This window comes from Diabrotica virgifera, chromosome 2, assembly GCF_917563875.1.
Source record: "Diabrotica virgifera virgifera chromosome 2, PGI_DIABVI_V3a".
Taxonomy (NCBI): Eukaryota; Metazoa; Arthropoda; class Insecta; order Coleoptera; family Chrysomelidae; genus Diabrotica; species Diabrotica virgifera.
The window spans coordinates 147,529,762-147,673,940 of NC_065444.1; the positions used below are offsets into that span (position 1 = coordinate 147,529,762).

Here is a 144,179-nt window from a genome sequence, read left to right on the forward strand (position 1 = left end):
AATAACCGAATAGCCGTCCGAGTCTCAACAGGTTGGGTCAAGTGCAGCATTTATGTGAATCTCTTTCTTAGTTTAGCGGCTTCGTTAGTGTGTTCTAGTTTGCCAGTTGATTATTTGAATTATAGTAAAGTAGTGAGTACCTTCTGAATAAAATGGAAAGTAGTGGTGGCGATTGTATTGATGTAGATATGGGGACTGCTGCTAAAAAAAGAAGAAAAACAGACCGTGTTCGTGACGTGACGTTATAAAACTTCTGAGAGCCACCACATGGTAGGGCCAGATTGCAAGTGCCACCGTTTTCGTTGTTTTGGGAACGTCAATCAAGCCGAAAGGCGACACATTTTGACTCAATTCAATAAACTTGCTAACTACGACGAATAGAATCGGTATTTAGGTGATCTGATAACCGTTCTCCCAGTTAAGTTATGTGTCGACGAATTCGAGTCACTTAATCTTGCTTCTAATTCTTATCGTCTTAGCGAGTGGCCCTGATAAAGACTTTCGTGATGTGCAGATATGTTTCAAAGCATTCTTATCCATTCATGGAATTTCTGCTTTCCGAGTGCCAAGAATTCGAGAATCACTGGTCTCAACTGGCACTGTACCATTAGACGCTAGCTAGAAGAAAACGCGGAATTAGGCCCACAAAATTTATGAAGATACTATCGTCAAAGTGACAGAATTAATTGGTTCCTTGAAAAGAAGAATTTGGCATCTAGCATTATGTACTGAAAGGAAGCATTAGGTACTCCCGGAAAAAAATTAAGAAAAGTTATCTCTCTTAAGAACTTAAAAAAACCTGATAATATAATAGTATGACAAGTTTCGCTAAATTTTTAAAACAAAGTTTAAAATTGCATTCGGTTTTTCTAGGAAAGACACCTGTAGCTACTGTGACACTATAAAAGCGGAAATATCTTCCCTTTTGCAGAAATTAGATGCCAGCAGTGATGAATATAAAACCCAAATCTTGAAGAAATTACAAGAAAAGGACAACGAGAAACAACTTGATCTTACGAAAAGTGAAAAGTTTTATTCTGTGAAAAAAAATATCGAAAATTGTCATCAAAAGCAATCGAAACGCCTAATGTGACCTCAAACGCTGTCTACTGTAAACGGCAACTTAATTTTATAAGCTTTAATATACATGTATTGGCCGATTCTACCTCTGTTTTCTATACTTATGACGAATCGGTGGCAAGAAAGGGGGCTGACGATATGTATTCGATGATTCGTCACTTTGTGTATAAGGTACTGTCATCTCAGGTTCAAAATTTGATAATATTTTGCAACTCTTGTGGAGGGCAAAATAAAAATTACACAGTTTTTCGGTTCCTTCATTATCTAGTTCACACAGAAGGACGGTTTGAGTTTGTAAAAATAATTTTTCCCATCAGAGGACATTCCTATCTAGAGTGCGACCGGGACATGAGTTTAATGACAAAGATCATACGGAATCTCCGGACGATTGGAGAGAAGTCTTCCGAAACAGCAGAGTGAAACCAAAACCATTCCAAGTGGTAGACTGTGGGAAAGATATCAAATTCCTGAATTGGACTAAGCATTTCTCCAGCAAGTATCCCAAGAAATGCCCAATGTCTACGAGAATAATTCAAGTGTTGGAAATCAGGAAAAATAGCCCTCGATTTATCTTTCACAAGAATACCTATTCTGGGTTATAATATAAGCTTATAATATAAGCTGGGTTATAATATAAGCTTTCCTTAGAAATATATTATATTTCTAAGAAAAGTTCATAATAGCACAACTTCGGAAGTTACTAGCTACAATCATCCCGAAGATTTGTACAATGGCCCACATTCGGTCAAAACTGCTAAGCTACAAGATCTTCTCCACTTGACCAAATATTTGGAAAACGTAAACTCCAGAAAGTTCTACATTAATTTATAAGATACTGAATAGTAGGGAAGTTCGGAGGAAGAAACATTTTGTGACGCAGACACTTGAAGGTACTGGGGAAGAAAGTTCATGGTCCATGCCGGCACATTCAATTTTTTGTATGATGTTTCGCAAATAAAATATTTTTTTGTCTTCTCTTGATTTTCCCTCTGTAAAACATGTCAACGTACGACTGAAAAAATTTACCGATTTATACCGTTGAGTTAAAACAATTTGTTTCAATTTGAAACATTAAATTTAGATTTCCATGAAAACTGTTTTTGTGGACTCAGATTGTTTTCCCCCTGACTCCTCAATTAACAATCAAAAGAAATACTATTTACATGTAATAATATGCATAAATAATTCATTTCATACTCTAGATTCTAGATAGATTTATTGTTATTCATTCACCAAGATTATATCTCGTTATCTCGCCGTTTACCTAGCACAGGTACAAGAAAACAAAGAATAAAGAAAATTGAAAACGGATTTTGTGGTACTTACAAAAAAGATCCAGAGCAAAACTAACAGACCAAAAAGAACAGCAAAAACCACTAATTTCCAACCACAAATTTTTAGGTTATGATGTGATACCATGCCCCACACCACGCGACGTGCACAGATACACGCGCGGCAAATTTGAAAATGAACGCAATTAAGAATTTTAAATGCCTCTTTTCGTTTTTAAAAAAGTTTCTGTTTGCTTTTTAATTTTTAGGTTAAAGGTTGCAATAATAAATTATTTTTGTTTTTATTTTTAAAAGAAAACTGAGGAAAATATCACAGGAATCTTTAAATTGTCAACAAATGAAATACCATCAATACAGTAAATTTTAAAAATACTTTTTTTTAATAGGTCTATAATATCATAGAGCATCCATTAATATAGCATTTAGTATTTATTATTTGGCAGCTTAAAATATAGGATATGGAAGTAAGTTCATAGAATGTCTTATGGTATCATTGCAGGAATAATTTAATCTGATGTTCACCGAATGTTCCTTGAATGCCCAGGACATTCAAATATTAATAGAACTTTGGTAGTACATTCCTGGAATGTTTTGTGATAGGAAAGTCGATTAAGGAGGATTTTTTGTGACACTGGACGTCCTGCTGAACGTCATCTAGGACGAGAGCGCGCTACAACTGCAGCTCGAGACCAATTTTTAGTGTGAACCACAAGAAGACAACCAACAATTTGCAGCACCTAAATTGGTTAGCGATATGATGACGGCACACCAGGTAACCATAGCCCGTGATACTGCAAAAAAAGTTATAACACATTAAAGTGATGGTACTCGCAAAATACAGTCACGGGAAAGTAGAGGGAAAAACTGTCCGCTGCCACATTTCGGCTTGTTTCTTTCAATTGATCATAAAAGGTTCTGTTTTTTTGAAAAGTTTGTTTTTCACCAGCTTTTCATTGGAGCTACATACAAGCGTGTGCCACAAAAAATATCAAATATATTGTAAATGATTCTGAGCTAAAAATCGGCCCTTTTTTAAACTAGTCAAAGTTATAAAGTCTTCAATCCAATAAAATATAGAATAATATTAAATTGAAAATCTTATTGGGACCATATTTCTGGTTACACCTCCGTGGCTTCTAAAAATGCAAGCCAAACGGATGCTGGAACATGAAGATGAGGGAATTCTACAATTTAAAATTTACAACTCATCTGTCCAGCGCGGAAAAGTTCCAACGTAAATAGATCCTTGTACTCGATAGGAGTAAACTAATGAAAATAAAAATGAATAAACATTTTCATTTAATTGCAAAACAAAACCAAATAGTCCAGAAAGCCGCTGCGCATCCGCTAGGAAAAATATTCTAATTCGGATTTTTTGCACAATCTTACTCAAAAAGGACTCCTTTTAACAAATTTGCATGTTGCCAGGACCAAAAGGTGGTCAAAAATTTTTTAAACGTTTTTTTTTTGTTTTTTCCTAAAATTATTTTTTTTTGCATGGAAAAAAGTTTTTTTAGGGTTTTTGGATAATTCCAAACAGAAAAGGTCTTTAGTGACTTTTCTCTAAAAATGATAGTTTTTGACATATAAGCGATTAAAAATTGAAAAATTGCGAAATCGGCCATATTTGACCCTCAAAAACTATGTGAAAAACTGAAAATTTCAATGTTGCCAAGGTAGATAGATATTCTTTAAACATCGATTGATGAAATACCGAAGAGTTTTTTGCAATACAATATTCAAAACTCCTTTGTTTTTTAATTGCTAATCAAGCGTGTGCGACACTATTTTCCACCGACAGTATGGTGCAAATGAAAGGAATATATTCGTTATTTCGTAAATCGGCGACTTTAAGGGAAAATACCGAAAAAGGTCGATTTTTATTTTTAAGTTATGATATTGTGGAATATATGGTATACTAGTGACGTCATCCATCTGGACGTGATGACGTAATCGATGATTTTTTTAAATGAGAATAGGGGTCATGTGCTAGCTCATTTGAAAGGTTCCTCAATTCTCTATTCAGTAATATAAACATTTACATAATTATTTATACAGGGTGTCCAAAAAATGTTTATTAAATTAAATTATTTGACAAAAAAAGAAGTAGAAGGACATCCTGTATAAATAATTATGTAAATGTTTACATTACTGAATAGAGAATTGAAGAACCTTTCAAATGAGCTAGCACACGACCCCTATTCTTATTTAAAAAAATCATCGATTACGTCATCACGTCCAGATGGATGACGTCACTAGTATACCATATATGCCACAATATCACAACTTAAAAATAAAAATCGACCTGTTTCGGGATTTTTCCTTAAAGTCGCCGGTTTATGAAATAACGAATTTATTCCTTTCATTTGCATCATACTGTAGGTGGAAAATAGTGTCGCGCACGCTTGATTAGCAATTAAAAAACAAATGAGTTTTGAATATTGTATTGCAAAAACCTCTTCGGGATTTCATCAATCGATGTTTAAAGAATATCTACCTACCTTGGCAACATTGAAATTTTCAGTTTTTCACATAGTTTTTGAGGGTTAAAAATGGCCGATTTCGCAATTTTTCAATTTTTAATCGCTTATATGTCAAAAACTATCATTTTTAGAGAAAAGTTACTAAAGACCTTTTCTGTTTGTAACGATCCAAAAAACCTAAAAAAACTTTTTTCCATGCAGAAAAAATATTTTTAGGATAAAAACAAAAAAAAAAACGTTTAAAAAATTTTTGACCACTTTTTGGTCCTGGCAACATGCAAATTTATTAAAAGGAGTCCTTTTTGAGTAAGATTGTGCAAAAAATCCGAATTAGAATATTTTTTCTAGCGGATGCGCAGTGGCTTTCTGGACTAAAATCCGCCTTATATTTCAGTTAACGAAACCGGTTAGGGTGCTTGTTGCGCTCTGTGAACGATCTCAAATATAGGACGGCTTTGGTTTCGTCTTGCAACTAAATGAAAACGTTTATTCATTTTTATTTCATTAGTTTACTCCTATAGTGTACAAGGGTCCATGTTTTGTGGGAAATTTTCCCTGTTGGACAGATGAGCTGTGAATTGTAAATTGTTGAATTTCCTCATCCTCATGCTCCAGCATCGGTTTGGCTTTCGTTTTTGGAAGTCACGGAGGTGTAACCAGAGAAATGGTCCCAATAACGTTTTCAATTTAATATATTACTTTATATTTTATTGGCTTGAACTTTGACTTGTTTCTAGTAAATGTCGCTTAGACACCCCTGCCATTTCGTTAGTTGTAATCCGAGGCTAGTGAGCCTGAATTATTTTAGTTGGTTCCTTCTTATATACCCTTCTTCTCTTCTCTTCCCCCTAATAATCTTCCTTTCCTATCTTCTTACTGTCTCCTTTGTTGTTGGGTTGAGTATCCACGGACGTCTCACATCCATATATCGCTGTTGGTCTTATTATAGTCTTATAAATCCTAAATTTCGTATTCCATAACAGCTGCTTTGATTCTTAGTAAATAATTCATGGCTCCCGCAGATCGATTGGCTTTACTTAATTTGGCATCAATTTCTTTAATTTCTTAACACTTGTTTGTTATCCTTGATCATAGATATAAAAATTCGTCTATTTCCTCAAACTTATACTCTCCTAATTGTGTGTTTAGCTTGAACTTTGTCCCATCTTCCCTTTCTCTTCCTACTTTCATAACCTTGCTTGTCTTTTGATTTATTTGTAGACCCAGCTTATACGCTTCATTTACTAATCTGTCGGGATTTTGTATTCATAGCAACTAGTCAGTACCTTTTTCATTATGAATATCTAATCGGTTGTTCCTCTGCCTTTCCTAAACCCTGCTTGATGTTCTCCTATCTGTGGTTCAACTACTACCTCCAGCCTGATTTTAATGATTGTCGCTATTATTTTATAGGCCACATCTAGCAGTGTTATTCTCCGATAGATTTTACAATCTGCTTCATCTGCTCCTCTCTCCATATGTCCACAATTAGTTCATACAGTTTACGTTTGATGTCTCTGCCGGCATATTTAATATTTTCAATTGCTATTCCATTGTGTCTAGCGCTCTTATTGTTTTTCATGTTGCTTTAGATTGTTTCTACTTCTTCTTCTGTCGTTTCCTGTACTTCAATATCGTCTTCTTCTATTGTCTGCCATTCTTCTTCCCCTGGGTTTTCGTTTAGCAATAGAACTTATTAACATTAACTTTTATAAACTACTGCAAAAATGAGTGTTTATCGCAATTATTTTGTTCAATATAGTTCAATTTGAAAACTCTCAAATATAAAGAACGTTTTATGGTCTAAAATCTTTATTTTTGAATTATTTTTCTCTAAAATGTATAACAAATTTTTTTTAGGCAAAAGGTATTTCGTTCTGGTGTACCTATATGTAGTACCAGAGAGGTGTGTATTTAATCCATAACATACCATTTTATGTTTGAAATTTACAGGAACGTACGGTATTTGCAAATACAGTTGTTATATGCAAATTTTTGATAATGTTTTACCCACATAAATAAAAAGTTAAACTACATTTTACATCTTCATGATATATTTATTATATAAAATGTTTTAAATATCGATTAGGCAGTATTTTTCCAACTAAATAATAAAAACTACGTATATAGTATTCAAGAATAAAAACCGCTAAACGCCGTAAAAATGAGTGGCGCATACAATATTCCAGCTACAAAAGAACTGAAATGAGTATTACGTGGCGCGAAATAGTTATTTTCCTAACAAGTGCAGAAAGTCATTCTTTTCCGCACGCCTGCAGTTTGCCGAACGACGCGAAGCGGGAGTTCGGCAAGCAATCGAGTGCGGAAAAGAGACTTTCTGCAAGAGTTAGGAACAATATTTTTTCTTTCCAGTCTTTAAAAAGAGTCTTTAAAAATTACCAAATCTTAATCAATTAATTTAATTAATATGAAAATACATACACAAATTAATTCTTTGACAAGGTTGTCAAAACCAAACTTTCAGTAGTAATTGCACAAGAGCTCTAAAATTCTATATTAGTTTTAGAGATCGAGTGCAATTTGTTGCGATTATTTCATGAATAAAACTGTTCAAAACCAAAATTTTATTGTAATTTATTTATGTAAGTACAAATTAGTACTGTTAAACACACAGTTGATATAAAATATTTTACGGTTGAAAGTCATCACTTTTATAACTTTTAAAACATTGTCATTAATGTCACTGACTGTATTTTTTCGTAGCAACGAAGGGCATCTGACGTAATATACTTGACGACGGGATATTATCAAAAATTATCACCTTAATTTGCATTTCTGTAGCTTTCTATTGGTCAAAATCTCCTATGAATGAAATAATCAATATAATTAGTTATCCTGACGATGATCTTGGTTTCCATGACGATTATTTAAAACGACTGTTATTGTCTACCGATTTGACTTTCGAATAGTATGTCAAAATAATTTTATTTCATCGAATTGTCGCGTTAATTTCATTAAAACAGGAACACAATAAGATATATTTGAAATAAATTAGTAAATAATATCTAAATATTAGTTTATTGCATGTATCATAATTACCACAAACCATACATACTTATAGACGTTTCACGTAAATTGTCAAGGTCAAGACAGCAAATTAGTTACCATTCCAATCCAGAGATGTCGCTGTCAGTCAATTCTCTTGTCATATTTAACAACTGACAGTTGACAATTAAATTAATTTGTTATTTACTTTTTATTTTACAGTTTGTGGCTTAAATATTTTATTATAGTGGTGTTGTTTTGAATTAGATTTAATCACAATTTTAATCAATTGTATAACCTCCTCTCCGTTTTTGTGAGTAGAATTTTTAGTTTACATTGATCATCCCGTGTTGTGTTTCTCCACATTTAAAAAAACAATATAATAGATCCTGAAACAGTTTATTCCAATATACAAGTGTGTCATCAACATTTCGGGCCTATATATTTTTGGAAGTTTGTGAAAGATTATATCTAAGGTATTTATCTAAACAATCATCCTACAAGATTATTTCAAAAATTTTAATTCAACTCAATATTACACATCAGTGCTTTCACGTGACACATGGCAGTAGTGTTTATAGCATTTTGAAAACAAATTGGAATATTTGAAATTTTCAGTAAAACATTGAATAAAACATTGAATTGTCTTTCTGTTGTTTTAATTTCCTGCGAAATTTCATCAAAAATCCCGCAAAATTTTTAATTTGAAATTCCCACGTAACTAAAATTTGTCAATTTAGTTCCCATTCCAATCAAGAGATGGCGTTAATTCGATCCGAAAGATTAACATGGCCATGAAACGTCTATGAGTATGTATGGTTTGTGATAATTACTTTAAGGCCATATTAACATATCTAAATTAACACGCGTGCGGAAAAGTAAAAACCGCGTGCGGAAAAGTAACATGCGTGCGGAAAAGTAACAAGCTTGCGGAAAAATGAAACTTTCTAAACTAAAATGCGTGCGCGAAAGTAGACATTTTTGCACGCTCGTAGAAAAATGTATTTTTATTTTGATGGAAAATAAAATTCTAGTTTTATTTTGAAAGATTTTTCCATAATATTTGCTAAATTTGAAATAAAACGCGCCACAAAAGGGTAACTTTGACACAATTTACATTTGAGGCTCTTTTGTGGTGCGTTTTACTTAAAATTTAGCAAATATTATGGAAAAAATCTTTCAAATGAAACTGGAATTGTATTTTCCATCAAAATTGTATTTTCAGTTAATGAAAATATATTTTTGCGCCACGTAATACTCATATCAGCTCTTTTCTGGCTGGCATATTTTATGCGCCACTCATTTTTACGGCGTTTAGCGGTTTTTTATTCTTGTATCAGGAGTTTTTCAAAGTTTTTTTTATAAATTTAATGTATGAAGTTGAATGTAAGGTTTCTCGATTATACGTTAAGCGTTATAAATGGCCGCCTTTTTCGTATTCTCTCCCAAATGATATAGTAGTTACGACACCAGACTTGTGATAAGATATTCCGAGTTCATATCCCAGCCATCCTAATAACTGTGGTCGGCAAATGAACTCGGATTGCACGATCAATCTTAGCGTAGTACTTAACCACTACAACTACATAAACCATTTCGGCGATAATGGTTAAATGTATTATACTTTTCTAGCTCGATTACTTCTGAAGGGCTTAACCGATTTTGATCATTAGACATGAGTTTGAAACGTATTCATAAGTAGTATCTGATGCATCCAAGGTCAAGTATGATAACTGAAGGTATTACATAAATTATTGGACTTGAAAAACCGTTTTCCCCATAAGAAATAGATTTGATCATAATTATGAATTCATCACTTAAAAATTCGGATTTTTTGGATGTGAGGTATACACCGTTAGACGGGTCTAGAGACCTCCTACAAACGCTTAGTTATTGGCGTAATTCGTACTTTGAAATTTTGAGTAATTGTCAAAAATCCAAAAATTTCAAAGTTTAGTTTTTCAGTTTTTCGGCTATACTGAGCCGTGTGTATGTTTGATCCTAACCACTTAGGCACCATTTTAAAGCTGAACTTAACGCTATTGATTTGATGTATTTATGTTTTTCCTGTTTCTTCTTGAACCTCAGATATTACGTCCAAAAAATATGCCATTTTGTATCTACCAAGCCCCTACAGCTAGGTGGTCAAAAGTCACAAACTACACCGGTTCCTAATCGGCCCTAACCCCCTTGAAACACAGAAAAAAATTCAGATCTGTGTAACTTTTCCACATACATAGTATTATGCTCTACTTTATCTCTTTTATTAGATTGATTAGCAAATTCCTAATTTAATTAATTACTTAATTAATTTAATTACTGCCTATGTAAAAACAAAACCAAATTCAAATTAAATTTTCTAATAAACTTTATTCTCAGGGCTAATTTTGTATTCGATACCTTTGATTTGTGGCTTCTAGTATCTCTAGTTGCTTACTCCTTCCAGGATAAAACAGGGAAATTAAACACATTCAATATCATATAAATGTAATCTATTATTTATTTATCCAATATGCCGTATAAATAAGATTTGAAAAAAATACTAAAATCTAAATTTGTTGCAACAATTTCTTACTTAATAAATGAAGCTTTAATTCTGATGTCTCCTGTTTTTAACAAAAAATTATTTAAAAAAATTATTGTTTATTCATACTAAATTTAATAAAATTTACTTTTCTTCTTTTTTATTGATTACTTAAATTTGGAATGACTAACTGAGTTATAGAACTGTTCAATACAAAAATAATAATTAGCATATATGGTGTGGATACAAACAAGCTCTCTCCGTTTCGACAAATTGTTTGACTAACCTTTTTGTTTCTTCACTCCTTTTTTCCCAGGTTGCGTTGTCCTTAATTCACCCACACGTACTCTTTTGATGTTGCGAAAAGATCCCTCTCGTCCAAACTGCTTCAAAAACAAAAAAAAAACCAGGACTCGCTCGACTTTTCCACACAGTTTTCTCCTTGCTCGATACCTTGTGCAAATAGATACCAATCAGCTACTCGTTCTAGACAGAACACAAGAATCTTCCTCGGACACAGAAACATTTTACTTCTCAACCGGTCAACAATTTCGTTTCAACTTGATTCTGCTCGCAAAGGCCGATTTCACCACTTTACACTGACTTCTCACTTTTCAAAAACTGGACTGCCTCTCCCGATATTCATCACACAGTGTCTATCTTTTCTCTCTCAAATTCCGACCCCATATTCTCATCGCTACCATCGATCTTTCTCTACCTATCAAAAACAACTTCTCTACCCACACATCCGTACTTTGCTTTCCTAAGAAAACCAACTTAATTTGTATCCAACTTTCCATTTTGTTAAAATTCTAAGAGACATCAAATTACTATCGTTTTTTCAAAAAACTAAACAAAAGGCCTTACATTCTAAACTCAATAAAATTTGTTTACCGTTTCAACCTTCCACGAATTATTTACAAAAATCCTATTGATGTTCACAAACGAAATAACGTGAACTTTCCAATATTTTCGAACCATTGTCTGTATCGTTTCAAAAAAACCCATTAACGAAAACCACATTACCGATTTTACCTTCCCCGAAAAAGCACTGTTTATTAACTAAATTAGACTCTATACAAATTTTGGACATATACAGCGTAAAGAAAATCTATGACCTTGTGGTCCAAGATAAAAATTTATTTTCTGAATTTTTCCACAAAAAAAAAACAATTCTACAACAATACATACACACATATCCACAAACAGTTGTCCTTTATGAAATAAAAATTGAATCATAATTCTGAGCTCGGTAACTTTTGAATGGTATAACGATTTTCAAAATTAAACAATTAAACATGCCTTGAAAAGGTAATGATCAGTACTATCAGAAGCCTCAGAGGTCGGTCTTAAATTATTTAACTTTTTGGGAGTTTTGGGGACGAGAACGAAAAACAGACCCCAAATCGGAAGTGCCGTAAAATACACACCCTTGGACCAAAATAGAAATTTGACATATGGATGAGCAAGCCTTTTCCTAAATTTTAAGGTGGGATGTGGTACGATTTTTAATTCAGTCAGATTTATAAAATCGAAAATATCGTGTATATATAGTGTCGCAAGTAGGGGTATTGTGCGCCACTGACGAGAGCTACTGTTCTCTGGTAATTTAATTAGAATAAAAAAAAGTAACGTAAATTTTTATAAACTTCTGATTAATTACTACAAAAACCTTGTTGTCTGCAGCGGCGGCTCTAAACTAGGGATGGCAGTTTTTTACACAACACCGGTTTTCGGTTATACCGGTTTTTTCTACTTACGGTTTAACCTGGCGGTTATAACCGATAAAAAAAAACCGGTTATTCCAAAAACCGGTGTTCGGAATTTTAAGCAATATTCAATAACCATTAGGTTACAAAGTTACGTTTACATTGCACTTTAGTTTAAGATACTTCATTCGAATCGGTATCAATATTATCTATATCAATACTATTAAAAGAATATATAAATATCATATATAAAACGTTTAGTATGACTTTTAGCAGAGCATATCTGGATTTATTTCTCATAGTGTATCTGAACTATTGTAGCTTTCGAGATTTGATTGTGGTCTCGGTTATTTTTCATTTTTCTTAGAACCTCCTCCTTTACGACTCGTCAGTCCACGAGATCTTAAGTATTTTGCGATCAAGCATCATCTCAAATGCTTTCAATGTTTTGAACATATCTTCGTTCAAGATTAACGATTCAACACCGTAAAAAGGACAGAAAAGACGTAACATCGTCTCATTCTTTGATATCGAGAGCGACGTTGTGGCTCTTGGACAAGGCCCTCATCCGCTTTAAGATAGATCTATCTTTTCTGATGAGAGCTCTTATATCCTGGTTGTTTGTCTATTCTTCATTCGTTATGGTACCGTCATAGTTGTAGTTTATCACCCTTATTTCTTGGGTTTGGTTGATGTAGATTTGACCTTCTGTTATCTTTTTCTTTCTAATTATCATGAGCTTTGTGCTCTATATTTACAATATTCCACAATTTTGGCACACTGATACAAAGACAGTCGATCTATACTATCGATCTAATCCTGTTTTTCTTCCAGCCAATACTAGGTTTGAAGAATAATATATGTACTAGCTGTCTAGCTTATAGAGATGCTTTTATATCAGCTTATAGAGGTTTGTGTGTAAATATATTAGAGTGGATTAATATAAAATATATGGACCCCATAATTTAAAAAAAAAACTTCCTCATTTTTTCTCTGAACTGATTATTTTTTCCATAGGTAACTTATCCGGTTTTCACCGGTTATAACGTTAAAAATTAAAAACCGGTATAACCGTGACAATAAAACAACCGAAAAAACCGATTATTCCGGAGTAAAAAACCGGTTTTAGGTTATAACCGGTAGGTTTTTTCCATCCCTATTCTAAACTTTTTGTTTCGGAACACTAAACAAAACCAGTTATATACCTCGGTAATAATGTAATCTTTCATTCTGTGTTTAAATTTTTCAAAACTAATAATTATTAGTTTTGTCAGGATTAGAAACAAATAAATGAATTTAAATAGCACTGTACCAAGCTTTTGCGCCTACCCCCTTAAAGCAAACATATTTTCTTTTATTTCTAAAATAATTAATTAACACATATACATACAATGAGATTGTTGTTATAATTTTGTGTTTGTCTTGTTATGATTACTTGTCAGATTTTCTGTTTTATTTCATGACTTTAATAACACAGTGTTTTGTTACAAACAATATACTACCATAAAAAACAAATCAATCATTCATTAATTACCCACCCCTTCCATTCCGTAAAACTGTCACGTGTACTTAGAATCGCTGACCATTCCACTTTTACACATAATCAATTACCATTGTCTCTCCGAACAGAGACGTATAGTACATAATTGTCCTAAACAGTAAAAAAGTAAACGAATAAAGGAAATGAATAAAAAATAATTGGTTGATATTGGATCTCACTGTTCGTTGTAGTAGGGGAGCAAAATATGCTAATGTGCAGTCACTCGAGCGTTATAGGGACTTTCGACCTTTTGGGTTGTGAAGGGTAGGTTCTAAAACCAAAAAAAGTTAAGTAAAGTTTTCCATTTTAGTGGGCGCTTGACATTTTTTAATTTAATTTTCTATTTCCAACAATCGTTTTTTCCGATTATAACGCCATCTATCCATAATTCGAAAAAATGTTTCAAATAAAAGTTACTTATTTTTACGTAAGGAATCCAAATCTGCAATAAAAATGGGGGCTCCTATTTAAGATTTTAAAGTAACCCCCACCCCACCTCCCTGGGGGGTCGTGTTTGTTGCCATTTGATAGATTTTGCAAAATATTGAATAAATGTATTTTACAGTTTTTCCATCTGATGTTCATTTCGCGAAATATCGCGGGGTTCGTATTTAAAATATTAAATTTACCCCCCACCCCTCTCCGTAGGAAGTCGTGTTTGGTATCATTCGATATATTTTTTGAAAAATATTGAACACGTACCTATTTTTTAGTTTTTCGATCTGTCATTAATTTCAAGAAATATTCACTTTTTTCCTGTGAAATTTTGGGACTCACCCATTTCCTTACGCCCGGCTTAGATCGCCAGATTTTTGAAATACAGTAAAACCTCCGTTAACCGAAACCTTTTTAACCAAAACATCGTTTAACCGAAATGGTTGACAGTTTGAATAATTACGTCAACGAAAAGTGAATTTAAAAAAAAACACTAGAAAATTAAGGAAAATGAACATGTTTAGATTGTTTTTATTAAGAAATCTTCTATTTTCTTTTGTATTTTCCTTTCAGAACAATGTTTTGCAGCTATATCCCTCCAATACTATGTAATTTGATACAAGAAGAATATAAAAAACAATGTTATTTATAACCGAATATCTTGTTATCCGAAACGGCCTGCCCCCCAATTATTTCGGTTAACGGAGGTTTTACTGTATACACTCTTTTGCTTGTAGTTAACTTACCTTATCTTAATCTGACAATTTAGAGTTTTTTTAAGGATATATTTTATTTTTCGGGCCCCCCTTAACGAGCTCGCCTGTGTTAAGAGCCAATATATGGTAGAGCTACATCTGCAGCGTACCAGGTTTCTCCCCATATGATAATCTGACTCGCTCGAGTAACTGCAAAAATCCCCGCTTGAGCTCCCCTACGATTGTAATGTTCTATCAGTAAGCATAATATGCTTAATGACTGAATGATACTTTCAGATAGGATAATATTGTCTATCAGTCGGGCTATAAACTTGCATGGGGTTGTACGAAGAAACTTGTATATCATACCCTCTCCCAAAGTCTATCAAGGGTTTGATGATAACTTAATATATGCAGCTGAGGTTTTGACTTGCCTTGCCAAATCTGAGTTGATGTGGGTGATGACTGAGTATAGAGTTTGGTCTGCACACCTTTACTTGTTTTTCTAAACCCAGCAGGAATTATGTATAAAATTAATTTTGATTGCTTGAACTCCCGTGGAATGTTACCGATTTGTGTAAATAAGTTATAGACTGTGTTTTTTGCCTTTTGTCTTTTTCTTATTAAAGTTGATATGTGAGCCACTTGATTTTAAAACAATTATCATTGCTAATATTGTTCTTTTCTAAATTATTCAGTATCTTAGTTAATCCCGGAGTTATTTTAATACAAGGTGTTGAGAAATATCTATTTTAGGTTGGAGTATTACAAAATCTGTCATTACTTGAGCATCTTGAGGACCAACAGTGCTATTTCCGGTGGAACTGACAATTCCTTCTTAGGAGTTATGTTAAATAAACTAATATTTATAAATGTGGTTGGGTAAAAACTGGCGATAAATAATTTATGTAGTATTTAAATGTTTTGGTTATGGAACAATGGATCTGACAGTTTGATGATTCTGATTTTGATTTGTTTGGCTAAGACGACTTTTTTAAAACACGCTACTAAATTCAACTTAGTTTTATCACCAATTCTTACCTGACTACATTAATCAATACGATTTTCTTTAACTTCTTCTTAAGGTGCCTATTATTATTTATCCCTATCAGGTCCCCTTGACGTTGGCGATTAACATGGCGAAACTGTCTCTGTCTCGAGCTATTTTTAATAGTTGTTCTGCTTTCTTTATCCATATCCAAAAAAAATATTTTCGCAATAACTGTTGTAAAAATTAGTGTACAGCTTTGAAATTTCTGTCAAATAAGGGTTCTTTGGTGCTTAATATGTGATAAAAATTTCAAACCGATTCATTCAATTGTTTAAATTTTATTCAAATTGTTTATCCCAGAGAGCATTTTTTTGCAATAACATAAGTCAGAAGAAAATGACGTTGGAACCATTCCACAGGTGTCAAATGAAAGAGCATTAGCTATGTTTTCAACTTGGTTTAAAAAAAGTAAATAAAAAATGCATTTATTAGTAATAAATAATTATGCAAAAGTATCGTAAATCTCTCCTTATAAACTTTTTATTTTGTTATATAAGAATTTATACATATTTATTACAATTTTTTATCAATTATGATATAGATAATATAACTTGGTAGTTGTGCACTTAAAACAGGGTAAAAAAGTTAATTCTTTAAAAAAAGTTATTCAAAAAATTTATAATGAAAAATTGACGATATTTTGCTTAATTATTTATTATTAACAAATGCATTTTTTTATTCAACAAGGAAGGTACTGACGATGCAGAAATTAAGAGCAGAATAAATAAAGCAAGAACGATAATTAAATCATTGAACGGAGTTTTATGGAGTACCGAGATAGGGAAACAAAGAAAAATGCGAATATACAACACCATGATTAAGAGCACATTGGTATACGGATCCGAAACATGGAGAATAAAGGAACACCTAAAACGAAAATTAGAAGCTACTGAGATGGACGCCCTAAGAAGAGCAAGTAGAACATAGAGATTGGACCGGGTTAGAAATGAGGAAGTAAAGCGAAGAATGAATTTACAAGAAACGGTTGTAGAATGCATTGAGAAGAAACAATTAACGTGGTACGGACATGTTCAGAGAATGGGGGAGGAAAGACTGCCAAAGAAAATTATGAAATGAATACCCACAGAAAACAGAAAAGGAGGAAGGCCAAGAACGACATGGATAGAAGGAGTAAGACGATCCATGAGTGTACGAGGATTAGAAGATGAAAACTGCAATGATAGAAGATATTGGCAACAAGGCATCGGACAACGTCGGAGGACGTTTTGAACCCGAATTTATGTATATTTTTTTTTATTCACTTTTTTAAACCATGTTGAAATTGTAGCTCATGCTCTTTCATTTGACACCTGTGGAATGGTCTTAGGGTCATTTTTTCTGACTTATGTTATGCCAAAAAAAAATGCTCTCTGGGATAAACAATTTGAATAAAATTTAAACAATTGAATGAATCGCTTTAAAATTTGTATCACATATTAAGCACCAAAGAACGCTCATTTGACAAAAATTTCAAAGCTTTACACTAATTTTTACAACAGTTATTGAGAAAATATATTTTTTTTGCAATTCCGACTTTTTTCGCAATTATATTAACAACAAATTAGTATATCAAACTTTGTAATACGGTATTTGAAAGCTATTTCTATAATCTCGAAGATATTTGTACTAAAAAAATAATAAGTTTCACTGCTTTCTGTTGATTTGAAAAAAATGGGGAAAATGCCATTTCTTGACAGTTAATTGTTTATAAATAAAAATGGCCGCCAGATCCCACGCAGGAAATAGTTGTACTTTGTTTCTATAGGTATTATCTGTCGAAAAAACGCTTCAGTTCCCTGGCTGCTGAAGTGTCACGAACAGGGTATATATTTATCTTATTACCCTGGCCAGTCTCAGTTGAAGATCAAACTCTGAACAGATCAGTACCTTCCTGAATTTTACGAGAGCTTGTCGAGCTTGCTCAATGCGACATTTTACTTTCCTGTCCGATGCCTTCTTCAAATAGCCACGTTTTCAGGTATTTAAATTGGTTTATTCTTTCAATGGACTTGGTATTCAGTGTTTTGGTAGGGGTTTCAAGTGCATCCAAGTTTCTGAACATAATCATGAATTTGGTCTTTTTGGTATTAATCTCTAATCCAATTCGTTTACTGTATTCTTCGATTTTAGTGATAAGTTGTTGAAAATCGACTATATTGTCACGAATAAAGACATTATCATCAGCATATCGTATGTCGTCCATTTATACTCCATTCACTTTGATTCCCATCTCTGCATCTTCCAAAGACTCTTGAAATATGGCTTCTGCATGAATGTTAAATAAAAGAGGGAAAAACACACATCCCTGTCGAACACCCCTTCTTATATTATGGGTTTGTATATTTTTTTTTTTAATTGTGCTGTTTGATACCAATACAAGTTTTCTATGCATCTTATGTCTTTTTGGTATATATCAAGTTTCTTGAGGATCTGCATTAACTTGTGGTGTTGGACACGATCAAACGCTTTATCGTAATCTAAAAAGCATAGAAACATTTCCTTCCTCTGATCGTAACAATTTTGGACCAGCACCTGTGTTGGTACTATTCCTTGACTTGTTCTTAAACCTTGCCTAAACCCGAACTGAGAATCACTGATGTCCCATTCACATTTTTTTGTATAATCTTTGATGTAGTATTTTTAAGAATATCTTTAAAGTGTGACTCATCATTATCAGGATAATGAGTCTGTGATCCTCACATCTTTTTGCATTTGCTTTCTTGGATAAGTGAATAAAGGTAGAGCTGCCGAGGATAGTAACCACTCTCATAAATAAAATTGAATATTTTATGTAGCGCTGAAATCCCCCTTTCATCCAATAGTTTGAGTATTTCTAAATGGATTTCATCTGGTCCAGGTGCCTTATTGTTTTTTTAATTTATTAAGGTTTTGTAATCTGAAAACGATTTTTGAAGAATAAATCGAAACATGCAAATAATATTTTTTCCTGGTTGATTTAGTAATTAAAACAGAAGAAATATGTAATGTTGAGCATGACTAATTATTACTGTTCATCAATATAACATTTTAATCAAACTTGTTGTTGATACCTTCCACCCATACTCAACTGTAGACTATAGTATGGCTAATTGACATTTCCTCAATATTTAAAGCTTCATTATTATATTCTGTACAGTGCTGTTTAGATCGTTTTATTTTAAATATAATTAAACTTTCAATCCAAGAGTTAAATAAACAAAATCTTAACCATTGATTACACAGGCCAACAAAACATTTTGTTTATAAAACTTTTCTTACAAACTTATGTGAATCATATGTATTTTTTGGCGCTAAAAAAAATCTGTAATTAGATTTTACGTATCACCCACAGTTTTCCCACAATATGACACTGGTTTATTATACATTATAATAATTTGAAAAAGACAAAATACCGAAATACATTTAAATTATACATTATTAGAATAAAATCTTTTATCTAATTCTTATTTTGTAATAGTATAGGTCTGTGCAATCATTTCAGGAGTCAATGCTTTTGTATTTTCTTTCTCTATTTTATTTAAAACTTCTGAAGTAGCATTTTCTCCTATGCGAGGCACTCTGTTGTTTCCGATGAAGTGACCAACAGTAATTACTCATCACAGTATTGTTCCAACGTCCCTGGTATCGTTTCTACATCACCTTGATATCCTAGGGGAATCGTTCGCCTTGTTCTTCACTAACATCACCTAGATTTTCAGGAAAAAAATCAAGATGGTAGTGCAAAAGGTGAATTTTGAGGCTCATTTGACATCCCAAATCTTCTTAACAAAAATTTTAAAAAACTTATCCAATAAATTGGCTAATATAAGGTCGTAGTTAGGGTCTTTCACATTACCTAAAAACTTGGTTACAACTTGTTTGAATGCAATACAAGATTCTTTTTGATTAGTAGTCATCTTGGTTTCAAAGGTAATTATGCAATTTTAAATGTTAAATTGTGAAAGAATGGTGGGTGATACAGCATTTTTAATGCGTTTTTCGTACTAAGCACACTAAAATACATAAGATAGAGGTAATCTTATCAAAAAAGTTTTTTCATCGTTGGCCTGTGTTATTATTTAGTGCGAAAGAATTGAATTTGACGATTCTTTTCTCGCGTATACTATAATTTTTTCAAATTTTCTATAATTTTACGGTCCTAGCACAATAATCGCACTCTCCAGGGTTGTTAATATTGCCTGTACAAGTTGATACAGGGCAATGTCAATACACGAAGATAAACAATAAGCTATTTACCTGAAATACGATGGCTTTATAATTAAGGCGACTTTGTAAATTTTTTGACATATTGTTTATTTGTGAATTTTCACTATGGCTGCTTTATTGTTTTTTAAATTAAAATAGACAGTGTAGTTTTGATTCAACTCGAGTTTCTTACCATCTTCTGACAAGTGTTTCTAGGTTTATTTGTTATCAAAGTGGCCTTGTAAGATGACTGCATTGAATCAAAACGCACTGACTGGTTAGTAAATATATTTAAATATTCTACCAACATATGCCTTTAACGACCTCTAACGAGGACAGATGAAGTGAGTGTCAATAACTATTAATGTAAACTGCGAACCTGAGACATATCCTTGCTATCGGGTGATGCTAGGATTCTATTCTACTAAAGCATCAGCAGTTTACCCATATAAACGGTGATCATTTTGTACCCTTCACCGAGTATAACGTAAAACCAAATAAAAATGGACGGTTTCGTCTTGATTCAATTCGAGTGTCTTACCATCCTCTGACAAGTGTTTCTACATTTATCCCTTATCAAAGAGGCTTTATAAGAGCACTGAATTAAATCAAAACGCACCGAGTGGTTGGTAAATATATTTAAATATTCTACCAACGTATGCTTTTAGCGGCCTCTAATGAGGAAAGATGAAGTAAATGTCGATAGGGTTTAAAGGAACCTGTTCACCTGTACATTCCCGACGGTATAGATATTATTTATTAATCTTTTCTCTCATTCCCATTCGTCCAAATTTCCTAGTCCAAAATTATTTTCTATGCGCAGCCATACTTTTTTCATTTTACGAATTTATTTCCCGTTTTTCTGTACAAATATTTCTCTACATATTGAATATTACTGTATTGTGTTCCAAGAACTAATTAAAAAGGAAAATAAAACCTATAGCAAAAATTAATTTTTGTTTACTTTTCTGTTTTTTTATCAAAGCCAGCGTGCTCTGGTTGTAACAACACATTTATACGACTTCCGTGTTTCATAAATGTTATCAATCTTATCTGGTAATTATATACATATTTATGCATTTTCTACATTCGAACGTTTCTATTGATTGTGTATTTCCCCTAAATCCATTACTGGTATTTTCTGTTGTCCGACAATTTTCGCGGGAATCGAGAATGTAAACATGAAAAGAGCGCATGTACTCCACACTGGTGGAAACTATCACTTACTATTCCTCAATACCTACACAAGTTATCATGCATGGTTTATTTCCCATAAAAACGCCTTCCAATATATTTAAATATATCAGTTAATAATTACCGTGAAAAGTTGTCTAACATCCGACTATTGGTAAGTATTTTTGTTAAAACTATTTGACTTTTATTTTTTTAATGGGATTTTAAAAGCTTTATAAAGATATGATTTATTGCACGATAATGAAGTGTGTTATTCGATTTATGCACATGCTTTATTTTTACAGAGTGAGACCCAACAGTCTATGAAATGCGTTTCTATAAATGATAAAATCAAGTCAGCACATTTCTGAAATGACCGGTCTTTATAACTTTTACGCATTTATCTATGATTTTAGTCTACTGTAGGGATGGCGGTTGTTGACAAAACACTGGTATTCGGTTATACCGTTTTTTTACCTACGATTTAACCTACCGGTTATAACCGGTAAAAAAAACCGGTTGTTCCAAAAACCGGTGTTCGGTTTTTTAATCACAGCCAATACTCAATAGCTTACATTCACATTGCGCTTCAGTTTACGATACTCCATTCGAATGGATATCAGTCCATGTCAGTATAGCAATCAGTCATCAGTGTTGTGAAATCGGTTTCAGTCAGCTTAAAATTTCTCATTTTCGCGCGGTGGGCGAAAAATTTTCACATTTTTTCTCTGAATTCAGTATTTTTTCCACTTACCTGTTTTTTCACTGATCATTAATTTAAAAAAAAACCGGTTATAACCGTGACAAAACAACAACTGGAAAAACCGATTATTTCAGAAGAAAAAACCGGTTTTAGGTTATAACCGGTAGGTTTTTCCCATCACTAGTCTACTGGGACTTGGTTTCACCACCTCTCAAAGTGCGGATCTTCGATCTATAATTTATTTTGGCTTTTCTTATATTGTGTTAAAAATATTCTACATTTTTTTCTTAGGTTACCATTTCTGTTATGCCTAGGTAACCGTTTGTTACATCTTTTATGACGTTACCGCATGGTTATAAGTTTGTTTTTTGAAATCAAGTCCTGAATTTTGATATTCTTGTAATATCGTTAGTTCACTTCATTAAATTAGGTTTTCAGGTACCCAACAGTCTATGAAATGCGTTTCTATTAATCAAGTCAGCGCATTGCTGAAATGACCAGATATTTTGCGTATTTGCATTATTAATTAAGGACCGGTCTTTAAAACTTTTACATATTTTTTTATTGTTTGTTTACTGTACAATCAGCCAAAAAGAAACCATAAACACATTTGTTGAAATTTACAATATTGGCGCGAAGAGAGGTATTTCAATAAATATTTACTCGACACAACTTAAGAACGGTAAATCTTAAGGCTCGTTTTCACGCTACGTCTTATTGTACGTTTTGTGTGTCATGCAAAACGTACGACAAAACGTACATTTTGTGAATAAGCGGAGGACAAATCCTATCACACAATACGTACAATAAGACGTAGCGTGAAAACAGCAAAAGTACGTCTTGTCAATCGAAAAAATTAAATCCGCTTATTCACAAAAAGTACGTTTTGTCGTACGTTTTGCATGACACACAAAAAGTACAATAAGACGTAGCGTGAAAGCGAGCCTTAACGGTAATTTTTGCTTAAGGCGTCAATTGGTTGACTATTGTCCAATAAATTTAACGCTAACACAATTGGGTGATTTTCTAGTCGTTGTAAATATTTATCAGTGTGTGACACTATAGCTTCACTCACAGTTGGCACTTGAATTTCTTGTAGAATGTCTTTGTTGCTTAGAAGCCATGGCGCATCAGCTGTTGCTCGTAACACCTTGTTTTGAGATCGGTCCATGATTGCTAGGATGGATTTTGAAGCAACTGTATTCCGTACGTCCAAATTGGCTTGACTATGGCATTGTACGCTAGTAGTTTATTTCTCAACGACAACTGAGACTTTCTTCCGAGTAACTAATAGTATTTTCTGTACGTGGTATCAAGATGATTTCTTTTTTCCATATATGAGTTTTTCAAGTGAATCTTGTCCATATGTAAGCCTAAGTACTTTACAGTACCTACCGTTGGAAGGAGAGCATTGTTGAGTGATATTTGAGAAGAATCGTCATGACATTTAGTGAATACTATGTGGCTTGATTTAGATTCATTAAATTTTATCTTCCATTTCTTAGTCCATTTCTGGACTTTATTTAAGTTTATTTGGAGTTGTTCTGCTGTAAAAACGGGATCTGAATGTACCGCCATTATTGCGGTATTGTCTGCAAATGTGGATGTATGTACTTAATTGCCAGTAGGCAAATCGCAGTTAAATAGTAGATAAAGGATCGGTCCAAGAACGCTACCTTGAGGAACGCCTGCATTTATGAGATGTAGACCGGTTATTTCGTCTGCATATTTTACTTGCAAATATTTTTCTTTTAGGTATAAGTATAGTATGTCATACACGTTCTGGTCTAGGTCCTTTTTTAGTTTATATAGTAGTTCCTGATGCCGCACCTTGTTGAAAGCTTGACGCACATCGATAATTGCAATTGAGCAATATTACTTACTTTCAAAATGGTCTTGGATTAATTCTACCAGTCGATGGATCTGTTCAATTGTTGAATGTTTCGCTCTAAATCCAAATTGGTGAATCGGTAGAAGTTCTTTTGCTGCAATAATTTTCATTAGTCTCTTAGCTAGTACATTTTCCATAATTTTCGATATGATAGGCAGTAGAATTATTGGTCGGTAAGAAGTTGTTTCGTGTTGAAGGTTACCAGGTTTAGGGATTAGCATTATTTGCGCTACCTTCCATTCCGCAGGAACATATTTGAGTCTTATGACGGCGTTAGTAAGGTAGGTTAACATAAGTATCCCTTTTCGCGGTAATTCTTTCATAACTTTTCCAGTGATTAGGTCGGGTCCTGGAGCATTTTTAGGATCTAGCTCTGTTTTTATAATGCACCATACCTCATTTGGTGTAATATGTTGTATCTGCTCATCTGATGGTATTTGCGCATCAAGAAACGCTTTGATCTCGTCATCTGTATCTTCTCTTATTGAGAGAGGTTTAAAAACAGTTTCTAGATGTGCAGCAAAAATTTGTGCTTTTTCTTTATTTGTTTTTGCCCAACTTCCATCAGGTTCCCTTATAGGTGAAATATGTTCTTTGGTTTGCTTTAATTTTTTAGTTGCTTTCCATAAACTGTAATTTGTATCCTCTGTGTCATAGTTTTGGAAGCTCTCATTTTAAATGTTTATAGGTAGTCTTTTAAACGTTTGGCTGCCCTGTTATAGTTGGCGCAGGGTGTCATGTGTTTTGCCAGATCTTTCTTAAGTGGCGTTTTTCTTTAATCCTCTCTCCTATACTCGGAGACAGTGACTTCTGTTTTGGGTTTTGACCAATGGTGGAGTTGATTCCCACGAGGCACGCTGTATTAATTTTGTAAATTGTTGTACTTGGTTTTCCAACTCTCGGCGTGTTTTTAAGGATACATTGAGCTTTACTTCATTTTCTAATATTCCTCTAAAGAGATTCCAGTTGGTAGCTTGATTATGGAGAATCAGTGGTTGTGCTTTTTCTTGGATATTTGTAAGAATCGTAGTTATTACTAGTGTATGATCTGAGGCAATATCATAATTATTCAATATTTATCAATATTTGTAAGAATCGTAGTTATTACTAGTGTATGATCTGAGGCAATATTATAATTAGGATCGATGGTTAGATAGTTGTTGGAGAATCCTTTGGTCACAAAGAAGTCAAGGCAATCTGGGTATTTCTGAGGGTCTGTAGGCCAGAAAGTTGGTGTCTAGGTGGACAGATGATTTAGGTGTAGTTCTTGAATGAATTGATGCAGTATTATTCCTTTTCCTGGAGCTGTCAGACGAGATCCCCAGCTAGTGTGTTTAGTGTTATAGTCGCCTCCTGTTAGGAATCTGCTGCCGTTATTTCTAAATAATTCGGCAAACATTTCATTATTAAAAAAAAAACGACTAAAATCATTGATAAAAGGTATATTTTTAAAAATCCCTAAAAAGGGCTATATCACAGAACTAGTTTTCGATTGTATGACCGATCATCATCAGTGCTTACGTGATTTAACACGCTAACCACCAAAATACAATATTATAAAAATATATGGGTAAAACCCTTTTACTTTTGATAATATCCCTTGATAACCCTACGATAACCCTTTACCCATATATTTTTATAATATTGTATTTTGGTAGTTAGCATGTAGCTCATGTAAGTACTGATGATGATCGGTCATCCGATCGAAGACTAGTTCTGTGATGTAGTTCTTTAAGGGATTTTTAAAAATATACCTTTTATAAAGGATTTTAGTCGTTTTTTGTAATATATGGTATACAGCCAAGTACAGGAAAACTTTTCCTTGTGGATTTCTTATTTGCTCGATAATTTGGTGGGAAATACACCGTTGTTATTGTGATTGGTATATTCCAATCCTCTATTACTACGCTGGGTGTCTGCATGTCATTATTTTCTACTTTATTAATTCCATTTCGAATTAACACTGCCTCTCAGCTCGGCTAATCGGTTTACATTTGGATGGGCTGCATTGTACACTTCAAAATTTGTGATTTTGAAACTACTTTTTGAGGTAAGGTGTGTTTCAGAGACCAACAGTATGTCTTTTTTTTTAATTTAATTTGACGGCTTTGGTAAAGACCAATTAGCCAGACAATTTTTACATCTAAGTATAATATTACATAACTAGAATAGATATATGATAAAAGTATGTCTTAAGTATTAGTTATTAGTAAGAAACTTGAAACCTCTATACTCTGGGTATAGAGATTTTTGAAGAGAAGAACTGAATAAAGATGGGTAAAATAAATGATAAGAGATTTAAGACGACAAGAAGAGGGGCTTAGCTCAGGAGAAAAAAAAATTAAAAGGGCAGAGAGACACTAAATCTCAAGTGAGTATTCGGGCTAGCTTCAATATACCGAATATTGGCTTTGGAGATATGAGAAGAAAATTTGGTAATGAAATGATAGTAACTAGGAAGAAAATGAGACTGTTAATACAAAAATGGAAGGAAAATAGATCAGAATGCTAGAGATAAAATAATATCGAGTTACAACAAAGAAAGAAGAAGAAAAAAGGGCGCCAACTCGAACGAACAACTCGGCTCTCAGAACCAAGAAGTTGGACAGGTTCGAGATTTTGAAGTAACGAACAACGGGAACTCTATGACACTGGTTACAACCACCTGAAATACAAAATACTAAATACTGATCTTGTCTTGCTATGTTATATACTGGTAATACAGACTGAAATAAAACACCAACCTTAATACATACAAATATATTAATAATAAATATTAAATGTTAACACTTTACATATAACGCAACGTAATAACAGTGATAGTGGATGGGGAAAAGATAAAATAGGACCGCAAAGGCCACTCAACAAGCAATTATCCACTATCACTGGCCAAGCAAAAGTATTAAAATCAAAATCCAAATCAAAAGTCCGTTGGAATAGCACTAAGTCCTTACAACTAAAAAGTTAGTAATTATTTCCTAAATTGAACTACGCTAGAGTGAGATCCACAACAAGAACGCTACGGTTACCAAAAATAATAAAGATCTCACCTAGCAAAAACACTAATAAATAAATATATAATGAGTTATATAAATGAGTTATATAAATGAGTTATATAAATGAGTTCTATAAATGAGTTGTATAAATGAGTTGGTCAGTTACTCTTTATATACAATGTATATCCGCGACAAACCTTTAACGACCCCTTCCCTATCAAATTTTTAAGCTACAATTATTATTTATAATGATTATTGAACAAGACCTAATTTTATTTATTGGAAACTACTACTTATATTAAATTAAAAAAAAACCAACGACCTAAAACCCTATCTATCAAGAAATATGTACCTAGTTTACCTCAATTGTATGCATACAAGAAGTTTACAGTGCAAGCAACTATAGAGTACCCAAAATATGTAAATAATAAGATTAAACAACTTATCTTAACCACAAGTCCTATTTAAAAAGGTCCAGATAGGAATGAATTTCCTCTTGGCACGGCAAAAACTAGTGGGCTGCTGTGGTGATAAATCCAATCCTGGATGTTGTGAAATAGGTACTATCCAATCCAATCAAAAGTAACTCTAGGGGTAACCCATACCCTAGCTGCTTACAGTAACTGGCACATATTTATATGATGGCACATTAAATGATGATACAATCTATATAAATTGACTAGGCTAAGTGTCTATGTGACAAGTAGCTACGGGACGGAATCTAAAATAAATTTTATCAATTTAATTACATTATTTATAACACTATGTGTAGACAGCACAGGGTCACTGCACTGGAAACCAAAACAAAAAAAACACAGGTTAGGTATACATATGTCATGTCAAACTGAAACTAACTCAAATCATCAAATCAGACATGGCAGGGACATGCGCATGACATGTCTGATATTCGTTAAAACTTTTTTTTATTATTACCTCAAAAAAACCTAGAGCAAAAAGTCTAATGAGAAATTGGAATTTAACTTTAGCACTAAAACATATGGCCTTGACTGTTCCTTTGCAAATGGAAACGAATATCCTTACCGTAATATAACTTATAATGTGACATTTAAATTATTTCTTAACTGAAATTAATATCTACAGATAACGAACGAGATATCTAGGATGGTGAATTTGATTTTATAATGAAGAAATAAAGAGAACTATATCAATATACTCACTTGAGCAAAGCAACACATCGGCGGTATTATAACCTTTTTCCTTTCTTGTAAATAAGTCTCCAGATATAACTACTGCTTGATTATTATTAGTATGGGTTATTGGCTGATGTTCGAGGTCTTTTAGTTATATATTTTCCCAATTTTGCCCAAACTCCGTCACCTAAGTAATGACGATGTGTTGCCTCTTTGTGAGTTCGTGACCAACTAAACTAGAAATCGACAATCATCGATTTTCTTTCTATTGGCGCGCCTGTCCACCGAAAAATCGGTGTTGGATCTTCGCGGGCGTCACCCAAGGTTTTTGTAGAGGGGTATATTTTAATCCAATTTTAATTAAAGTAATTTAATTAGTAGCGTGGTCGCTACATTCTCCCTCTTCTCCAGCAAAAAAAGGAAAACTCTACAAGTTTCCTTTTTTTTTATTTTCCAAAACTAACTGACGCTAGGCGAACCTGAGGATGGACACGGTAAAGGAGAAACGTTGTGGTATAAAACCATAATTATGGTAGGCTCAACAGCCATACTATTTGCTGAGGAGACAGAACAAAAATCAGGACGAAGTCATACAGACAGTATAGAGGCCACGCGAGATATCTTTAATGGTATTTGCAGAAAGTATAGAACATAGAAGGGATGTGTAGCTAACCGACATACGTAACTGACTGACATAAGTTATTCAACAAGATAATTTACTTTAATTTAGTAAAACCAAAGATAGAGAAAAACAAATAATTACGCGTTAATCACTAACATTCTAAATATAATTATACAACCTTATAGAGTAAGTTAACTCTTAACACTACTTACTATCTACATTCTCAAGTGTTAGTAAACCCATGATGAAAACTAAATTACAGGTGTGTATTAACAACCCTTAACACAATATAACTAAGAACCATAAACAACAATTAACCTAAACGCATCCTATTAACTTTACCCAACATTGACACTAGAGCGAACAAATTCTATTAATCACCCCAGAATTCAATGAGGGACTAATTCATTAGGACCAGTTAAAACTACATTACTACAAACCTAAACATATATGATATGGTTCCGGATATCAACATCTAAAACTCAAGGTAAAAGATAATTCATAACGTCTACTTGCTTTCGTAGCGATAGGAAGACACAATCTAGGTAAAGATACTAGCAAGCGCACTATACGCATAGTATAGGGTATGCTAAAAGGTAAAAGAGATAATTGCAAGCCCACATCTACTCGTGGTATGCACAAAGGTAAAAGGTAATAAAAATCCTAACTGTAATACCTAAACTGTACTATTGACGTGGTCCAATTCTTTACTCACGACAAGCACAGAGAAGGACAAATTCTTAGGACTTTATAATAATCAAGATAAAGATAAGATATACATTCAATCAAGATATAGATAAGAGATAAACTCATCAAGGTAAAGGTACGAGATAAACTCAAACTAAAGGTAAAGATAAACTCACTTCAGGTAAAGGTAAAGATAAACTCACATCTACCTTTTCATATTTAAGGCAGAAGAACATCTACTAACATAATGCTCAGTAGGGAGACAAATAAGGTAACTCACATACTCACAGCCACTAATCCAAGCAAGTGGTAGAGACAGGTAACCAAACTTACGGTAATAAGATATGTTAAAACTCAAATCATTTAAAAGATAACAGCATAGGAGATGACAACCAAGTTAAACAGACTGACTTACTGCTGAATATCAGAACGATCCAATTCTACATGACACATTCTAATTTCAACCTAAGAGATACTCTAGGAACAACTTATAGATATTAATATATTTTTGAGCCAAGTGAAGTGCCCAAGTCCAGGGTGATCAGTCCTGAACCCACGCTAAACCCTGACACAGTAAGTAAGTGAATGCATAAGCTTTATGGCCATGGTCCACGAGCTCATGCAACCGTCAATCAAAGAAAATATTATAGAAACGGTTTCCTAACTATCCCTATAAATATCTATTTAACCCAGAATTCAAGATGGGGAAAATTTCCATTATCCATCCTGCACTCCTATGATATATAGTTTGGACTTTCAAGAGACAACCAACAGCAAAATGAACAAGTCCATAAACTAAGATATTAACCAACATTAAGATAAGATAATATAAGATAAAATAAGGTAAAAGGCATAACAACAGATGTTAACCAGGTAAACAAAATAGATAAACAGATCATAAATAACAAACTGGCCCTTACAATTTAATCTTCATCTGAAGATGAACCATCTGAATTGTCAGACAAGTTATGTGGACCTACAGTCTTATCCTCAAGTAAATCTTTGACATGAAACCTTCCTAGTTTCCTGCCGGTGGAAGTTTCCTTCAACTCATAAATCAAAGGGGAGATAACCTTAATAACAGTGCAAGGTATGTATTTTTGACACAACTTGGCAGATTGGAAATTCACTTTATCTGACTTGACAAAATTTTTCTTCAAAACGGAATCTCCGACTCTGAACGATAAGGCTCGCTTTCTCAGGTCATAACGGCACTTATTTCTGTCATAAGATGCTTTCAAACGTTTGCGAACATCCACATATATGTTAGGAAGATGCTGAATATCTTCTAAGCGGTGTAACTTATCTGATATTGCAGGAAAATTAGTGGCATTTTCTGAGATTTTACCAAAATAATCACCAGAAAGAGGAACATGACGACCAAACATTAAGAATGATGGAGGACATTTGGTTATTTCGTGAGAAGAAGTCCTGATAGCTTGTACTATAGAGTGGATATGAGTATCCCAAGCTCTCTGATCAGGAAATGAATATGATCTTAAAGCAGTAACGATAGATTTGTTTACTCTTTCAGTATGATTAATTTGAGGATGATAGTTCGCATTGTACCAGATCTTTTGTACATTATATTTAGACATAAGATCACGAAAAGCCTTGGCTGTGAACTGGGGTCCATTATCGCAAGACACGATCTGTGGAACACCATAAATTAGGAAAACTTCATTCTCAAGATACTTGATAATGGCTGAAGTAGTTGCTTTAGACATAGTATGCACCAAAGGAAATTTTGTAAAGTAATCAACAACTACTAAGGCATATTGAGCACCTTTATACGACCTAGGATAAGGACCAATAAGATCTAAAGATATAAGTTGGAATGGAAAATCAATCCGTCGATAACTACCCATTAAACCTGGTTGGGGAAGATTTGTCGACTTACACGTAGCACAAATTTTGCATCGAGCGAGATAACTACGAATAGTCTGACGCATCTTCGGCCAGTAATACAGTTCAGATATACGACAGAAAGTTTTGTAGAAGCCAAAATGAGCTGCAGTAGGATGGTCATGAAAAGTGGCCAAAACCTCTGCTCTATTTGCTGTTGGAACGACTATCTTCCATTCCGACATTCCAGTAAGGGCATCCATAGAACTTAACACATGTTTATACAACACACCATGCTCAACTTTAAAATCAGGAAATTTACCTGGAACATTCTGGACATCATACAACATTTTTTGATACCAGTCATCTGGTTGTAAAGTAGATAAATCTAACAAGTTAATATCAAAAGTTCTCGATAGTGCATCAGCGACTACTACACCTGCAGCTTTACGATGAACAATTTTATAATCATATTGTGCCAATTTTAAAATCCACCTAGCCAAACGAGGAGATGGGTTCTTCATACTCTGTAACCACACCAAACTACTATGGTCAGTTATGACTGTAAACGAACGACCTTCCAGAAAATATCTGAAATGTTCAATACCCGTAATTATAGCTAACAACTCTTTTTCAGTTGTAGTATAATTTTTCTGGGCTTTGTTTAATTTCCTGCTTGTATAGGCTATAGGGTGTTCCTCTCCATCGACAATTTGATAGAGTACACCACCAGATGCTGTGTCTGAACAATCAGTCATCAAATAGAAAGGCTTAGTGAAATCTGGGGCTACCATAACTGGGGAGTTGGTGAGAGCCTCCTTGATTTTAATGAAAGCTTCATTAGCTTCAGGAGTCCACACAATGTTTTGTCCCTTTTTCCTATTTTGAAGCAAATCAGTGATAGGGGACAACAAGGTAGAATAAGACTTAACAAACTTTTTATAATAGCCCACCATTCCTAACAATCGACGGACCTGGGTGGTATTTTTAGGCACAGGAAAATCACGAATAGCTGACACCTTATCAGGGTCAGTATGTAAGCCATGAGAATCTACAACATATCCTAAAAACTTAATAGAATCACGACAAAAGCTGCTTTTATCTAAGTTAATAGTCAAATTTGCATCTTTGAGACGCTGAAACAACTGTTGCAATACAGAGATATGAGTGTCGAAATCAGGAGTAATGACTAGAATATCATCAAGATAATATTGACAATAGGGATCTAAAGCAGGACCTATTACCAAATCCATTAATCTACACATAGTCTGGGGAGCAGACACCAGACCAAAAGGCATTGTAGTAAACTGGTACAATCCTTTGCCACTTACTGCAAAAGCCGTAAGTTTCTTACTCTCTTCGCTTAATGGGATCTGTAAAAATGCCTTCTTTAAGTCGATGGATGAAATGTATTTAGCATTTTGTAGCTTGGTGAGGATGATATCTATACGAGGTATAGGATAGGCATCCCTATTCATCGTAATGCTGTTAAGTTTACGTCCGTCAAAACAGACACGAAAAGTCCCATCCTTCTTCTTTGTCATCCATAAGGGACTACAAAAGCTAGACGAGCTCTGCTCGATAATACCAAGCTTAAGCATTTCATCCACCTCCTTAACTAAGCTCTCATGCCAGGCTTGAGGCAATGGATACTGGTATTGTCTGAAGGGCTTAGACGAACCCACATCAATGTGATGTTCGATGAGATGAGTTCTGCCTAACTGATTCTTCGAAGAGATAGAAGAGAAGGATTTGATGACATTATTCAACTGCTCTAACTCCTGAGCATTAAGTCTACTCATATCTTCAACTGCATCAACACAAGAGATATTAAAAGAAGAGACAGATAAAGAAAATTCAGGAAAATTCAATTCACTATTAAAAGTTTTCAGAAAATCCATCCCTAGGATAACTGAATTCTTAACAGAAGGTATAACAAAAGATGTAATCATCCTTTTACATGAACTAACAGAAATCTCAGTTGTGAACTGACCTAAAATTGGTTGGACCTGACCATCAGCTGTAGTCACTTGCAAACTCTCATCCATTCCTATCTTAACATTAGAATTCTGGAGAAATTCCAGACCTAAAGAACCTAAAATAGAGATATTGGACCCTGTGTCCAGTAAAGCTAAACAAGAATGTCCTAAGATAGATATTTCAAGGTATGGACGATTATCCTTGTTTTTTCTAACTAATAATGAATTAATGTCAATATCAATGAGGGAAGATAAGGGATTACTTGGAGAAACTACAGAAGAATCACAAAGGACATGGTCAACTAACGTCCTCTTTTCGGTTGGTATCTGCCGTTCCGTGGTCTTTTGTCTTTCGGTGGAGGTTGGGATGTTTGGGTGGTTGAGGCATGGACCTCCTGACTCGAGAAACTGATTTCTAGGTCTTGAGGATTTTCTAGAGTGTTCCCTGTATTTTGATGAGGAGTGGGAGTCACCCCTTCTGTCATTTCTTGAACAGAATTCACATTCACTCTTACGTACACCTTGACATCCACACCCATAACAAAACAGACCTCTAGGTTCAGAACATTCAGAATACCGATGTTTGGACCGAAGACAATTCCAACAGGTAATCTTCGAATTAAAAGTAGAGATATTACCAGACCGAGAATAATTTTGCCTATCAGTAAAGGTTGATTCCTGATTTCTGAAATTTGACTGACTTGGGACACTAGATATAGGTTCAGAAGACCATGACAAAACTTCTTCTAACCTCTTACATTTTTCTGTAAGATCAGCAATCGAGAGAATGTCAGTGAGTGCCAGACTTGGATCATAAGACGGCAACAAATTTTTCCTAATAATTCTTACTATATGGGACTCAGAAAGAGGAACTTCCAGACGGTTACACAAACTAACAACTTCATTGATAAAGATGGTGACTTTCTCCTGGGGAGCCTGTTTACGAGATTTAATTTCGTCCAGTAAGTTGTCGTCATAATTATAAGGAAGAAAATCTGATTTCAGTTTGACAACTAACTGTTGCCATGAAGTAAAACTACCTCGGTTATTGAGGTACCAAGTAAGAGCTGAATCCTTAAACAGATCACCAGCTGATGAAAAGCACTCATCTTCACTGTTCCCACGAGCTAGTCGCAGACATTCTACTTTCTCCAAGAACCCAACAACATTTTCATTAGAACCACCAGAAAAATGTACGCCCCATTTATAAATAGGAGCCGACTTAAAGAAAGGGAAGGAATTTACTGAAACACTAGGGTTATGAGTGGAGTGAGCCTGTGGAACTACTTTAAACTCAAGTTCGCCTTCCAGATTAAGTATCTTGAAGTTGAAAGACTTCTTAATGGCATCCTCTTCCTCATTTACCGACTCTAACAAATGAACCCTACCTGAAACATGACCTAAATGGGAAGTCAAGCGACCATATAAAACATCACTATGGGAGCCAACAAAAGAGCTAATTTGGGTCTTCAAATCTGCAAGGGTAGCTTCTATTTCACGGACCTCATCACTAAAATTTAGTTGGAAAGCTGACAGAACAGCATGACTCCGATTTGCTGAAGCTTGCTTTAACGCACCTGTCAAAACGATCACTTTAGCCCTATCAGTAGTTAGCGATGGATCAGCTAACTGACGAATTTTCAACTCGTAATCCAATTCAGGGGTTGACAGATGTTCTGCCTTAAAAGATGCCATTACACACCACTGGGAAGTAAACACGAGAATGAGATAAAATGTAAGTAGGTAAAGTTTAACTTACTCTCTGTCCTCAAGTTAATGTTCTGAGTCGATACCTATACCAGCAATGTTTATTTGTTTGGTCCAGTCGTGAAATCCGATGAAATGTACTGCTACACTCCCGATAAACCTAAAATTGAATAATACTTTTAATTCAAGGTAGTGATTCACTATTAATGCTACTCCGGACTTGTAAACATCGATGAGATTGTTAAATTCAAGATATTTAAATTTTTAATTTTAATTTAATTTATTATTAATACCAAAATAGTTCTTTAACCAATCAAAACAAAGCGATTTATTCAGTCAACACAGTATACTATAGCAAAACAAGTTTATACAAGATATAGATATAAGATAATCTCCAAAAAAAACCAAATTGAAGTACAAAACTCAACGTCAAAGTGAAAATCTACCAAACCCAATCACTGAAATCACCAAGATAAAAACCAAAAATTAAAGAAAATATTTTTAAAGCCAGAAATGTAAAAGAAGCCCCACGTTGGGTCTAGCCAATTGAAACCTCTATACTCTGGGTATAGAGATTTTTGAAGAGAAGAACTGAATAAAGATGGGTAAAATAAATGATAAGAGATTTAAGACGACAAGAAGAGGGGCTTAGCTCAGGAGAAAAAAAAAATTAAAAGGGCAGAGAGACACTAAATCTCAAGTGAGTATTCGGGCTAGCTTCAATATACCGAATATTGGCTTTGGAGATATGAGAAGAAAATTTGGTAATGAAATGATAGTAACTAGGAAGAAAATGAGACTGTTAATACAAAAATGGAAGGAAAATAGATCAGAATGCTAGAGATAAAATAATATCGAGTTACAACAAAGAAAGAAGAAGAAAAAAGGGCGCCAACTCGAACGAACAACTCGGCTCTCAGAACCAAGAAGTTGGACAGGTTCGAGATTTTGAAGTAACGAACAACGGGAACTCTATGACACTGGTTACAACCACCTGAAATACAAAATACTAAATACTGATCTTGTCTTGCTATGTTATATACTGGTAATACAGACTGAAATAAAACACCAACCTTAATACATACAAATATATTAATAATAAATATTAAATGTTAACACTTTACATATAACGCAACGTAATAACAGTGATAGTGGATGGGGAAAAGATAAAATAGGACCGCAAAGGCCACTCAACAAGCAATTATCCACTATCACTGGCCAAGCAAAAGTATTAAAATCAAAATCCAAATCAAAAGTCCGTTGGAATAGCACTAAGTCCTTACAACTAAAAAGTTAGTAATTATTTCCTAAATTGAACTACGCTAGAGTGAGATCCACAACAAGAACGCTACGGTTACCAAAAATAATAAAGATCTCACCTAGCAAAAACACTAATAAATAAATATATAATGAGTTATATAAATGAGTTATATAAATGAGTTATATAAATGAGTTCTATAAATGAGTTGTATAAATGAGTTGGTCAGTTACTCTTTATATACAATGTATATCCGCGACAAACCTTTAACGACCCCTTCCCTATCAAATTTTTAAGCTACAATTATTATTTATAATGATTATTGAACAAGACCTAATTTTATTTATTGGAAACTACTACTTATATTAAATTAAAAAAAAACCAACGACCTAAAACCCTATCTATCAAGAAATATGTACCTAGTTTACCTCAATTGTATGCATACAAGAAGTTTACAGTGCAAGCAACTATAGAGTACCCAAAATATGTAAATAATAAGATTAAACAACTTATCTTAACCACAAGTCCTATTTAAAAAGGTCCAGATAGGAATGAATTTCCTCTTGGCACGGCAAAAACTAGTGGGCTGCTGTGGTGATAAATCCAATCCTGGATGTTGTGAAATAGGTACTATCCAATCCAATCAAAAGTAACTCTAGGGGTAACCCATACCCTAGCTGCTTACAGTAACTGGCACATATTTATATGATGGCACATTAAATGATGATACAATCTATATAAATTGACTAGGCTAAGTGTCTATGTGACAAGTAGCTACGGGACGGAATCTAAAATAAATTTTATCAATTTAATTACATTATTTATAACACTATGTGTAGACAGCACAGGGTCACTGCACTGGAAACCAAAACAAAAAAAACACAGGTTAGGTATACATATGTCATGTCAAACTGAAACTAACTCAAATCATCAAATCAGACATGGCAGGGACATGCGCATGACATGTCTGATATTCGTTAAAACTTTTTTTTATTATTACCTCAAAAAAACCTAGAGCAAAAAGTCTAATGAGAAATTGGAATTTAACTTTAGCACTAAAACATATGGCCTTGACTGTTCCTTTGCAAATGGAAACGAATATCCTTACCGTAATATAACTTATAATGTGACATTTAAATTATTTCTTAACTGAAATTAATATCTACAGATAACGAACGAGATATCTAGGATGGTGAATTTGATTTTATAATGAAGAAATAAAGAGAACTATATCAATATACTCACTTGAGCAAAGCAACACATCGGCGGTATTATAACCTTTTTCCTTTCTTGTAAATAAGTCTCCAGATATAACTACTGCTTGATTATTATTAGTATGGGTTATTGGCTGATGTTCGAGGTCTTTTAGTTATATATTTTCCCAATTTTGCCCAAACTCCGTCACCTAAGTAATGACGATGTGTTGCCTCTTTGTGAGTTCGTGACCAACTAAACTAGAAATCGACAATCATCGATTTTCTTTCTATTGGCGCGCCTGTCCACCGAAAAATCGGTTTTGGATCTTCGCGGGCGTCACCCAAGGTTTTTGTAGAGGGGTATATTTTAATCCAATTTTAATTAAAGTAATTTAATTAGTAGCGTGGTCGCTACAAACTGTCTTTCGGTCCTTTTCCTAGACGAAGAGAAGGTAAATGCGTGGCCTAAGTGTCCTCTATTTGCTTTCTCCTATTTTCGTCGTCTCTACGTGATTATATATTGTAAAATCCGGAGATATGGGATGCAGCCAGAAAGCAGTTTATTAAGAAAAGTCTTAGATTTAAAATATTGTTTATTATATTTTTATTTCAATTATTCTAATTGTTTAAAAAGTAGTAAACTTTGTATCTGGGGCTTTTCGTTGTTTTCCTCGTAATACGAGAGATATCGCTGATTTGCGTCTCAAAAGGTGGGTTCATTGCATCGCGATGTTTTGCCTTAAAAGACGCAGAATGTTTATATTCCCTTCAGAGTTGTGACTGCATAATCTTCGATGATGCATAAGGATGCTGAAATAGTTGCTATATGGAGATGGTAGTCCAACTCTGAATCGAATATAAACAAAACCTGCCTTGAACCCTTTTTAATCTTTTTCATTTTACTCAGTTTTTGAGTATTTAGAAACTGTCTTTCGGTTCTTTTCCTAGACGAAGAGAAGGTAAATGCGTGGCCTAAGTGTCCTCTATTTGCTTTCTCCTATTTTCGTCGTCTCTATGTGATTATATATTGTAAAATCCGGAGATATGGGATGCAGCCAGAAAGCAGTTTATTAACGAAAAGTCTTAGATTTAAAATATTGTTTATTATATTTTTATTTCAATTATTCTAATTGTTTAAAAAGTAGTAAACTTTGTATAAGCTGTAAAAAGCTTTTCGTTGTTTTCCTCGTAATACGAGAGATGTCGCTGATTTGCGTCTCAAAAGGTGGGTTCATTGCATCGCGATGTTTTGCCTTAAAAGAGGCAGAATGTTTATATTCCCTTCAGAGTTGTGACTGCATAATCTTCACTGATGATGCATAAGGATGCTGAAATAGTTGCTATATGGAGATGGTAGTCCAACTCTGAATCGAATATAAACAAAACCTGACTTGAACCCTTTTTAATCTATGTCAATTCTGTTGGTTAGTAGGAATACTTCTATTTCGTGTTTGTATTGTTTTATGCCGTTTGCGTTCCATAGTGCAATAGTAAGTAGCTTAGCCATTACACTTATTTGTAATGGCCTGTTCCATTTCCAGGATTAGTTGGTTTATTGGAGTTTTTTTGCTGTTCTATTATATGCTGTAGGTATTGTGTAAAGCTACTATTTTGGTTTGTGTCGTTACGGCATGGTTATAAGTTTGTTTTTCGAAATCAAGTCCTGCATTTGAGTTTTTATAGTATTGTTAGTTTATTTCATTAAAATAGATTCTCAAGTACCCAACGGTCGATAAAATGCGTTTATATAAAAGAAAAAATAAGTCAGCACATTCCTGAAATGACTATAATATGTTACCTTGTTTATTATTATATACTAGATTATTTGCATTATTAATTAAGGACCGGTCTTTATAACTTTTACGTATTTGTCTATGATTTTAGTCTACTGGAACATGCTTTCACCACCTCACCAAGTGCGAATTTTCGATTTATAATTTATTTTGGTTTTTGTTTTATCGTTTTAAAATATTCCATATTCTTTTTCTTAGTTTGCCCTTTCCGTTACCTATGTCTAAGTAACCGTATGTTACTTCTTTTACGACGTTACGGCATTGTTATAAATTTGTTTTTCGAAATCAAGTCCTGCATTTGGGTATTTTTGTAGTATCGTTAGTTTATTTCTTTAAATTAAGTTTTCAGGTACGCAACAGTCTATGAAATGCGTTTCTATAAATGGCGAAATCAAGTTAGCACATTGCTGAAATGACCAAATCTTTTGCGTATTTGCATTATTAATTAAGGACTGGTCTTTAAAACTTTTACATATTTGTCTATGATCTTAGTCTACTGGGACTTGGTTTCACCAACAAAGTACGCATCTTCGATATATAATTTATTTTGGTTGTTCTTATATTGTTTAAAAATACCCAGCAATCTTTTTCTAATGCTGCCTTTTCCGTTATGCTTAAGTAACCGTTTGTTACCATTTTTATGCCGTTACTGCATGGTTATAAGTTATATGTTTTTTTTTAGAAACCAGTTCATGCATTTGGGTATTTTTGTAGTATCGTTAGTTTATTTCTTTAAATTAAGTTTTCAGGTACCCAACAGTCTATGAAATGAGTTTGTATAAATGACAAAATCAAGTTAGCGCATTGCTGAAATGACCAAATCTTTTTCGTATTTGCATTATTTGGTAGGGGAGCAAAGTATGCTAAATGTGCAGTCACTCGAGCGTTATTGGGACATATTGGGTTGTGACGAGTAGGTCCTAAATCCAAAAAAAATTAAGTAAAGTTTTCCATTTTAGTGGGGATTTTCCATTTTTAATTTAATTTTCCATTTCCAACAATCGTTTTTTAGTTTATAGCGCCATCTATCCATAATTCGAAAAAATGTCTTGAATAAAAATTACTTATTTTAACGTAAGGAATCCAAATCTGCAACAAAAAATGGGGGCTCCCATTTAAGATTTTAAAGTAACCCCCCACCCGACCTCCGTGGGGGTTTTGTTTGGTGCAATTCGATAGATTTTTCAAAAATATTATATAAGTGTATTTTTTAGTTTTTCGATCTGTCATTCATTTCGCGAAATATTCGCTTTTTTCTTGTAAAACTTTGGGACTCACTCATTTCCTTACGCCCCGCTCAAATCATCAGATTGTTGTAATATACACTGTATTGCATGTATTTTCTAAGGATAGATTTTTGTTTCGGCCCCCCTTAACGAACTCCCCTGCATTAAGAGCCAATATATGGCAGAGGTACACTTTCAGGGTACAAGGTTTCTCCCATGTAATAATCTGACGCGCTCGAGTAACTGCAAAAACCCCCGCTTGGGCTCCCCTATCATAAGGACCGGTTTTAACTTTAACATATTTGTCTATGCTCTTAGACTGGGACTTGGCTTCAGCAACTCACAAGGTGTGGATTTTCGATTTATAATTTATACCAAGGCATACCTTATTTATTTTGACAGAACCCTCAAAGTCAAACTAAATAATAATATAACATAAATCACTTAGGTAAAATATAAAATATGTAAATTTACGTGAAACATATTATTTAATGAATGCTGAATAAATACGGGATCTTGCTGAAGCCGCTATTAGATAGGTTACAAATAAAAAGTGGTTTGACTTACACTTGAAATCTTGATTTCAACTGTAAAGTTTACAGTAATTTTCAAAATGAGTTAAATATAATATAGATTTTATTCATTCTTTACAATTTGATTAATATCCAAATTGTTTTTTAAATTTTTAATTTATTAATGTCCGACTGGTATATTATTTGATAAATAATGAAATGATTTCGGATTTCGGAGTCAGTTAAGTATAATATAATGCCCTAGGGCCCTAGGTCGTTAGTTAAATACTGTCAAGTTGACAAATAACTACCTAAGTAAAACTATGGTTACCACAATTACGTTACGACTATTGCTGGTAAATGCACTTATTTGAATACTAATTAATTCAAAATTCATTCAAATTTTTTGCATATAAAGAATAATTTAGTAGGACATTAAACGATGAAGGCACCACGGGTATTATAGATAATAAAGCTTTCGGTCAACCTATATCCCTCGGGCCAAAGGCCCTCGGTATATACACCACTGACCTCAAGCTTTATTATCCTTATAATACCCTTGGTACCCTAATAACTATAACAACTAAGGTAAAAAGGTTGGTAGAAATATATTGCGTTTATATACTCATGGACAAAAATATTGCATATGCATGTGAAACAGCATACTTAGCCCCCCAGTATCATACTAATAGGATTTCTCTTCCGAATACGATGTTTTAAAATGTTATTATAAATGCTATAACCGCATTTAAATCTGATCTGGGCTCTATATGCTGGCTAATATAATTATTTTTAAATTGAATCTCATCAAGGTAAAACGTGCATTAGCACCAATATGTCGTATCCAACGTGGCTTGTAAGTGGCAAAACATGATTTTATAAAATGTTTTCAATGTACGTGTTAATTATTGGCGTTCGCCTGATAACTTCCACGTGTTCGGTATGTCCTTTCAAAGCAATATTGCTATATAGCTCTGTACCGCCACCACCAAAACTAACGCTCTGTATGATGTTACAACTGACATACTGTCCGCCAACTCTTCTGTAGGCGAAGTTTTGTCAATCTTGCTTTCATATGATGAATGGTGTCTCAGATGTAACTTCATACAGAACGTTAATTTTGGTGGTGGCGGCATAATGTTATGGAGTGGTATTTCTTGGAAAGGAGATACCGAACTTGTGGAGGTGATTGGATGAATGACAGCTAATATGTACATTAAAAACATTTTAGATCATTTTTTGCCATTTACCAGCCATATTGGATAACAAATTCGAGTTAATGCACCACAACGCAGGTTTTCATGTCGCTAGAATAGTAAATACTTATCTTAATAATATTCAAATTAAAAATTATATTGGCCACCATATTATAGCCCATATCAAATTTAAATCCGATTACACAATTTATATAATACTTTTAAACGTCGCATTCGGAAAAAAATCCTATTTCTATGACACGGGGGTAGCACAAAAAATTTGATTTCACACGTTAATTTCAAAATATGCAATATTTTTCTCCGTGAGTGTATTTACCACTTCATCAGTAACTACAGTCGGAAAAATGAAAGAATACCCATGAACGGTCACATCAATCACTTATTTTGTATTTGCTGTCTTTTTCTATAAATAACAAACGTTTGTTATAGAAAAAGACGGCAAATACAAAATAACTGATTGATGTGATTGTTCATGGGTATTCTTTTATTTTTCCGACTGTATTTTTTTTTGCAAAAATTAACAAAAACTTTGGTTACTTTATTGAGAAAATAATTTATAGTACATGTTACTTTATATTTACTACTGCAAGACGATTGTTATTTTAAAAATTTAATTCTTATTCTTGTGAAAGTCTGTTGATCCTAATATTTTGGAAAAATTTAGTGGAGTGACCGTAGATGGCAATTGATTGGATCTCACGTGGAATGGCGATGGGTAAAAGTACTAGTTTTTGTATAAGATCGCTAAGTTTAGTATACATATTATATGGAATAATGTGTCTTCAGTTTGGCTTAATTAAACTCTACACTCTACACTAGTCATCAATCCTGACAATTTTCTAAAATTACTTTTTCCGTCTCAAGGTGGCCCACCTTCTCCTACTCTTTTTTTCATAAAATTATTCTGACATTTCGGTAAGAGTAACATCTTTAGGGAAGATTTACAAATCTGGACCTCGGATGTTAACTACATTATGTCGACATGCTCTTATTTTAGCAAAATAACTACGACAAAAAATATTCTTAGCAAAAATGCAGCATAGAAAAAAAAACGAAAAAAGTTGTGTATTTGCGATGTTTATAGACCCAGTAATAAGAAAGTTCTAACTAATGAAAAATACGTTTTTATTGGTCAAATTCCAAATTGAACATTTCAGCTTAAAATAATTAAATAATTAAGCACTGTTCTGGAAAAATGCATTAGAACTTTTTTAAAGTTAAAAAAAAAATCTTTTTTTAATAATAGTTTTTACCATTAAAACTAATAAGTGAGTTACGCTCAAAATAAAGTTTGTCCCCTTTTTTTGGTAAAAAATCGTGAACATCTTCCCCTGTTTAGCACCCCAAACAAAATGGATTGTTACTGCTATACGAACAATATACTTTCATCATCCTCATGGTGCTACAGCACCTTCTCAAGCTTTCTACGCCATTCTGTTCTGTCCCTTGCTTGCATTTTCCAATTGCCGACTCTGATCTTCTCGGCATCTTGTGTCACCCCGTCCATCCACCTCAACTTTGGTCTACCCTGTCTTCTCATTTCCACGGGTTGAGCTGTTAGAATCTTTTTTATCATGTGCGATTCAGGAGCCCGGGCTACATGTCCTGCCCACTGCAGGCGGTTTCGCTTAATTACGGTTATAATATCTTTTCCACCAATACAATATACTTTACTTATGTATCCTTTATATGATGTGTAAGTTTCCTGCTCACTTCTTATGTTGCACACTGACATATTCGATGTCGCGATAATCCAAAACAGACGTATGTTGGTGGAATGAACCATATAGCTTATCTCTGTCGTTCAGAGCCACCTATGGTGACAATATATTTGGATCACACTTTATCTTACTTTAACTGACGACGATAACTGAAGACGATAACTGACGACGGGATTAAACGCAACGTGAAATAGATTCAACGTAACGTGAAATATCAAAATTTCTCTCAAAATTTTTTAAGCAAATACTGAACTCTAATTTAGGCCTCTGTACCCATTTTTTATTGTCCTTTGGGGCGTTGCTCTTTTTCCCGTGAACTCTCGGTAAAATTACACAATTCAAAGACATTTAACATACAGGTACCTATTAAAGCGTCCCCCTTTCGACTGAGCTAGTTAGCGGATACGATCAGTGCCGTAGTAATTTTACTATGTAGTGGTCTAACTACGTTGTGTTAAGATTTTTATCATTATATAAGTTAACCGACTTTCTATTCAATATCTTCTTCTTCTTCTTTTACTTCTTGGAGATCTTTTGATCTGTTTAATTCTGAAGCTGCCTCTGGTTAATTTCCTGCGAGGTAGATTGCCAACTATCCCTCCATCTTTTAGGTGGTCTTGAACCGGGCGGGTTGTTTTCTAGGGAAATTTTTGGGAGTCTATTCTCATCCATTCGTCTTACATGGATGTACCACATCCTCTTACGCTGCCTTCCCCATCTTGCAATATATTGAATTTTGCATTGCTCTCTAATGTCTGTATTTCTTACTCTGTTTCTTCTTGTTTTCCCCACTATTGTTCGTAGGGTTTTTATTTCGGCAACTTTTAGCATCTGTTTCATTTTGTTGGTGTCTTCGCGCACTTCTATGCCATATATCATGTTCGGTTGTATGCAAGTCTTGTAGATTCTAATTTTACTATCTGTGCGCATATACGGATTTGACCAGACTATCTCCCGCAGACATCCTGACAATGCATATGCTTTGTTGATCTGACTCCTCAGGTCCTTTACTGGGTCGTGCCCAGTATATCTATGCCCAGATATCTGAATTGCATCACCTGTTCTATGGGGTTGTTCTCAACCACTAACTTACATCTGAGCGGATCCTTTGCTATTGTCATACATTTAGTTCTTCTGGTGGAAATGTTCATATTTGGTTGGCGGCTTACTTGAAAGAACTGAAAGAGCTGTCTCTGAAGATCATCTTCTGATTCAGCAATAATTGCTGCATCATCTGCGTAACACACCATGCCATTCTTTTGTTGCCCATTCTATGTATATCCGAGATTGAGAGATGTTACTTTGTTTATAATTTTGCCCATGAGTAGGTTAAACAAGAAGGGGCTTAGACTGTCTCCTTGTCTAATTTCTCCAGGTGTTGAAATATTTTCAATGAACTGGTCTTCTGCTCTAACTTTGGTTACGTTGTTGTTATTTAGGTTATGGACTATCTTTGTTATGCTGGCCGGTGTTTTATTTTCTATTTGTATATTTAGAATGTCTCCCAGGCGAACACTATCAAATTCCTACCTTTATAGTACTCTATCAAAGTACCTTTATATTCTTGGGAACCTGTTGGTTGAACTGATTTTTGGGATCATAAAAGTAAATTTTTATTAATTTTAGAGTACTCTGAGGTGCGAACGGTGTTTCCTTTAACACTTTAACGTTTAAATTGGCAAACTGGTGAGTCGTGCTTCAATGCGTCGCGTCGTTGGAATTGTGTCTAACATTAAATTTTGTGATATACAAATTTGCTGTTTTAGGGTTTTGCAAATTCTGAATTCCAAGAAGCAGACCTTTTTGAAAAATGTGTGAGATTGCCATTGTTACAAGAACTCTCCCTGGAGTCCCAATTCTTGTATTTAGAAATAGCCCTTGGAGGGTGGTGGCGGCCATAATATAACATACCGCGGAAAAATTTGGAAAACCACAGAAATCACCTAAATGAGATTTTTATGGATCATGATTTGGTATCAGTACAAATTTCTTATTTACGTACCTGATTACATCATTGCCACTTTTCTACAGTAACACTAGCTGCTCGCAGTTTTTTTATTCTGATAACCACTTATTGTTCCACTATATTTTTAATTATAATTATTGTTCCTATATGAGAGGTTCTACAAGTTTTGGTCATAAAGTGAGTTTCAAAAATTAACATGACATAGTTGTGGTCAGTGATAAAGGATTTTTTTCTCAGAATAATCTGTTAGTCTACTGCCGTTCCTAATTCGTCAAATTTAAAAAATATTGCACGTATAGGCTATCAATTATGTACTTATGTACTGTAGAAAGGAACTACAACGTTAACGGGATTTTATTGTTTCATATTATGGCCAATGGACCTCGAAATATCAAGAAACCGCGAAATTCTACCATTTAAAGGGGTGCGTTTTTGAGAAAGGGGTGAACTAGTCCCTAGGCACAGGGTGCATTAGGGTGATTTCTATGCACTTTTGGTACACACGTCTACAGAAAAGTTGTGTCAGATTAAAATGGCTATCAAAATGTCACCTTCTAAAGTCAAACATATTTTTTTTTACAAAAATATATTTAAAAAAAGCAAAAAAATACACAAGAGGAAGCAAATTTGTTTTTTGCTCCATAAATTCATAGCTGTCGGTATAACTATTGCTTCACAGAAAAGAAAAATCCACCCTTCCTCTTTAAAATGACGTTTGGTAGAAGTTTCTAGGATGCATATTTCCCGAAATATGATTTTTGAAAATTCTCAACTCACAGCATTTTTAAGCCATTTTCCCCATTATATTTGCAAACACTGTTCTGTAACTTTTTTCTACGCCTTTCTAGGTATATGCAATGGTGCATTTAGTAGGAAGAGAAGTCAATTATCATTAAAATTTTCTGTTGTAGGTATAAGGTTATGCGACTATTTTTAAGCATGTTATGGTTTTTCAAAGTTTTATACTTTTAACGATTTTTGATTTTTTTACGATTAATTTTATATTTCTCATTATAACTTTTTTTCTACAATTAGGTGTATGCATTGCTAAATAAAAAAGAAAGCTTATTTTCTTTACTTTAAAATGGTGTACATATTGTAAAAATTCTAGAACTATTTTTAAACAAGATTTCCGCAGGATATGTAATGGATAAGGGTATCCGTATTTTGAGAAAAAATTTGAATTTTTTTTAGAATAGAATTACATATTAGAACATAATTTTTAATTCCAAATACCTTTTCTTAATAACACTTTTCCATATCGTAAAATATACTTTACTTTTGAGCGAGATTAATATTTTTTAACATACCTCGTATACTTTTGATAAAATTTGATATCTTATGATTGCATCTTTGGTAATATGTTATGCAGAACATTTTATGAATAATAATTTTTATTCATGAAAATAATAAAAAAGTTTTCCATATGGTTCCAACTTAGTGGGACATATTGCATGTGTATATGTCACATTTTGAAAAAGCATATCTTGTTTCAAAATAGTCCTAGAATTTTTTCTAATATGTACACCATTTTAAAGTAAAGAAAATAGGCTTTATTTTGTATTGAGCAATGTATACATCTAACTGTAGAAGAAAAAAGTTATAATGGGAAATTTAAAAATAATCGTAAAACATATCAAAAATCGTTAACATTATAAAATTTTGAAAAACTATATCTTGAATAGTCACACAACCTTCTATAATAGATCATTATAAAGGCAATTGACTTAAATTCCTACTTAATATACCATATATACCTAAAACTGCGTAGAAAAAAGTTACAAAACAATGTTTGCGAAATAATTGGGAAAATGACCCAAAAATGCTGTGAGTGGCGAACTTTGAAAAATCATATTTTGGAAATTATAAATCCTAAAGATTTTTACCAAATATCATTTTAAAGAGAAAGAATATATTTTTTTCCGTGGAGCAATGCCTGTACCTATATCTCCGCGGAAATAAGTTATGGGGCAAACAACAAAATTGCTTTCTTTCATGTTTTCTTTTTGCATTTTTTAAAAATATTTATGTGGAAAAAATATTTGTGATTTTAAAAGGTAATATTTCGATAGTAAATTTAACCTGGAATAATTTTTTTGTAGACGTGTTTGTACCAAAAGTGCATAGTATTCACTGTGCCTAGGGACTAATTCACCACTTTCTCAAAAACGCACCCCTTTAAATGTTAACACTCCGCGGGTTTTTTTGTTAATTTATAGGTCTATTGACCATATGAAACAATAAAATCCCGTTAACTTTGTAGTTCCTTTTAGCTCTCTTATTTTGAACATAATCAATAGCCTAGTAGTAAACTTTAAAATACTTTAGTTCTTTATAGCACAAAGATTGCATATTATAGCGAAATGCAAAATGCGGTTTAGACATAACGAAAGCATAACGCTTTAGGCATAACGAAAAAGTCGTAGTTTTTACGGTCTGAAAGCTTCTTTGTTATTTTTAAAAGGTACAAAACATGTACTTAATGATTATCGTGAACACTCTGAATAATAAAACAAAAAGTGTTAAAAGCTAAATATTCAATTATTCATTTCATACAGTTAAGGTTCATCAACTTCAAATCGGATACTCTATCGATTTTAGTAAAATTTCATGTTATTTATGTGTACGTACATGTTTTTCGTTTTACCATATAACACTCTGGCCTATCGATTACCCACGTCAACGTTTTAACAAAAGCTTAGACAACTTCTGGATGTTCAATGATTGATTAAATATTTTTTATAATTTTATTATTATACTACTCTTAACGGCTTAAATACGCGATCGATATGTACTGTCATGGAAAGTTCAATAAACTTTTAAACAATACGCGAAATTATATTGACGTATTAGATAATGGATAAGTACCTATATGGTTTTATATACAGTGTTCTTCAGATAAAACTATCCACCTTAAATAACTTTGTACCACTGATTTTTAGGAAAATCATCATCATCACATTGTTTGATTTGCTTGTCTAGAAAATGCTTAGAAGAAATGCGTTAATTGTGCTTCCCCGTTTAGGATTTTGTCCTCTTCAGGGTTTGTAGTGAATGTGTAGTGTTGGCAGCAAAAGCAAACAGTCCGAAAAACACACTGGGGCAAGCGCCGTGTCCTGGTGTTCTTGGATCCTGGGTTATGCCGGACGGTGGTGTCCAGAAGGCTAAGAAGTCAACAGAGAAGAAAGTTTGATGGATTGTTGTTGGTTCCATAGACATTTACGTGTACTGTCCGTGCTTTGCTCTCGACCGGTCTCCCTAGAAACCATTGTACAACGACAGGCGAACCTGCGTCCCTCGTCGGCGGTCAGGAGGTGGCTTTGAGCGCAGCGTGGACAGTGTGCGTTCGAGTGGAGAAAATAGTTGCGGCTATTTTCTTGGGACGAACAGGTATAATTGTGCAATGAAGTTGGGAAACCGCAAAAAACCAACTTCTCCCTGTTCGGGGTAGGGAAGAGGAAATGTTAGAGGTGGGTACGGTAGGCTAACGGGGTAGCCTCAAGGATGTTTTCGTACTCCACCGGGAGTTCGTCAATGCATGTTTGCATTAGAGCGGACGGTACATGAATCTTTTTGCGTTTGGGCTTTCGGTGGAGTACGTGGCCGGAAGATGAACAGAAACATTTGAGAGATTCTTGTGTGTCGGAAGGGGGGCCGTTGATTACTTTGATTGTGAAGTTCCTGTTCAGAGAGTTTATTCTCTCGGTGATTTTGGGGGTGTTCGAGATGTTATGGATTTCGTTTGAGGGATATCGCCAGTGCTCATAGTTGCATCTACGCAAGATTCTACGTTCTGTCCTCAACAACCTCTCTTGTTTTTGTCTTGAACAAAGAGAGTAGATACATGATTTGTACTCCATGACGGGTCGAATAAAGGTCTTGTAAGTGTGAATGAGAGTCTTCTTGTGTGTCTTGCCAATTTTTCCCGAGAGAGCGTTGAGAAGTCTGGCCCTGTTCCTTACCCTATCTAAAGTTGCCTTTAGATCTGCGTCCCAGTTGAGAGTCCTGGTAAACAGTACTCCCAAATAGTTCGCAGTCGGGCTAACAACAAGCCTTTCTCCCAACAGTCTCAGTGGATATTGGTCGTCTTCATTGGCTATGATTCTATTTGACACAGAAGGGGCGCGAAACACAATTGTTGTTGTTTTGTTCGCGTTCAGCGTGACTCTCCACTTACAACACCATTCGCCGACGCCGTCCAACAGAGCCTGGGCTCTTCTGAAGAGGAGTCTTGGGTTGTATCGAGAGGTTGTTGAGAGCAGAGTCGTGTCGTCTGCATAGAGAAACAGCCGAGTACCTGGGATATTTTGGTTAGTGATGTCGCTGTTGTAGATGATGTACAACAGCGGTGCTAGGACTGAACCCTGGGGAACTCCAGCTTGTGAAGTGAAGGGGGTGGACTTTTGATCGCCTATTTTAACTCTGACAGTACGGTTGTGGAGGTAGGAGTGTACAATTTTGGTAAATTGCAATGGTAGCCCGATGTCCAGAAGTTTCCGAACAAGCCCGTCGTGCCAGACCTGGTCGAAAGCCTTCTGCACATCCAGAAATGTGGCTATGGCGAATTAACCATCGTTGATGGTTTGAGTAACTTTGGTAGTGAAATCTATTAATGCATGTTTAGTAGATTTACCTGACTGGAATCCGTATTGGAATTTTGGTATGATATTGTGGTTTTCGAGAAAGTCATTGAGCCTCTCTTTTAGGATTAGCTCAAGAACTTTACCCAGAGTATTGATTAATGAAATTGGTCTATAGGATTCCACGTCGGTTGGGGGTTTGCCTTTTTTCAAAAGCATGATGGTGTTGGCCACCTTCCAAGGAGTAGGAAAGTGGCTGTTTTTGAGACATGCATTGAATATTTTAGTTAGAAGAGGAATGATACTCTCTGGAAGTTTTTTGAGGCACCTTCGGTTGATGCCATCAGGTCCGGGAGCGCTGTTTTTGCCGATTTGGCAAAAGCTCTCCGTTTCCCTGTTTGTGAGGGGGTCCATGATAGGATCATAGACTGGAATGTAGTGGTTGAGAGTAACATTTACAATGTATTCTGTGTTGAATTTAAATATGCGATCAAAGTTCGGGTTATCTGGAGTTTGAAAATTGTTTTGAAGCGAATTTCTGAATGCTTCGGCTTTCCCTTCTGGGGAATTGACTATGTGATTGTTGACCAACAGATGGGATGGTTGAGATAGTTTTTGTTTTGTTAGGACTTTGAATTTTTGCCAGAATTTACCTCCGTCTCTGTAGTCCAGTTTTGAGGTAGTATCTTCCCACCGGCGAGCCGTTAGGACAGATATCTCCCTCTTTATCCTGGCACAGATCCGGTTGTACTCTGTTTTGATTAGTGAGTTTCTGTTGGCCTTGTATTGACGTAGAAGACGTCGTTTTTGTTGGATTTTGGCAATGATGTATTGTGGAAGTGCCGGTGATGTATAGGTTATCTGTTTGAGTGGAATTGCGTGCGTGATCGCCTCAGTGATGAGGTTCTCGATTTCGGTTGCACTGGTGTCGATACTATCGTTAGTGTCGAGTTCGCCTAACATAGGGAGATTTTGTGTGATGAAGTTTTGGAATTCAGTCCAGTTAGCGTGACGATAGTCTCTTATAGATCTTGGAGGGTTTGGTTGTTTTGGAATTAGTATGTCGGTGTCGACAAGAAGAGGTAAGTGGTCTGACGTTATTGAGTCGCCTATGTGGCATCTATCCCCGAACCGATCCAGAATGTTACTAGTAACTAGGATGTGGTCGACAATAGAGGCCCCATTGGCGTTCAAAAACGTGAATTCAGTGTTGGTGATTCTTGAAATGGGAAGGTCTCGTAGACAATCCGTGAGGCGGATGCCTTCTGGGTTTAAACGGTGATCACCAAACTGGGTGTGTCTACAATTTAGGTCACCCATCAGCACGGCCTTGCTAAGCGTTGAAAAATACTCAAGCAAGTGCCTGCTGAGTAGCTGACCCGGGTGTTTGTAGTAAGAGACTATCGTGAGGGTTTCGTTATTGGGGATATGCACGTCAATTGCCAGGAAGTCCACATCAGGTGGACGAAAATTTTGTGGGAATGTGTGTGTGGTTTGCGGTATTCCGTGTTTCACGAGAATACCATTCCCACGTGAAACCTGACAGCGGCTTCGATGGATGATCGAATATTCTGCGAAGTGTGGATCGCTTTTCGACAGAGTATCTGTGAGTGCGAGGATCTGGATGTTGTGCTTCGACAGGATATTCTTGATGAGGGGTCTCTTTTTGGAGAGACCCTGACAGTTGACTGTGCCTAGGGTGAAATCCATAAAGGGAGGGTTTTAGTGGTTGGAGCGGAATGTCACCGTGACATTGCTCCCGTACCCGTGGACCACTGTCGAGTGGTCGTAGACTTGGCTAATTAGATTAGCCGTGATTGCAGCGATATGTTCGCGAAGTTCGGGCAACAGGTTCAGTAGCAGAGCAGTCTGAATTGACAGGATGTTTTTCGTTTCCGTTGGGAGTTCGAATGGAGGGAATGATCTTTCGATCGTTAGTGGCTGTATTTCGTGTTGGGCGGAGGGGATAGTGTGTCTTTGTGGACACTTGTTGGAGTATGCGGGGTGGTCTCCGCCGCAATTCGGGCATTTGGGTTCCTGCTGTTTGGTGCAGGCGCTGGATTTGTGGTTGCCGCCGCAGTGGGGGCAGACGAATGCTTTTTGAGAGCATTCGTCGATAGAGTGTCCGTTAATGCAGCATTTGCTGCAGTATTTTGGGGTGAGGATTGTAGGGTCGGAGCCATGTGGAAGTTCGGCATTGTAGATTTCGCCGTCGAGTGTTATGCCTCGGCTCAAAGCAGATGTGAATTTCTCCAAGGATTTGGTCACCACCTTGATCACCTTAGAGTCTTTGCCTGTTTTGTAGGCTTTGACTCTCCACAGTCTTTCGACTGGGAATTGTTGTTCGGTGAGCAAGTCGGTGACCTCCTGCTCAGAATAATCCACATCGATACCAGTAATGCAGAGGAGGTATGTGGGCTCTTTAGTGGAAGTATTTGCATTTCTGCTACGGCTGTGAACCGTAACCATGGTTTGGCCAGTTGCTGTGTGGATAGCTTTTTCTATCTCCCCTGCATTTATCGGATTGAAAAGTCGAAGGTGTGCAATGCCATGAGAGAGTACTTTACAAGAACGGATTTTGTTGGCTAAGAGAGTGGTGGCATTTATTTGCCGAAAGAAGGTGCGTTTGTTACACAGATCTTTTGGGAGATCTTTGATAAGATATTCGGACAGTGTAGGATCGTTTATGGCGTTTATGACATTTTGGTTTCTGGCTTGAGTTTTGGGGCGTGGATTGGCTGCGGCATTGGCATAAGACATTTGTCTTAGTTGTCTTCTTTGGAAGACGAAATCGTTGGGTTCAGGATTGTTGGAAGCGCTGATGGATGCTTGTTGTTGAGAGGGTTGCTGTTGCGTGGGTTGTTGTTGAGATTGTTGGGGTGCTTGTTTAGACGGTTGGGTTGGAATTTTTGGTATAGCACCCTGCCTATTCCGAGTGCTCTGACGCCGAGGACCAGCCTGTGCTGGTGTTAAAGGCGGAAAATCGTGTGCATATCGCTGCAGAAGGGGGTTGGAGGCGTCGTCCCGCTCGATGCGGAGGTAGGCCTCGCGATACTTATCGCGGACGATTTGCATCTCCGCGCTAAGCGTCTCGAGGTCCAGCTCCGCCGTGACACGGTTGTAGCCTCTGGGTGGTGGTACAGTGCCTTCCTGTTGCAAGGAAGCGAACTGGTTGGCTGTAGTGGTGGCTGTATTGGTGGCTGTAGTGGTGGTAGTAGTGGTGGCAACGTTTGTCGAGGTCGTCGTCCGAGGACGAAGCGACCGGGTGGAACTGACGGACCTTACTGATGAAGGCATGACAATTGGGAGGATGCAAGTCTAGCGATCGGAGGGCACCTCAGCCTCAAGGTGTTCTGGGGGGTAAACCCCAGGGATAAAGGTGGCTTGTCCACCCCTCCGTGCTTTTCCGGCGTTAGACAGTGACTATATCTACCTGATGGGTGCAGTTTACCCTGCTGCTGGTGGGTCCCTCGTTGTAAGCCTTTTTCGCGGTTAGTTTGGCCCCCTTACTCGCACTTGTTCTTGGAGCCGTATGTGAACACTAGGTAGAGTTCGGGGCGAGCGAATTCGCTCGAGCCCAGGGCCAGAGTATTCCTCTGAAACCCCGCAATCCGTCTACCTTTTTGGTTTACACGGCCAAGCGTCGTTGGTTTTTCACACTGAGTCCAAACTAATCGCTTAGGGCTAACCGTGCGCCGCTTCTTCAGCACTTGGTGCTCTCAGGCTTCTCGCTGTTCGTCGGTAAGAGTGGGATGTGCTAGCAGTGACCTTACTCTTCGACGACCGGATCGAGAATGTTTAGGAAAAGCGCAAAAACACTTTAAATAATATATTTGAAGGAGGAGACATTATGCCATATTTAAGCTTGCTGGGAAAGGTACCCCCTGTACCATCCATTAAATTTTTTTAAATTACTACCACTTCTTGTTTTTATTTGATATCTGTATTCTCTCTCGTTGTAGGTACTGATTTCAAAATTGTGTATCACATATGATGCTTATAGTGATAAGTAGAGCTCGGGAAATATGCATTTAAAAACCTTAAAATATGCATGGAAATATGCACAAGAAACAGTTAAAATATGCACTCAAATATGATTTTATGCAGTTATTCCATAGGTATAAATAAAAAACGCAGTAATCCTTGTTTTAAAGGTATTTAAATATTTATTTTATGCCAATGGCCTTAGCTGTCCCGGTATTTAAGTTACATAAAAAGTATTTATTTTATGCTAAAGTCACAAAAAATATTTATTGAAATTTCTATTATCTACATCATTATATTCATTTATTCTTTATATTTTATCGTCATCATTCTTTATTACATTATTATTACAATTAAAATTAAAACTATACATTATTAAATGTTTTTCTAAATTTTCTACATAAAAACTGAGCCGTATATCTGATAATATAAATATTGTTTATACGAGAAAAAACTTCTTCATACTTCACATGAAGTTAAAGGAGGAAACTTAAAATAGTGTATACTTGAGGGGTCTAGGACGTTTCATCGCCGCCGTTTCGATGCCGCCAGTTCGATGCCGATGCCGGCCGATTCATCGCCAGTCAATTAATTGCTATCTGATATATTTCCGAATTTTCGACAGTTACAATTATTAGTTATTTTTAGTATTAATTAGGAATTCTAGGAAATGCGAGATATGACGGAGATGAAATGGACTGGCGATGAACCGGCGGCATCGAAACGGAGGTCCATGTCACCAGCCCCCCCTTTTTCGATTTGAGGGTCAAAAAAAAGCTCATTCGTTTGTATTGCGTTAGTACTGGATTGTATCACCCTTCATTCGTTTGTAGTGCCCCCACCCTTTTAAATCTGCCTGGAGGGGCTGGTGACATGCCATCCCCCCTTTTTCGATTTGAGGGTCAAAAAAAAGCTCATTCGTTTGTACTGCGTTAGTACTGGATTGTATCACCCTTCATTCGTTTGTACTGCTCCCACCCTTTTAAATCTGCCTGGAGGGGCTGGTGACATGCCATCCCCCCTTTTTCGATCTGGGGGTCCGGGATGGGTATGTTCGTTTGTACTGCGTTAGTATCGGATTGTATCGCCCTTATTTTGTTTGCACTGCCCCCGCCCGTCTAGATTGGCCTGGGGGGGCCAGTGACATGCTACCCTCTACTCTGCACTTTTTGCCTTCTGAATGTCGAAAATAGACTATTTCGTTTGTACTGCGTTAGTACTGGATTGTATCACCCTTCATTCGTTTGTACTGCCACCACCCTTTTAAATCTGCCTGGAGGGGCTGGTGACATGCCATCCCCCCATTTTTCGATATGGGGGTCCGGGATGGGTATGTTCGTTTGTACTACGTTAGTATCGGATTGTATCGCCCTTATTTTGTTTGTACCGCCCCCACCCGTTTAGATTGGCCTGGGGGGCCAGTGACATGCTACCCCTCTACTATGCATTCTTTGCCATCTGAATGTCAAAAATAGGCTATTTCGTTTGTACTGCGTTAGTACTGGATTGTACCGCCCTTATTTTGTTTGTACTACCCCTACCCTTCTACATTTAAAACAGAGAAGGATTAGTGCTAGGAGTAAGGACACAAAATCAGCCAAACCTTGCACATAGTAACACCGCAGGTGTAAAATTTGGTAAATTCGTCAAAAATGAAACCAATTAAATTTTGAAACTGAAAAACAGGCTTGCAAGCCACTCTCCACTCTCCATGGGGAATGGAAATTTACCCCCTCAGATGGATCTCGGAGTAGTACCGATATGAAAAATGGTACATGTATTTGTTGTAGATATTTTGAACAACATTTTCAATCAGAAATCAGAGCAGCGACCTTGTCTTTTCCTACTAGGAAGAAATTTATCCATCCCCTCAATAAATTTTACAGTTTCAGACGCTATCGATATGAAAATCAAAGATCTTATGCGGCGCATTCCGAAATCCACTCTTCGTTGTACAATTTCAACCTCTCTGGATAACTGATTAACTGAAACATACATACGGCAGAATTCATTGGAATCGAAAATTATTAAAAGTATTTGGAACATTAAACGAAAAATTCCCACAATCAATATCTTTCTTACCATCTAATGTCAGAGACCAGATAACAATAATTGCCGCTGCTATGTTATGATAATTTGTTTTCTAGAAAGGTTTGTACTGTTCGTTTATGACTGCAATAAGATTCAGAATTTCAGTATTTCATTTGTAAAATAAATATAGTGTCAAAAACTTGCTTATACATTTGACGCACTGTCCGTAAACGTGTTAATTGACTCTACAGATTCAGTGCCAAAACGAGACATTTTTATAGAAAAATATTTGCAAGTATATTAAATGCCAAACTGACCTATTAAATAAACAATGACATTGCAATTTTCGATTTCTACTATGGAATTATCGATGTATAGACCAGGGCGGATCTGTTTTGAGGTGGATGTGAGAGGTGGCATTCCGATTTTTGCAGATAAAAGTAGGTGACAACTTCAGTAATTATAATTGATTTATGCTCCTTCTCAAATATGTTTGGAACATTATTAAAACAATTTTAATATTTAAAAATTTCGAAAAACATCGATTTTTTTCAACTTTCATTGCTTGTAACTCTTAAAACGATTCGTTTTGGAACAAAGTCATAGGGAAATAAAATAAAGATAATTTAATTTTGTATGATATACGACACGACTGGTATAAAATATCTTAAATGATTATCCTTTCTGCAAAATAGCAATAAATACAAAATAAGAGGGCAAAATAAGCCTCTTTTTATTAAATGTTTTTCAACCACTTTGGTTGCACTTAGAACCTTTGTATTTTACTTAGAAAATTCTTACAACATAGTCAATACGTCAATCCGATAATTTTGCAATCTAAATTTTTTTAGAAAACGTTCAAATTTTTAAAAACTTTCTGAACAAAAAGTAGACCTGTTAGAAGTTTGCTAATTTTTTTACATATCGAGAGGTACTTTGCCAATCCAATACACTTTACAAAATTAAAATTGGATTATTTAAGCGGCCTCAGCACTGTTTTAAGGATATAAACAATTTTTTGCTTATAAACAAATATAGTGAGGACGTTTGAGTTGGAATAAATTCATTTTCTCGAGAATGGCCAACTCTGGAGATAAATCCCTAAACAGGTCGATTTTTATATTTAAATTATCATTTTTGGGATATCTATCATACTACTAACATCATCCATCTGGGTGTGATGAAGTAATCGATGATTTTTTTAAATGAAAATGTGGGTCGTGTGCTAGCTTATTTGAAAGATTATTCAATTCTCTATTTATTACATAATTATTTATGCAGGGTGCCCAAATTTTTTTTAATTAATTGAGACAAACAGAAGAAAGTATTTAATTTAGTTAATTTGAGATACATTTTACTGTTGTCCTAAAACAGAAAAAAATGTTTACTTGATAAATAACAGAAAAATGAATTTATTCGTATTTATTAACTCAAACGTCCTTACTGTATTTGTTTATAAGCCAAAAAATTGTGTATAAATTTAAGACATTGCTGAGGCCGATTAAATAAACCCACTTAAGTTCTGTAAAGTGTATTAGATAGGTAGGGCGTATCTTTATATGTAAAAAAATTAGCAAACTTCTAAATAATGGTCTACTTTTTGTTCAGAAAGTTTATAAAAAATTTTAGTTTTTTTTTTAAAATTTAGATTGCAAAATTATTATGCAAAATCTATTAAGTGTATTTTATAGTCGTATATCATAAAAAATTCAATTATCTTTATTTTATTTCCCTACGACTTTGTTCCAAAATGAATCGTTTTGAAAACGATTGAAAAGTTGAAAAAAATCGATGTTTTTCGAAATTTTTAAATATTTGAATGTTTTTATTAATGTTCCGGACATATTTAAGAAGGAGCATAAGCCAATTATAATTACTGAAGTTGTCACCTAATTTTATCTGCAAAAATCGGAATGCCACCTCTCACGTCCACTTCAAAACAGATCCGCCCTGGTCTATACACGCTCTGAGCTTCGCTGGTGTCGCTCCTAGCGGTTACTAATTCAACTTTCACCGGTAATTTTTAAATTTATTATTTAATTGTTATCGCTTAATATTTACAACGCTAAAAAGCAATTAAATTGTAATAGATTTTTTAAAGATTTTGCTAATCATTTTGACGTTCTATTGATGAAATATTAATTTCTTACTTCGGATACTTTCACAATTATCATGTAGATGGCGCCAAGACTAATTTATAATTACATATTACAGAACATTAAAAAATGCAAATTCAGTATTTAAAACGTAAGTATATTTAAGGTAAAAATATAAACCACAGCTTTGATCAACTTATATTTTTTATAATTAATGTTTTTAATTTTAATTTAAAATTAATCACTTTGACATTTATGTCAAATCGCTCGCTGGCGCGAGCTGGCACTCACGAATTTATAAATATCCCCTCTACGTACGAGCTCACAGCGTATAGCGATAATTCCATAGTAAAAAAAATCGAAAATTGCACTGTCATTGTTTATTTAATAGGTCAGTTTGGCATTTCATATATTTGCAAATATTTTTCTATAAAAATGTCTCGTTTTGGCACTGAATCTGTAGAGTCAATTCACACGTTGACGGACAGTGCGTCAAATGTATAAGCAAGTTTTTGACACTATATTTATTTTGCAAATGGAATACGGAAATTCTGAATCTCATTGCAGTCATAAACAGTCTAGGCGCCAGAGGGTCACCGTGTCATATTCAATTCTGATGGACAAACTCAACGGTTTCTTATGGATTTTTGGCTGCTCATTACGAATTTTGAGGGGGGATTTCGATCCGAGTGGTCAAAAAATTGTTATAATCAATTTAATTGTTTATAAATTGTTTATAAGGCTCTGGCTCATAAACTAAAAGAGATAAAAAAAATGTTTCAAATAAAATAATAAAAAACGAAGAAAAAACCGTTTACTAAACTTAAATCTAACAATTAGAACTCAAGATATTGTAAAATTAGTGCACAATGCAAATTGCAAATTGCAAAATAAGTACTTTTCGAAGCTTTATCGATCGTAACTCGGCTTCTACAAATGCAAATAAGTCTTAGAAGGTGTTGTTTTAAAGCTTAGTTAACAGGCTTCCAAACAAAGTTTGTTAAATTATTTGATCTTCATTTATTTTAAAGTTATACCCGTTTGAAGTTACAATTTTCTTAAAAATATTGTACATTCATTTGTTTATAAGGGTTTCAAGCAAATTTGATCTATAAACATTTATACTTTAATGAACAATAATGATATAAAAATTCAAAAGGAACAATTTGAGGTTACGAAAATATTCATAAGTTTATTTTTGGTCAAGATGTCGATATTTTAATGGCGCGCGCAAGATCGGCTCACCGCGTAAAGGTTCACGCGCTAACTTCTCGATGCAAATTATAATTTCTATGTATACATACGTTATCTTCATTTTTCATTTTTGAAGATCCTAATAAAATTTTATCATATAATTCTTATAACTAAATCATCATACTGTACCTCGTATCACCTTTCACTATTTACATTGTCTTCTATTTTTGGCACTAAATGAAAAAAAAAAACATTAAAAACTAATATTTCAGCAGTATAACTAAAAAGTATGTTGATATTATTTATTAATACTATTTTTACAAACATTTTTTTCATGCATCTTCAAATCTGCATAGAGATATACAGGGAATATCAGCTTTTTTACATTTGCATAAGTTCTTAGCGAAATTTTAACAGTTACATGGTGGTACAAGTCTGTTCTTGTAGGCAGTAAAACTAAAACTTTTTGAGGCTTCAAAGTCTAATTATCTATATAATATCCATATAAAGTGGATCTAGTTCTTTTGCAGCATCATCAAGGCCCGTCAATTGTGTGTATGCCGCCACATCATAAATGCTCGTTTTATATGCAGTGATGATGCTGCAAAAGAACTCGATCCATTTTTATATGGATATCACATATTGGCTCATTTTCATGCGCAGAAGCCGAGTTACGATCGATAAAGCGTCGAGGAATACATACTTACTTGACTGTGAGCCAATCTTGCGCCTCATAGCGCGCCATTAAAATATCGACATCTTAGCCAAAAATAAACTAACGAACATTTTCGTAAGCTCATATTGTTCATTTTGAGTTGTTTCATCATTATTGTTAATTAAAGTATAAATGTTTATAGCTCAACTTTGCTTGAAACCTTTATAAACAAATTAATGTACAATTTTTAAAGAAAATTATAACTTCAAACGGGTATAACTTTAAAACAAATAAAGATCAAATAATTTAACACACCTTGTTTGGAAACCTCTTAATTAAGCTTTAAAAGGGCACCTTATAAGGCTCGTTTGCATGCGTAGAAGCCGAGTTACGATCGGTAAAGCTTCGAAAAATACTTATTTTGCAATTTGCAATTTGCATTGTGCACTAATTTTACAATATCTTGAGTTCTAATGGTCGGATTTAAGTTTAGTAAACGGTTGTTTCCTCGTTTTTTATTGGGGAATACATTTTATTTGAAACATTTTTTTTATCTCTTTTTGTTTATTTGGCGCCTAGACTAAAATGAACAATACAAACCTTTCTAGAAAACAAATTACCATAACATAGCAACGGCAATTATTGTTATCTGGTTTCTCGCATTAGATGGTAGGAAAGACATTGATTGTGGGAATTTTTCATTTAATGTTCCAAATACTTTTAATAATTTTCGATTACAATGAATTCTGCCGTATGTATGATTCAGTTAATCAGTTATCCAGAGAGGTTGAAATTGTACCACGAAGAGTGCATTTCGGAATGCGCCGCATGAGATCTTTGATTTTCGTATCGATAGCGTGTAAAACTGTAAAATTTATTGAGGGGATGGATAAATTTCTTCCTAGTAGGAAAAGGCAAGTTCGCTCCTCTGATTTCTGATCGAAAATGGGGTTCAAAATATCTCCAACAAATACAGTCCCTGGCCATATTATTATGACCACCTATGAATTTTTACAAAAATCAACTATTTCACAAAGTACGTTTTGTTTAAAATATGATTTTTAAATTTAATTTTTTATGCAATGTTAAAGTTATTCATTATCCATAATATATTTAATAATAAACAGCAATAAAATATTTGAAAATATTACATATTTATATTTTTTTAATATTTTGTTCAACTTTTGACCTTAATCAAATGGAAAATTATTTGGGAGCTTTTAAAACGAGAAATTTCCGATGAAACGGTCACTAACGAAATTGTTTTGATTAAAAAACTAATATATCGTTGAAACCATAATGATAAATTAAAGAAAAAAAATTAGCAGCATTCAAAATATGTCAAGACGAGTACAAGCGGTAATCAAAGTTAAAGGGGGCTCAGCAAAATATTAAAAAAATACAAATATGTGATATTTTCAAATGGTTTATTGCTGTTTATTATTAAATATATGATATTTAATAATAAACACCAATAAAACATTTAAAAATGTCACATATTTTTGTTTTTTCAATATTTTGCTGAGCCCCCTCTAAGTTTGATTACCGCTAGTACCCGTCTTGGTATACTTTGAATGCAGTTAAATTTTTTTTGCTACAATTTCTCATTGTGGTTTCAACGATATATGATATATTATTCCTTTAATCAAAACAATTTCGTTAGTGACATTTTCATCGAAAATTTCTCGTTTAAAAGCTCACAAATATTTTCCATCTGATTAAGGTGACCAGTTGAACAAAATATTAAAAAAATGTAAATATGTAATATTTTCAAAAATTTTATTGCTGTTTGTTATTAAATATGTTATAGCTAATGCATAACATTAACATTGCATAACAAAATTAAATTTAAATATCATATTTTAAACAAAATGTACTTAGTGGAATAGTTGACTTTTGTAAAAATTCATAGGTGGTCATAATAATATGGCCAGGGACTGTACATGTACCATTTTCCAAATCGGTAGCGTAGAACTACTCCGAGATCCATCTGAGGGTGTAACTTTCCATTCCCCATGGAGAGTGGCTTGCAAGCCTGTTTTTCAGTTTCAAAATGTAATTCGTTACATTTTTGACGAATTTACCAAATTTTACACCCGTGGTGTTACTATAATAGTTTTGGCTAATTTTGTGTCCTTACTCCTAGCATTAACCCTCCCCTGTTTTAAATTTAGAAGGGTAGCATGTCACTGGCCCCCCAGGCCAATCTAGACGGGTGGGGGCGGTACAAACAAAATAAGGGCGATACAATCCGATATTAACGCAGTACAAACGAACATACCCATCCCGGACCACCATATCGAAAAAGGGGGGATGGCATGTCACCAGCCCCTCCAGACAGATTTAAAAGGGTGGAGGCAGTAGAAACGAATGAAGAGTGATACAATCCAGTACTAACGCAGTACAAACGAAATAGCCTATTGTCGACGTTCAGAAGGCAAAGAGTGCAGAGTAGAGGGTAGCACGTCGCTGGCTCCCCCAGGCCAATCTAGACGGGTGGGGGCGGTATAAACAAAATAAGGGCGTTACACTCCGATACTACCGCAATACAAACGAACATACCCATCCCGAACCCCGTGATCGAAAAAAGGGATCCCCCTCCAGTCAGATTTAAAAGGGTGGGGCAGTACAAACGGATGAAGGGTGATACAATCCAGTAGTAACGCAGTACAAACGAAATAGCCTACTTTCGACGTCAGATGGCAAAAAGTGCCGATTAGAGGGGTAGCATGTCACTGGCCCCCCCAGGCCAATCTAGACGGGTGGGGACAGTACAAACAAAATAAGGGCGATACAATCCGATACTAACGTAGTACAAACGAACATACCCATCCCGGACCCCCATATCGAATAAGGGGGGGATGGCATGTCACCAGCCCCTCCAGGCAGATTTAAAAGGGTGGAGGCAGTACAAAAGAATGAAGGGTGATACAATCCAGTACTAACGCAGTACAAACGAAATAGCCTATTTTCGACATTCAGAAGGCAAAAAGTGCAGAGTAGAGGGTAGCATGTCACTGGCCCCCCAGGCCAATCTAGACGGGTGGGGGCAGTACAAACAAAATAAGGACGATACAATTCGATACTAATGCAGTACAAACGAACATACCCATCTCGGACCTTCAGATAGAAAAAGGGGGGATGGCATGTCACCAGCCCCTCCAGGCAGATTTAAAATGGTGGGGGCAGTACAAACGAATGAAGGGTGATACAATCCAGTACTAACGCAATACAAACGAATGAGATTTTTTTTGACCCTCAAATCGAAAAAGGGGGGGCTGGTGACATGGACCTTCGAAACGGCCGGCGATGAACCGGCGGCATCGAAACGTCCCATTCCGTACTTGAGTGTTCTACCTATAAAATTAAATTATTTTCACATTTCCTCATCTTAATAATAATATTATTTATTTGAATTATTTTTTGGTATCCCTCATTTTTCTTTAATAACGTGCAGAATTTTTGATACACTTTGTTGGTTTCCCCAAGGTGTTTAATTTTTTCATTTAATAAATTGATAATTTCAATACTTTGGTCTAATGAAATGTTTCGCTTTTCTAATTTAGTAATTGATTCAGCAATATTTACAAAATTGGTCTGGATATGTGTCAAATTAATTTTTTTTTAATATCCACTCATTTTTTGCAGAACCTGAGTTATCTACATCGAATCTACAAAGAACGTTCTCTAATTCCCTCAAAATATCGGTTATGAAATTTACAGAACTTAACCATGTTCCCCATCTAGTTATGACAGGTTCAGATGGTAAAGGCACATTGGGTAAACGATCTTTAATAAAGATGTATATATGTACATATTATGTACATATTATGTACATATTATGTACATATTATGTACATATTATGTACACCTGTACTCGCAGAAGGGCTTTTCTCTCCTTACAGTTTCTGCTACTCTATTTCAAGCGTGTGCTAAACAAGTAGTTTAGAAAAAAATATTTTTAATTGTTTTCCACCTTTGGTCATATGGCGCAGCATCACTTAATAACAAAATTTTTTCACTATCAAAATGCGACTGCATATTGTAGAGTCTCCTTCGTCTATTTATTCGTCGTCTCCTTGCCGTATAAATTGTAAAAGGCAGATATTAAGGATGTTACCAGAAAGTGGTTCCACGGGAATTTTCAGGTTTATTTTTAGAAATTTTTTTCTGTTGTTTGAGATAAAAAAAGTCTAAAAATATGCAATTTTAATAAATGCATATGCACTTATAAAATTTATCCAAAATATGCAAATATGCACTTAATATGCATTTTGCATATTTGCCGAGCTCTAGTGATTAGTTTATGAGAAAAATACATACAAAAGCAAGAAAACTGGATTGAAAAAAAATATTTTTTTAACAAACATTTAGAATGAACACTACCAAAAATTTTTACAATAAAATTGTTTAAAATGACTGCCATTCACCTCCATACAATAGTATATAGCTAATAAATGGAAGACATTTTGAACAATAAATTATTATTGTGTAAATTTTTGGTAGTGATATGCTCACTCTAAATGTTTGTATAAAATTGTTAAAAAAATAATTTTTTTTTCAATCCAGTTTTCTTGTTTTTATTTATTTTTCTCATAAACTAATCACTATAAGCATCATGTGTTAGACATTTAGATAGCTAGATGGTGTTCTACTAGCAAAACACGTGTCAATGTTGCTAGGAAAGTTTTCAAGAATTATAAGCAATCCAGATTGCGGAAAATTAAATTTTTTGTTTTAAAAAGTGCCTTGTGTTGCCCACTGTGGATTGAGATATTGGTTAGTGCCATCCACATCTGTGTTTTCCTGTTCTTTAGAAAAGTAAAGTGATTTAGGTGTGACCTGTAGCCATTTGCAATGGGCCTGTCATCAACTGACTTGCGCGAAATTAAATCAACAATTATAAATATCAATGAAAAATTTATTCAGGAAATTGTCGAAAAGGTAGCCTCAGCGGTCGAAGCAAAATTTGAGGAACGGCTTTCTGCTCAAAGAAGTGAAATTGAGTCACTTCGTTGCATATCTCAGGAACGGCAGAAGGATAACTTAGTTTTGCGCAAAATATTAGACTCACAGGAACAGTCACTGCGCAATATGAAAGTGCGCATAATGGGAATAGAAGCTGAAAATGGTGAAGATCTTCATTCTAAAGTAATTAACATGTTTAACAGTAAATTAAAAATAAACAGTCAAAATAGCGACCTAAAGAAGTGCTATCGTGTTAATGATAAGAATCCAGGTAACAAGCCGGCTGCAGTGTTGGTAAGGTTTGCTTCGGACACAGCTCGTCTATCTCTGCTAAAAAATAAGAAACATCTGAAAAACTCGGGCATATCTATTAAAGATGATTTGACAAAATCGAGGTTGTTGCTACTTAATCAAGCGATAAAAACATTTTCATTTAAAAGTGCGTGGGTGATTAATGGAAATGTTTATGTTAATTGTGAAAGTGTGGTTCATAGAATTTCGGATGAATCCGATAAAAAATAGTTCTGGTGACATATCAATATTGTTTACTGATCAAAACTGTAAGTAATGATGGATTTTCCTTTTTGTATAGAGTATAGACCATGTTTTGATAATTTACTACTACCTAAATGTGGCTTAATATCCAGTTTATTTACCTTCTTGTTTGTTTATATATTCTTATTAAATTTTAATTATAAGCTGTTCTAGCAATGTGACACATGTATTTCATATTAGCTAATAAAAAGCATATTTAGAGCCAATATAGGTAAACGTAGGTTTTAAACTATTTTTTGTCACTTATAAAATAATAACATCATCGTAATTAGTACTTTATGCCAATAAACCATTTCAGAATTGGTCATCTGAATGTTCGCTCTTTATTTTCCAATTTTAATGAATTTTAAAACTTGGTTGAAGGGAAAAATTTTGATATTATATTGTTATCGGAGACTTGGTTAAATGCTATGGATAATACAGCTATTTTTAACATTCCTAACTGTAACTTTATTAGAAAAGATCGTCTAGGTAGGGGCGGAGGTGTGGCGGCTTACATTAAAACACAGTATTCCGTGGAAATTCTAGATTTTGATTTTTATATTAATGCGCAACTTGAGTTTTTGGTATTTAAGTTAAAATTGTTGAATAAAACTTATGGAATATGTGTGTTTTACAAGCCACCTAAGCTTAATTTTAATAGTTTAATTCCTGATTTTGATAACATTTTTTCATATCTTTATCCAACTGTGGACGACATTTTTTGTTTAGGTGATTTCAACATTAATATCTTCAAAATCCATTGATACCTCTTTTTGAAAATTATAATTTTGAGCAGATCATTGATGAACCTACACGCATTTCTGGAACAGTGAGCACACTGTTAGATCCAATTTTCTTAACCAATAAATCGTTAGTCAATAAATGTGGAGTATTTTCTGCAGATACTATTTCTGATCATAAACTAACCTACTGTGACCTAAGCTTGCGTAAAGTAACTAAAACACCCAAAATTATAAAACACCGTTCTTTTAAGCACTTTAGACTGGATAACTTTTTACTTGATTTACAACAATTGCCATGGGATGATATAATTTATGAAAATAATATTGAAAAAACGGAGTGACCGCAGACGTTCGGATACAATTAGCGTCTCTTTGCAAAGACAATGACGTCGACTTTGCAAAGTAACAAGACACTTACTCAACACACACACTACACATTACACCAGCGTTAGTGATAAGTTATACAATTACGTGGCTAAAGGTTCTAGTTCTAAACCAAGGCCAGAATCAGAGAAAAAAAATATTGAAAAGGAAGTTGAAATTTTTAATAATTTAATTACAAGTTTATTTGATGTTCATGCACCTTTTAAAGACTCATTAGTAACCAAACCGAAAGCTCTATGGATAACGGAAAACATAAAAATGATTTTAAAACAAAAAGATCGAGCACTGCAAAAGTTTAAAAACTCCAAACTTCACTTGGACTGGATAGAGTACAAGCGTTTGAGAAATTTGGCGGTTGCCGCAGTGAGACGAGAAAAGAAGAAGTATATAGACTATTTTACGGGTAATACAAAGCAGTAGTGGAAAGCTCTGAAAAATCTTAGCATATGTCCCAATAGAAATAATGAAATACCTTCTAGTTTATCTGAACCTAATGATATCAACCAGTTTTTTGCGACGTTCTTACAACAAAAATCAAACTGTACTGGAAAAATTAACTTTTATGACAATAATACTTATGAAGACAATTTAAAATTTTCATTTAAAATGGTGAATGTACATGAAGTACATTGGAAGTACATTGGAAGTACAGGATGTACGTGAAGTTAATAATAAGTTCTTAATTCAATACAAAGTAATGCAACCGGTATGGATGAAATTTCACCTCTGATGTTAAAATACTGTAGTCCGTTTATTGATAAATACATAACACACATTATAAACTGTTGCATTGAGATAAGCTATTTTCCTGACCAATGGAAAATTTTTGTAGGAAGGCCACTCCCAAAGTCGTCCAACCCAACAAGTTATAATGACATTAGAGTTATAAGTCTTCTCCCTGCTCTGTCAAAAATATTTGAGAAGGTACTTTATGAACTATTTTACTATGAACAACTTAATTCCAAACTCACAATGTGGTTTTCGTAAAGGTTTTGGGACATCAGTAGCACTAACGAATGTTTTGGATGATAAGTTTAGAGCATATGACAATAAAATGTGTTCTGCTTTGGTACTTTTGGATTTTCCTAAAGCGTTTGATACTATTAAACATGAGTTGCTGGTAGTTAAACTTAAATACTATGGATTTTCCGAATAATCATTTTTGTTCATTGCACCTTATTTAAGCTAGAGATTTCAGTCAATTTTCTCTAATAATAAGTATTCTAATAGAGCAAAAATACTTGCTGGCGTTACTCAGGGTTCGATACTGGGTCCTTTGCTTTTTTTTATTTACACGTCTGATTATATTGAAATCTATACAATTTTTCAAACTGCAAGCATTTGCTGACGATACCCAAATTTATGTACGTTTTGAATTAGAGGACTGTAAAGAATTTCAGGAGTGCCTTAATGAGGATCTTCAGACGATTTATCAGCTTTCTTTGGATCATAACTTAAAGCTAAATCCTGAGAAGTCATGTGTTATGATTTTTGGTAATCAAAATAAACAAAGTTTCTTAAACAAACTTTAACTATTTCAATTAATAATTCCAAACTAAACTTTGTAGAGAAAAACAAAAACTTGGGCGTTATTTTAGATGAACAGATTAGATTAAAGAATATGTGAAAAAATTAGTTCAAAAATCATTTTGTTCTCTGAAAATATTATATAATAATAGACATGTCCTAAACAAAAAATTAAGAAAAAATTTATGTGAAGCTCTTATCTTATCTAATTTTAATTACTGTGATGGTTTTTGTTTAGACAGTGACAGTAGAAACCGTATACAGGAAGACCAGAATGCGTGTATTAGGCTTGTTTATGGTTTGCGCAAATTTGACCATATATCACATTTATATAAGGATGTTAATTGGCTTAAAATGAATGACCGAAGGACTCTTCATTTTGCTACTTTTTTATTAAATATAATAAATAATCCTACTTTACCAACTATGCTTAAAGAACGCCTTATATTTCGTAACGAGATACATAACCTTAACATCAGAAACAGGATTAAACTAACAATGCCTCAACATAGCAACGCAATTTTTCAAAGATCTTTCTCATATAATGCTGTTAAAATTTTTAATTCTATTCCTAATCATTTCCTCCAATTAAATATAAATAGCTTTAAAGTAAGATATAAAAAATATCTGTTAACTAATAATATGTCATAATAAGTAAACAATTTTCAAATCTTAAAAAATCAAGTAAATTATTAATTTTTAATTTATTAGCTAACTTGTAGACCAAATAAAATATTTATTCACTTTTATTAATTGTCAATCAGTAATTTTTTTTTCAACAGTATAAATAATTAACATAAAAGAGCAACATATCTTTTAAGTGACAAAAAAATAGGAATGCATTAGGGTTCTGGTTTGGTTCAGTTGAGTAGCCTTGAGCTAGACTTGCACCAAAGCAGGACATGATAGGGAACCTTTTTTCTTTATTTTTATTGTAACTTACTGATTGTAAAAATATTTTTTCCCTTAAATAAATTCCTTTATTATTATTATTATATTATATTATTATTTTGAAATCAGTACAGCGAGGAGAATCCATATATCAAATAAAAAATGGTGGTAGTAATTTAAAATAATTTAAGGGATGGTACGGGTGGTGATAGGGTGCCTTTCCAGCAAGCTTAAATATGGCATAATGTCTCCCCCTTCAGATACGATTTGACGTATTTTTGCGTTTTTCCTTGAAATCAGTGGCTCAAAAGTTATTTAAGCTGTATAGTTTTATCTGAAGAGCACTAAAATTGATCACTCAAAAATATTATGAACAACTATTGAAAGACGTTTTTTATAATAGCTATAGACTGTCAAACAACGTTTTATAATATGTAAAATCATACAACGATAAACACAATCAAAGAAATTAAACTTGATATAAAGAATATTCCGATTATTCAAAATCTACATTGGAATCAATTGGCAAATTTTATGTCCTTAAATTTTTTCCAATAAATAAATAATACATTTTCTTACTGTTTTTGCTCTAAATTTCAAAGAACTGACTGGACTGACATTAAATTTGGAATACACATAGCTAACATGCCAAAAAAAGTGATATTGTGCCTATGCGTGCTTTTGCAGAAGGGGTCAGTTTCAACACTTCTCGGTGGTGAAAAAAATTACGTTTAAAATAAGTTCGGAAATGGAAAAAGTGACTAATTTTAAGTAGCTTTTGTTCCATCGTTTTACTTAGGCTTACTATGTGTAAGAGTTTTACTGAGTATTGACTAAGTCAATACTTTAGAGTTATTTGCGAGTGAATATCGTCGCCTTAATATTATAACTTGATAACTCGAAAATAGTAGTTCTGAGATAAACGGGTTTAAAGATTTTAAAGATATTTGGGCTGCTACCATGATGTTAGTAAATACGGAATTCACTCTGCGGCTCTAAAATAATTTTCCTTAACTTTTTGGCTACTGATCTATTTATAAATACGATGCAAAGTTTTCGAATATGGAAAATAACATGAAAAAGTAAAGTTATCAACTTTTAGCACTATCATAATGTTAACATTTGGTAATGTCGCATGTCGTGCCATATTGCATCTAATAGTATAGTATAGTTGATCCAAAAGATGGCATAACCCAGACATCTAAAGTGAAAGTTATCAAGCAAGCAAGCAAGCAATTTGATTTAACCCGACCTGTGGGATTTGTTCACCCTCTCGAAGGAGTACATTCGGGTGTAACAAGTCATTGGGGCGAGGTGTTTTGACCCGAGTTATACAGGGATCACCCCACCTCGCTCCAATGCCCCAGGCCATCCCTTTCCCCCCCATAGCACGCTGATGCGCGATGGAGGCACAACTATCGTAGCCAAATGCTCTTCACAATGGAACCCTGGGTAATAAGATTCCACTGTGGTATCCTAATCGAATGCAAAAAACTAGGCCCAGCGTGATGCGCTCTATGCCTTTATCTTCTTAATAACTTATCCGCGGTACTAAAAATTGCTTGCTTGGGCCCCGAGTCATCGTGCCGAGCCCCACTGAGCCCTGTTGGGCCCTGCTGGGCCCCGCCCGATGACTCGATGCTCTAATTTTTTTGTGTTTTTGGTTTTTTTTTAATTTTTTTGGGGGCTTTCGCCATTTTTTTATTTTATATGAATTTTTTTGGGGGCTTAAGGCCCTTCTAATTTTCTAATATTTGCTTACCTTGGAGGTGGTCGTGGTACTTGGACTTCGTGGGTAACGCTATCTTCGGCACTTGTTTCGAGCTACGAACACACTACTATCACTTATCACTTTTAGTTTATCCTATAATTTGTTGTTTCGGGCGTCTGTGCTTCCATCGGTGGAACTCGTCGTATCTTAGCGTCTCTCGCAGTATGTAATTTGGGTGATGTTCTAATTCTGCGAATTTGACCCTTGCCTTGTCTGTCATGGTTTCTGTGACTCTCACCTGTTGGAGTTCTCTGAACAGGAATCTTTCAGCTACATATCTTGGGACTCTGACGGCCTCCCTCAAGCTGTTGTTATGGACTGCTTGGATCTTCTTCTTGTGTGTATTACATACGTGTCCCCATGCGAGAGACGTATAAGTTAATACCGGTAGGATTATACTATTTATCAATCTTAACCTTGTTTTGAGTGTTAGTTTACTTTTTCTGCCTGTGAGTCCTCTTAGATTCGCTCTTGCTATGTTGGCCTTCTGGACTGTGGCTTCTACGTGTTTTTGGAAGGTTAATCCTTTATCCATAATGACTCCTAGGTATTTGGCTTCGTTTTTCCACTCGATGGGCCTGTTCTGCACCCTCAATTGTTCCTCTGGCTGCTGTCTCCCTTTCTTGTATAGAACCGCTTGTGTTTTCTCTGAATTTATGGCTATCTTCCATTTGATACACCATGCTTCAATTTCTTCTAGTGCAGTTTGTAGGTTGGTCACTGCTATATCTGCGTTTCTATGCTTGGCCGCTATTGCTGTATCGTCGGCGTAGAGGCTCATGAGGGTACCTGGTGTTCTAGGTACATCTGCGGTGTATATCGTGTACAGCAGGGGTGACAAGACCGCTCCCTGTGGTACTCCAGCCTCCGGGATTCCGAGTTCGGACAGGACTTGTCCTATCCGAATCCTGAACCTCCGGCCGCCCAAGTACGACGAGATTAGCCTCGTCATCGCTCCGCTGTACCCGTAATCCCGCATTTTGAATAGGAGCCCCTTGTGCCAGACTCTGTCGAATGCCTTGCTTACATCCAGGAACGCTGCTCCAGTGTACTGCTTATCATTGAAACCGGCTGCTATGTACTCGGTTAGCCTGAGGACTTGTAGTTCGCTGGAGTGCTCTGCTCTAAATCCGAATTGAGCCTCTGGGATGATATTTAGTCGGGTTGTTTCCGCTTGCAGTCTGCTGAGGATGACTCTTTCCACTATCTTGCTGATCGCTGGAAGTAAGCTGATTGGCCTGTAGTTCTGTGGGAATGTGTGATTCTTGCCAGGTTTTGGAATCATGATGACACGGGCCTCTTTCCATCTGTTTGGGAATGTCTTGAATCTTAATATTGCGTTTATAATATTTGTGAAATACACTATAGCTTTTCTGGGCAAATATTTTAGGGCTCTGTTGGTTATTTCGTCGAGGCCAGGCGCTTTTCTCGGTGAACTATTTTTGATATGTTCATTGATTTCTTCCGGTGATGTTGGGGGGATGAAGTCCTCTGGGTCTTCTGGTCCTTCTTCTTGCTCTTCGACTTCTTCCAGGAAGTCGTCGTCTTCATCTTGGTGGAAGTTCAGTCTGCATTCATCTTCGAGTGTAGTCTTCATCGCCTCTGCTTTGTCTTCTATGGTGTATACCATGCCGTATCTTCCATGTAGTGGGGGGATGGGTTTCCTGTCGCTTCTCAGCATTTTCTGGAGCTTCCAGACATTTCTCATGTTTGAGTCTTGTTCTTCCATCTCTTGTACGAAGTTGTCCCATTTTTCGCTACGGTGGAGTTTTAGGGCCGTTTGGACCTCCCTATTTAAAATATTTGCCCAGGATTTATCTACTCTGTTTCTTGTTCTTCTTGCTGTTTTCTTTGCTCTATTTTTTTCCCTTATCAACTCTTGTGTTTCTTGTGGTATATCTTTGAACCTTCCCATGAATATCTCGACATCTTCCTCTGTTGTGCTGTTTCTAATTGCCTCTTGGATGATATTTTCGAACTCTAGGACTTTTCCTTCTATTTCTTCTGGATTGTTTATTACTGGCACTATGTTTATTCCTTCACTTACTAACCTTTTGTAGTTAGTCCACTTTATTTTCTTTTTTGTTCTTTTTGGCGGGTTTGTCTCTTCCCATGTTCCGATTTCTAATAGGATGGGGTGGTGGTCAGTTGATCCTTCGTCCAGCGTGATTAATTCTGATTGCAGTCCTAGGTTTTTGGCTACAACTAAGTCGATGTGTGTCGGAAGTGCGTTTCCTGGGTAGTGGGTAGGTTCTTCTGGGCCCATTGCCATTGTGTCTTCGTTGTTTTCTATGTATCTGTTTAGTAGTCGTCCATTTCTGTTCGTAGCTCTGTCGTTCCAGTTGGGGGATCTTGCATTCAGGTCTCCTATTATGATGGATGGTTCGGCGATGTTTAGGAACGCATCTAGGTCATCGTCCATTAAAGGGTCTTGTGGTCTTACGTAGGCTGATGTGATCCTTATTGCTCCTTGCCTCATGTTAACTTCTATTGTTGTGGCTTCCATGTTGACCAGTGGTGGAGTAGTGTAACTGGTGTGTCTAATACCCTTCTTTACTAGGATGGCCGTTCCTCCTGATCTTCTAGTGAGGTCGTTCCTATATACGTCGTATCCAGGAAACTTTAGGTTGAAGTTGTTGGTCAGTTTTGTTTCCTGAATTGCTACGATGTCCATCTCGTATCTGTTGGCGAGTTCATCTAGTATGTTCTGATTTGTGGTTATGCCGCCCGGGTTCCAGGAGCCTATCCTCAAGTATCCCCTCTCTGCCATTAGTTCTGTGCCTGCCTGGTGCTGAGTATCACCTCTTGGACTACCTTAGTCACGATGTTTGTGACCATCCTGACTAGGTACTCTTCGTCTGGGAGGGTTGGTCGGTTGGACGGTGTGTTGTTCTGCGCTGGTTGGTCTCCCTGCGTGGCTTGCGCGTAGGATACCCCGGTTGCCTGCTGTCTTCGGTTTGGTGGTGGTCGCTGTTGTGACCTCTGTGGTGGAGGCCTCCCCCAGGTTGGGCACCTAGGACATCCTCTGTAGTTGGCTGGGTGGCTCCCATTGCAGTTGGCACACGTTGCCTTGACTTCTCTGGCTCTCTGGCACTGCTTTGAGTGGTGTTCTTCGCCGCACTTCACACATCTCGGGTCCTTGTGACACGAGTTCTGGGCGTGATGGTACCCTTGGCAGTTGAAGCACTGCGTCGGTCCTGCTGCCTTGTGTAGGTCCTCTACCACAACTTTCATGTGGCACAGGTTCGTTACCCGCTTTGCTTTTTCCACGTCTTCCTGATCCAGTGTCATGACAAACATGGGTAGTGGCCTCCTTTTCCCTACTCTCGTAGACATGTTACGTGCTGTGTGGCAGGTTATTCCATATTGGTTTGCCATGTCTTCTTGGATTGCCTTCTCGGTGGTATTCGTGGGCAATCCTCGTAACACTAATTTTGGTTTCCTGTCTTCGTCGAGTGGAAAGGCTATCCATTGTAGCCTCTTTTTCTCTTTGGCGGCGTATGCTTCTGCATATTCCTCCACTATCCTTGTCATCTTTCTGTAGTCATCCGGGCTTTTAGCCTGGATGAGCGTCTCTCTGCCACTTCTGGAGATTTTGTTTGTGGTGATGATGCCTTTGCCCTGGGCTATGGTAAGAATAGCCCCTGTCTCGCTGACACTCTGTAACTTAATTACAGGCGGTTTTCTGTATGGTGTTACCTGGTTTTCAGGTAACACGGCTTCTTCGGCGTCTTCTTCGTTTTGGTTTGTTTCCATTGACACTGTATCAGTTTGACTGGAAGCGGCAAGCGCGTCCCTATCTGTGCTCGTGGATGGCACTGGTTCCTCGGGGAGGGGTAGCTGTACCTGGGGAGCTAGTTTCATGGCTTTTTCTTGGTTGGACGTCCATGTGGCGTCTTCCTCGTCGGTTAGTGGAAGGTGTGTCACCAGGGGTGGAAACTCTTCCTTTCTCTTTTTCCTCTGTTGGGTGGACGCCTCCTTCGTCGAGGTGGTAGCCTTCTGGCTGGGTGGTCGAGTCTGCTCGGTGGTCATCTTTTTGGTGGCAGGCTGCTCTACTGGTGGCTTTTTGTCCGTCTTTTCGGGGTTTTTCTTCTCCGGTTTCTTTGCGAGTTGTTTCTGGAGAGCTATCAACTCGTCGAATCTGGCATCCATCTTTTCGCTCATTCGTCGAATCTCCGTATTCAGCTCTTTGATCTCTGCCTTCTGTTGTGCGATCACCTCTTCGTATTTTTTGTTGTTTGCATCAACGTTTGCTGCAAATTCTATCATCAGGGTTCTGAGTCGGTTGATTTCTTCGTTGGCCCTTGTCAGCTCGTCTTCGCTGGCGGCATCCTCTTCAACCCGCTGACGTTTGGTAGTGCCTTCGGCGCCTGGGACGTCTTCGTCCATGTCCTCGACTTCCTGGGTGGCCTCGATGTTCTGGGAATCCTCGACTTCCTGGGTGGCTTCGGTGACGTTCTCGGTGGTCTCGACGTTCTGCGTGGAGTCCTTGCCTTTTGACTTCTTTTTCTTTTTTCTTATTCTACGATTTTGGATCGTAAAACCGTCTTTTCCATCTTCCTGGTCGCTCGAGTGGTCATCGCTGCTCTCTTCAGGGTGCTGTAACAGGAGGGACTCTTTAGAGTCTGCATATCTTGGCGGGGAAAGCGCCTTGGATCTGGGGGGTGACCGAGATCTGACTCGTGTCATCTTTGGTTGGGAGCGGTAACCTAACTTTTAGAAGAAGCCTTTTTTTCAGCCGATTGGCCCGACACCACATCGACTTCAGGGTTGGCTCCCTGCACAACAGCGCGGTAGTTCTCGTACCTAGACAGAACTAGGTACGGGATCCTCTTGATTTTCTCAACTCTCTGACCTTAGGGGCCGGGGCTGCAAGATGTATTCTAAATAACTACACCTTGCAGTGTCGAGGCACAGTGTTTTAAACTGTACCCATTCCTAACGGAGGCACAGAGAGTATCCCGTAGCGGGCTCACGTCGAGCCCGCTATTGCTTATTCTGCTTTCCAACCCTTGTTTGCAATGTCTCAGAAAATTCAATGAAATCAAACTTCCTGAGTTTCACCACATCCAAGAGGTTGGCTTTTGCCTCTGCTTCCACGTCTTCGCGTCTAGCGAGAGCGAGCGCTCTAGTGTTGCTGTGCTTACATTCACAGCCGTACTAAGAAGTACGTTACACTAAAGCACTTCCCTCTCCTCGACTTGTTGCGCTGCTACTGCTGCTCGTCCGCACTCTGCACGTCTTGTCTCTTCGGCGGCTACCGAGAGATCTTACTAGTTTGTTGAGTCTCAGTGAAAGTTATCCTTCAACACCAAATTGTTCTATATGGTCCACACAATGTCCAGAAAAAGTCACACCATTTTGATCGTGGGGTTTGGGGGGGGAGAGGGGGGAGAAATCGGTAAATTCGTAGTTTTTTAAGTTTTTCGCCAATATTTCTAAAACTATGCGGTTTTGCATGAACAACCCTGTATACAAAATTGTTCTACATTAAATTTGAAATAAAAAAGGTCCTATGCATAATCTTTCTAAAATGAATGGTTCTAAAGTTACGAAGGTAGTATTGTATAACTGGTCCAAAAAAAGGCCTAACCCAAACATCCAAAGTAAAAGTTTTCCTCCAACACCAAAATGTTCTATATGGTCCACATATTGTTCAGTAAAAAGTTCCACCATTTTGAGCGTCCGGTTTGGGAGGGAGATGGGAGAGAATCCGGTAGATTAGTAGTTTTTTTAAGTTTTTCGTCAATATTTCTAAAACTATGCTTTAACGTAAACAATGTTATATACAGAAATGTTCTACATGACATTTAAAACAAAAAAAGTCGTATACATAATTGTTATAAAATCAACGGCTCCAGAGTTACCGAGGGTGAAAAGTCGAGGTTTTCGATACTTTTTATATTTTTTGGGCAACATTTATGATATAACTATACCAAAAACCCAGACATCCAAAGTGAAAGTTATCCTCCAACACCAAATTGTTCTATATGGTCCACATAATGTTCAGAAAAAGGCACACCATTTTGAGCGTCGGGTTTGGAGGGGAGAGGGGGGAGAAATCGGTAAATATAAAAAGTATCGAAAACCTCCACTTTTCACCCTCCGTAACTCTGGAACCGTTGATTTTATGACAATTATGTATAGAACCTTTTTTGTTTTAAATTTTATGTAGAATATTTTTATAGAGAAAATTCCTTACGCTAAAGCATAGTTTTAGAAATATTGACGAAAAACGTAAAAAAACTACTAATTTACCGACTTCTCCCCCATCTCCCCCCAAACCGGACGCTCAAAATGGTGTAATTTTTTACTGAACAATATGTGGACCATATAGAACAATTTGGTGTTGAAGGAAAACTTTTACTTTGGATGTCTGGGTTAGGCCTTTTTTTGGACCAATTATACTATACTGCTTCCGTAACTTTGGTACCGTTTATTTTAGAAGGGTTATGCATAGGGCCTTTCTTATTTCAAATTTAATGTAGAACAAGTTTGTGTAGAGGGTTGTTCATGCTAAACCGCTTAGTTTTAGAAATATTGACGAAAAACTTAAAAAACTACGAATTTGCAGATTTCTCCCCCCTCTCCCCCCCAAACCCGACGCTCAAAATGGTGTGACTTTTTTCTGAACATTATGTGGACCATATAGAACAATTTGGCGTTGGAGGATAACTTTCACATTGGATGTCTGGGTTTGGGTCTAACTATACCATACAACAAAACTAATATTTTAAGCAAAAAATAAAAACCTTATTTTGTAAAAGGTCTATGTATTGAAAATCCCTAAAAAGGGCTGTATCACAAAACGTTTTCGGAATCAATATTCCATTATCAGTGTTATCACAGGTTTACATGCTTTAAGCCACCAAAATGTACGGGTAAAAACCCATAAATTGATTTTAAACAGTTGGGGTTATATTATGTTATCTTATTTTGAAGGATGTTAAAAATATTTACGGATTAACCCCTGGCATCACATGACATCAACCATATTGGTTGGAAAATTGTAGGTGGAACCTTACATGGCAGAGTTTAGATGACAAGGATGTTAAAAATATTTCCAATGTTCTCCATGGAGAACAAGCCTACGTTCTTTCCGATGAGGCTCAAATAAGAGCCGAAAATCGCGATTCAAGAGACTGGACTGCGCTCCGTATTCTACTTGAAAAGTAAGATTGTTTTGCCTTCGCATTGCAACTGAATTAAAAATAAAATTTTTATTTTATTTTTATATTGGTCTTTACTCCTTCGAGTAACTAGGTCCATTTTCTGTTGGAATTTACCAGCTGGACAGACGGGGTCGTGAATTGTAAGTTTTTTGAATTGCCTCTTGTCTTCTTCGCTTCAGCATCCATTTGGCTTGCAAATTTTAGAAGCCTTGGAGGTGTTACCAAAGAAATTGACCAATAAGTTTTCGATTTAAAAATCTTTTAGTAATATTTTAATATTTTCTAAATATTATTAATAATGCTATTAGGACCGAAAACTTCATCTCATTAAATATATTTTTTAACAAAGGCAACTTTCGATATACAAAAACGGCAGCAAATATTGTTATTGCCTACCTTTTGTTTGCAAAAATATAATAAGTTCTCCTTCATTAGATATAACCAAAGCAAAATAGTTTTTTTATTTATCTTAATGCCTCGACAACCTATGGTCATTGGTAGGCTTGGATCCCGCGTACCAAAAAAAGTTTATTATAGCAAGCTAAAAATTTGTTAATAGCTTATTAACGATGTCTAGTCGGACAAACTTTGATGTATGGGAACACTGGAAAAGAGGAAGTTTTACTTGCGGAACGTGATTTTAATTTTGGTACTTGTCTTCCTGACAAGTTTATGATTGTGAAATCGAGCAGGTTGTGTTTAAGTTTATTCAATAGCCCACTTTATATATATATATATATATAAAAAAATGTTGCTCTGATAAATATTTTGGGCCTTTTAATAAGTTTGACCCGTAGAACATGTCAAATGACAGGAATTATGTTGGTGATAAATAGCAGTCCTATTTTTGCATAAGAGTTAAATGAAAGGGTAACAAAACAATTGGAAGTTCTGTCCGACAAAATGCATGGGACATTTTCGTAGTCTGACGTGCGAAACCTGTAACCTGTTCCACAATTAAAACTTCCCTGTTCCAGTGTTCCCGTACATCAAAATTTGTCGGACTAGACACCGTTAAGCTATTAAAACATTTTCAGCTTGCTATTAATAAACTTTTTTTTTGGTACGCGGGATCCAGGCCTATTGAATGCTACAGTGGATTTATGTAATCCGAAAACTAGTTTAATGTGAAGTGTGTGTGTTGAGTAAATGTCTTGTTACTTAGCAAAGTCATTATCTTTGCAAAGAGACGATAATTTTATTCGAACGTCTGCGCTCCCTCTATACTAGTGAGTATCGATTTCGCAAGGATAGAAACTAATTTCATTTATTATTTTTGATAAATGAAAAATTCTCCACCCAGGTCAGATTCGAACTCACGACACTTAGATCCAAAGGTAGGCGGTCTTACCAGTGAGCCACAGAGGGGGTAGGAAAATAATTGTAAGGCAACGGAACAAGCATTTAGAAAGAGTAGAAATCATCGGTTATTCATGCTGAAACGAATTGTAACAGCTAATGGAATCAACTGAAAACATTAGTACATAATAATTGGTATCAGATTAAGTAATTCTTTATTAAATATTATTTGTTTTAAAATTTTTCTTATTCATTGCGTGTACCAGTTTTTGTATTTTTTTGTTCACCCAATTTTTTGTTTGTTTTAAAAAGTAGGTTATTTTTGATTACACTGACATTAACTTCAAAGCCAGACACTCTTATTATCTTTATTAGGTATAATACCATTACTAGTCTGAACCGTTGGTATTATTGGTTTGTTTTATGAATTCCTGAAAGATGTAGTAATAAACTTATTTATTATATAATGTAATAAAATTAATCAATAAGATAGGACTAGGGTAGGACACGAATTATTCTATTTACACGGGTTGTTAGTAGTTAATTACCAAGCTCAGTGACGGGATATTTATTACTTGACGAGTTATCTATAAAAAATTTTTTGAAACCGTGTTTTTAAACCGCAGCAATCTATTTACTGCACCCAATTAGCTTATTTTACATCTTATATCTTCTCTTCACGTGTCATGTCAGAAATATCCGACTTCTCGGTCTTCTGCAATATGGAATAATTATTGTTCTCCATTTGATATCTGAGTCCATTCACGAATGTTTTTTAAACAATAAATGTGTTTTCTTCCTACACCTCTATAGCCCTCTATTTTGCCTTGAAGAATCAGTTGTAATATTTTATATCGATTTCCCCCACTTTATGTCCCAGATAAGACATTTTCTGCTGTTTAACAGTCTTTAGCAGTTCTACATCTTTGTTTCTTTGGTCACCTAATTTTTGTAATAAGATGTTTAGCGCAAAAAAGTGCCTCCCTGGTTCCCATAGCATTTCTAAAACCAAATTGGGTGTCTTCGATTTGCGTCTAATTCTGTTGTGAAGTATTCTTAGGAAAACCTTAAGAGTGTAACTCATTAGGCTAAATAATTGATATTCTGAGCATTTTCTGCCATTGCATTTTTTAGGTAATGCGACAAACATGGATTTGAGCTAATCTGCGGGAATCACTTTGGTGTTATATATTGCGTTAAAAAGTCTTATTGCTACTTTTATGTTGTCTTCATCTATTAGCTTCAGCAACTCCGTTGGTGTATCATCTGGACAACATCTTCCATAGTGGATGTTTTTATAGTCACTTTTACAAACTCATGTCTTTGAATCATGCAAAATATGTTTAACGTTTAACTACCTATACTTAACTGCTACAAATTCTGTGGCTTATGTCTCAATAAAATATTCCCATTTCACTTTTTTATACATGTTTAACGTGTAACACATTAAATTATAACAAGTCCGGAGCACTTGTGTAATAGAAAGTAAAATTTGTACACTAAACAAATTGCATGCAATACCACTGGTGTAAAACTTCCAGAAAAAGTATTTGCTAAAAATTACACTTAAATACTGAATTCAAAAGGTTTTGGTTCTCTTCTTCAATATTAAAATATTGAGTACCTTAGTTTATAGTTATTTACAGTATTTTTTGTAGATATGGGCTGTAGTGCCGCAAAAAATCTAACAGTAGAACCTTTGGATGGCAGTTTAGCAAATGGACATACAGAAGCAAGAACTCTTCCAGTCTCACCGAAAAGGCAACCAAATATCCCTCCACTGGAAGCGGAAGATCTTCAAGAAGAATTATTAGAAAATGCAGCTGTGAATAATGTTCAACAAGGAGGTAAATTTTCACGGTTATGAAAAAAATTAAAAACATTTATTTCGAGCAGATATATAAATCTTAAACAAGACAATAAAAAAAAACAGTTTTTTATAAAAATTTCAGAAACTTTTTTCCTGCTGTAACGAAAAATAGGTTGGTGTTTGGTAAAGTCCACTCATACAACAGAACTTACTCTCCTTAATAAAATCAGTTTAATATTATACCTTTTTCTTTAGTTAAGTGAAGTCCTAGTTTTATTGGTTTTCCATATTTTATGAATCCAGACATAAATCAGTTAACGCCTCTCTAATTATCTAATTAATAACTGAACATCTTACACATGTTGCATTATTATTATCTATTATTATAAGTTTAAATAAATCCATTACTTATAACTCCAAGCCCCCTTACAATATTATACAACTATAATCGTACCCTGATTTCTTTAATATATTTTATGAATCCATACATAAATCAGTTTACACCCCAAATTTTGATAATTTGTCGGGATTTTGTCGGCAATTTGTTATGATATTTGCACACAAACCAATTTTTAACGGTCAAACAATAATTAGTTGTTTTGTTGTCGTGGCAATAGGTTATTGAATAATAATGAATCCAAAACAAAAGTTTTGCTTTATCCTCCATAATCTCAAAATCGCTTTTCAGGGCGCCGCAAACTTCTCTCCATGCGTCCCTAGTAAGATTTCCTCTCCTTGAATGTATGTAAAATTTTATTCCACCGCTAACGAAATACCGACATCATTATCGAAACACTCAGCCATTTCAATTGTAATTATATAGCAAGCACTACCAAAACTAAAGGACATCGCACACATCTTATGGAAAATATAATGTCACTCAAATTCAATAAAATTTATACGAATAGATTCGTTTTAAATTAACTGTTAATTCTTATCATTGCGCCAACTCTTAATTATGATTAATTACGGCGCAAATTGCAATTAAAGTTTATCGAAATCACATTTTTGAAGTCTATAAACGTGTCAGTTATAATCACTATTGCTCTGGGTGCTATTCAAAACAGCTTAAACCCCGCTGGGCCTAAGCGGATTAGTGAAACTATTATAATAAGATGCTTAAGAGCTCGAGAAGATTTATGAACTAACTATAATTTGGGTATTTTAAAATATTTTTTCTCTCTTTAACTTATGTACCTACCCATTTGATTTCAGATTGATTTATATCAATTTCTGCTCTTATTATTGAAAATTAAGAGTTGGCGCAATGATAAGAATTTTTTTTTTTTATTAGAAATAACCCGCATCAACCATAAAAGGTTATTAGCGGTGGTACAATTACGATACATATTAAATTGATATAAACTATGAACTATAGAGATTTTACAAAGTTGGTTTTAAATTGTTCATAACGTAGCACTCATATTTGGTTATACAATTTAGTTTCCTTTAAAAACCTGATGATTTTGTTACACTCCGCACTGTCTAACGCACACTTTATGTCACTTGGTAGTCCAGAAGTTTGTCTTTCCAGATGATATAATGGACAGTCTATAACAATGTGACTTACAGTTATATTGGTGTCACAGGCGTAGCACATTCTAGGAGGTTCCTTCCTTAGTAGGTGTTCGTGCGTCAGTCTGGTATGCCCTATTCTGATACGATGTAGTACAACCTGGTCCCTTCGTTTTACTAAATTTGGTGTTTTCGCAGTTAGATCTGGGTTTACTTGCCGCAATTTATTGTTTGGTAAGAGTTGCCATCTTTGTAACCATAAGTTCTTTGTGTACTCATTGATGCATTTTTTCATATCAGAGTGAGGAATTTGGTTAGTTCTATATTCGGATCTCTTCATTTTACAAGCTTCTTTGGCCATTTTATCTGCAATTTCATTTCCTGGTATCCCCACATGAGATGGTATCCACACAATATGTACTTGTTTATGGTTATTTTGTAGAGCCACAAGGTCTTTTTTAATTTGTTCTAGGAACGGATGATTCGGATATATTTTCTGAATGCCCTGAACTGCACTTAAGGAATCGGTGAATATTACTGCCATGTCTTCAGGTCGATTAAGAGTTTGTTGCACTGCCTTGGATATTGCAAAAAGTTCGGCGGAATATATTGAGTAGTCCTTAGGTAGTGGAAATTTGCGCACAGAATCATCTGTGACAATGGCAGATCCCACTGTTTCAAATTCGGGGGTTTTTGATGCATCGGTGTACACTAGTTGACAGGATGGATATTTATTTTTAATATTGTAGAAGTATTGGAGAAAAAGAGATGAAGGGGTGTTGTCCTTAGTATAAGTGGACAGATCTGTATTACAATACGGAATTTGTATAGTCCAAGGGGGAGTATAATCAAAGCTGGTATGCATAATACTCGGAAATGTGAAGTTGCTAATTCTTTTGCTAAATGATGGTCGAAGATTAGGATTTTGAATGTAATTAGAATGGTAATGTGTGGAAAAGGCATAGGGGTAGGCTGGGTTGTTTGGATTAGTTGATAGCTTGCTTGCGTATTGTAGACTTAGACGTAATCTTCTAATCGAGAGTGGCGACTCATTTGCTTCTACATAAAGACTTTCAACTGGACTGGTCCTGTAGGCTCCTAGAGCTAGTCTTAGTGCGGTATTTTGTACAATATCTAATTTTTTTAATGTTGAGTCCTTAGCTGAATTATATATAATTGATCCATAATCTAATTTACTGCGGATTAAGGATTTATAAATATTGAGTAACTGTGTCGTGTCTGCGCCCCAGTTATGATTTGCTAGTACTTTAAGAATATTTATGTGCTGTAAACATGATTTTTTAAGTACTTCGATGTGTTTGTTCCAAGTAAGTTTTGAATCAAAAATCATACCTAGGAATCTAAGTTCCTCAACATTTTCTAAAACTTGATCATACAGTGTTAATTTTGGAATATTTGCAACATTTTGATGTTTTCGAGAAAAGCACATTACTTTGGTCTTAACCGTAGAAAATTTTAGTCCTGTTGTTTTAGACCATTCTTGTAGGGAATTAATAGAAAGTTGAATAATATTTGATGCCATACTAAGATTCTTATGAGAAGTATAAATTACAAGGTCATCTGCATATAGGATTGCTTTAACAGGGTTTCGGACACTGCTCACGATATCGTTAATTGCAACCAAAAATAGTGTTGCACTTAGTGTAGATCCTTGGGGTATGCCATTTTCTTGAGTATGGTATTCTGAAAATTCCTGGTTTGATTTAACTCTGAAATTTCTGTCATCTAGAAAATTTTTGACGAATGCTAGAAAATTTCCATCTATGCCCCAATGCTGTAATTTAACAATAATGTCATATTTCCATAAAGTATCATAAGCTTTAATTATATCAAGGAAGACAGCTATAACCTGTCGATTAGTTGCAAATGCCTCATTAACTGCAGACTCTAGTGACACTAAATTGTCAGTTGTGCTTCTGTTTTTCCTAAAGCCGCTTTGCTGATGAACTATTAGATCTTTTGATTCTAAGAAAAATTGCAACCGTCTATTTATAATTTTTTCTAGTAATTTGCTTAAGGAAGATGTTAAAGATATTGGTCTATAAGATTCTGGATTTGACTTGTTTTTATTAGGTTTCAAAAGAGGAATTATTGTAGCGGTACTCCACGACTTAGGAAATTGTTTGGTGGAAAATAAAAAGTTGTATATATCTAAGAGTAGATGCTTTGCAGCTAAAGGAAGATTAATTAAAAAACAATTTGGAATTTCATCTGATCCAGGGCTACAGTTTTTGAGTCCTTGTAGTGCTTCATTTAGCTCTTGCATACTTATTGCAACATTTAGCGGGCTGACGGAATCTGTAATCTTGACCTCCTTTTCTATTTTCTTTTTGTTTTTGACAAATAATGGGTCATGCACGGAATCACCTGAATATGTCTGGAATGAGTTCGCTAAAGCATTGGCTATTTGACTGTTATTTGTAATTAGGTTTCCCTCAATGTCAAGAGAGTTAATTTTGTTGCTGTATGGAATTCCTTTAATTCTACGGATTTTATTCCAGATCTCTGATGCCGGAGTATCGTCGGTTATCGTGGAAACATAATTTTGCCATGATTCACGTTTACTTTTCTTAATTATGTACCTTGCGTAGGCTCTGTGTTTTTTAAAATTAGATAAGTTTTCCGGTGTATGATGTTTTTTTAATACATTAAATGCATGCTTACTTTGTTTAAGTGCCTTTTCACATTGTTTGTTCCACCAAGGTACTGAATGTTTACGTTTTGATTTTGCTGTTTTGCCTATAATAATTGTGGCTACTTCTGTTAACATTAAGGTAAATTTGTCTGTAACGGAATTTATGTTATCTCCTATTGTTCCAAAATTAGGCAGGTAGTCTTCAATAAGTTGTTGGTAAGCTATCCAATTTGCATCTTTAGTTTTCCATGTTTCTGAAAAATTTATGTTTGTTTTTGTGGTATTATTGTTTCTTATTATTATAGGCCAGTGGTCGCTATCGTAGGTATGATTTAATACTTCCCAGTTTAGACTAGGAGCTAGGGAACTTTCACATATAGTCAGATCAATAGCAGAATGGTTGCCTGTAACAGAGTTAAACCGAGTTTTTTCTCCTGTATTTAATAGTACAAAATCTGTTTCATTAAGAAATTTTTCTATTTGTTCTCCTTTTTTATCTGTGGAATGGCATCCCCAGGAAATGCTGTGAGAGTTAAAGTCACCTAGAATAAGTCTAGGGTTTGGAATTTGCTCTATTAAATGCTCCAGATCTCTCGAGACAAAATCCACATCCGATGGGATATAAACATTGCACACAAAGAGCTGTGTTGGACATTGAACTTTTATTGCTACGGCTTCTAAAGCAGAATGTAAGGGAAACTCCTCTGATTCTAAATTAGAATTAACATATATTGATACTCCACCGCTTGCTTTGTTGGCGTAGTTTCTGATTTTGTGGTAGGAATCGAAATGTTTTAAGTTATATTTTTTGTTGTTTTTAAAATTTGTTTCTTGTAGGCATACAATTTGTGGGTTTGTTTCTTTTATTAGGAGTTGAAGTGTTTCGATGTGTGTAAATAATCCTTGTATATTCCACTGAATAATATCCATTTATTGTTAATATTTATTTTATTGATTTTTGTTTTTAATTGAGGTTTTCTTGGGAAACATCTGTATCTTCGGAGTTATCATTTTCAGTTTGGTCTAGATTTAGTTGACGACGTATTTTCTTCCTTATTCGTGTAATTCTAGATTTAATGCGTCTGTCTTCGAGTTTGGGGTAGATTTCTGTTAGCATTACTAATAGTCCTGTTATGTTTTTCGTGTATTCTTGTGCGATACTTAATGGATTGGGGGAACCATGTGCATCATCCAGAAAGCTTACTAACTCTGTATAGTTTAATTCAAACTGGGTTGAAGCTTCATCAATAAATTCCTTTGCAGGTTGGATAAGTGATTCAGTAGAAACTGTTTCTCCACTTTTTGTATCAGATTTAGTGACTCTTGGCTTTTTTGTTGATCTTGCTTTAGGTTTTGGAAAATCTATTTCTGTGTTTTCACTAAGTGGAGACGATATTTCAGAATGAGAACGTTTCGGTATAGTAGTTTCTGTAGGGAGTTCTTGGGAATCCATTACTTCACGAGTGTTTTCTGTTTGATTCTGAACAGAGTCATTGTTGTTTTCAGCTGTTGCATTAAAGGAAGTAATAGAGTCTTGGTCAGTTTGGGATGTAGGTATCGACGGGTTTGGTTGGATGGCCATATTGGTACATGTTGAGGCGATATGACCAGATTGATGACAGAGATAGCAGGTGAGTCCATCAGCAAGATAGATTCGGTACGATGTATTATCGAAGTCAATGAGAATTGATTCAGGAATAACAAGATTGTCGTCAGGTGTATAGTACACCTGTCTACGGAAGCTTAATACGTGACTATATTGAGGGTCTTGAATTCCCGCTCTTAAGAAAGTCATCGGTGAAATAAGATGAAAGCCATTTTCAGCAAGATATTTTTCAACGATGTGATGAGGAATAGACGGACAGACACTAGATAACAGTAACCTTTTAGCAGGAGTGACTAGTCTTCTCGCTCTAATAACATTATCTCCTATTTTTATACCTCCGTGGTCTGTTAAAAAAGTATCAACAACTTCTTTGCTGGAGAGGTAGATGCAGATTCTGGCGTTAGAAATTCTTGACGAAAAAAGTACATTTTTGGGCTGTACTAGTGATCCTACTGCTGTAACGTAGTCTTCTAATTTTAGTGTGTCTACTGCTGGGATAATAACGGCTTGGTCTTTCAAAGGGAATGTAGCTGCTTTTTGTTTGGTAATTGTAGAATAAGATGGTGTTTGTTGATCGGGTAACATTGGAGGACCCCTGTAGTCAGAAGTACCAGCCATCGGTAAAATTGTTAAATACTTTTAATTTTTAATTTTCTTGTTTCGTTTCATTATATTTTAATGGGTCAGTACGACTCTGTTAATTACAAAGTCTTTAACTTATCGAAGATATTAAAGGCAAAAACAAGTTTTTGTTAATCACCTTTGAATTTACAAAACTGTATGGCTGTATTGAAATTTGTTATTCTGTAAGATTTTGATGAAACCGTAAAAATATTGATAAAAGTACTTACGGCAATCAAATCACCACTAATAACCAAACTACTGATTATGTTTCTTATAATTAATTTAAAGATTTACTATAGTAAAACAGTGGAAAACTTCGAGACTAAATTTCGGTGTGCTTAATCTACTAAGTTCAGGACCGCACTCATGATAAGAATTGATCGTTAAATTGAAACGAATATATTCATATAAATTTTATTGAATTTGAGTGACATTATATTTTCCATAAGATGTGTGCGATGTCCTTTAAAATGTAGAATTGTACAATTCCACCGATCAGTCTACTGGAATTGGATGACAAAATATCGATGTGTGTGCAATATTGTATTTATTAGGCGGCGTTCATACTCGGGCGATAAATCGTAATCGATATATCGTAAACGATAGGCGATTGGCGATACGCACAAACAAATACTTAAAATCTAAGTAGAGACGATAAAAAAGGTTCACTTCCGCGAGATTGCTTAACATATCGCAAGTGCTATATCGTTCGAAGTGCTGTGTGTCGGTTGTTAACTCATAGTGTAAATATTTATACAGTATGGTGCAAATGTTTGTAACAAATTAGTTATTTCGTAAACCGGCGCCTTTAAGGGAAAATCCTGAAACAGGTTAATTTTTATTTTTAAATTATGTTATTTTGGCATATTATCGTACGAGTGACGTCATCTATATACGCGTGATGACGTAATATATGTTTTTTTAAATGAGACTAGGGGTCGAGTGATCTCTCGTTTGAAAGGGAATCCAATTCTGTATTCAGTGATATAAATATTAACATAATTATTTGTACAGGGTATCCAAAAAAATTTTTGTCATAATAAATTAATTAACAAAAAAAGAAGAATGTAGGTAATTTATTTGATTTAAAAAACATTTAACTGCTACCAGACAACCGAAAAACATCTTTATTTGACAACCCAGTATCCCAGTAATATGTACCCAGTATTTTCTTTTTCTTTTCATTCTACGCCTAAACAAATAAGCCACTAGTCTTCCTAACTTGAGCTCATAATTTTAACTGGTATGAATAATTCATACCATATTATTCACCATACCATACCATACTATTCATACCATATAATTCATACCACAATTATTGTGCTTCAATCATCATCGCATGGTCGCTGCGATTTATTGTCCGTTCTCTATGAACCTTCCTAGCAATACCGGGTGTCCGCTTATATTTTCCCCCATTTTAACTGCCTATAACTTCTAAACGGCTCAAGATAGAAATATTCGGTTTTCGCTGAAATGTTTTATTTTAGCAAAAGTTTTGTCTGAATTGATTAAATTTTTTATATCTCTTTCAAATACGAAAACAAAAATGGCGGATTTTTGAAAAAAACTTTGTTGATTTTTTTTAATGAAACACCCAGTATATTTTTTTGTAAATTGAAAGAAAGATCCTTCACCTATCCAGCGATATAAAGTTTTTCAAAATCTGTTGTCAAATCACTGAGTAATTAATTTTTAAAATGAGAGGTGCAACATAGATATCACATAACATAATATCAATTTATGTGATTTCCACATTGCATCTCTCATTTTAAAAATTAATTGCTCAGTCATTTGACAACTGCTTTTAAAAATTTTTATGTCGCTGGATAGGTAAATAAACGTTTTTGCAAGTTTTTAGGTAAATGACCATTTTTTTTATAACGCTTTTAAATAAAAAATGGCGGATTTTTGAAAAAAAAAAACGTTGTTGACTTTTTTTATTAAAACACCCTGTATACTTTTTGTAACTTGAAAAAATGGTCATTTACCTATCCAGCGATATAAAAAAATTTAAAATCCGTTTTCAAATGACTGAGCAATTAATTTTTAAAATGAGAGATGCAATGTGGAAATCACATAACATAATATCAATTTGCTTATTGCTCGTATTAGTCATGTTATTTAGATATGTGATATCCACGTTACACCTCTCATTTTAAAAATTAATTACTCAGTGAGTTGACAACCGATTTTGAAAAACTTTATATCGCTGGATAGGTGAATGACTTTTCTTTCAATTTACAGAAAAATATATGGGGTGTTCCATTAAAAAAAAGTCAACAACGTTTTTTTCAAAATATCCGCCATTTTTTTTCGTATTTGAAAGAGATATAAAAAATTTAATCCATTCAGACAAAACTTTTGCTAAAATAAAACATTTCAGCGAAAACCGCATATTTCTATATTGAGCCGTTTAGAAGTTATAGGCAGTTAAAATGGGGGAAAATATAAGTGGATACCTGGTATATCGTGGCGAGAAAATGTCGCTTATCGTCTATTGCCCGAGTATGAACGCCAGCGCCGCGCCGCCCTACGGCTCCACGGGCGAGAAATTGACGCTAGCAGTAGCCGTAAAACGAACTTAAGGTTCCGCGGAACGGAATAGGAATAGTCGAATTGTACCGACTACAGAACTTGTGCGTAGTCCGTTCAGTTCGGCTATTCCTATTCCGTTCCGCGGAACCTTAAGTTCGTTTTACGGCTACTGCTAGCGTCAATTTCTCGCCCGTGGAGCCGTAGCCGACTATACTTCTCGGTCGTCCTGGCGATATAGTGACAGTGGACGGCTCTTCACTGGCATTTTAACGACACCGATCAGCGGTCGGCCTATTTGCAACGTCCTGTTCTCACACGTGGTTCATTTTTGGAATTTGGAGGGCCGGTATAAATTCTATAAATTCGACCGTCCAAAATCGGTGTGTGTGTGTGTGTGCAATTACAAGTAGATATATATATATATTTTTGTTTGCCAATTATACAATATGACGTATTGTATGATATTTGTTTGACAAAACATTACAGTATACATAAATCCACATAAAATTATATCTTGTTCCTTAGTAAAAGTAGTCACATTCGTTCAACAATTTTGCTTATTTTCTAAAATTTTGTTTTTGTTTGTACTAAAATTCTTTATATTTATATCCAAAAACATTATTTTGATTAAAGAAACAATTTACTATAACACACTCGTTACTTATTTCCAATTTAGGTGTTATATTGCGAAAGTAAGCAAACGATATTTCAGCGGTCCTATTTACTAGCATAAAATTTAAAAACAACCTAAAATTTTGATGTGTTGAATTAAAACGGCCGACCCGAGCAAATTTTTGCTTGCTTTCATGACAGTAGTTTCCAGTATGAGTTGTCAGTGTTATAGTCAGTTGTCAGTGTTTTTAGTCATTTGAATATTGAGAATTGCATATTAGAAAATTTATTCATTTAAAAAGAAATGCACAAAATAACAATTCGGTAGATAATTGGTTACAAACATATTACACGGACATAAAAATGATATGTGCAGGCTTAACTTATGAACAATTTCCAAATCTAGCATCTATATCCCAATTAGTTAAACAAAACTATAGTATCGCCAGCTTGGACATCTAGACAGATAAATAAGAACAGCCAGTACTCCATTCGAACATAAAATAATAATAAATTGAATCTCTATAAAACGATACTATCTTATCGTTATTTAACAATGTGATCCAGTTACAATATATTTCTGATTAGTGTATTTAACTTAGTTACACTCAACCGTTATTCTAATCGTCACAATTGCCGAATTGTCAATTACATTGGATTTGTTAATGGTTTTCAGCTAATAGGAATAGTTCCAATTCCTCTGCGGTCTCAATTCTACTTTTCATGATCAGCTGAAAAATTCTGTACTGGTCTCCTCTACTAAAAAGCTCTATGTATGAAATTTTAGCGTGTCACAATTCATACAAAATGTAATTTCACCAAATGACCAGATGAGTGAGGCGATTATTTCAAAATTCCTACTGCTTATAATAAGAAACTGAGAAGTGCAATAGACAATCGCAAAAACGGCATGGCAAAGAGACCAAAAAGAATTACAGTACCTGGCCAAATTATTAGGCCAAGCAAAGAAAAATTTACTATAGGAAGTTATTTCTCTCATGATTATGAGTATTTGAAAAAATACTGTTTTGTTTCTTTTTTGTGAATATGTATTAACTTTAAGGTGCGTATCCATTAGGTTTGCTGCTCCGCGCTCCCTGCAACTGCTCTAGTCGATACGGCATGCACTCCTCTACATATAAACCGCCACCGATTGGAGCGCCGAGGCGGAGCGCGCACTGTTCATGCTCCAGGAGCGCCAACATATCCACTATGTCGAGCAGTTACAGGAGCGCGGAGCGGCGAAGCTCATGGATACGCACCTTTATATGTAAAGGAGCGCATGCCGTATCGATGGAACAGTTGCAGCGAGCGTGGAGCAGCGAACCTAATGGATACGCACCTTAAGAGTTAATATTTACAAAAAAGAAACAAAACAATATTTTTTCAAATATATTCATAATGATGAGAGCAATAACTTCATATAGTAAATTTTCCTTTGCTTGGCCTAATAATTTGGCCAGGTACTGTATTAGGTATACCTATATACTTAGAAATTCTAGAAGTAATACTAGCACTTTTCTGAGTCTGAAACAAAACTAATAACACTAGACATATGACAGCATACTGAACAACACATGTTGTCATAGGGCTGAAAAGTATTGCGAAAACAAGCCGGAATCAGCTAAGAGTGATAAAAGGCTTCCTATTTGACATCTGCCAGTCAAAGAACACCTGCACACAATGCCGTGTTTCATGGAAATTTTAGCTGCAGTCTCTCTAGCAGAAAACCTAAAGCAGTCAACCGTATATTAATGTGCGTGTAATGAGGAGGTACTAGATCGCCAGCAAGATACTTTTAGGGCACTACCAAGGGACTTCAAAACCATGTGGTTCCCATCTACCAGACCTCTACAAGTTGGTATAGGTTGGTAACAGTAGAGCGGTACATTACTGAAAGACACTTTACACGCGACAAAGAGAGGCGGAAGCATGTAAAGGAGGCCTTTATCCAATAGCGGACACATTTGACCGTATAATATATTGCTTATTAACCAATGATCGCAACACTAACCAATGATCGCAATGAGTGTAGATAATCATATTCCTACTATCCTGAAAGCTGTTAAGAAAATTGTACAATTGCTTTAAGTTATGTTTTCCAACAAAACCCAATCGTATCGTATGTCCAAATTTCAGCTTTGAAGATATTTGAGGCTGTAATTTTTGTAATAGTATTTCACTCCTTTTTGAATTTATTTTGCTACTTTTTTATTTGAGTTGATAGATTTGGTAAAGATTTTGGTTACTTTCACAACATATTTTTTAGCAAATGGAATGTCGTTTGAAATTGCATTTGAAGATGACGATACTGATGAGAGCATTGTAAAGAAACATCCTCCTAAAAGAATATTAGAACGATTAGAAGATCCACATTCTAGTCCCGTTACTTTGGAAAAACTCCAAGAAAAGTTAGATGAAGCTGAAATTAGAAGACAACAGGTATATTGCAATACTTTTTAAATGCATTCATTTTTGTAGAATTCTGAGAAAATTATTAAATAATTTTGAAAAAATGTAACGCAGAATGAACGATTACATTATTTCCGAGAGCCAAAAGTCCCTTAGAAGAAACAAAAAGTTTCTTTTGAATGAGATATTTAAAATTAAAAATCATACTAAATTTTTTTTCACCTCTGTAACTTATTAAAATAAACATAGAAGTTTTCAGGGACTTTCGGTATCGGTAATAACGTAATCTTTCATTCTGCGTTTAAGTTCTTAAAAAATACTTACTAGTTTTCTCAAGATTAGAAAACAAATGCATATAAAAGGCATTGGAGCCTTTATTTTGCGCCTACCCCCTTAAGTACATATATTATGTACTTAAATGTAATAACCGTGTTGGTCTACTCCTAAAGCTTTAAAAACTAAAGTCAACGTAATAATGAAAATATACTTACTCATATAATTTTATTCTTTTTCACGTCCAGAATTCTCCGACGTTAGCGATTACCATTGCGAAGGCTTCTCGATCTTCTGCCACATAAAATAGTTGTCTTGATTTGATATCTGAATTTATTCATTCAACTTATACAAGCCTTAAAACGCCTATTAATAAGTTGAGTGTATGGGTAACGCAATCATAAAGAAATAAATATCGATACGGAAAAATAATAAAAAAAATAAAGTAATAATTGTTAGTATTATATATAATTGGCTAGAGATAGTTTAGAGATACTAATCTTTTTCTCATGAGCATCTTTCAGTGCGTTACAGTTTTTCGATTTCTTTCTAACGCAATAAATTGTATGCGACAGAAATAAAGGCACGTCAGTAATTAGATACATTTATATCATTTATTCTAGTTGTCGATAGATGGCGCTATAATCGAAAAAAAATTATTTACGAATTATATAATATATCTACGAATATAATCTGTACAATTTATAAGACTATACAAATCAAAGAAAATACCATTTTATAAATGCAATAAACACAATTGATTTGTTTTTATGCCAAATTGCAAATAAAATGTGACAACTGTCAGATTTAACTAAAACGTCACGTTAGAATAAATGTTATAAATGTGTATTATCACGGAATTACCTGTTTTTCTATCATTTGTGATTCACTGAAAAATGCTCATTAAAAGGACTTTAGCATTATGTTTCCCCCTCTTAGACATAGATCAAAATCATATTTCCTTCTAGTCTCCCGACTGAAACCTGATTGTTTCCGATCGAATTTAACACTCTTTAAAATAACATCCACGTTCCCCAATAAGACGATGATCAGAGGACAGAGAAAACGATGGAACGGCAACTTACTGGAGGCACATTGAAAAAAACAGACATATCCACACAAAAAAAGACGAAGAATAAGTTAACACAGTAGTTCACCAATCAACCATTTTGAGACACTTTACTAGGGGACGACTGTAAGGACTATTTGTGGTGGACTCTAAAACAAATTAAATCTTAAGCCTTCTCTCATTGTCTTAGTTTTAATCACATTTTGAGTACTAGGAAGTAAAATTTCGTTGGATTTTTTGTCTGGATATGGTAGACGAGTGTAGAATTAATATTGTAGATTTTCACATGTCTATTATTTATCGGTCTGTATGCTTTGCAGATTGCAGAAAGCTTGAATTTTAGGTTGTAACCAGAAATCTGCTCTCCGGCTTAAGTGATCTATAATAGTGCTTCTGGTTTTTAGATTTCTTTTTGTTTACTTAAATATTAATTTAGATCAATGGTTCGCAACATGTGCGACTCCCTAAGGGGTCGCGTTAAAGGGCAGCGGATGGATTGCGGAATGATTTCCACAACACATTATGTTTTTTTACAACGATGTTTATTTCATACCTTAAATAAAAACATGTCAAATAAAAACATAACAGACTAGTTGCTAAGATATTATTGTCGTTTATTTAGAAACATGAACTAACCCATTGTAGGCAAGCGTCCTATTTATAGGACAGTTAAATTTTTTTTCAACCATTAATTTTTTTTTAATTTTAAGCAACACTTTTCCCTGTAGGGTCTAGGACGTTTCATCGCCGCCGTTTCGATGCCGCCAGTTCGATGCCGATGCCGGCCGATTCATCGCTAGTCAATTAATCGCTATCTGATATATTTCCGAATTTTCGACAGTTACAATTATTAGTTATTTTTAGTACTAATTAGGAATTCTAGGAAATGCGAGATATGACGGCGATGAAATGGACTGGCGATGAACCGGCGGCATCGAAACGGCCGGCGATGAACCGGCGGCATCGAAACGTCCCATTCCGTCCCTGTATAATTCATGATGTATTAAACTGAATAATAAATTTTGTTTGATTTATTACAAACACCAATTCAATAAAAAAATTAAAAACTTTGCACAAACTTCTTAAACTCGTCTAGATTTACACATTTAATAATAAAACTTTTATTTCAACCGTTCTTTTATATTTCAATGGGCTGTTATTGTTGAGTAAATTTATTATATCCGATAGTCATAAATATATTCCGTAAATGTACATTTCTGAACTGTCGCTATAAATTTTGTTTTACTGTCCTATAAATAGGGTGCTGGTACTTAGCGATATCAAAATATGTATAGTCCATCCGCTATAACTTTTCCCATGCGGTACGATTCATTTTCAATCAAATTAAGTCAAAATAGAAAGTGAAACGTACGCCGATGTGTGTAGTATATAGTATACAGTATACAAAATGTATATATGTTACAGTTCAAGTTGATTCTCAGTTAGAGTCGACTCCAACTAGTTGGAGTCAACTCCAACTGAAACGAGCAGTAAAAGTTGATTTTAAAAATTTAAATCAACTTGTACTAGTTGGAGTTGACTCTTCCTGGATCGATTCAGTAAATGTTGATTATACGAGAATCTCAAGTGCATTTTTGATGAGTGTGCGTTTCTTTGTCTTGACCGTTTTAACTACTTATTAGTAGAGTCTGTAACGTCGTCCCCGTTAGGTTAATTATTCTGATTCGATTTTTTGCACAAACTTATTCAAAGAAATACATCCTTATAACAAATACACTGGGTGTCACGCGGTACCGCGGTCGAAAAATTGTTTAAACCAATTTTTGTTAAATTCACAAAAATAATTTTTATCTACTTTATCTCATATTATGTAAGTAAAGGTTTTATTGTGTGAAAATTGTAAATATAGATAGCAGTACATGAAGGGCTTAAAGTGTGTCTGAAGTAACAATGTATTTTAAATGGCTTTTAATTTTTCGCACTGTTTTTTAGCACACTTTCATATAATTAAACATCCTTAACTTTCGCCTTCGGGAGGAAATCAGACTCGCCCTTGCAACGGCAACTGAAATGCTCACAAAACAGCGACCACGGAAGCAAAGATGGATGACAGAGGAAATATTGGATTTAATGGATAAAAGAAGAAAATTCAAACAGCACAAAGCAATGTACAAAGCATTAAATAGAACCATTAAACAAAAAATAAAAATTGCAAAACAAAAATGGATAACAGAACAATGTGAAGAAATCGAAAACTTATATAAAAAAACATGATGACTTCCATCTGTGTAAGAAACTCAGGAATTCACAAGCACGACATATTCACAAGGACTAAATAATCTAATCAACGCAGAAGGCAAACTGATTTCAAGCCCTGAAGAACAAATAAACATGTGGGAAAACTAACGACGAAGGTCTTCCAATACTGAAGTCCGAACTGGAATATGCTCTACGTCAATTAAAAAACAACAAATCTGTAGGAAAATATGAAAAACCAGCTGAGCTGTTGAATTATTCAACGAGAAAACTTAGAGACCTTCTTCTTGGACTATTTAATAATGTTTACAATACAGGGACTATCCCTAAAATATGGCTTGAATCAGTCTTCATACCACTACCTAAAAAGAAGAATGCCAAATTATGCCAGGACTTCCGCCTTATAAGTCTATTAAATAACATTCTAAAGCTTTTCTTGCGTATCATACAGAACAGAATATACAGTAGAGTCTCGGTTATCCGCCCTTCATTTATCCGCCGTTCCGTTTTATCCGCCGCTCATTTTTTTTCAAATTTATATAACTTTGAAAATATTAAAGAATGAGTAAAATTTTTTTAAGATGAGATAAAATAAGCCGAGCATTCCGAGCAACAAGAAGAAAGAGCTTTAGATATTATGATGCTACAAGATGGCGAGTATTGGCAACAACAAAACGAGATACATCAGCAAGGCAAATGAAAATCGCTAGTTTTTTTCGTTCATCCTAAATCATTCTATCTACAATGTCCAATGTCAGTCAAAATTAAACTGATTCTCTTCTTCTTCTTCTTCTTATGCCACTCCTATCGGTGACTGGAAATCATCAAGGGCTCAACTTGTGTTTCATTTAACGCTCCCTATTATCCGCCATTTTTGCTTATTCGTCCTTCCGTCGGCCTGTTTATGGCGGATAACCGAGATTCTACTGTATTATAAAAAATGTGATAAGGTCACCGGTCAAGAACAATTTGGATTCAGGAAAGGTATGGGGACACGAGAAGCAATATTCTGTCTTCAAACTCTGGCACAAAGATAAGCAAGCAGACCTTTTTATCTGTTTCATAGATTTTGAAAAAGCGTTCGATAGGGCGCACAATTTTGAAAACGCACAAGACCTTGATAGAAAGATTGAACAACATCGGAGTCGACAAAAGAGATTCTAAAATTATAGAGGCTATTTATTGGAATAAGGCAGCAATCGTAAAGACCAATGGTAATACGTCAAGGCCAATTGAAATACAACGAGGTGTTAGACAGGGTTGTGTGCTATCACCCATAGTTTTAACGTCTACTCTTAGGTAATATTTGCGAACTGTTTATCGCACTCTTCAGAAGGAATCAGGATAAACGGTCAGAGAGTAAATAACATCCGCTATGCAGATGACACAGTATTAATGACTGATTCGGACCATAGTCTGCAGATACTGTTGGATAGGGATACTGAGAGTTGTGAAAAAATGGGGATGAAGATCAATACTGCGAAAACCAAAGTTATAAAAATATCAAGGAACAAAAATTTACCTCTTCCAATAAATATGTGAAACACCAACAGCTTGAATACGTAAGCCAGTACAAATATCTTGGTTGCTGGTTCAACAATCAACTTGATTATAAACAAGAAGTCAAGAGCGAAAATACAGGTAGCCCGACAGGGGTTTATCAAAATGAAAAGCTTATTTTGTAACAGTAGCATTAATATCAGCCTTAGATGTCGTTTTCTGCATTACTATGTGTGATCAATACTTTTGTATGGAACGGAGGCCTGGACACAACACAATACTGATGAACAAGTTGGACGCCTTTGAACTCTGGCTTTATAGAAGTGACTTGAAAATACCTTGGACAACCCACACCACCAACGAATATGTCCTGAGGAGAATAGGTACAGGTAGGGAACTGCTAAAAATCATTAAAGTCAGAAAAGTTAGCTACCTGGGACACATAATAAGGAACGAAAAGTACCGCCTCACGCAACTGATCATCCAGGGTAAGATTGAAGGAAAACGGGGTCCCGGTAGGCGCCAGATTTCATGGCTTAGAAATATCAGAGACTGGACCGGCCTTGATTCAACATCTTTGTTTAGAGCCGCATTGGACAGAGACAGATTTGCCAGTGTAGTCGCGAACCTCCACTAAAGGAGAAAGCACCACAAGAAGAAGAACTTTCGCCTTGTCATGGTGATGACATGTGAGCAATAAATTACAAAAAAGTGTTTTTGTGGTTTGATAGAAGTTTGAATCTTTAAATGTCAAAATGGTGCAATGGTGCATCTCACTCGCACTCACATTGATAGCTGCGTCAATACGCTCCTAGCGCTCATTGTTAATAATTAAAAATAACCGCTTAGTAATAAAATAATAACAAAAATTTCTTCAGTATCTTGTAGGGGGGTCGTTAAAATTTTATTTGGTGACTTTCGGACTTTCCTGTGACTTTCGGTGACTTTCTCGTCACTTTCGGTGACTAATATAATTTTTAACTGAGTTATTAAGCCTTGAAAATGGTCATTTTCGTATTTTGAAATAAATATAACAATAAACAAGTATGAACAATAAATTGTACAGAAAAATCACAAAAGACCTCTTTTGACCTTGCTCCGAATGACCCAAAATATGTATTGGACAAATAAAAATATTGTTTTTTGCTTAAATTCAGTATTAAAGCAGCCACCCACCTTCCTCTTGACAGTTTGAACATTTAATTTAAGCGAAAAGCAATAATTATTTTTCAAATAAACATTTTATTCTGTTTTATGAGAGCAGTAAAATGTATTTTGAATTAAATAAATTACATACTTGCATTCTTCTTTTTATGTCAGTAAATTTAATAAAAAAAATAAAAAAATTGGGGCACCCTGTATAAAAAATTATGTTATTAGTTATATTATTGAATAGAGAATTGAATTACCTTTCAAATGAGCTATCACAAGACCCCTATCCCCATTTAAAAAATCATCGATGACGTCATCACGCCCAGATGGATGACGTCACTACTATGGTATATATGCCAAAAAGTCGTAATTTAAAAATAAAAATTGACCTGTTTCGGGATTTCTTTCTAAAATCGTTCATTCTCGAGAAAATGAATTTATTACAACCTTTACGTGCTCACTGTATATTATGAAAGTCAGAAACTAAAAAAAAATCAACGATTAAAGCTACCTCTATAAGATCCTGAAGAAATTTTTGTCATTATTTCATTAATAAGATATTATTTCTAATTATCAACAATGAGCGCTAAGCGCGTATTGAGGCGGCCGTCAATGTGAGTGCGAGTGAGATTCACCATTGGATGGCCCAAATGGTGCATCTCTTTAGCACTCACCATTGACGGCCGCCTAATACGCACTTAGCGCTCATTGTTAATATTTAAAGAAAAAGCTTAGTAATAAAATAGTGACAAAAATTTCTGCTGGATCTTGAACAGGGGCCTATAAACTTTGATTTGGTCACTTTCTGACTTTCATAATAATGGATTTTAACCGAGTTATTAAGCCTTGAAAATGGCTATTTTTGCATTTTTCAAATTTTAAATCGCGTATAACTCGACAACAATCAATTTTAGAGAAAAATCACAAAATACCTTTTTTTGCTCAGAATAACTCAAATGATCTAAAAAAAATTGTTCGAAGTGAAAAAATTATTTTTGTGAATTTGTCTAAAAAAAATTGTTTAAACAATTTATCGATCAAGGTACTTCCTGGCACCCAGTAGATTTGTTATAAGGACCTCTTTTTGAGTAAGTTTGTGCAAAAAATTCGAATCGGAGTAATTTCACTAACGGGGACGACGCTACAGCCTAGACTAATTTAAACATATTCAGTAACATTAATTTAATTTCTAGAATCGGCTGTTTGTGTGAATCAGAAACCCGTGTTGAGCTGCCCCCCCCCACTTGCAAAAATCAAAAAACAAATAGCCCTGATTTATGAGCTATTTATGAGCTCTCATATTCCGCAAACTAAAAATTTTGAGCTCGTTCCACTGAGCAGGAATTTGATACCTTAGTGGGGGGGGGGGCTGAATCAGCCCCCCCCCCACTACTTAAAAATAGGAATATTAAATCGGTGTTTGCGGCAGAATTACGAGCTATTTATGAGCTCTTGAAATTATATAGTTTCGATTTTTGATCTCATCCCCTTCACCCCCAAACAACCCTTTAATTGATTTAACTTAAGAGAAAAATGCTGAGAAAAATATATCGTATTGCGGATATAATTTCTATAGCTTATATATTCTAAGAATAAACTATTAAATCACGTGCATTTCGATTATTGAGCTACAACCCCTTCGCAAGAAAACCACCCTATCTTTCCGGCTTAAGAGAAAGTTGTACTTAAAATGCATTAAACTATTATTTGGCGACTACATATCATTGAATAATTTATAAGCTTCCAAATTACGCGCATTTAGATCAGTAAATTGCAATTTATTGTGTATAGTGCAGTCACTGAAAGTAAAAATCAACGATTATCTTCAATTTCGGTGAACCTTCATCGATTTTCACGAAAATCAGTGGTCAGTGGTTAGAGGATACGTCAAGAAACAAAGGTGACATGGTAACACATTGCGCCTTTACCCTGAGGGTGGATACCGCCCCTTCTCGTGGGTGAAAATTATTTTATTAAAAATAACTGCACAAATCAATAAAAGAATAAATTAAAAGAAAAATTTATTATATAAAGTTAATAAAATAAGTCAATACTTTTTAAGTTATTAAAAATCAAAGATCTTAATTATTCGTGAAAAAAAATGCATGTTATGAAGCGGTTTTTCGTAAATCACTGAAAAACTGTAAGTTTTTACAAAAAAGATAATAGTAGTTTAATTCGTATAGCTTATATTCTAAGAATAAACTCTTAAATCACGCGCCTTTCGATTATAGAGCTACAACCCCTTCGCAAGAAAACAATCCCACATTCCCGGCTTAAGAGAGAGTTGTACTTAAAATAATTTAAATTAATTATTTGGCGACTACATCTCATTTAATAATTTATGAGCTTGCAAAATTACGCATCTCAATTATTGAATTGCCATTTTCTTTCTATAGTGCAGTCACTAAAGGTAAAAATCAACTATGACCTTCGATTTCGGTAAATCTTCATTCATTTTCACGATTAACAATAACAACTTGGGGTTTTAACCTGGGGTATATGTCACCCCTTCTCGGGGGTGAAAATTACTTTATTAAAAATAACCTCACAAATCGAGAGAGGGACAAATTGTAAGCAAAATTTGTTATATAATGCGATTAAAATAAATCAATACTTTTTGAGTTATTAAAGATCAAATATTTTAATTTTTGTGAAAAAAATTGCATGCTTTAAAGCGACTTTTCATAAGTAACTCCAAAACTGTAAGTTTTTACAAGAAAGTGTTCATCACTAAAATTGAAGCTAATAAAAAATATAATAAATTGCTTACTTGAAAAACCTTTTAATGTTAATTTAAAGTAAGTTCTTGGTAATTAAATGTATATTTTTTTCTGCGACTGTTCAAATCTAAGGATTCAAGCTTAAATAACGCGAAAGAGATGCATTTTATAACACTTATGTACTAAATACTTGTCAAAGTACTTAGAAATACCTATCAAACATAAGATCCAGAAAAAGTTTATAGTATCAAAATCCGCTCACCAATTTTCGTGAAAATGAATGGAGATTTACCGAAATCGAAGGTCATAGTTGATTTTTACCTTCAGTGACTGCACTATAGAAAGAAAATGCCAATTCAATAATTGAGATGCGTATATTTTGCGAGCTCATAAATTATTAAACGATATCTAGTCGCCAAATAATTTATTTAAATTATTTTAAGTACAACTCTCTCTTAAGCCGGGAATATGGGATGGTTTTCTTGCGAAGGGGTTGTAGTTCAATAATCAAAAGGCGCGTGATTTCAGAGTTTATTCTTAGAATATAAGCTAAACGAATAAAACTACTATTAACTTTTTTGTACAAACTTACAGTTTTTCAGTGATTTACGAAAAACCGCTTCAAAACATGCATTTTTTTCACGAATAATTAAAATTTTTGATCTTTAATAACTTAAAAAGTATTGACTTATTTTAATAACTTTATATGATAAATTTTGCTTATAATTTGTCCTTTTATAGATTTGTGCAGTTATTTTTTATAAAATAATTTTCACCCCGGAGAAGGGGGTGGTATCCACCCTCAGGGTAAAGGTGCAAGGTATTACCATGTCACGTTTGTTTCTTGAGGTATCCTCTAACCACTGACCGATTTTCGTGAAAGTCGATGAAGGTTCACCGAAATTGAAGGTATTCGTTGATTTTTATTTTCAGTGACTGCACTATAGGGCTTTTCATCGATTGTCATTTGTTTCGAGCTTCTGTCATGTGTCACATAATATTAATATATCTACGTCATACGTCTTTGGTTTTTCTCATTGGTTATATCAATAACGTATGACGTAGATATATTAATATTATGTGACACATGACAGAAGCTCGAAACAAATGACTGTGAATGAAAAGCCCTATACACAATAAATTGCAATTTACTGATCTAAATGCGCGTAATTTTGAAGCTTATAAATTATTCAATGATATGTAGTCGCCAAATAATAGTTTAATGCATTTTAAGTACAACTTTCTCTTAAGCCGGAAAGATAGGGTGGTTTTCTTGCGAAGGGGTTGTAGCTCAATAATCGAAATTCACGTGATTTAATAGTTTATTCTTAGAGTATATAAGCTATAGAAATTATATCCGCAATACGATATATTTTTCTCAGCATTTTTCTCTTAAGTTAAATCAATTAAAGGGTTGTTTGGGGGTGAAGGGGATGAGCTCAAAAATCGAAACAATATAATTTCAAGAGCTCATAAATAGCTCGTAATTCTGCCGCAAACACCGATTCAATATTCCTATTTTTAAGTAGTGGGGGGGGGGCTGACTCAGCCCCCCCCCACTAAGGTATCAAATTCCTGCTCAGTGGAACGAGCTCAAAATTTTTAGTTTGCGGAATATGAGAGCTCATAAATAGCTCATAAATCAGGGCTATTTGTTTTTTGATTTTTGCAAGTGGGGGGGGGGGGGCCAGCTCAACACGGGTGGATCAGAATCAACTTTTACTAAATGGCATTGGGAAGAGTATACTTTTCCTAGTTGGAGTCTACTTTTACTAGTAAATGTTGAATATAAATCTTCATTTTATATTTATAATAAACTTTTACTGAAACCAGCCGTTAGAGTCGACTCCAACTAGTTGGAGTCAACTCCAACTGGATAATCAACTTGAACTGTAACATATACACATCGACGGACGGACTATAAGTATGTACATAATATATGTATATTATATGTAAGTTATATCTGAATCTGTACCGAACTGGAGTCTTTTTTAATTTTCCAAAAAATTTATACATTTCACTGATAATGCATGTACCTATATTTATAGATAAATAGGACAGAGGATTAATTTTTTAAAAACCTTACTAAGCCTGGATCCCGCGTAACAAAAAAAGTTAATTAACAGCAAGCTGAAAATTTGTTAATAGCTAAATGGTGTCTAGTCGGACAAACTTTAATGTACGGGAACACTGGAATAGGGGAAGTTTTAATTGTGGAACAGGTTACAGGTTTCGAATGTCAGACTACGAAAACGTCTCATGTATTTTATCGGGCAGTTCTTCAAATTAATTTGTTATTCTTTCATTAAAGTCTCATGCAAAATCAGACTGTTATTGTTCACCACCAACATAATACCTGTCATTTGGCATGTTCTACGTGTCGAACTTGTTAAAATGCCCAACATATTTGTCGCGCAAACATTTTTTCATATATTATTATACAATAATAACGTTTGTTATTGAATAAACTTAAAAACAACATGCTAGTTTTCAGTAGTAATAACCCAAGGACATTGATAATTGTTCGAAAAATTTTTATAACAGATTTCGAAAGCTTGTTGCTTGGAAACAGACCGACGCCGTAGGCGGAGGTCTGTTGCCTGTAAGCAACAAGCTTGAGAAAGTTGTTAAAAAATTTTTGAGCATTTATCAATGTTCGAGGGTTATTCGGATAGAAAATTTTTTGCTGGTTATGAAAAAAAAAAATACAGAGCAGAAACAATTTATTTAAATGTGCAATTAACAATTCTTCCACCGTCCGATTTCCATCTAATTCATATTTTCTATCATTGCAAAAGTCCATAAACGCTTTCCATACAAATTTTTTACTGTAAACAGTATTCTTTGGTATATTTGATTCGATAATTTCATTAATATTCTCATCAGTATTACAACCAAATCGTGACATTTTGAAATATTGAATATTTGAAATGTCAAAATCGAAATGAAACGAAATGTAGGTATCCATAGCTACATGATTGAGTGAAAACAGCCCATGGGATCTGTTTTCAGTATAATGTTGGTTTTATTGGTTGTATTCAATCAGATGACCACAAATTAATTGATTTCATTGGATTTCTAATTGAGCAAAAAATTTTCACAATTATAAACTTATCAGGATGACACGTTCCACAATTAAAACTTTCCCTGTTCCAGTGTTCCCATGCATCAAAGTTTGTCAGACTAGACATCATTAAGCTATTAACAAATTTTCAGCTTGCTATTCATCAACTTTTTTTGTTACGCGGTACCCAAGTCTAGTCGATTGGCGACTTATAATTATTTTGAAATACTATGGACATAACTCATTGAAGTAATTTATACGTGGTAAGCCTATTCGATTCGGCTATAAATTTTTGGTCTCTTTGTAGAAGTAGCAAATATTGCTTTAATTTTAACATTTCTACTGACAAAACAATCGCTAAATATGATCGTGAAGATTTAAGCTTAGGATCAGGAGCAGTTCTTGATATGTTAGATTGCAATGCTCAACCTGCAAGTCACTGGCAGTTCTTTAATAATTTATTTATTAGCAGAGATTTGTTAATTAATTTACCAAAATGTGGATACCGAGCAAGAGGAACTTTGCGAGAAGATAGATTATCAAAGTGCTCTATACAAGATAAGAAAACTTCTCAAAATAAAGAAGCTCGTGTAAAGAAGCTCGTGGTTCGTATGATTTTCAGTTTGATGTTAATGGAGAAATATTTTTTGTAAAATGGAACGATAATAACTTTTTTTACTATGTATATCATCTAATTTTGATAACATAGAACCTCTCGTACAAGCTAGTAGGTGGGATTGCAAGTTCAAAAGAAAACTCTCACAATTTCTCTAACCACAAGTGTTAAAAAATTATAATAACCGCAAAGTCAAGTCAAAATGTGTCATTCTTTTTCTTTATGTGCTGCCTCCCAATCAGAGGTTGGATATCATCATTACTACCTTTACTCTATTTACCGCTGCTCTGAAAATTCCCATAGAGCTGCATTTAAACCAGTCCGTTAAATTCTTCAACCATGAAACTCCCCTTCTTCCAATACTCCTTCCGCCTCTTATCTTTCCCTGTATTATCAGTTTTAGTATTTCATATCGCTGTCCCCTCCTTACGTATCCCAGATATTGTAACTTTCTTATTTTTATTGTGTTTGTTATTTCGCATTATTTGCCCATTTCTCGCAATATTTCAGCGTTCGTTTTCTTATGTGTCCATGCTATTCTAAGAATCCTTGTACCATATTTCAAATGAACATGGCCCATTTATGTGGGTTTGCTTCAATTTCCAGCTTTAAAGTCCATATTTCAGTATCGAGAACTCGTGGCATCTCAAAGCTTTTTCTCTCAGTTGCATAATATAACACTTAGCTAGTAATTTCCATTAATGGTAACGGAATGAATACAAATTCTGTTTTCCAAATTAAATTTGGCATAGTAATTTTTTTATAAATCCGTTAACTTTAACCGTATCGGGAATTATATTAATATCAAATTTTGCAAGACGCCATTCAGAATATTTAGATGTTCTTAAATGTTTGAACAAATCAGCAAGGAAAGCTAGTCTGGGGAGCCAAAAATAGATCTTCATAATTATCTTCCGAATTATCATCTTTCAGACACATAAAAAGTTCAAGACGTTACCTCTTAACAGCCACCTTACTTCCGTGTGGTAAAGATGATTTACATGTATTTAAGAGTCTTCTCAAAGTCTGACAATACGAGTTTTTAATGCTTTTCCCCTGACTGATTTTAAAACTTTTAGTTTGTAATCTCACATTATTCTTAACATCCTAAACTTTTGTAGTTTCAGCGTGTATAATTGAAACACTGTGAAATATATCGAGCAATATTTTAATAAATTAGAGTCCATGCAACCTGCAAACTTAATGAATTGCCAAATAATATATTTTCTACTTGAACTTTCTAAGTGTTGCAGTAACGTCCTCGATTAAATTGTATTGTAAGCTCATAGTTCAAAGTTTGTTATTAGGATAGAGGCATTGGCCTCTGTGCTGATGAATACATTATTTGTGAAATTATAAATTGGGGATTTGAGCTCTTTTGGGCGCAGTCTATTATAGAAAGTTACCTAACCAACAACTATAGTGTAATTATCAGTAGCTGTCAATAAAACCATATTTTTTACCCCACAACTTAAAACATTTATTTACCATCGTCGATCGAGAAGAAACGGACACAGGGTATTAGAAAACAATTCTAACCTGATATTTACATCGAATTGTCCAATTTCTATAATAATAAATTTTGCTACTTACTGTTTTCATATATTTACTATGCACTTACTGTTCCAATGTCATTTTTAAAACACAATATATTTCGGAAGTTAAAGATTTTGAGGGTAGAGCTTCTCAATGTAAAACACAATGTAGCCATTTAGCATTTGACATTACTTCTTGCAATTTAACAATAAGGCCAGATCTATGTCCTGTCATTATGGTATTTATAAGTACTTTGGATAAAAGTTTCAAATAAACGCTTTCCGGTAGTGCTGGTTTTTAGTGGAGAACAAAATGTGGTGCTATTTTTTCCGTTGTACCGTTATAAACTAGGTACAGTTAAAAAAATATTTTGTTCTCGCATATCTGCTGCCACTTATTGTTCTTTGAATAATAGTAGAATCGGGTATGGTTTTTATTTTTGTAGCCTCTTCTTATCTACTGTTATTTCCAGTACCTCAAAAGCTACTGGTAGAATCAAGTCTTTAGCAATTTTATGATTTTTATAATGCGATATGCAATTCCATAGTAGTAGTAATGCTTTTTCATTAGTAGTAGTAATAATGGTTGTTGTTATCAAAAAAAGTATTTTGGATTGTGAAAAATTTTAGCATTATTTCAAATAATTATGGAGGCTTATGTATTAACCCACGATTAGTTTACCGTGAGATATAGTTGCTATAGAATATTTATTTAGCAAATTAAAATAATACACGACGACCATTTTCAAAAGAACTATTTATTGCTTACTATATGTGTTTACAGGTCTAATTTTCGCTGGCTACTGAATAATACTAAAAATACAAAAGACTCCCGACCAGAAATCACTGATGGCGAAGAACAAAAAAATGTCTATCTGTACTACACAAAGACGTCATCTGTATATTTTATGTTGTTAATAGATTTTCCGTTAATTACATTATTCGTTCACTTTGAGATAGTAATGCTTCCTCAAAAATGGCTTCACTAAATACACTTAATAGTAATGGAGACATAATCCTTCCTGTCTAACTTTTACGCTTTAGTTGTCGAGGCATTAAGCTAAATAAAATATAATAATTAAAATTTGGAAATATAAACTTAATCGCAAAAGTTTTACTCCGCCAAAAATTATGCTAATTATCATAGTTTCATCTTCTCGTGAACGGATCAATTGATTCCGCTATTTTGTTTTATTCTTTTTAGATTTTGCTTTATCATTTACACTATTGGATAAATGCTTTTCAATCTTCTTTTTTTTTAGCTTATATTGGATGGAAAAAACGAAACATTTTTCTTATGCTAAGTTGTATACACTTTGTAGAAAGGCCAAGGTACAATGCGGGTAATGTGGGTATATATAAAAATCGTGTTGTAGTCTTATGTTTAACATGTCGTGTTTGAACTGAAACACTCCAAATTAAGAATAAAAAGTCTTCTTCTTCTTGTGCCACTCCTATCGGAGATTGGAAATCATCAAGGCTACCCTGACTTTGTTTACAGCTGACCTAAAAAGTTCATTAGTGGTGCAGCCAAACCACTCTCTCAAATTCCGCATCCACGACATTCATCTACGGCCTGGATACCGTTTTCCTTCTATTTTTCCTTGCATTATATTTTGAAGTAATGCGTATTTATGACCTCTCATCAGGTGACCCAAATACTCGAGTTTTCTTCGTTTTATCGTTAACAAAATTTCTGGGTCTCTTCCTATCCTTCGTATTACTTCAAAATTTGTGATTCTTTCAACCCAACTTATCTTCAGCATTCGACGGTAGCACCACATCTCGAAACTTTCAATATTTTTTATGTTGTTCTGTTTGAGAGTCCAGGCCTCTACACCGTATAATAGCGTGTTAAATACGTAGCCTCTTAGCATTCTTAATCGTAGAGGGATGCTTATATCTCTGTTGCAGAAGAATTTTCTCATCTTTATGAAGGTGGCCCTGGCAATTTCGATACGTCTTTTTATTTCATTGTTTTGGTCTCCAGTTTCGTTTATTAAAGTTCCCAAGTATTTATAACTTGATACTTTTTCAATTTGAATGCCGTTTATACTAATATGTGCTGGTTGTGTCATGATTTTACTGGAGACCATATACTTGGTTTTTTTGATATTAATGTTTATGCCATAATTGTTGCAAGCAATATTTATGTTTGTAAGTAATCGTTGTAACTCTTCTACTGTTCTTGCAACTAGTACAGTGTCGTCTGCGTATCGAATATTATTTACAACCTCTCCATTGATTACGATTCCTTCATTTGCTTGCAAAAGGGCTTCCTGACAGATGCTTTCACTATATACATTAAATAGCAGTGGTGACAAAATGCATCCCTGTCTTACTCCTCTACGTATTCCTATTGCTTTTGATATCTCGTTTTCTATTTTGATGTTAGCTTTCTGATTCCAATATAAGTTGAGAATTATTCGCAGATCTTTATTATCTATGTCTTTTCTTTCAAGAATGTCTCTTAGTCTATCGTGGCGTACTCTGTCAAACGCTTTTTCAAAATCGATAAAACATGCATGTACTTCTTGATTAACGTCTAGGCACCTTTGTGTAAGAACAGTCAAACCGAAGAGAGCTTCTCGAGTACCTAGTCCTTTTCTGAACCCCATCTGTGTATTACTAATATCTGACTCCAACTTTTGATAAACTCGGTTGTGGATGATTTTTAGAAATGTCTTTAGTAGATGGCTCATTAAAGATATTGTTCGATGTTCTGAACATTCTTTTGCATTGGATTTCTTTGGCAGTGTAACGAATGTAGACAGCAGCCACTCTTGAGGTATAATACCAGTATTGTATACTGTGTTAAATAAGTGCAATATTATACCTATTGATTCATCATTCAAGAGCTTTAGTAATTCAGTAGGAACCTCATCGGGTCCATTTGCCTTTCCAGTTTTGGAATTTTAAGTGCCATTTCTACTTCACATTTTAGGATTTCAGGTCCCGTTTCACCATTTACCTTGACAATGTTATTTCTGTTGTCCTCAAACAATTCTCTTATGTATTCATTATATCTATTAATTTTTTCTGTTAAGTCTATAATAATATTTCCGTCTTTGTCCTTAAGCAAACCTATTTGATGTCTTCTTTGGGTTCCTGTAAGTTCTTTTACTTTTTTATGTATATTGAATGTGTCATACTTTCTTTCATAGTCTTCCATTTCTACACATTGTTCTTTAATCCATGATTCTTTGGCCTTCTTTATTATTTGCTTTATGTTCTTATCAACCTCTCTGTATTTTTCTGAATTATTCTTCAATTTGCGTCTTTCATCCATTAGTTCTAGTATGTCTGGTGTCATCCACACCTTATGTTTCTTTGGAGATTTGGTTAGGTGTTTCTTTCCCGTAGTTCTTATTATAGTGTTTATATACTTCAGTTTTTCATCTATGTTGTCTGTTCTGTGGATTTGGTTTTCTACTACACTGAGGCCGGTGTTGATTTCTTCGCGCACTGTTTGTCGTCGGTGTTCACTTTTAAGCTGACTTAAGTCTAACGCTGGGATGATGGTTTTTCTCATTTTCTTTGGTCTAGCTTCTAACACAGATACTAGTGGATTACGATCCGAACCGATATCAGTTCCAGGGTAAGTTTTAGTAGATTTCACGGCATTACGGTATCTTTTTGTCACCATTATGTAATCTATTTGGTTTCTGATTACTTTTTCTTGTGTGTGTTGAGGTGACGTCCACGTATACAGTCTCCTTGGGGGTAATTTAAAGAATGTATTAGTTATTATTAAATCTTCGCTTTGACAAAACTGAACTAAACGATCACCCCTTTCATTTCTATTACCTAAGCCGTATTCACCGACGTTTTCTCCAACTTTACCCTGACCTACCTTGGTGTTCAGATCGCCCATTACTATGTTAATGTGTTGTCTCTTTGTTATCACCTCTTCTAAGTTATTATAGAATTGTTCTATTTCCTCTTCGTCTTTGTCTGCTGTAGGAGCGTACACTTGTATGATGCTTATTATGTTCTTCTTATCTATCAGTTGTATTAACATCACGCGCTCTGAGAATGGAGTAAAATTTGCTACAGCATCTTTCCATTTTTTTGAGATGATGACTCCAACTCCGTATCGATGGGTTGTGGTGTCACTTCCGGCATAATAAAACATACCATGATTAGTTGTGGGGCATTTGCCATTTCCTGGCCATTGTGTATCGCTTATGCCTAATATGTCTATACCCAAACGATCCATTTCCAACACGGCGTTATCTAATTTTCCCGAAGAGAATAAGCTCCTCACATTCCACGTAGCAATTTTTATGGTTGTCTTTTTCTTATTACAAGGGTTTCGCAGGTTTACGACTGAGGAAGCCTTGTACCTATCTATTTGCCTTCCTCTGCCGGATCTTGATATCCGATGTCCATGATCAGTACTTCTCCTTTGCATGTCCACCATGATGATTACTACTAGGGGTACTCTATGAATCCTTAATGCAGTGGTTCCCCGTTGCCTTCTGCATCCTTATGCCGTTGACCATTCTGTAGGGTTCATCCGCCTTCGAGACCGATTTGTCAGTCTCAGGACAAAAGAGTGCCCTAACACTTACTAGCTCATCCACCCGAAGCTGTTGGCTAGTAAGTGGAGATTGCTTATACCGGCAATCGCTCGGTGGTTACCCTCACTTAGTTTAGCCTACAGACCAATGCAGTTGCCCAGGGTGTGGCACGTGGAGCCATAAGTGACAGTTGGATGTCTTATGAGGACCAGTTACTTCGAACCATCTCCCGTATATTACGCTCGATGTGGCCGTTCTCATAAAAGGTAGTACCTCTATAAAATACCCCAACACCCTGAATAAAAAGTTACAACAGTTAAACAAACTTTAAAAACTAAAAGATATATAGATATAACCTAAACATCACGTGTTCTCCATATAATTCCAATAACAGCTTCACATCGTCTATGCATGTTGGATATTAAGCAAGCTCTTTTATTATTTTATATGGGGTTTCAGGTAGCAATAACCATATTTTCTATATTTAACAGGAAGGGGTAGAGGTAGCCTTAATGCCTACTCACAATATACCATAAGTGATCAATAAGGTTCATTTCGTGACTGTGAATGGGTCAATTCTATATCTGAATAAACTCATTGTAGTACTGAGTAATGTCACCAAATCCATTCTTGGTGTCAAGGAAATTCCACCCTAAAACATCACAGAGCCTCCATTAAACAATTTCGTCTCTCTTATATTGCGCTGTGCATACCGCTCACTTGGTCGACATATAACTCTTATAAATGTCGATCAGAACTATTTACGTTATGTGTCTTTCTTTCTGTTTTTAAACGTATGTTAACTGTTTTTCTTTTTTATTGTTAATTTAATATTGTTTCAGTTAAAACACATTTTAAAGAATAAAACTGTCTATTTTCTTTGTTTTTCAAGATATCAGGACAATTCAAACATCACAATGGTAACAAAATATAAGACTATAGCACATTTCTAAAGAATACCCACTCTTGTACCTTGTTCGCTCTACAGAGTGTCTCCAACTTAACATAACAGATTCTTTTCTTCCATCCGGTATAAGCTTAAAAAAGAAGTTTAAGTAACAATTTATTAAACAGTGTAAATGCCAAAGAAAAAAATCTAAAATAATAAAAAAATTAGCGGAATCCGCTAATCCGTTCATGAGAAAATCAACTTTGAAAATGAGCATAACAGTTGGTGGTGCAAAACTTTTACGGTGAGTTTATTTACGGCTTAGATTATTGGTTTCCATTGAAGTTCGGTGTTTTGTTAAAATAATTTATTATATTATATTATTTTATTATAAATTATTTTGTTTTAGATACTCGCACAGAGAATTCAGTCAGCTAAAATAAGAAATCAAATGAAAAAATTGCACTTAGATTCCAACACAGACGATGAAGAAGACGGTGATTTCCTCAAGGTTCCAAAAGAAGATATTTCTTCACGTAACAATACTTACGAAATACCTTATGCTTAAATTTTGTTAACGATAAATTTAATATTTATTTATTTAGAAAAAGTCATATTTATAGTTCAATATCGTGTAAATTTTTAATTAATAGTAACAAACTAAAAATTTTGTCTTTTTCCAATTTTTTACTTGTTCTTCCACATAACAAAATTTGTTGAATGCTTCGTCAAATTAGATTAGACTATTAGTCCAGGAACCGAAGCTTTTCACCTCGCAATTTTTACAGAATGGATCGATTTGCTTGAAAATTTGAGAATAAGTAGTGGATATCGAAGGATCAAAATCTATATGATGCCAAAAGGCGCTTTTACCATGGGGGTGGTTGCCACCCCATTTCGGGGGTGGAAATTTTGTATTACATTTTGACCACAAAAGTTGGTAAAAATATTCATTCTAAGCAAAAAACGTTCCATATATTTTTTTGATAAAATTAATAGTTTTCGATTTATTTGCTATCGAAAGTGTTAGTTTTATATCGAAAAAATCAATGTTTTTAATTACTTTTCTGTTTATAACTCCAAAAGTTTTCGTTTTATCAAAACAACTTTACCTAACAAAAATGTACCTTTTGAAAAAATAAACAAAACCGTTTTTTCTTAATTTTCTTTAAGACCAATAGGAATAGAGCTATAGTTTATTATATGTTAGCTCTTCTTCCTCAAATGCTAAATATTGTAGTTTCAAAGTCAAAAGACGGGAAAACAATGTATTTTTCGAGGATAACTTGTTTAAACTAATTTAGAGTATTTAAAAATCTCTATCTCTAGAAATAAAACAAAGGTCTCTAGCTCAAAAATTAAATGACTTATAATGAAAAGAATGTCAGTCCCTATTTTTTTCAGCAAAAAAGTGATAGGAAGCAACTCCCTAATCACCACCCTAATTAAAATTCGTCATTGACCTTATTTGATCTTCTCTACTTATGTATTATTAATAGGCTCTAGAAGTTTGACCGGCTTACAATGATTAGTTAAAAAAAAAGGGAGTTAAAAGCGAATAACTAATTTTTGTAGTTTGGAAAAAATGGCCTTTTCTTCAGAATAGAAAGATTTAGAATCAGAGATATAAAAAAAAATGTTTTAACAAGAAATTGTAGGTTGTTTAATTCCCAAGAAAATGATTGGCAAAAATTTTCTCTACGGCAAAAATTGAGTGAGCTATTGACAATTAAAACTTGTAACAACATGCAAAAACCACCTTTACCAACCCTTTCAAAGTCATCTCTTTTTGCGACTGAGGATTTTAAACAGATTTAATATCAACAGGCTTAAAGATCATGTAAAAACCTACAAAATTTTGTTTTACAGAACTTTCTAAACTAAAAAATAAAAAGTTACGGTTGAAAAATCAATATATTTTTTTTTGAAAAAAAAAAGGGGAAATCCAGTTGGAAGCATAATAATGTCAGCTAGTGGTGTTTTTAGTCATTGACCTTATTTATTCTTCTATGTTTATGTATTATTAATGGATTTTGAAAGTTTGACTGGCTTAGAATGATTAGTTTTTATAAAACTGAAGATAAAAGCGAATAACGAATTTTTGTAGCTTGGTAAAAAATGCCATTTTCTTCAGAATAGAAAGATTAGAATCAGAGATACGAAAAAATGTTTAAATATGAAATTCTAGGTTATTTAATTTTCCAAGAAGCTGGTTTAAAAAATTTTTTCTACGGCAAAAATTTAGTGAATCGTAAATGAGTCTATATCGAAAAACATTGATTTTTCGATATAAACACTTTCAATTTACTTTTCAATTTATAGAACATTTTTTGCTTAGAATGAATGTTTTTATCAACTTTTGCCGTCAAAATATAATATAAAATTTCCACCACCCAGATGGGGTGGCCACTACCCCCATGGTAAAAGCGCTTTTCGTCATCATATATATTTTGATCCTTGGACTATCCACTACATATTCTCAAATTTTCAAGCAAATCGATCCATTCTGTCAAAATTGCGAGGTTTTGTCCTATATTAAGCTTCATTACTTGGACTATATATTATTAAATATTATTTTGTTAGACCTCATATAGTATAGTATAGTTGATCCAAAAGATGGCATAACCCAGACATCCAAAGTGAAAGTTATCCTTCAACACCAAATTGTTCTATATGGTCCACACAATGTCCAGAAAAAATTACACCATTTTTGAGCGTCGGGTTTGGGGGGGGGGGAGAGGGGGGAGAAATCGGTAAATTCGTAGTTTTTTTAAGTTTTTCGCCAATATTTCTAAAACTATGCGGTTTAGCATGAACAACCCTCTATACAAAATTGTTCTACATTAAATTTGAAATAAAAAACGCCCTATGCATAATCTTTCTAAAATGAATGGTTCCAAAGTTACGGAGGTAGTATAGTATAACTGGTCCAAAAAAAGGCCTAACCCAAACATCCAAAGTAAAAGTTTTCCTCCAACACCAAAATGTTCTATAGGGTCCACATATTGTTCAGTAAAAAGTTACACCATAAGTGTTCTTTTTAAGTTTTTCGTCAATATTTCTAAAAGTATGCTTTAGCGTAAACAATGTTATATACAAAAATGTTCTACATGAAATTTAAAACAAAAAAATGTTCTATACATAATTGTTATAAAATCAACGGTTCCAGAGTTACGGAGGGTGAAAAGTCGAGGTTTTCGATACTTTTTATATTTTTTGGGCAATATTTATGATATAACTATACCAGAAACCCAGACATCCAAAGTGAAAGTTATCCTCCAACACCAAATTATTCTATATGGTCCACATAATGTTCAGAAAAAAGTCACACCATTTTGAGCGTCGGGTTTGGGTGGTGAGGGGGAGAAATCGGTGAATATAAAAAGTATCGAAAACCTCCACTTTTCACCTTCCGTAACTCTGGAACTGTTGATTTTATAACAATTATGTATAGAACCTTTTTTGTTTTAAATTTTATGTATAACATTTTTCTATAGAACATTCCTTACGCTAAAGCATAGTTTTAGAAATATTGACGAAAAACGTAAAAAAAAACTACTAATTTACCGACTTTTCCCCAATCTCCCCCCCAAACCGGACGCTCAAAATGGTGTAACTTTTTACTGAACAATATGTGGACCATATAGAACAATTTGGTGTTGAAGGAAAACTTTTACTTTGGATATCTGGGTTAGGCCTTTTTTTGGACCAATTATACTATACTACCTCCGTAACTTTGGAACCGTTCATTTTAGAAGGGTTATGCATAGGGCCTTTTTTAATTTAAATTTAATGTAGAACAATTTTTTGTAGAGGGTTGTTCATGCTAAACCGCTTAGTTTTAGAAATATTGACGACAAACTTAAAAAACTACGAATTGGCAGATTTCTCCCCCCTCTCCCCCCCAAACCCGACGCTCAAAATGGTGTGACTTTTTTCTGAACATTATGTGGACCATATAGAACAATTTGGTGTTGGAGGATAACTTTCACTTTGGATGTCTGGGTTTGGGTCTAACTATACCATACTAATAATCAAATGTATTGTTTATGTTCATTTGTATTAAGTTGTCATCGGTTCCAGTAAAGCTGTTATATTTTCTAAATATTTTCATCTTTAGTATGTTATCGTCTTAGTTAGTTATTATTACAATTGACTGTAATCACAATTATTATATTTTAACATAAAAAATTGACATTTCGATTTCCACTCCGAAAATTGATTTTAAAAAAGATTTAAGAAAAGAAATTGTGTTGAGAAAAGTGTGTATAATCACACACTTGCTGCTGAGGTTATGTGACATCAAAATCAAAATGTTGAGGACTTGCCAAGGTATTTTACGTAATAGCCATACTTTGGCTGAAAAGATATGAGGATGGATGTTTTATGCCCTATTTTACATCAAATTCTGATTATTCTGTGTGTTTATACATTTATCGCATTTAAGACGAAAAGGTGACGGAGCGGTTCCCCAACTGTTGGGAATTCGTTCTCTGAATGTGGCGCTACTTGCGCAACTTGTTAAGGAACGGTCGCCATGAGAGTAAGCTCATTTTAATTCTGCTACCTTCGTAAAACGTATGATAATTTTGTGAATTTTTTAATAGACTTTGTGTGTAGACTCACATAACAGAAAGTGATATGCTGTAAGAGATTTACGGAGCGGAGCGTTCACAAGACGAAACAAAACTGTTACCGCTCCATCGGGAACTGCTCCCTTACTTTTTCGTGTCCTGAATGCGACCATTATTTCCATGTGTTATGTGATTCTGTTATGTATTTAGTGTTATGGGCCATTCCACGAACATACGCCTGTTTTGGATTACTTCGACAACGAATATTTTACTGTGCAACATAAGAAGTACGAAAGTAAATGGCGCTAAAAATTATTCCAATAAACAACAACGTAATTTGCAATTTACTTTCGTTCTTCTTATTTTTCACAGTAAAATATTTGTTGTCGAAGTAATCCAAAACAGGCGTATGTTCGTGGAATGACCCATATGTATATAGTGTACTATTACACGGCGCAACGGCGGATCCAGCAACCTTGCAAGGAGGGGGCAACGAAATAAAAATTTTCTCGTCACTCGCGTACGCAGGATTCTTTTGTGATATGGGCTCTTACTTTATTTTTCTTCATGTACCATGTCCTTTCAGAACGTTGGTTACTATCATAGCTATCTTAATTTTATTCACTGCCACCCTAAATCAACCACGAAGTTCTTTTTCGTCCTGGACTGCGTTTGCCTTCTATTTTCACTTGCTTAATATTTTGTAGCAACCTATATTTGAAACTACTCATTACATGTCCAAAATACTCCACTTTTCTCTTCTTGATGCCTTCTATAATCTCAGTAGTCTTGCTGAGACGTTCTAGTATTGTGGAGTTTCCAATCTTCTTCACCCAAGATACTTTTAAAATTCTTCTATAGAACCACATTTCGAAAGCCTCAAGGCCATTTAGGTAAGTAGATCGATTTTATTCACAGTCCAAGACTCGACCCTTACAATAAGACCGAGAACACGTACTTTGGAGAAGGAATTCTGTTTTATGTTTCATTCCGTTATTCAGTTGTCAACAGGACACAAAACTCACTATTTATTTTCAATCGTAATTATCTCTTTCTTAAAAAAAGGCGACACCAGGCGAAGTCTCAAGGAGGGGGCAATTGCCCCCATTGACCCCCCTTTGATCCGCGCCTGACACGGCGTGGAAGCTTGGATGTTACGACGTTTAGAGAGATTTGAGGTGTGGGCATTTCGTCGTATGCTGAAAATTCCATGGACCGACCGCGTTAGAAATGAAGAAGTTTTAAGGCCCATGAATAGAGAACGTGAACTCACAGAAATGGTCAAGAAACGTAAAACATCTTATCTTGGACACATATTCATACACGACAGGTATAACTTCCTTCAACTTATTATAGAAGGGAAAATAGAAGGAAGACGTGGCCCGTGTAGACGGCAAATGATCTGGCTGCGCAACATCAAAGAATGGACAGGATTAGACTTTCAAAGTCTAATAAGAAAAGCCCAAATTAGAGAAGACATTGCAGAAGTCATTGCCAACCTTCACTAAGAAGACGGCACCCAAAGAGGAAGAATGTGATTGTGTGTTAAGGCGGATCCACATCAATAAAAATTTATGTTGTACGTTGTATTTGAGGCAAATTCGCTCGTGTGCGCTAAACTCTTTGTTGATGTGGACTGTGCGCCGCATAGAAAAACGCAAAAATATTTTCGTGACGAACAACGCACGATATCTGTCGTACTGTCAGTTTTTCAGTCAACTTCAAAGAAATTTGCCCCGCACAGCAATGTTAGTGTGGACTTGACTATCCCCGTGTCGCTAAGTGGATTCGGCGGTACAACACACCAACTAAATACTTACGTGGTAAAACTACTTCACCAGATTTAAATGTTCGCCAAAAATATTTTTTCTGTATTTTAAAATACAACACAAACACAAATTTTTATTGATAGTCCAGGAACTGAAGCTTTTCACCTCGCAATTTTTACAGAATGGATCGATTTGCTTGAAAAATTGAGAACAAGTAGAGGATAGTCCAAGGATTAAAATCTATATGATGCGGAAAGGCGCTTTTATCATGGGGGTGGTTGCCACCCCATCCCGGGGGTGGAAAATTTTTATTATATTTTGACCGCAAAAGTTGATAAAAATATTCATTCTAAGCAAAAAATTTTCTATACATTTTTTTGATAAAATGAATAGTTTTCAATTTATTCGCTATCGAAAGTGTTAGTTTTATATCGAAAAAATAAGTGTTTTTCAATAATTTACTAATTTATGATTCACTTAATTTTTGCCGTAGAAAAAATTTTCTCAAACCAATTTCTTGGGAATTAAATAACCTACAATTTCATATTTAAACATTTTTTCGTATCTCTGTTGCTAATCTTTCTATTCTGAAGAAATCGGCATTTTTACCAAACTACAAAAATTCGTTATTCGTTTTAACTCCGGTTTTTTTAAAACTAATCTTTATAAGCCAGTAAAACTTCTAGAATTTATTAATAATACATAAATAAAGAAGAATGAATAAGGCCCATGACTAAAAACATCGCTAACTTACATTATTATGCTTCCAACTGGATTTCTCCTTTTTTTTTTTCAAAAAAATATATAGATTTTTTAACCGTAACTTTTCTATTTTTTACCTTAGAAAGTTAAGCAAAAAATAATTTTGTAGGTTTTTATAAGGTCTATAAGCCTGTTAATATTAATTCTTTTTAAAATCCTCAGTCGCAAAAAGAGTTGACTTTGAAAGGGTTGGTAATGGTGGTTTTTGCATGTTATTACAAGTTTTAATTATCAATAGCTCACTCAATTTTTGCTGTAGTAAAAATTTTTGCAAACCAGTTTCTTGATAATTAAATAAGCTATAATTTCATATTTAAACATTTTTTCGTATCTCTGATGCTAATCTTTAAATTCTGAAGAAAATACCATTTTTTTCCAAATTACAAAAATTCGTTATTCGCTTCAAACTCCATTATTTTAAAAACTAATCATTCTAAGCTATTTAAACTTCTAGAAACTATTAATAATATAAAAATAAAAAAGACCAAATAAGGCTAATGACTTATTTTAATTAGAGTGGTGATTAGGAGGTTGCTTCGGATCACTTTTTCGCTGAAAAAAAGTAGGGACTTACATTCTTTTCAATATACGTCACTTAATTTTTGAGCTACAGACTTTGTTTTTATTTCTAGAGATAGATATTTTAAAATGCTTTAAATTAGTTTAAGCAAGTTATCCTCGAAAAAAGCATAGTTTTCTTGTCTTTTGACTTTGAAACTACAGTATTTAGCGTTTGACGAAGAAGAGCTAACATTTAATATTGTATAGCTCGGTTACTATTGGTCTTAATAAAAACTAAAAGAAACGGTTTTGTTTACTGTTTCAAAAGGTACATTTTTGTTAAGTAAAGTTGTTTTGATAAAACAAAAACTTTTGGAGTTATTAGCCGAAAACTTATTAACAACATTGATTTTTTAGATATAAAACTAACACTTTGGATAGCGAATAAATCGAAAACTATTAATTTTATCAAAAAAATGTATAGAACGTTTTTTGCTTAGAATGAATGTTTTTACTAACTTTTGCGGTCAAAATATAATAAAAAATTCCACCCCCGAGATGGGGTGACAATCACCCCCATGGTAAAAGCGCCTTTCAGCATTATATAGATTTTGATCCTTGGACTATCCTCTACTTATTCTTAAATTTTCAAGCAAATCGATCCATTCTGTAAAAATTGCGAGGTTTTGTCCTATTTTAAGCTTCATTACTTGGACTATGACGTGGATCCGCCTTTAGGAAGTGTTCGTAAATTGTGAGTTGTGTATGAGTATAAATTGTATTTTATGTATTTTTATTGCATACTTGTAGTATATGATTGAGACATGTGTTTCACGTTTTCTTATCCTCTATTGTGGGCCTATTCACTTCTTCGTTAAGTATTGGCAAGCAAAACCTGCGGAATTCTGCTAATAGTTTTGCTACACATTTTTCTTCATTTAGTAGGATGAACGTTGCTTGTTTGATTTTTTTTCATATCTATTTTTTTTATGATTATTGATGCATATTTCTACTACGGTCTATACTCATTGTCCCAGGTATGTTTGCATATCTGTGATTTCTCGAAATCTATTTTATTCACAGGGTATTTTGTAGATGCAGTCCTTTGACCCCTCTTGTGTGTTGTTGGGTTAGTTTTGGACATAATGGATCTGACTCTGTTGATTGTTTTAAATGTTTTGATGGTATACTTGTTTCCTATCCTTTTTAGTTTTTCTGATAACTACCTATTCTTTATAAAAAACAGGAATTTCGGCAAATAACAGATATGCAAACATGCCTAGGGCAATTAACACAGACCACAGTGGAAAGATACATTAGCCATTATAAAGGAAACAGAAGAAAAAGAGAAACATTAATAAATAAAGAAATATGTATAGCAAACTCATCAACAGAATGCAGTTGGCTTTGGTTGCCAATACTTAAAGAAGCCGTACACAACAACAATACATAGACCAACAATAGCAGATTAGTCTGGGCTGATTATCGGAGAATAGGCCATTTTTGGGAAAGGTTATTTACCAGCAATTTTATTGCTGGAATCGAATTATAAGATCCTATATATTAATAATATAGGTATGCAAAGTCCTCAGATAGTGTGCTACTTTTTTTATAAACAAAATGGCGCCCGACAATCGTGTTTTTTTTTCAATTATTGCTCTAGAACTCCGAAGATTTTAACTTTACAACAAAAACACTGAAATAAAAATTCACCGTGATTAAATTCTGCATAGAGACGTGTTTTTCCCGATCTGCTCCGACGAAAATTTTCCTCGGAAAATGCGCGTTTTCCCAACAAAATCTTTAATTTTCAAATAAAGTTTTAGATAAGTAATTATTTACCAATAATTAAATAATTTGGTGACTTAAAAGCCTTCTTGGTTTAGATTATAGTTCCAGAGGCTGGTGAAAATTAAACGAATATTTTAGCAACAATTCAATTGTTAATTAATAATTTACGGTCGCAATAATAACCAAAATAATTATGATGCACTGATCAAACTTTGAAATCTTATAAAGATGAGATGCCTATTTAACAGCTTGTCGACACAATATAAATTTTTTATTTTTTTGCATAATCTTTAAATGTTTAAAAAAAATAGTTATAAACAAATTACCGTTTCTCAGAAAGTTTTTATTATATTATAATTTTAAAAAATAGCTAAAATGCGCATTTCAAGTATCTTGAAAATGAACGCTTTAAAACGTTTTTGCAACCATTTGCAAAAAAGTTATGAAACAGCAAAATAAACATACTATTACTACGGTGTTATTATTATTTTTTTTAATTCTTTGAAAGCGTAGAAGTGAGTTTAAAGTACAAGCTAATTATTTATAAAACAATATCGATTATCAGCTTAATGGATATATTTTAATTAAAGATTATAAATATATTTTTTTTTAATTTACACGCGCGAAAGTAGAATAATACAGTACCGTAGCTACCCGCCCACATACACAACTCGCGCGAGTTTAAGCGTGTCAGTCGCTTCGAGTGAACATTTTATCTCCGGCTCTGTATCAAGCCTACTTTCGCGCTAAAAATTACAAAAAAAGTATTTTTATTCTTTGATTAAAATATAACCATTACACTAATTTTTGACATTCTTTGTGAGTAATTAGATTGTACCATAGACTCACTTTTAAGCTTTGAAACAATTAAAACACATTATAAACAATGGAGCTATCGTATATTTATTTTGCTGTTTCTTAACTTTTTGGGAAATGGTTGGAAATTTTTTTTAAAGCATTCATTTTCAAGACCTATGAAATACGAATTTTACGTATTTTTTAAAATTAGAATATAATAAACAATTTCTAAGAAATTGGAAAAGAAAAACTGCAGCGACTATAGAATGATAAGCCTTATGAGCCACACCTTGAAAATCTTTCTACGTATCATCCACAGTAGAATCAGAGATAAATGTGAAGAAGACCAGGATGAAACACAATTTGGCTTCAGAAATGGACTGGGAACCCGGGACGCACTCTTTGCACTAAATGTGTTATTGCAGAAATGCCGAGATCAAAGGAAAGACGTCTTTGCTGTATTTATTGACTATGAGAAGGCCTTTGATCGAGTACAACATCACAAATTAATTAAAATACTAAAGGATAAAGGAGTTGATAGTCAAGATGTACGAATCATAGAAAAATTATACTGGCGTCAAACAGCGACAGCTTGCATAAATGGAAAATCAACAGAAATATGCAAAATACAAAGAGGTGTCAGACAGGGTTGTATACTGTCCCCACTGTTGTTCAATTTGTATTCAGATAGAATATTTAAGGAAGCGCTGCATAATTTGGAATGGGGTGTGAAGGTTAATGGAATTCTGATAAATACAATCAGATATGCAGACGATACAGTTATTTTAAGTGATGATATGAATGGATTACAACACCTTTTAAATGCCATTGACAGAGTGGGAAGAGAGTTTGGCCTAAATATAAACTGTTCAAAAACAAAGTACATGGTATTTAGCCGTTTGGCCCATCAAGATTCACGGTTATATGTTGATGGTCATATGATTCAAAGAGTACCCAGTTTTAAATATCTTGGTTGCCATATTACTGAACAACTAGATCCAGATAAAGAGATAAAATGTAGAATCGAGATAGCCCGCACGACATTTTTAAAAATGAGGTCATTCTTCTGTAATGATACCTTGCAACTTCAACTTCGAAAGCGCATGATTAAATGCTACATTTGGTCAGTCCTCTTGTATGGTGTCGAAGCATGGACATTAAAAATATCCACCATTAACCGTTTGGAGGCCTTTGAAATGTGGGTGCACAGACGTATTCTAAAAATACCATGGACGGCTATGCTGACAAATGTGGCAGTCCTTAAGAGAGCAAATGCTACCCGTGAGCTGCTTGATAACATCAAATATAGAAAGATGGCCTATTTTGGACACGTAGTAAGGGGAGACCGGTATAATATTCTTCAACTTATTATGATGGGTAAAATCGAAGGACGCAGAGGAATTGGTAGAAAGCAGGCCTCTTGGTTGAAGAATATCCGGGAGTGGACAGGAATAAAGAAAGCAGAACACCTATTTAGAATAGCTCGAGACAGAGACAGTTTCGCCATGTTAATCGCCAACGTCAAGGGGACTTGATAGGGCACGTTAAGAAGAAGAAGAAATGTTAATTTGTTTATAACAATTTTTTTAAACATTTAAAGATTATGCAAAAAAAATGAAAAATTTATATTTTGTCGACAAAATATTAAATAGGCATCACACCTTTATAATCTTTCTAAGTTTGATCAATGTCTCATGATTATTTTGGTTGTTATTGCGACTGTAAATTGTTAATTAACAATTGAATTGTTGCTAAAATATTCGTTTCATTTTAACCGGCTTCTGAATTTATAATCTATACCAAGAAAGCTTTTATTTTACCAAGCTATATAATTATTGATAAATAATTACTGGCCCAAAAAATTTATTTGATTATTCGAGATTTTGTTGGGAAAACCCACATTTTCCGAGGAAAATTTTCGTCGGAGCAAATCGGGAAAAACATGCCTCTATGTAGAATTAAATTGGGGTGAATTTTTATTTGAGTATTTTTGGTGTAAAGTTAAAATCTTCGGAGTTATAGAGCAATAATTGAAAAAAAATACGATTTGTCGGCGCCATTTTGTTTATAAAAAAAGTAGCACACTATCTGTGGACTTTGCATACCTATATTAATAATATATAAGATCTTATAATTCGACTAAAGCAATAAAATTGCTGGTAAATAACCTTTCTTTGTACTTTACTAATTAGACCAACGTATTATAACTATTTTTTTTTCAAAATTTAAAGATTATGCAAAAAAAAAGAAAAATTTATATTTTGTCGATAAAATATTAAACAAGCATCTCATCTTTATAATCTTTATAAGTTTGATCAATGTATCATGATCATTTTGGTTATTATTGCGATCGTAAATTGTTAATTAACAATTGAATTGTTGCTAAAATATTCGTTTAATTTTCACCGGCTTCTGGAATTACAATCTATACCAAGAAATCTTTGATGTCACTAAGTTATTTAATTATTGATTAATAATTACTTACCTAAAACTTTATTTGAAAATTATAGTTTTTGTTAGGAAAACCCGCATTTTCCGAGGAAAATTTTCGTCGGAGCAAATCGTGAAAAACATACCTCTATGCAGAATTTAATTGCGGTGAATTTTTATTTGGGTATTTTTGTTGTAAAGTTAAAATCTTCGGAGTTATAGAGCAATAATTGAAAAAAAAATACGATTTGTCGGCTCCATTTTGTTTATAAAAAAAGTAGCACACTATCTGCGGACTTTGCATACCTATATTATTAATATATAGGATCTTATAATTCGATTCCAGCAATAAAATTGCTGGTAAATAACTTTTCCATGAATTTTGCTAATTAGCCCAGAGTAGATAAGAAAATGTAAAACACAGGTCTCAATCATATTATACTATACATATGCAACACACCATACACAAAATACAATTTACAACTTATACATTACTCACAATTATTTACGAACACTCTTTAACACAGAATCATATAACACATTATAAAATTTAATAATGCATGGCTGTTACCTAAAATACCTCTTGTTGAATTTAAGCAACCTTAACAAGAACTAGGAATGGAGATTATAGACAAAAAACCGGTTTTCGGTTTTACCGGTGTTTTTTACTTACGGTTTAACCTGGCGGTTATAACCGGTTAAAAAAACCGATTATTTTAAAAACCGTTGTTCGGTAAATACTGAATTGGTTAAAATTGCACTTCAGTTTGCCCAATTTTCTTCCCGAAAAATTCCCCAAACCTTCAACTTAAAAATTTTTCTAGACTCTTTCAAGTTACCCTAAAATTGTTCGAAAATACTGCAATCTGGCAACTCTGGTTAAACTCCGTATGTAGATCCAAGGGGCATTTTTGGAGATCGGCCTACCGAATTTGATACTGATACCTATCTACCGAAATGCTCATTGGATCAACCGCGTTAAAAAAATATCAAAATGCACTTATCTTCTATTTACAAATAAATTCAATAGCCCAAATTATCTTTTATTTTTCTAATACCATCAAAACAATTTCAGTAGTATTTTTTATGCATTTGTACAATACCAATAATTATGTATTGTTTAAATTCCTAATCTATTTCGGTATTCATAATCATAACATACAATAATCAAGTATAAAAAATTATAATCGATGATGGTTGGGCTATCTATTTCAACTTAGATCACTTTTCGCTAGAGTTTTATACAGTATGGTGCAAATGTCTGGAATAAATTCGAGATTTCGTAAACCGGCGACTTTAAGGAAAAACTCCGAAACAGATCGATTTTTATTTTTAAATTACGATATTTTGGCGTATATTTCATACAAGTGACGTCATTCATATGGACGTGATGACGTAATCGACGATTTTTTTTAATGAGACTAAGGGTCGTAAAACAAGAATGTGTAATTTATTTAATTCAAAACACATTTTTGTATTTTGTGCTACTAGCACCATCTATGAATCCATAGTCAAATAAGTCAGGAAATAAAATTCGACATTAGTATATTTCCCTTGTCGAGTATTTCGCCACTTTGTTCTGCTTTATTTTCCAACTTAAAGAGCTCAGAGGATAAATAATTTCAAATTTTATTTCCTGACTTATTTGACTTTCGATTCATAGATGGTGCTAGTAGCATCTTTGGTAATTATTTTGATAATTACCCCGAAAAGATCAAAGGATTTTATTGCAGTTCAGTGCCTCTACCTAGATGCTCCGATGAGGAAATGGTTATTCCTAAATACGTATAAGCACATAGAAAAGGCTCAGTACTGTAATCAAATCTAAACCATCTTTTCTTTTTGTTTTAATTATGTTAATATTTATATTACTGGATACGGAATTGAATACCCTTTCAAATGAGCTATCACAAGACCCCTAGTCTCATTTAAAAAAATTATCGATTACCTCATCACGTCCATATGGATGACGTCACTCATATGAAATATATGCCTGGATTTTATATGCTGTTTCAGGATTTTCCCTTGTAGTCGCCAGTTTAAGAAATATTGAATTTATTCCTGACATGTGCACTAGGGTGGAGCGCTGTTATATGGGGAAAAATTAAATAACAATGTTCACAAACGCGGGGTGCGGAATCGATGCTACTGTGGGAAAGGATTCGAACAGTTAATTGTCATTTTTTTATATTTTCACTCTAAAAACTGCCCCAACTTGATTTTAATTTTGAAATTATAAAAAAAATTTTTTTTGCCTTTTTACGTACGCGGGATGCGGTATCAATTCGCTTTTAGGATACGAACCGAAAACTTCAATAACACTTCTTTCTATTTCTATTAGAATAACTGCCCCGGCGCTACTGAAATTGGTCTATTTTAAATTTGCAGGCCAATCCCCGACCTAACGGTGCAAAGAAACAAGAAACAGTTATAACCTGTCACACGAGTGGACCTTCACTCTCTCACTACAGTTCAATTCTAAGTAGGTATTAATTATTTACTATCTATTCAGTACTGTTTCGATAATCGGTTAATCGGTTGGTTTAGTACCGTTTTCTGTAGCTTCAAAGCTTAATCGTCAAAGTTTAGTGTTGTGATAAATTTTGTGTGAATTTGTTTACTGTTGTTATAAACAACTATGGCATTACTCCGGAGTGAAGTATCTTGTCCAATATTTGGTTCTGGCAGTGAGCTCCCTAAAAATGTGTTACCTACGTTTAAAGATATAATGAAGTTGTTTATATTCGTATCTCAAAACTATAAAAGACAGTATAAAAATTGTGTGCGGAAAACCAGTGAAATTGTGACGGAAAGAGTAGAGGAGATGTGGCGCAAAGCTTCAATACCAATCGTAGAACACAAAACAATGTTATCTAGAATTATAGCTTACCACGATAAGTATAAAACATTATTGAAACCTTATAAAGGCAGGAAGGACGAAGACGGTTACAAAGCGAAGCTGTTCAAGTTTGGTGAGGATAGCAAGAAATTATTTGATATTGCTACTTGCAAATGTTTAGAGTTCACAGATTGCAACTGTCCTAGAAACCGAAAAATTCCACTACCAGAACGAAATTTCTTAATCGACCAACGAACTGACCGTAAAATGGTGATTGGTTGTTCAGATCGTGAAACGACCAAAAAAATGAGATGAATTTACATAGATTACACCAACAAAAGCAACGTGAAGAACAAAGAGCCTTACAAATAGAGGTGGAATCTATTCCTAGTACTTCTAAATCACCTACAACTTCAAAGGCACGATCGAATGTTCAGCAGACAGATACATTAAAGAAAAGTGATGAAATTGAGGACTTCCAATCGGAATCTCTTATTTCCACTACTTCACTCACAATGATTGATGTCACATTTCCGGTTGTTGCCAGAACATTAGATCGTTATGGGGTTTCAGATCGTGCTGGTGCTGCAATCATTTCTGCAGCTTCCCAAGACATTGGTCTTATTACAGAGAGCGATTCATCACGGGTTATAGACCGAAGCAGAGTTCGAAGAGCTCGTTCTAGAGCTAGGGCTGCTATCTCAGATGAACCTACAATTTTTGATACTGACACCATCGGATTATTTTACGATGGTAGAAAGGATAAAACGTTAATACACGAAGATGGTCGTAGAAGAGTGACTCAGGAGGAGCATATTACCATATTGAAAGAACCGGACTCTGAATACCTAGGCCATATTTCTTTAAAAACTGGTGACGCCAAAACGATTTGTAACTCTATTCTGACATTCCTTTCCTCCAAGTCTATCGATGCAAATCAAATAATGGCTATTGGTTGTGATGGGACTACTGTTAACACAGGAATCAAAGGTGGCGTTATTCGTTTATTGGAAATCAAGTTTCAACGTCCACTCCAATGGCTCATATGCCAACTACACGCTAATGAACTGACGTTGCGTCATCTTTTTCAACATCTAGATGGCACAAGTGGACCAAAAGGTTTGATAGGTCCCATTGGCAAGGCTGTTACTAACTGTGAAGTATTACCAGTTGTTCCGTTCGATGCAATTCAATGTGCGTTGCCCGATATTACCAAATCGACACAAGAGTTAAGCACCGATCAACTATATCTACTGCAAATATGTCAGTATATCAATAGTGGACATTGTGATGCAAGTTTTGCGAAAAGAAATCCTGGTAAACTAGTTCACTCTAGATGGTTGACAATGGCGAACCGGATTTTGAGATTATACGTCTCAAGTCAAAGTCCGTCAGAAAACCTAATCATATGAAGCACATTTATTTTAACGGTGTATGCTCCTATGTGGTTCAAGATCAAGACTGAGCCAATTTGTATTTTTGGTGCCAAACATTTACATGATACAATAAAACTGTCGCGCTATTTGCCAAACCATTTGAAGGATGTTATTGACCCAGTTATACAAAGAAATGCATTCTTTAGCCATTCAGAGAATATACTACTAGAAATGTTAGCCGACAACAGACAGTACGTCAGAGAACTTGCACTCCGCCGAATATTGAAGATCAGAGAGACATCAGAGATCGGAGTCTTCCGTATTTTCCAGGTACCTACCTTAAATATGGATGCTGATGATTATAACGATCTGATAGATTGGAAAACCAAGACAGAACCTCCACTTACGAAGAGTATTAATACCGAAATAATATCTCAGGCAATCATAGAGCCACAGCTTGTGGAAAATGAAATCCTGAGAAATATCAGAAAAATTCCGTGTCACACAAAATCCACTGAAAGGTGTGTCAAATTAGTTACAGAAGCAAGTGCTGCCGTCTGTGGGTCACAGAGGAGAGACGGATTCATTAAGAATAAGCTCAAATCATGCCTTTTGATGCCTAAGTTTGATACTAAGAGAGACTATAGTTCATAGCGATTTTAATGTTATTCTTCAATTTGTAAGTATATATATATATATATATATATATATATATATATATATATATATATTATTTTATATTTACTATTTATTCTTTTTTACTCATATTATAGTTCTAATAGCTCTAATAAATGAATAAAAAACATCATCGTTGACTCTATCAAATTAAAAAAAAAATTAAGAAATTCTAAAATATCAATCGCAGTGGGGCACTTTTTAGACTGAAAATACGAAAAAATGTCATTTAAGTTTTTCATTCGAAAATGGAAGACGCATCAATTCCGCACCCCGCGAAAATGAAATTCGAAAAAATAAATTTGCGCTCCACCCTAATGTGCACATTGGGCACCATACTGTATAATATTTTATGATCTAAATACCTATTTCCAAACTAATTAAACTTAATTGTTTCATAATGTGGCACTTTGGTCCCGTTCTTTATTTATTAAAATTTGAATTTTGGTTGTTTGTAATAATTACGTAGCATATTATTTTTATATCTGATTGACATCGAAAATAGATAGTAGAAACCTCTTCATTGTTTTTTTGAATGAATTATTTTTCCAAAGGTAAATTTTCGGATTTTTCACCGGTTATAACTTAAAAGAAAAACCGGTTATAACGGGACCAAAAAACAACCGGTAAAACCGGATATTGCGAATTGAAAAACCAGTTTTAAGTAATAACCGATAGGCTTTTCCCGTCCCTAACAAGAACTGTTAGTTATACACACTTTTCTGAATACAATTTCTATTCTAAAATCTTTTCCGAAAACGATTTTTGGAGTGGAAATCGAAAAGTCAATTTGTTGTGATTACAGCTAACTGTGACTAATTCCATATAAACATAATAGCTAACTTATGTCCATTTACTAACGGGTTTTGCTCCAAATTAAAAAACCGCTTGGATTGACATGAAATCTGGCGTATACATAGCTAACATGTTAAAGAAAAAAGCGATATTGTGCCGATATATGCTTTACTGCCGAAATACGTTCAAATAATAATAGAATACACAAAAAATACAATGCAATAACAAAAAAAAACACGCTTTTAGACGGTTTTTCGCAAATAACTTAAAAAGTAAGTATTTTATCGAAAAATTATTCTTAGCAAAAATATAGCTTACAAAAAGTAAAAAAATAGTTTATGTATGACGTCTCTAGACCCAGTAATAGCAGAGTGTTAGATAATGTAAAGTAGGTTCATATTCGTCAAATTCCAGGTCCAATATTTCAGCGTGAAATAACCAAAAAATTAAGAACTTTTTGGAGAAATTACAACTTTTTAAATTGTTGAAAAAACGTTCTAGTTTTGTTTTTTAAAAAAGTTTTTAGCATTACAAGTAAGCAAGTTACGTTCAACATAATGTTGGTCTTTTTTTGGTAAAAAAGCCCGGGAAATCACACCTTTATTAGTATCTCAAATATACTGATATGCAGTATATGATCTGCAAGATTGATCGGTTCAAAGTGACTATTTTTGAAAAAAATTGGTCTTAAAGTAAAATTAAAAAAAAAGTTTTTCAATCCTAATAGCAACATTAATAATATTGAAAAATATTAAAAATATTAGGTACTAAAAGATTCTACAATTCAAGGCTTCTACAATGTGCAAACCAAATGGATGCTGCAGTGAAGACAAAAGGGAAGGAATTCTACACTATACAATTCACAACCCCTGTCTGCAGCTCGGTAAAGTTCCAACGGAAAATGCACCTAGTTATTCTACGGAGTAATACTACTATAAAATAAAAATGTATACCATTTTTATTCAGCTGCAACGCGAAGCCAAAAATGTCTTAATTTTTACTTAGATTAGAGAGCCCAACCAGCACTCTTATCGACGATTTCACCTCTTGTTAGAGGCTCTTCAGAGAATGCATAGATTGCTTTCTCGAATACAGTAAATTTTTCGACATATATTCGCCCCACACTGCAACTGACGTGAATGGATTAGGTGACTAGCGTCATCTGGCAATTGAAAGATAAAGTTTTTCAATCATAATAGCGCTAATAATATGGGGCTAGTATATGTCAAAAAATTTACTGGATTAGAGAAAGCAACCTATGCATTCTCTGAAGAGCCTCTAACAAGAGGTGAAATCGTCGATAAGAGTGCTGGTTGCGCTCTCTAATCTAAGTAAAAATTAAGACATTTTTGGCTTCGCATTGCAACTGAATATAAATGGTATACATTTTATTTTATAATAGTATTACTCCGTAGAGTGCTAGGTGCATTTTTCGTTGGAACTTTACCAAGCTGCAGACGGGGGTTGTGAATTGCATAGTGTAGAATTCCTTCCCTTTTGTCTTCACTGCAGCATCCATTTGGCTTACAAATTGTAGAAGCCTTGGAGGTGTGAGGTGTCACCAGGGAAATGTACCAATAAATTTTCAATTTAAAAATCTTTTAGTAATATTTTTAAATCCACGAGGAAAAATTTCCTGTAGTTGGCTGTATACCATTACAAAAACATAAAATCCTTTATAAAAGGTATATTTATTAAAATCCCTATACAGGGCTACATCAAAGACAGAACTAGTTTTCAATCGGTTGACCGATCATCATCAGTGCAATCCTAAAATGTGTACAACCAGATAAAATGATGCAAAGTATTTGAAATGTTGACTAAGGTTAAAAAATTTTTTATAGGTTATACTCACTTAGAATCTACATGCAAGCCACCAAAGTAAAAATAACAGGGTAAAAACCCTTTACAATTGATCCGTCATCGGAACATATGACTAAGATGTGAATTATAACATGGATGATTAAGATATCCAATGTTTTTCGCCCGAGGTATCAATGAGCTCTATCTGACAAGTTCACATCATGACTGTATGGAAGCAAGTGATTTTGATAACGGAAATTCTGAATGGTGACATGACAAGAATGACAGTTCCAGAGGAAGTTATAATTTCCCTGTTGTTTTGTGGCATTTATTGTAAAATTTGTTAAATTAATAACAATAAAAACAGTCGTTCCCACTGTGGTAGATAGTCTGTAAAAATGGAAATAGACTTGATGTAAATGTTAAAATATTGTAATGGAGGAAGTAGGCAAACCACATTACACATAATACAGACAACTTAATAAACGTTATCAAACCCTTTATATGTGATATCTAGGGCTTAGAAAAGCAGTTGTGTGTTTATTTAAAAGTTATCAATTATATTAGAATAATTGGACGTTGTTATAGTATGTGGAAGTACCATAAAAATCACTGTGTGGGTGACAAAGGTGTAGAACTGTTTTCTGATCTGGTATATATATCCCTCCCAGATCAGAAAACAGTTCTACACCTTTGTCATCCACACAGTGATTTTTATGGTACTTCCACATACTATAACAACGTCCAATTATTCTAATATAATTGATAACTTTTAAATAAACACACAACTGCTTTTCTAAGCCCTAGATATCACATATAAAGGGTTTGATAACGTTTATTAAGTTGTCTGTATTATGTGTAATGTGGTTTGCCTACTTCCTCCATTACAATATTTTAACATTTACATCAAGTCTATTTCCATTTTTACAGACTACCTACCACAGTGGGAACGACTGTTTTTATTGTTATTAATTTAACAAATTTTACAATAAATGCCACAAAACAACAGGGAAATTATAACTTCCTGTGGAACTGTCATTCTTGTCATGTCACCATTCAGAATTTCCGTTATCAAAATCACTTGCTTCCATACAGTCATGATGTGAACTTGTCAGATAGAGCTCATTGATACCTCGGGCGAAAAACATTGGATATCTTAATCATCCATGTTATAATTCACATCTTAGTCATATGTTCCGATGACGGATCAATTGTAAAGGGTTTTTACCCTGTTATTTTTACTTTGGTGGCTTGCATGTAGATTCTAAGTGAGTATAACCTATAAAAATTTTTTAATCTTAGTCAACATTTCAAATACTTTGCATCATTTTATCTGGTTGTACACATTTTAGGATTGCACTGATGATGATCGGTCAACCGATTGAAAACTAGTTCTGTCTTTGATGTAGCCCTGTATAGGGATTTTAATAAATATACCTTTTATAAAGGATTTTATGTTAATATTTTTAATATCTCAATATTATTAATATTGCTATTAGGATTGAAAAACTTTATCTTTCAATTGCCATATGACGCTAGTCAAATAATCCATTCACGTCAGTTGCAGTGTGGGGCTAATATATGTCGAAAAATTTACTGGATTAGAGAAAGAAACCTATGCATTCTCTGAAGAGCCTCCTCTAACAAGAGGTGAAATCGTCGATAAGAGTGCTGGTTGCGCTCTCTAATCTAAGTAAAAATTAAGACATTTTTGGCTTCGCATTGCAACTGAATAAAAATGGTATACATTTTTATTTTAAAATTTAATTTTTTTTAATTTTTAATCTCGAAAAAGTGCTATTTTTTTAAAATAACTTAAAAATTTTTAATGATACCAAAAATTTCAAAGAGTAAAAAAGTGTAGGTTTTGCTTTTTTGAATATTTTGGATTTTTATTTCTGTAAGACAAAAATTGGTTAAGATATGTTCGTTCAAAATTTGCATATGTTACAGTTCAAGTTGATTATCCAGTTGGAGTTGATTTTTCCTAGTTCGAGTCGACTCAAACGCCTGGTTTTAGTAAAGGTTGATTATAAATATAAAATGAAGATTTTTATTTAACATTTACTAGTAAAAGTAGACTCCAACTAGTTAAAGTATACTATTCCCAATGCCATTGAGTAAAAGTTGATTCACACAAACAACCGATTCTAGAAATTAAATGTTACTATATATTATGTTCAAATCGTGATATTTATAGTCCAGCCTGTATCATCGCCCCCGTTAGGTAAATTATTCCAGTTCGATTCTTTTGCCCAAACTTACTCAAAAAGAGGTCCTTATAACGAATCCACAGGGTGTCAGGTTGTCCCGTAATCGAAAAATTGTTTAAACAATTTTTTTTACATCATTTAGGTCATTCGGAGCAAAAGAGGTCTTTTGTGATTTTTCTGTAAAATTTATTGTTCTCGAGTTATACGCGATTTAAAATTAAAAAAATGCGAAACAGACCATTTTCAAGGCTTAATAACTCAGTGAAAAGTTATTATTATGAAAGTCAGAAAGTCATCAAATCAAATTTTAACGACCCCCTACAAGGTACTGAATAAATATTTGTCATTATTATATTACTAAGCTATTATTTTTAATTATTAACAATGAGTGCTAGAAGCGTATTGAGGCGGCTGTCAATGTGAGTGCGACTGAGATGCACCATTGGACGGTCGGAATGGAGGATCTTACTCGCAGTCACATTGACGGCCGCCTCAATACGCTTTTAGCGCTCATTGTTGATAATTAAAAATAACAGTTTAGTAATAAAATAATGACAAAAATTTCTTCAGGACCTTGTAGGGGGGCTTTAAACTTTGATTAGGTGACTTTCTAACTTTCACAATAATAGTTTCCAATCGAGTTATTAAGCCTTAAAAATGGCCATTTCGCATTTTTCAAATTTTAAATCGCGTATAACTCGAAAACTGTCAATTTTAGAAAAAAATCACAACAGACCTTTTTGCTCCGAATGACCAAAATAATCTAAAAAATTTGTCCGGAGTGAAATACTTGGTTATTTATAAAACAGTTCGTGAAGTATGCTTTTTGCGCACGCACGCGATGTGTAGAGCACGAGCGGGCCGAGTGCTATACATCGCCTAAGTGCGCAAAAAGTACTTCACGCACAGTTTCATAGAATATTTTATCTATCAAAAAACAAATAAAAAAACTGCAACTCTTCGTCACTGGAATACATTCCTATTTTACAATTTTTTAGAACTTTGACATTTAAAAATTCAAACTTCTGTCAAACCACAAAACTGTTAAAACTTTTTTTGTAATTTATTGCTCACATGTCATCACCATGACAAGGCGAAAGTTAAGGATATTTGATTATATGAATGTGTGCTAAAAAACAGCGGGAAAAAGTAAATCGCATTTAAAAAACATTATTACTTCAGGCACACTTTAAACCCTTCATATACTGCTATCTATATTTACAATTTTCACACAATAAAAACTTATACATAATATGAGGTAGAGTAGATAAGAATTATTTTTGTGAATTTGGTTAACAAAAATTGGTTAAACAATTTTTCGACCGCGGTACCGCCTGACACTGTGTATTTGTTATAAGGATGTATTTGTTTGAGCAAGTTTGTGCAAAAAAATCGAATCAGAATAATTTACCTAACGGGGGCGACGTTACAGGCTGGACTAATAAGTAGTTGAAACGGTCAAAATAAAGAGACGCACACTCATCAAAAATGCACGTGAGATTATACTCGTATAAATTGTATAATCTACTTTTACTAACAAGGGTTAGGAAGAGTCAACTTCAGCTAGTAAAAGTTGATTTAAATTTTTCAAATCAACTTTTACTGCTCGTTTTAGTTGGGGTTGACTCGAACTAGGAAAAGTCAACTTTATCTGAGAATTAACTTGAACTGTAACACATACACTCGTTATTAGTAGCTCGATCAAATCATTTCAACTACAGTCCTTTCAAGAATAACCTCTTGAACGGTTGATTATTACAGATCACATAAACAATACATACACGTGTAAAGCAACTTGTGAAACCGTAGGGACGTCCGCACATGGGTCGACGCTCGAAGTTCTCGATGCGATTCCAGTCGCGTAGATCTCTCCCCGCCACTAAAGTTCCTTCGTTGTGGCATTGAGCTTCGTAGACGGGGCGTTTAGGATTTCAACTCTCCTGGTCTTGTACGACTCTCGTCCTTTACGACCAGACAAGGATCTACAGTTCGAGCGAGTCTCGTATATTGCACGACTTCGAGCCACGCTTCACGCAACCATATTTGCGTACTTGTGTTTCGAGTTGCGTGGTCGTGCGGAGTTTAATTTACCAAATTTAATTATAATCGTTTCTACTGATTCATAATATGTATACTATAATATATTATATTAAAGTTTTTAAATATTGTTAAAGTTTTTAACATTGTATTTTAATAGGTTTTGAGTTGTGTGGTCGTGCTCTGGTCGAGCGGAGTTATAATTTACCAAATTTTAATATACCTAATCGTTTCTAATGATTCATAAAATGTATACTATAATACAGGGGTGGCCAAGCTCCTTGATAGTCCGAGCCATTTTTCAAAATTTGAAATTTTTCGCGAGCCGCAATTAAACAATTATCTAAAAAGTGTAAAAGGGGTATTAAATTTTTCTCTAACTGTTTGGATTTCACGAATTTTAAAGTGAAATAAAATGGTTCACATCGTTGTTTCAAATATGCAAATAATTCTACAAGCAGCCTTTACTAACTCAGGATACTTCGATTCTTCATCATCCTTCCATCTTTTTCTGGGATGGCCTATTGATCTTCTATCGCCTCTCAAAAAACACCGTTAACACTCTGTCTTCCTCTGATCTACCACATGACCTGCCCATCTTATCTTAGCTTTTGTATGTCTGACGATGTTTTCAGTACCACTCTTCTGTCAATTCATCTATTTGAGGACCAAATATCATTCTGAGGATTTTGCTTTTAAATACCAGCAGCTTATTTATTTCCCAGTAGCTTATTTATTTAGTTTGTGACAACATAGCCGATCTTCAACAACATATCACTATAATCGGAGAATACATTAAGAGAATGGGATTAGAGATTAATACCAAAAATACCAAATTCATGATCATCTCCAGAAACATGGATTCACTTTAAGACTCCACCATGACACTGAATACCAAGTCCATTGAAAAACTGAGCAAATTTAAATACCTGGGATCGTGGCTTTTTGAAGACTGGGCATCGGACAGGGAAGTAAAAGGTCGCATTGAGCAAGCTCGACAAGCTTTCGTAAAATTCAGGAAGGTACTGACCTGTTCAGAGTTCGATCTTCAAGTGAGACTAAGGTTGACTAAGTGCTACGTATGGTCGGTCCTGCTATATGGCGTAGAGGGCTGGACACTCAAACCGTGGGATATAAACGGATTAAAAGCTTTCGAAATGTGGCTTTATCGCCAAATTCTAAAGATACCATGGACAGCGAAAGTCACAAATGTAGATGTCCTTAAAAGAATCAACCAAGAACGCCAACTTTTCGAAACCATCACGGAATAGAAAACTGTGTACCTATCTAGGTCACATCATGCGAAATGAAAAATACCAGTTCCTCCAACTTATAATCGAGGGTAAAATTGAAGTCAAGAAAGAAATGGGACGCAAGGAAATGTCCTGGCTCCGAAAAATAATAAGGCAATAAACAGGGATTAACGACAATCAATATCTGATACATATTGCAAGAAACATGTTGCAAGAAACATGTTAAAAACATGTTAATGGAAAACAAACATGTTAATGGAAAATGTGATCGCTAACATCCATTAGTGGATTTGCATCTGAAGAAGATTTATTTTCCACTGATGTAGGGTCCAAGTTTCACTTCCATATTTAACAATTGGGCGAATAATTGGCTATATAGTCTTAATTTAGATTATTTTTTTAGCAGCTTAAATCTTAGTAATGATGATAGGGAGTATAATGATCTATTTCACGCAGCTATCCTTGCTAAGACCTCTTTTTACAATGTGATTGTCATCTGTGATTACCGTTCCTAGATATTTAAACTCTTTTACTACTTCGAAGTTGTGGTCATTAATAGTTTTGTTCTGCCTAACTCTTGGTCTTAGATTTTGGGTTACTAGCATGTCTTTCGTGCTCTCTTTATTCATTCGAAGGCCCAGACTACCTGTTTCTTCCTCGAGTTGTGAAAACACCTCTCTCACGTCTCTTGTAGAATGATCGACTGCACCTATATCATCAGCAAAGGCCAACAATAGTTTTGATCCTCGATTCGCAAATCCTCCTGTCAGCTCAGATGATATTTCACTTATTAGATATTCTAAGGCCAAACTGAATAGCAACAGTGATAATTTGTCTCCTTGTCCAAGTCCTGATATTACGCTTAGTCTTTTATATTTGTTGCCACATTTTGAAACACAAAAATTAAAAGTAATTCAGGGACATTTATTGAGAGCCACAAATAATCCTTCAAAGAGCCACATGTGGCTCGCGAGCCACAGTTTGGCCACCCCTGCTATAATATAATATATTAAAGTTTTTAAATATTATTAAAGTTTTTAACATTGTAGTTTAATATACTTTGTTTTTTTAATAATAATATTACCTAAGTATTGCACCTTGTTCAAAAAAAGTTCAAGATAAATACCGCGGTTTTTCCATATGAAAATGCAAAGCAAAATAATACAATTTGCAGAGTTTGTAAATGCTTGTTTTTTGATAAAATAATACAAATTGTATGTAGGTAGGTAGAGTAGCAAAGCGTTGAGTAGTTATAGCAAAAGTAGCTACGCCATCTGAGACACGATAAGGATGAAATTAGTTTTATATTTTCTTTTCTCATAGAGCATGCATGATGGAGAGTTTTTTTAAATACGTAACAAAGCATGTTGTTTTGTTATCTATGTTGCAAATATGTTTTTTTTTAATTACACAATATGTTGTTTTCAATACAAGTACCTAATTGTTGTTATTATTTACTGAGCATTTAGAATTTTGACTAACGCTCGATTTCATAATAAAGTTAAAGTGTGTGTTACCGTAAAAAAATGCAATTGTTACAGTACTCAAATTTTCAAACACCTCACCTGACACAGTGTCTCAAGTACGATTGCGCGAAGTCGTGCAATTTACGAGACGCGCCCGGTCTGTAGATCTAAGTTTACGACCAGTAGCGCACGAGAAAGTTTGACTGAGACGCATGTTTCCAGTCATTTTATTTGTTTCCTTCGTTTTTTGTTGATTTTTGCGCCAAATTAAATTTTAGTTTTTTTTTAATGATCGGTGAATGTTATATTCGTTGATGTAGGTTTGGGAAATATATTGTTTGTAATATAAAATTCTAAAAACATTGAACTTCTGTTTCTAGGTGTGTATTATAAAATTCGTTGGGGAAGTAGAAAAACACCCTCATTTGTATAATGCTTATTGTATACAAATTATACTAAAAATGTAACAATACCGTCCTTTTTACAGATCGAAATAGTCGTTTTGGTTAATATATAAAAAATGCATTCTTACTGGTTGGAAGATGTGAGCAAGCTGAATCGACTAGTGTGCGTAAAGCAATCGCTTGTGCCGCAGGGTTCGTACAAGATGAGCAAGTCGCGCGAACTTCGAGACGTGTCTTCGATCGACCCTTGTGCAGACGGTCTAACTATTAATTTTATTTGGTATGTTAATTACGCGAGGATTTTCACGATTTCCTTACCAAAAAAAGTGACTAACTTTTTTTTAAACGTAACCTGCTTACTTTTGTTGTTAGGAACTAAAAAAAAAAGAAATAAAGCTTTTTTAAACACTTAAAAAAACAATCGTGAGTTTTTCCCAAAAAGTGCTTAATTTTTTGGTTATTCAACGTTGAAATATTCGATTTAGAATTTGATGAGTATAAACTTATTTTTCATTAGCTACAGCTCTGCTTCTACTGGGTTTAGAGACCTCATATATACACCTTTTTTATTACTTTTTTAGAGCCGCCTATGTTTTTGCTAAAAATGTTTTTTTCAATAAAATATTACTTTGTAAGTTATTTGAAAAACGGTCTAAAACGTGGTTTTTTTGTTGAAAAATGACGATATTCACTCGCAAAGAACTCAGGGCAAAAATTATTTTAGGTTACCTTTTCATTATTTTTTAACTAAATGCTCGTAAAAATGCATTCGTTAGCTTGCATTTTAATATTTAATAACAAATATTGTGTCCAGTATATTATTATCCACGATTTATCCTTTTCAATTTAATTATTTCTAGATAACTTTTTAGCTCGTTATGGTGTTATTATGGCGGTGGTAATAATATTTCATTTATATTTTATAATGTTCATTTATTTTATTGTCCTTATTTGTTTTAATTTTTTTACTCACTCACTGGATAAGTTTGTCAAACGTAATACTTTTGTAATATCATAAGAATATATTTTTTGTGTATTATGTTTTGTATTTCTTTCCTTGGATATTAATAGTAGGATTTACTTCTGAACCCTGTTCCACTAAAGGCTATTTTGTTCTTGTGCGTATGTTATTGTCAATAAAGATAAGAGATATATTTTTATTACTTCAAGTATATCTTAATTTAAGGAATAATATGTAATTCAATTTATTTTATTTATGTGATGTTCCCAACGTTTACAACACTAGCTAGTATGTATTGTACACAATGTAAACATAATGCCCAGTATACATTTATAATATTCAAAATGTTTCTGTGTACCTTATAACTTTAATCAATCTTCCTTTAAAGCTTCGTCTCGTGACTTGCGTAAATTTACTTTTCGTTTTATCCTGCTGTTACGAAAGAATCGTAGTAAATATCTAGTCATATCCTATTATCATCAATCAGCTAATCGCGTCCACAGCTGGACATAGGCCTCCCTCAGTTCGTTTCAGTGTTCTCTAAAGAACGCTGTAGACTACGCTTGTGGCCAGTTTCCCGCTATTCGTTTTATGCCGTCGGTCCATCTAGTCATTGGTCGTCCTCGGCTTCTTTTATTGTTTCTGGGCCTCCATTCCATGATTTGTCCACCTTGTGTTCTAGATAAATGCCCTACCCAGTTCGGCCTATACTCTGGGCTAATTAACAAAATACAAGGAAAAGTTATTTACCAGCAATTTATTGCTGGAATCGAATCTTATTATTGTATGTATTAATAATATAGATATGCAAAGTCCGCAGATAGTGTGCTACTTTTTTTATAAACAAAATGGCGCCCGAAAATCGTGTTTTTTTTTCAATTTTTGCTCTATAACTCCAAAGATTTTAACTTTAGACCAAAAACACCCAAACAAAAATTCACCGCAATTAAGTTCTGCATAGAGACGTGTTTTTTTCGATTTACTTCGACGAAAGCTTTCCCCAGAAAAAGCGGGTTTTTCCAACAAAATCTTTAATTTTCAACTAAACTTTTAGATAAGTAGTTGTTAGTCAATAATTAAATAATTTGGTAACGTAAAAGCCCTTTTCGTATATATTATAATTCCAGAAGTCTGTGGAAATTGAATGAACAGTTCAGCAACAATTAAAATGATAATTAAAAATTTACGGTGGCTATAATAACGACAATAATTATGATGCATAAAAATAACTATGATTTTTTCATAAAAAGACACTATACCTATCTAATATACTTTACAGAATTGAAATTTGACTGTTTAAGCGGCCTCAGGAATATTTTAAAGTTATAAACAATTTTTTGGTAAATAAACAAATAGAATATCTGGGGAAATATTAAACCAAATTAAATTTTGAAAACGGTACTAGAAAGACAGCGGCAGGACGCTTCTTTTGAAAGAAAAACGTTTAATTATGACGAGTGGTTCCTGAGATACAACCGGTCAAGGAATTTACGGCAAAGATATAAACAATATGATCATAATTTTCAAACCATCACCTTTTTATTTTTGTCCTCTTTCTCCACACCAATTTTCATATCTTTAAAATCCTCATAACATATATTATTATAATAAAAACTATTGATAATACGTGTGAAAATTGCCAAAAATAGCAAAATTCCAATCAAAAATTAGGTTGGAGAAAATGTAACCCTCAAAGTTCAAAATCGGTATACGTTAACAAAATGCATTTTCTCGGCTTCCCATGGAGAAATTTCCTTCATTCTTTTTTTGTTCCCTAATAACTCTAGTAGAGCCATCGAACTAACGCATTATTAAATGTCAAACTTGCTCTTGTTTTGTTATAATAGATTAATTTATTTGTTATAATAGATTAATTTATTTATAAGAACAGAAAATTATATTTTTTTTCCAGTTGTAGGCTTTTTTTTAAAAAAAAACTTACTACAAGTGTATTTTTTAAAGTTAAAAACATAAATATTCTCATTTGAAAGCTGTGTAATTATTTAAACAATTTTTATTTAAACAAATTAAAATATTGTGTTATAATAAATAAATACATTTATTATAACAAAACAAAAGCAAGTCTGACATTTAATAATGCGTTAGTTCGATGGCTCTGCTCGAGTTACTTGGGAACAAAAAGAATGAAGGAAATTGCTCCACGGGAAGCCGAGAAAATGCATTTTTTTAACGTATACCGATTTTGAACTTTGAGGGTTACATTTTCTCCAGCCTAATTTTTGATTGGAATTTTGCTATTTTTGGCAATTTTCACACGTATTATCGATAGTTTTTATTATAATAATATATGTTATGAGGATTTTAAAGATATGAAAATTGGTGTGGAGAAAGAGGACAAATATAGGTGATGGTTTGAAAATTATGATGATACTGTTTATATCTTTGCCGTAAATTTCGGTCAACTTTGACCGGTTGTATCTCAGGAACCACTCGTCGTAATTAAACGTTTTTTCTTTTAAGGAAGCATCCTGCAGCTGTCTTTGGAATACCGTTTTCACAATTTAATTTAATTTAATATTTCCCGAGATATTCTATTTGTTTATAAGCCAAAAAATTGTTTATGATTTTAAAATATTCCCGAGGCCGCTTAAATAGTCCAATTTCAATTCTGTAAAGTACATTAGATAGGTATAGTGTCTTTTTATGAAAAAAATCGTAGTTATTCTTATGCATCTTAATTATTGTCGTTATTATAGTGACCGTATTCAATTGTTGCTAAACTGTTCATTCAATTTCCATCGGCTTCTGGAATTATAATATATACAGAAAGGGATTTTACGTTACCAAGTTATTTAATTATTTAAGCGCGGAAAACCGCGCTTTTTTCGGGGAAAATTTTCGTCGAAGTAAATCGGAAAAAACACGTCTCTATGCAGAATTTAATTGCGGTGAATTATTATTTGAG

At 34.4% G+C, this 144,179-nt stretch overlaps 1 protein-coding gene across 1 annotated transcript; it reads left to right on the forward strand.

Moving 5' to 3' along the window:
* Positions 1-21,181: 21,181 nt before the first annotated feature.
* LOC114330540 (uncharacterized) lies at positions 21,182-113,483 on the forward strand. Its single transcript, XM_028279896.2, has 4 exons — positions 21,182-21,348; positions 81,134-81,322; positions 93,103-93,275; positions 113,216-113,483. The coding sequence occupies exons 2-4, from the start codon at positions 81,136-81,138 to the stop codon at positions 113,372-113,374; spliced, it is 519 nt and encodes a 172-aa protein (XP_028135697.1). The 5' UTR covers positions 21,182-21,348; positions 81,134-81,135; the 3' UTR covers positions 113,375-113,483.
* Positions 113,484-144,179: the final 30,696 nt, after the last annotated feature.

Excerpts from the sequence above, each read along its gene's own strand:
- LOC114330540 (XM_028279896.2), top strand. The coding sequence starts at position 81,136 with ATGGGCTGTAGTGCCGCAAAAAATCTAACAGTAGAACCTTTGGATGGC. Across the intron at positions 81,323-93,102 it reads GAATAATGTTCAACAAGGAG|CAAATGGAATGTCGTTTGAA; the intron begins GTAAATTTTCAC and ends CATATTTTTTAG. Across the intron at positions 93,276-113,215 it reads CTGAAATTAGAAGACAACAG|ATACTCGCACAGAGAATTCA; the intron begins GTATATTGCAAT and ends ATTTTGTTTTAG.